Source organism: Heterodontus francisci, chromosome 16, assembly GCF_036365525.1.
Source record: "Heterodontus francisci isolate sHetFra1 chromosome 16, sHetFra1.hap1, whole genome shotgun sequence".
Lineage (NCBI taxonomy): Eukaryota > Metazoa > Chordata > Chondrichthyes > Heterodontiformes > Heterodontidae > Heterodontus > Heterodontus francisci.
This window is the reverse complement of record NC_090386.1, coordinates 53,196,189-53,320,507: the sequence shown is the minus strand read 5'-3', so window position 1 is coordinate 53,320,507 and position 124,319 is coordinate 53,196,189. Positions and strand designations below refer to the sequence as shown.

General features: G+C 42.4%; 2 protein-coding genes and 1 long non-coding RNA gene across 3 annotated transcripts; 1 reads left to right on the top strand and 2 right to left on the bottom strand.

Annotated features, from left to right (window-relative positions):
* Positions 1-10,262: 10,262 nt before the first annotated feature.
* Positions 10,263-44,008, bottom strand: LOC137378102 (plasmanylethanolamine desaturase 1-like). The gene is made up of 6 exons (XM_068048196.1): positions 43,785-44,008; positions 36,093-36,212; positions 28,885-28,976; positions 24,087-24,231; positions 16,053-16,265; positions 10,263-15,104 (listed from the first exon to the last, which is right to left on the bottom strand). Exons 1-6 carry the CDS (start codon positions 43,957-43,959, stop codon positions 14,983-14,985), a joined length of 867 nt encoding a protein of 288 aa, XP_067904297.1. The 5' UTR covers positions 43,960-44,008; the 3' UTR covers positions 10,263-14,982.
* A 5,004-nt stretch (positions 44,009-49,012) lies between these two features.
* Positions 49,013-103,685, bottom strand: LOC137378462 (uncharacterized). Its single transcript, XR_010976615.1, has 3 exons — positions 101,714-103,685; positions 63,407-63,573; positions 49,013-51,290 (listed from the first exon to the last, which is right to left on the bottom strand). It is a non-coding gene; the product is annotated as an uncharacterized lncRNA (long non-coding RNA).
* A 788-nt stretch (positions 103,686-104,473) lies between these two features.
* LOC137378101 (CCAAT/enhancer-binding protein beta-like) lies at positions 104,474-106,833 on the top strand. The gene has a single exon (XM_068048195.1). It carries the CDS (start codon positions 104,678-104,680, stop codon positions 105,569-105,571), a length of 894 nt encoding a protein of 297 aa, XP_067904296.1. The 5' UTR covers positions 104,474-104,677; the 3' UTR covers positions 105,572-106,833.
* The last annotated feature ends 17,486 nt before the right edge of the window (positions 106,834-124,319 follow it).

The following is a 124,319-nucleotide window of genomic DNA, read 5'->3' as shown; positions in this document are numbered from 1 at the left end:
ATTGACCTTGTGTTTATTTCCAACATCTGTTTTTGTTTCATTTTGCCAGCACTTGTACTTTCTTGATCATCCCTTCTCAGAACTATGTGCACTACCTAACATTTTTACAGGCTTAAAAAGGCTTACGTACCCCAGTTTTAGATTCTGGTTATTTGTTATTGAGAGATCAAAAAATTACATTTTCTAATCAAAGCACAAATTTGTAATTTGTTTTGCAAATTAAAGAGGCAGAATTTAGTTAAGTTTATTTTTATTAATACTTGTAATATTTTCCCAGCTAAGGGAATCTTGATTCACCATGGTTGCCAGACATAATTAGTTTCGTTATAAAACCTAAAAGGGAGACCGAACATTTAAAGATACACACACTCGACCAGACAAAAACTTTCTCAATGAAAAGGGGCCTAGCCCAGATAAATTGGAAAAATTGAGGTATGTGGACAATGGGAAATGTTCAAACAAGAGATGCTTAGGCTGCAAACTAGATGAAATGCCATAATAAAGAAGTTTTAATTAAAATGAGCCTTAAAAAGAGGTACATGACAATTCTAGTAATACAAAAGAAAATCAGAAGAATTTAGAAAATGGGAAGTTAAAAAAATTTTTTTTTGGGGTTATGGGCATTAATGGCAAGGCTAGCCCATCCTTGGTTGTCCTTGAGAAGGTGGTGGTAAGCCTTCTTCTCGAACCTCAGTAGTCTGTATGGTGGAGATGCTCCCACAGTGCAGTTGGGTGGATAGTTCCAGTGATGATGAGGGAACTCTGATGTATGTCACGTTGGGGTGGTGTGCGACATGGAGGGAAACATGTAGGTGGTGATGTTCCCATGCATTTGCTGCCCTGGTCCTTCTAGATGGCAGTTTCAATGTGTACCCTGCTGCAACATAGATTATACTTAAAAGATATCTTAAAAAATGGAGAGATGGCAGACATTAGCCATAATCATTTACCCTTATGGTATTTCCTGCAGTCCAATTGTAATCTCCACACTCTTAACAGCAAGGGCCACAAGCTGCAGCACAGGACTCACCTCATTGTACATCATCAGACCTGACTTTTATTATATAAAGTAATACCATGTCTACCACCTCTTTCAATTCTTCCATTTCTCCAAGATTATCCAGGACAGGAGCAATTACAGGCTTCTCTCTCCATCTTCACCTCCAAGGTCAAATGTGAGAATCTCCTGGGTTTCTTTGTCTCAAAGATCAAGACCATCCACAAGGGTGCCCTTTCCTCCTTTGACCTGCCCTCAACACAATCCCATCTCCTTATCAGTCAAAGTTTTTCCCTGATTTCCCATCAGGGCTTTACCAGTCTTCTCTCTTTCATCAGCTCCACACAACCACCAGGCAATGACCCTCTCCAAAAAGAAAGAATCTAACCATCTTTCCTTGACATTCAACAGCATTATCATCGCTGAATCCCCCACTATCAACATCCTGGGGGGTGGGGGGGTGGGGGGAGGTTACTATTGACCAGAAACTTAACTGGATCAGCCATATAAATACTGTGGCTACAATAGCAGGTCAAAGGTTGGGAATTCTCTGGTGAGTAACTCACCTCCTGACTCTCCAAAGCCTGTCCACCATCTACAAGGCACAAGTCAGGAGTGTGATGGAATACTCTCCATTTGACTGAATGAGTGCAGCTCCAAAAACACTGAAGAAGCTTGACAAAATCAAGACAAAGCAGCCCTCTTGATTAGCATCCCATCTACAATCTTCAACATTCACTCCCTTCACCACCAACGCACAGTGGCGGCAGTATGTACCTTCTACAAGATGCACTGCAGCAACTCGCTAAGGCTCCTTCGACAGCACCTTCCAATCCCGCAAGCTCTACAGCCAAAAGAACAAGGGCAGCAGAGGCATGGGAACACCACCACCTGCAAGGTCCGCTCCAAGTCAGACACCATCCTGACTTGGAACTCTATCGCCATTCCTTCACTGTTGCTGGGCCAAAATCCTGGAACTCCCTTTCTAATAGCACTGTAGGTATACCAACATCATATGGACTGCAGTGTTTCTAGAAGGTGGCGCACCCCTACCTTCTCGAGGGCAATTAAGGATGGGAAATAAATGCTAACCTTGCCAGCGATGCTCAAACCCGAAGAACAAATTTTAAAAAATCTACATGCAGACCCAACTCATCACACACCCTCTTCAGCTCAAAGTTCACTGACATCAATGGATTCCTATGACTCAGTTCCTCCAACACTTCAAGGCTACTATCGTTCACCTGCTACACAAAAAAACCACCATCATTCCTTCCATTATCCTATCTCTAACCTTCCTTCTTCTTTCCAAACCTTAAATGGTTTGCTATCAATCTCTTCAAATTCTTTCAATCCTGTTTCCAACCTGCTCACGGTTCTAAGACTGCCCTAATGAAAGTCACTAACAATATATTTATTGGTATTAATTGCAGTACACTATCATTCCTTGACTCCACTGTGGTACTCAACAGAGTCAACCACTCTACCTAACTCCACCATCTTTCTTTCTATGGTCCTGCCCTGGCTTAGCTCTATTCTTACCTGTCCCAACAAAACTACTACTTTAACTGTAATGGGTTCTGCCCCTCCACAGTGCTTCAAGCCTCCAGTTTTGGTCTCTTTTTTCTCCTACACATTTTTCTCTCAGCAACATCATTTGTGGACACAGGCTAAGCTTTCACATGTATCCAATATCCCAGTGACATCCTGTTTTACCTCTCTGCCATTACCCTTGACACTTCAGTCACCACTGTTATCCAACTGTTTAACCACTATCATGTCCAGGTGCACAAGAATGTTTTTCAGCGAAACATGTTCAAAACTGAGGTCATGTTCTTCATTTCCACCAAAAGCTTGGAAATAGGGATTTAATCAAAACTCTTATCACCTGCATCCATCCTACACTGTCCTCTATCAATCTTCTCCTCACAAGACATCACTGCAGTGTCCCAACACATGTATGTAGATTCTTTTGAATTCATGTCTTAACGCTAAGGTAAGATCATGGACTGAGAGGATTCCTTTCTAGATTTCTAGAATATCTGACCTACAAATATGTGGCTGCAGTTGATAGCTGAGATAATAAAGATATTTCCCATTGAGAAAGAAAGACTATATGTGAAGGATGCACTATCTGTGGTTAACTAAGGAAGTTAAGGATCGTATCAAATTGAAAGAAAAGGCATACAATGCTGCAAAGATCAGTGGTAGGCCAGAAGATTGGGAACATTTTAGAAACCAGCAGAGGATGACTAAGTAAAATAATAAAGAGGGAAAAATTACCTAGAGTATGAGAATAAAATAGCAAGAAATAGAAAAACAGACAGTAAAAGCTTCTACAAATATCTAAAAAGGAAGAGAGTAGCTAAAGTAAGCCTTAGTCCCTTAGAGGATGAGACTGGGGAATTAATAATGGGAAACAAGGAAATGGCAGAGTGGTAAATAGAGGTGTTACATTTGCTGGAAGCTTTCCAGAATCTAGGGAATTTTGGAATATTACAACCAATGCATCCACTATCTCTGCAGCCACTTTTTTTAAAACCCTATGATGCAGGCCATCAGGTCCAGGGGATTTGCCAGCCTCTAGTCCCATTCGTTTTCCTAGTACTTTTTCTGTGGTGATAGTGATTGTTTTAAATTCTTCTCTCCCTTTTCCCCTCTTTATTATTTTACTTAGTCATCCTCTGCTGGTTTCTAAAATGTTCCCAATCTTCTGGCCTATCACTGATCTTTGCAGCATTGTACGCCTTTTTAGATTAGATTAGATTTAGATTAGAGATACAGCACTGAAACAGGCCCTCCGGCCCATCGAGTCTGTGCCGACCATCAACCACCCATTTATACTAATCCTACACTAATTCCATATTCCTACCACATCCCCACCTGTCTATATTTCCCTACCACCTACCTATACTAGGGGCAATTGCTAATGGCCAATTTACCTATCAACCTGCAAGTCTTTGGCTTGTGGGAGGAAACTGGAGCACCCGGAGGAAACCCACGCAAACACAGGGAGAACTTGCAAACTCCACACAGGCAGTACCCAGAATTGAACCCGGGTCGCTGGAGCTGTGAGGCTGCGGTGCTAGCCACTGTGCCACCCTTTTCTTTCAATTTGATACGATCCTTAACTTCCTTAGTTAGCCACTGATGGTATTTTGTATCTGTCTTCACAGTAGAAAACACAAAAAGCATCCTAAGAATAGCAGAAAGTCAAGAGGCAAAAGGGACGGAAGAACTTAAAACAATTACTATCACCACAGAAAAAGTACGAGGAAAACGAATGGGACTAGAGGCTGGCAAGTCCCCTGGACCTGATGGCCTGCATCATAGGGTTTTTAAAAAGTGGCTGCAGAGATAGTGGATGCATTGGTTGTAATCTTCCAAAATTCCCTAGATTCTGGATAGCTTCCAGCAAATGTAACACCTCTATTTAAGAAAAGGGGGTGGGGTAGGGGTGGGGTGGGGTGCACAACAGAAAGTAGGAAACTATAGCCTAATACTTGTCAATTGGGAAAATGCTAGAATCCATTATTAAGGAAATAGTAGCAGGACATTTCGGAAATCATAACGCAATCAGGCAGAGTCAACATGGTTTTATGAAAGGGAAATCGCGTTTGATAAATTTATGTGAGTTCTTTGAGGCTGTAAGCAACCAGAGTGGATAAAGGGAACCAACAGATGTAGTGTATTTGGATTTCTAAAAGGCATTCGATAAGGTGCCACATAAAAGGTTACTACACAACATAAGAGCTCATGATGTTGGGGATAATATATTAGCATGGATAGAGGATTGGCTAACTAACAGGAAACAGAGTCAGGATAAATGGGGCATTTTCAGGTTGGCAAACTGTAACTAGTGGAGTGCCACAGGGATCAATGCTGGGGCCTCAACTATTTAAGATCTATGTTAATGATTTGGATGAAGGGACCGAGTGTATTGCAGCCAAATTTGCAGATGATACAAAGATAGGTAGGAAAGCAAGTTGTGAGGAGAACACAAAGTGTCTGCAGAGAGATATAGATAGGTTGTGAGTGGGCCAAAATTTAGCAGATGGAGTATATGTGGGAAAATGTGAGGTTGCCACTTTGGTAGGAAGAATAGAAAAATAGAATATTATTTAAATGGAGAGGCTGAAGAATGCATGCTGTACAGAGGGATCTGGGTATCCTTGTTCATGAATCACAAAAAGTTAGCATGCAAGTACAGCATGTAATTAGGAAGGCAAATAGAATGTTGGTATTTATTACAAGTGGGATGGAGCATAAAAGTAGGGAAGTCCCGCTACAACTGTACAGGGCATTGGTGAGACCACACCTAGAATACTGCATACAGTTTTGCTCTCCTTAAGGAGGGATGTACTTGCATTGGAAGCAGTTCAGAGAAGGTTCACTAGGCCGATTTTTGGGATGAAGGGTTGTCTTGTAGGAAACGTTAAACAGGTTGGGCCTATACTCACTGGAGTTTACAAGAATGAGAGGTGATCTTATTGAAATGTATAAGATTCTGAGGGGGCTTGACAGGGTAGATGCTGAGAGGATGTTTACCCTCGTGGGGGAATCTTGGACTCGGGGGCACAGTTTCAAAACAAGGGGTCTCCCTTGTAAGACGGATGAGGAGTGTTACGGCCAAGTGAGCAGGGGGTCTCAGGCTCCCCTCTTGCCTTTCCTCTTATTTGACCGCAACAGGATTTATTCCTTTTAAACAGTGATTGTGTTTACCACTTCTCTGAATGTTTTACCGTTTTATCTTTACTGTGATCATGAAAGAACCAATCGGACAGGTTTTCTTGAGTTTAAACAAGAAAGAGGTAAGTTAATTATACTTAACACTCTAACCCCGATTTAAAAATACGCCATACATTCACGCGAGAATCTCACACACACACAAACAGATTACAGAGGAAAAAATAGATGTAGTGGTTGGATTAAAGTTCAGAATAAATGGAATTTATAGAGAATCTGTGAAGTGGCTGATCTGGTAGTCCTTGGCTGAAGCTGTATTCTTGAAGTCCTCACTGGTCAAAGTGCACTTTGGTTGGCGTGCTTTGCTCAGGGTTTTCTTGAAGGCAGAATTGTAGTTAGCTCTCTTCCCCTGGTCACTGGCTGTAGCAGTTTGGAAGCTTGGAGGGTCCACAGTCACAGACAGTTTTCAAACTTGATGATTCCTGGGGAGAAAGAGAAGCATGCAGCTTTCTCAGCTGCTGCAGTCTCAAGTTACTCCTTGTCTTCTGAGTGTGCAACAAAACTTCTGTTTTTTCAGAGACGGACAGATGGTCACATAGTTCTCTCAATCACCTTTGTTTTTAATGAGATACAAGGTTCAGAATTGGCTCCACAGGTTCCAGGATGCCAATATTTACACTCAGAGGTTTGGTCTTTCAAAGTCAATGTCAGGATGGCCTTTTTTTTTATTCATTCATGGGAAGTGGGCGTCACTGGCCAGGCCAGCACTTATTGCCTAATAGCCCCTGAGAAGGTGGTGGTGAGCTGCATTCTTGAACTGCTGCAGTCCATGTGAGGTAGGTACACTCACAGTGCTGTTAGGAAGGGAGTTCCAGGATTTTGACCCAGTGACAGTGAAGGAACGGCGATATAGTTCCAAGTCAGGCTGGTGTGTGACTTGGACGGGAACTTGCAGGTGGTGATGTTCCCATGCATCTGATGCTCTTGTCCTTCGAGGTAGTAGAGGTCACGGGTTTGGAAGGTGCTGTCTGAGGAGCCTTGGTGCATTGCTGCAGTGCATCTTGTAGATGGTACACACTGCTGCCACTGTGCGTCGGTGATGGAGGGAGTGATTGTTTGTGGATGGTGTGCCAATCAAGCAGGCTGCTTTGTTCTGGATGGTGTCGAGCTTCTTGAGTGTTGTTGGAGCTGCACCCATCCAGGCAAGTGGAGAGTATTCCATCACACCCCTGACTTGTGCCTTGTAGATGGTGGACAGGCTTTGGGGAGTCAGGAGGTGAGTTATTCGCCATAGGATTCCTAGCCTCTGACCTGCTCTTGTAGCCACGGTATTTATATGGCTACTCCAGTTCAGTTTCTGGTCAATAGTAGCCCCTGGGATGGTGATAGTGGGGGATTCAGCGATGGTAATGCCATTGAATGTCAAGGGGCGATGGTTAGATTCTCTCTTGTTGGAGATGGTCATTGCCTGGCACTTGTGTGGCGCGAATGTTATTTGCCACTTAACAGCCCAAGCCTGGATATTGTCCAGGTCTTGCTGCATTTTTACACGGACTGCTTCAGTATTTGAGGAGTCGCGAATGGTGCTGAACATTGTGCAATCATCAGCGAACATCCCCACGTCTGACCTTATGATTGAAGGAAGGTCATTGATGAAGCAGCTGAAGATGGTTGGGCCTAGGACACTACCCTGAGGAACTCCTGCAGTGATGTCCTGGAGCTCAGATGATTGACTTTCAACCACAGCCATCTTCCCTTGCATTAGGTATGACTCTAACCAGCAGAGAGTTTTCCCCCTGATTCCCATTGACTCGTTTTGCTAAGGCTCCTTGATGCCATACTTGCTCAAATGCTGCCTTGATGTCAAGGGCAGTCACTCTCACCTCACCTCTTGAGTTCAACTCTTTTGTCCATGTTTGAACGAAGGCTGAGTGGCTCTGTCGGAACCCAAACTGGGTATCACTGAGCAGGTTATTGTTAAGCAAGTGCTGCTTGATGGCACTGTTGATGACACCTTCCATCACTGCTGATGATTGAGAGTAGACTGATGGGGCGGTAATTGTCCAGGTTGGACTTGTCCTGCTTTTGTGTACAGGACATACCTGGGCAACATTGCCGGGTAGATGCTATACTAGAACAACTTGGCTAGGGGTGCGGCAAGTTCTGGAGCACAGGTCTTCGGTACTATTGCCGGAATATTGTCAGGACCCATAGCCTTTGTAGTATCCAGTGCCTTCAGTCATTTCTTGATATCACGTGGAGTGAATCGAATTGACTGAAGTCTGGCATCTGTAATGCTGGGGATTTCAGGAGGGAGCTGAGATGGATCAGCAACTCGGCACTTCTGGCTGAAGATTGTTGCAAATGCTTCTGCCTTATCTTTCACACTGATGTGCTGGGCTCACCCATCTTTAGGATGGGGATATTTGTGGAGCCACCTCCTCCAGTTGGTTGTTTAATTGTCCACCACCATTCACGGCTGGATGTGGCAGGACTGCAGAGCTTAGATCTGATCCGTTGGTTATGGGATCGCTTAGCTCTGTCTATTGCATGCTGCTTATGCAGTTTGGCATGCAAGTAGTCCTGGGTTGTAGCTTCACCAGGTTGACACCTCATTTTGAGGTATGCCTGGTGCTGCTCCTGGTGTGCCCTGCTGCACTCTTCATTGAACCACGGTTGGTCTCCTGGCTTGATGGTAATGGTAGAGTGGGGGATATGCCGGGCCATGAGGTTACAGATTGTAGTTGAGTACAATTCTGCTGTTGCTGATGGCCCACGGTGCCTCATGGATGCCCAGTTTTGCATTGTGAGATCTGTTCGAAATCTATCCCATTTAGCACGGTGATAGTACCACACAACACGATGGACAGTATCTTTAATGTGAAGGCGGGACTTTGTCTCCAAAAGGACTGTGCGCTGGTCACTCCTACCTATACAGTCATGGACAGAAGCATCTGCGGCAGGCAGATTGGTGAGAACAAGGCCAAGTATGGTTTTCCCTCTTGTTGGTTCTCTCACCACCTGCCACAGACCCAGTCTAGCAGCTATGTCCTTTAGGACTCTGCCAGCTCGGTCAGTAGTGGTGCTACCGAGCCACACTTGGTGATGGACATTAAAGTCCCCCAAACTTGACTGCCATACTAATGAAGCAATCCCAGGTAATTCAAATACCTAGAGAAAGCCATTGTCTGGGTCCAAGGCTCCTCAGACTTCCGTCTGCAGTTGGGCCTTTCAATGTGCAAAGGTGTTTCAAATGCAAATTGCAGTGGCCATCTTGGTAGCCAGTTTTTTTTCAAGTTACTGTAGGCTTTTTTTCCATTAAAAGTCTGAATTTCCAACTGCTGAGTTAATATTTCTCATTTGGCATATAGGGTTTTAACATAGAAAATAGGAGTAGGCCATTCTACCACTGTTCTCCAAGTGCTCTGCTATAAAATCTTTGATAATGGACTCTAGAATTTTCCCCACTACTGACGTCAGGCTGACTGGTCTATAATACCCTTTTTTCTCTCTACCTCCCTTTTTAAATAGTGGGGTTACATTAGCTACCCTCCAATCTGTAGGAACTGTTCCAGAATCTATAGAATCTTGGAAGATGACCACCAATGCATCCACTATTTCTAGGCCCACTTCCTTAAGGACTCTGGGATGTAGATTATCAGGCCTTGGGGATTTATCAGGCTTCAATCCCATCAATTTCCCCAACACCATTTCTCTACTAATACTGATTTCCTTCAGTTCTTCCCTCTCACTAAACCCTGTGTTCCCCAACATTTCTGGTATATTTGTGTCCTCCTTTGTGAAGACAGAACCAAAGTATGCATTTAGTTGGTCAGGCATTTCTTTGTTCCCCATAATAAATTCCCCTGTTTCTGACTGTAAGAGACCTGCATTTGTCTTCACCAATCTTTTTCTGTTCACATACCTATAGAAACTTTTAGTCAGTTTTTATGTTCCCCACAAGCTTACTCTTGTACTCTATTTTCCCCTTCTTAATCTTGACAGGAAGAATTTCTTCTGAGGATCATTAATCTTTGGAATTCTCTACACAGAGCAGCGAAGGCTGGATCATTGGATATATAGAAAGCAGAGTTACAGATTTTTGACCTACCAGGGTTATGGGGCACCAGCAGAAAAGTGGAGTTAAGGCCACAATCAGATTAACCATAATCTTTTTGAATGGCAGAGCAGGCTCAAGGGGTCAAATGGCCTACTCCTATTTAGTGTTCTTAATAAGCAAGCTACAGAATTGAAATATTGCAATTGTCACACCAAAAACAGCTTTTGCTGATGTATAAAGCAACAACAGTGGTGGCCACATCACAAACAGATCTGCGGTACAAAATGCTGAAGATATTGGTGATTCGAACATTAGAGTTTTCCTGGAAAACTTCTGATCCAAATTAACTTTAGCTAACTATTCAAATACTATGATTTATTATATCAAGGTTCACAAGATAGTGCCTATATTGAAGTAGGTGTATTACAATTCATCTCCTAATAAATCAAGTTTTAAAGCAACAGCGACACACCCTTCCTTGCATGAGTAAAATCACTGGACACATTTTGCATTTGGTCACAGAATTTTTAATTTTTCTAATTAAGTTTACTTCACAAGTTATAAAATTACAATACATATTTTCCATACTTTAGTTCTCATGGTGACACACATAGTATTATCAGAATCAGTTTTTCATAGCCTAAAATATAGCTGTAACCAAAAATTTTGGGGGGGTGGAAGAAAAATATCAAAGCTCTGGACATATCCAATAAAGCTTCAGAACTTTGACATTGGTGCTGAGTTAAAGTAAGCGTGATCAGAGCTAGGAAAACAGGAATGGTCCCAGTAATGAAGCTTAAAAGAGGACAGATGAAGAACAAAGCTTTTTCATTGAACATGGCTTGCAGGGTCCAAAGGTCTGTACAGCTCTAATCTTGGAAATAAAAAAAACAAAATATGCAAACAGCTGCATGGTTTGAGTGCAAATTCTTCTTACCTTTCAAAAATAATCACAGACCATACACAATGATATTGATTTGCCTCACACGTTTCACTAGCTCATACGTTTTTTCACAGCTAATATTTTGAAAAACTGATACTGAGGAGAAATAATCATTTCAAATATTACACGTTCAGTGAAACATAACTTGAATTTCACACTGACTTTGTAATGTGCATAAAGTTACTTCAAACATGTCTTGACAACTTTTAATATTGATTTATGTACTGTGTAATAAAATAATTGCCATCTTGAAAACCATATACAGGAGTCACATTTAATTAGTTTTATTTAAATGTATTGCTAGTACCTATTATGCTCACTAAAAAAATGAATTAAAAATACACAAAAGCAACATTGTTGACTAGGAAACTTTTGTGGGTGTTGGAATTTGAATACAGTGATACAGATAGAAGGTTTCGCTATTAAAGTTATGCTAAAGCTTGGGAAGGTAAGCTAGCGAAACAAAATTGACTGATTACATTAAATATAAGTCCTGCATACAGACAAAAAACAAGAAGTTGTTTTGCCAAAATGAAAGCATTTAAACTTAACCGTATGAAAGTAGAGATAAACCAATACACGATGTATACGTTTTGAACCCTGTTCATAGATAACCCATCATTGAGCAGTTTTTTGTCGTAAGTTTTATTTAAAAAAAAGTTTATTCACCAAACAACTGGCAAGAATTTTCAACAACTTACATTTATGTAGTGCCTTTTACATAGAAAAGCATACCAACGCCCTTCAGAATCAAACCAAAGGAGGAGATATTAGGAGGACTCGCCAAATGCTTGATCAAAGAGGTGGGTTGTAAGGAAGGCCTTAAAGGGGTGAATGAGGTAGAGAGGCAGATCTGTTTAGGAAAGGAATTCCAGTGCATGAGGACTGGATAGCTGAAGCATGGTTGTCAATGGTGGCGCCAAAGTATGTGGGGATGGGGGCACAAATACACAAAAGGCCAGAGTCAGAGGAACATAGTTCTGGAGGAAGGTTTTAGGGCTAGAGAAGGTTAGAGAAATTGGCATGGCCTTGAAGGGATTTAAATATGAGGTTGAGAATTTTAAGTTGGAGGCGGGGGACCGACCTTATAGATAAGCGGGATCTGATGTGGGATTAGATCATTCCCTCTAAAATGCACAGCAACCTGAAAGTTGCCACGGAGTGTGCACAAGTTAGCCCCTTTTAAATTACTGCGCATGCGCAGCCACACAAAAAATTTACAGGTGCCATGCACTTAAACAAATCACTGTCACCGGTGCACTCCAAAAAAAAAAAAGGTACATTGAAGAATTTTGGGTGAGCTAGAGTTTAAAAGGCTGGAGGATGGGACTCTGGCCTGTAAAAGTAGAGTCTGGTGGTGACGGAGGCATGGGTCAGGGTTTCAGCAGATGAGCTGAAGTAGAGGTGATGTTAAAGATGAAAAGTAGCAGTCTTTGTGAAGAGTACATGGGACTGCAAACTCAGCTTGAATAAGACACAGATTTCTCCTAAACTGAATTAGATTGCTAGCATAATCGGGAAAGGGGCTGGAGTAGGTGAGGTGGTAAGGGCAGAGCATTTGTGGCAGGGGCCAAAGATGTTGGCTCCAGAGAGGAAATGGAGGGGCAATTTATTGACTAAGACAAGCATGAGCTCCTCATGCTTGTTGGAGGCAAGGGGAAAGGGGTTTAAGGAGGCAATTGAGTAAACAAAGCGGGATTATTTTTGCTCTCCAGGATGATCCTGGAACAGTGGGAGGTTTTAGCAGAAGAGAAAGGGGTCCATGGGTATTTGAAGTAATCCAGTGAGATCTCGTGATGGATGGCGACAACAGTGGCACACTAGATATGCTCAAGTTTGCATATATTGGATTTGAGAGCACAAAGGTGAGGGCCATAGCAGTGGAATCAACCTGGATAGGAAAGAATAAAGATTTTGCTGGGAACAGGGGCATGAAAGTTGGATACAAAGGTGTGGCTGAGCACAGCAGTGAATGGAGAGCCAAAAGATGGGCAGTTTGAACTTAGAAAGTGCATTTGTAAGTGCATTGGGTGTTTTTCCCTCCCCGCCCCCAGGGATGGTAACAGTAAGTGGGATTAGAAAAGGACAAGGGATGTGGGGTGGTGAAGGACACAAATAAATGGTCAGAGCTGGCTTATTCTATGATCATTACCCTAAGTGTAGATGCACCAGGCGAGGTCGAGGAGGTGGCCTTGAATATCTACAGCAGACTTTATATAAAGGGAGATTTAGGGAGGACAGGTAGTCAGTGAATGCAAGAGAGGAGGGACGAGATGAAAATCACAGTGATTCCTCATCCTCAATGAATATGAGTGCTGAGGGCAGAAAGGAAGGAGAATCTTAATGTTGGGCTGGGGAAGGACAGTAGCCAACAAGAATTTTAAAGGAGAAGCAGGATAAAATGAATAGCTTAAAGCAGGAGAAAAGGAAGACACCAAAGCGTGATTTGATGATAAAGAACACATCACCACTGAGGCATGCTAGGTGGGGCAGGTGGTAGAAAGTATAGCCAAGAGTGGAGTTTTCAACAAGAGGAAAGGTTTTGCCACCAATGAGCCTAGTTTCAGTAAAAGCCAGGATGTCAGTTCACTTGTGTACAATAAGGTCATAGGTGGCAAAGGATCAGTTGAGAGTTAATGGACATTATGGGGAAGAATGTGGAGGTGTGATTGTTGGTCCACTGGCAGAGTCCAAAGCGATGATAGCGGATGAGCTGAGTGGAATGGGAAGGATGGCAAGGTCGTCCTTGGTAGAAAGACTGGCGACAGGGAGGAGCAGCAGTTGGGTTGCTGCTGATAAGGCAGCCGTGATGGGTGCCTCAGTGACCCCTTCAGAGGATGCCAAAAGAGGCACAGAAGGTGCTGTAAGCTTGGAAATATGACAGGAGACTAGAAAAGCAAAGTAACCAAAAGGAGAGAAATAAAAGGTGACTGCAAAGGAAGAGGACAGGAGAAAAGGGCCTAAGGGGGTCCAAGGCAGGAAAAAAAAAGATAGGAGTAATGAGCTCAGGACAGGAGCTGCAGCCAAAAGCTGCATACAAATGGACACAATTAAATACCAGAAATTGTCTATTTTTTTAATAAAATGAACTCGGAACTTGGAGAGGTTCCAAAATAAAGAATTCCCTCACTGTGGTTAAGTAAACCCCAAAACTGGATTATACAAATTTGCTAGCTCTAGGAGTGGAGATCCTTTATTAGTTTAAATCATGGTAACATCTCTGATGAGGCATGCTCTGAGTTGTCAGTATAGTTGGTCTTGGTTTTATTTTCAGTAGTTAAACTAGTATTTGAGGAGGGATATCAAACTATACCAGGCAATCTTTACTGATCACAGTAAAATGTAAATATTCCTTAATTCCAGAACCTGGATTCACAAATATTTACAGGAATTAGTAATGGCTCAATTTGTTATTTGGCAATTATATTTGAAGCCATACATCAAGCCATCTCATCAACTGGTACTGAAAAATCAATAACAGATTTAAATTGATGTGAAAAAAGCTTGAGATTCCCAAGTCAAATAAAGCCTTGGAAACCTGTGGTGTTTGGTTTTCAAACCTTGCTAAAGCTTTCACAATAGTTCCATATTGTAAAACACTGGACAGCTGAATGAAGCCATTAGAAACATTAATATTGAGCCCCTCCTCAATGCAAGTTAAATTCTACTTGTATTTTAAGCAGCAATGATAAAAAAAAATGATCTCAGGCCAAATTGCCTATCACTATATGCAAGCACTTATAAAGTAGGACTTTAAATTCAACAAAAACTAGTATGCAGCAGTTTTACATTTTTTTATATATAATGTGTGTATATATATATATATACATATATATATATATATACACACACACACACATTCAAAATAATAAAGTTAAATATTTCTGGCAAAGTTTTTTTTAAGGCCTTGTCAGTATTATAGCACACAAAACAAGCAAGCACCATAAGGACACGCAATTTTGCAGCAATTCCATCCCCAAGATGAAATTTCAGTATTTCCGCAGCTACACGATTGTGTCCAGAGAACATATTTCTATTGACCTTGTTCGTCAAGTGCAACACACATTGTGTTCATATTACACTATGTGAATGTTAATTTGAAAAACAGAAATGGCTACATCAAAGGATCACTATTCAAATGCATTAAAGTTCCTTCAGACATCTTCAGTTTTATAAGAGTCCTTATTTTTGGAATATTATGCGCTTCCAGGGTGCATCTTCTTCAGACTGCAGTCATAGATTTGGCTGGTGCAATTAGTTGGCAAAAAGTAGTTTAAAAAGTCAAAACATTGGCATTTACTTTGTTTTCTGAGCCCATTTGAAATCATCTGCTCTGGGTTTATTTCCAGTTAATCCTTGGATAATGTTCTCCAGAGTTTTCCAGAATCCCATTTTCTCCAGGGGATAGTTCAACCAACCTTAAAAGATTAGAACATAAACATTACACATTATTGTCCTCTCAATTTTAAAAGGGCAGGTATAATACCCTTATATAGTTACCAATTTAATTGGACAAATTGATTTTTTTCCTTCAAATATTACATTTAGCTAGAGTGGAGTCTGGACATGTACAAACTTAGGTTCATACTGTATTCATTTGATCTCTGGCTGTTTAGTGAAATAAACTAAAGAGCTGATGTATTTTGTACAATAATCTGTATTTTCCCTACATTTCAGATACTCCACACCATATGCAGACTTAGAGATCAGTCAGGTAACCTGTTCCCTGGCTTCAAGCAACACCACTGTTGAGTCAGTGACAAGGGAACCTCACACCAAGAATGGCTTTCCAAGAAATCACCTTGCTTTGGTTGAGTGGGAACTCAACACATGGCCAATCATAAAAGTGATCTCTTGGACTATTTTTTCATGGCAGTGAATAAAGATGCTTACTCCACTGTACCATCAATGTGCTTTTTTTGAAAAACAAACTAAGCACATGTTTTTTCATAGAAAACACTGAAGAAGCAATTCATTTAGGGTTTTTTCTTGCACCAATGGGGCCTCGACTAATCTTGCAAAATAAGAAAGAGGCCCGACTGGTGGAAGACATACTACTTCAGAGTTTGGCTTTGCCATACATAGGTAAATTAAAAAGAGCTTTGACATGGCAATGACAGCCATATCTGTAATGGAATTTTAAAAATTGGATTTGTAGATAATCTAACATTAATTATTCCTATGAATGATTCAACCAGATTCCTCCCTTTCCTTCCAACAGCCAGATTGTTAGACTACAGAATCAATACAGAAAGCAGGCTCGGATTTTGGTTGTACAGCTACAAATTCACAAAGCAATGAGGAAATTTAAACAACAAATAGAAGTTTTAATGTCTATATATAGCTGACCGATTCAAATTGCTGACCTGTGGTAATACAGAAGTAAGTTTCATGTGGAGATACATGATGAATACGATGATGTTTTCGGGGCAGAATGATGTGCCAGTCCTGTAAAAAGCTGACCCATGAAGGAAGTCCAAAATATGTATGAGACCATTTGTGAATCTGGTTGGTCAGTGTCACAAATAGTCCAAGAGAAAAGACATAGCACTCCCAAGGATATATACCATGCATGACCTCTGTAAAAGGAAATACATCTTCATTAGAAGGATATGAGCAAAAAGACACTGGCAACAAACAATGTTTTGAAATTACATATATGCATACCACACCATTACTCAATAACATGAAAACAATTTTTCTAAGTCACCATTTACTTTATACAACTGGTTTAAAGATGACTGCAAATCTTACTAAACCAACATTAATCTGCTCACCCTTGAGATTTGTAACTACTTTCATAACCACTGTTCTGGAGTAAGTGCTTGGGTGGTGTGAAATCAATATTTATAGCAGGTGAATCTTCAGAATTCTATCGTCTTAGAAATAAAGGACACAAACTTTGCATCTAAACATCCTCATCTTTCTCACAAAATACAGCTTCTTGATCAAAAACGTGCCAGTGCAGTGTAGTCTGCATTCAGAATAGCTGCAATGAAGGTGTAAAATGAGCTAGAGCTAATGCCATCAGTGCAAAACCTTAACTCCACACGCTGAGTTCCAAGTCTACAAAACGAGTATTTAAGATTGGTTAGTCTCCACCAATCAGGTTTCCAGTGCCTATCCATCCACAGCACAAAACTGCTCCACAATGTGACAATAAGCAAGCAGGCTAACTCGAAATCTTTAGGTTATAGACATGGAAAAAAAAATTCCTTGCCCTATAGTAGGTATTCTTCTGAGAGAAGATAAGACACTATATTCTTTTGTTCTGCCTTCAAAAATGTTGAGCAGTTGCTTCTACTCCTCCACCTCTCCTCTCTGACGCAGCTCAATGGCACTGCTTTCTCAGTTCCACTCTTGCCTGTACCAAAGTAGTCAAAATATCTTCAATACTTGCAATAACCTTAATGCCACACATCCTTTTTTATTTCTCACCTCTATGCTGCCCTCATCGATAGTCACTGTATTCTACCTGTCACCATCCTTTATTCAAGAACTGTTACGATACTGTCTGACATAAGTCCTGAATGACCTGTGGCTTTCTGCAGCTCAACACAGTCAAGAATAAAGCCCCCTTAATTTCACAGCACCTATGTTTTTGGGCTTCTATTCCATGAAACTCACTGGTAGTTCACTCAGGCCAAACCAAGCTTGGCATTCTCTGTTGGACCCCAAGCCGAAAGTGGTTATTAAAGCTACTTTTTTTTCCAACTTCTTGAACATTACCCGCTCAAATCACCACCTCACTCCCTTCAGTGCTGGAATGCTTCATCATCAAGGATTACTGTAATGCTTCACTTACTCTTCACTATCTACCTGTGCCCCAGATTAAGATCCTTAACCTCATCTACAAATTCCTTCATGGTCCTACTCCACTGATGCCTCAGTCTACACCCTCCACTCTCATGAAACAAGTTTATAACTTGTTCCACAAGCCTATCATTCCACCAGCTGATATTCTTTCACATCACCCTTGCCCTATGGAGTTCTCTTCCTAAACTACTTTCCAAGTCGTTATTGTAGTCTAGACACTGCAAGAAATATAATTGAGTTCCATATAAATGGACAAACTAAAACTTTAAAAAATGGTGTCGAATCAAATACAAATTTGATGTCTATAAAAACAAATATGTTTTATGTCTTTAACATAAAACTTTTCAATACTGTTCTTACTCATAGAAAAGATACAATTGAAAATCTATAGAAAGTCACCCATGGGCTGCTTGTAATCACCTAATGATTAGAATTCTTTTTCACCCTATTGAGCTCAATTCCAGTTTATGGATACAGTATGACCTTGATTATCTTGGAGGTTTTCACTAGAGTTGAGCTCAGGCAGAAATATCAGTGAGCCCTCTGAAGTAAGTAGGAACCTTCTTGCTATAAACACCCAAGAAAATGTGGTGCTCCCTCTCCCCTCCAAGCAAATTAAACCAATCATGGAGCTTTTCACAATGTATCTTAGAATATCATGAATGTGTAACTTATGGAGAAATATTTAATTTAAAGCCTTCAGGCATCTGTCAAAAACATCCACAGTAGACACACCTTGGTAAACCACTCTTTGCAGGCATTTTATAACCTGCATTTTAAATGTTGCTAAAAGTTTGCACTTTTAAAAGCAGATTTCTCATGAATCATCTAAAGTAGTATCCCAATAAACTTGGAAGTGACATGTTATGAACCTTGGTTCATTCATTGCAATATTGCACAGCAAAAAATAGATACACATAACCTTTAAAATGCCAATGACCCTGCAGATGGTGCTCTTCAGTAATTTTTGCTCCAGTGAAATGAGGGAAATACAAGAGAATCTTCAAAATGATGTCCATTATAATTAATTTGAACAAACGTTTAATTAAATGGGATGATATCTAAAGTTGATTAATTACATCCCAAACATTCCACTGTCACAATTTCCAACTAGTATAGTACTGGTTGCAGTTCTCTGCTAGTGCTTGAAAAGCAATCGTATGAAGTAGGCAGAGTTCTACATATGGATTTTCAGGCACACACTGGGCACTGCCTACTGGCCTCCCAATCATCATGAACCTTGGCATTAGAGTGCTGATGTGACAGTAGTTCTTTATAATCTTTTGAAAAGAAAAGATAGTAGAGTAAGTCACTTTAAAAGTGTTTTAGAAGAAAATGTAGAATGCAGATTCATGCTTAGAACCGCGCCCCACCACCCCCGCCCCCAGACATTTCCTTCCTCCCTTCAATTTTGTAAAGGCATCTCTGCATTTTCTGGGAATAAGTGACTAATCCTGAGAGAGCTTGATATTGTAAGAGGAAACACATCAATTTCATTACCAACTACTCATGACGTTTGATTACTTCATAATATTCCCTGGGGACTTTTTAGAAAAACAAAGATACTTTTTTTTTAAGTAGATAGATTAGATAAAGGTTACAAGTAATTGAAAAAATTTGCTTTGCAGGTGGAACCTTTGCCAGATTTCCATAAACAAGCCATTTAATTTTTTCCCCCAAGAAACACACAGACATTAATGACTTTATAATTATACTCAAGCTTATTTACATTCATACATCACAAATGACAAATGAACAAAAAATGCTGTATTTGCACAAACTCCAGTCACACGAACACTGACATTAGCCTTGAAATCAGAAAGGCCTGCAAGCTTTGTGGCCTATTTTGTTTTAAGCAAGGTATAGGTTTCTATATTTTCAAAACAGCTTTGACCACCCTCTCACATTTTGGGGGAAGGAAAGGTATAGGTGCATCACTTCAACTCAGCAATGTTAACAGGAATTTCTTCAGTAAAGTCTCACATGACACAGATAAGCACACAAAGACTTTTCAGTCAAAAAGTATGGACTGCATTCAAATGTTGCTTCCAAGAGTTAAATAAAGTATGGTAACCTGACTCCCAATTCACCCCCGATTTGTATGTGTACAGGCTCACAGCCACACTCTCCTGTGACATTGCTTGAAGAGTTAGAGATATGCAGTTTAAAACATTGCTGCAAGCATTTTATTTGTTCATTCTTCCCCTTCGCCCTCCCCAAAATCTTTTTTTCAATTATTTACATCATTATAGGATCGTTTTTAATTCTGCATTACTAATGGTAGTTCTGTACATCTTGCAAAAGGCAGTTGTTGGTTTGACACTGCAGTTATTCCCCATTATTGAGTCTCCATAATTTTTAACACTTCATGTCCTGGGTCAGCTCCAGCTGGAATGTCTGAGACTAGAATCAATGGGCCGTATAAATATTTCCTGTTGGTGCTAACATCTGTGCTCCTCAGAGACAGCCCAACCACCTTTAGCTATTGAAATGAAAATTAATAGTTTAAATTGTATAAAAAGCTGGGAAAAAATCTTGTCTCCTTCCAATGTATCCCCTCATTATTTGTAAATTTCTACCTGGTTGTCATGTAACACAGATTGTCAAAGTGCACTCTGGCCATTTTTGTTCCACAAGAGCAGGTTAAAAACCAAAACTCTTATGCTATGTCTCTCACACCTGCAAAGTTCACCCACAACAGCTGAAAAAACGGAACACGCAAGGCTTAGGTGAAATTTTCCACTCGGGTCCATAGCAGAACTCAAGCCATACAAAGAGGGGTAAACCTCTCCAAGGGAAACATCTGTCAGTGATTCCAATATTAAATTACTAAATGAATAGTTTTAAAGACATGTTTAAATATACAGCAGCACTATTTCAGTAACTGTTTAGGATCACGGGTGGCATTGCTCGTGGGGGGAGGGGCAGGGGGGAAAGAGCGTCTCACTCTCTCTCACACATAAAAGTCAAGGTCAGTGGGATCAAGCCCACCCTGGAAATTTAAGCATGTAGTCTAGAGACTGCAGTGCAGTACTGAGGAAGTGCCATCTTTCAGATGAGGCATTAAACTAAGACCCTGCCTTGCCTGTCAGTTGGATGTAAAAGTTCCCACAGCACTATTTGGCATAAGTAGGAGAGTTCTCCCAGTGACCTGGCCAACATTTATACATAAATGAGTTGGACTCAGCAATTAGAGGTACTGTGTTGAAATTTGCAGATCATACCAAATTGGGGATATGGCTAATATGGAGGACTCCACCAAAATACAGCAAAACAAACAAGCTTGCATAGTGGGAAAATACATGGCAAATAAAATTCAATATAGTGACATGTGCTTATTTTGGCACGAGGAATAAGGTTAAAGAGTAAATGGAGCAGAGACCTAGGAATGCAAATACACAATTGACTACAAGTAGCAAAAAAGTACTGGGTTTCATTTAGTGTCAAAGACACAGAAGGAAGCCATTCGGCCCATTGAGTCCATGTCAGCTCTCTGTAGAGCAATCCAGTCAATCCTATTCCTCCGCTCTATCCCCATGACCCTGAAGGTTTTAGTCCTGAAAACTTTTCCCCTCAAGAGTCCATCTAATTTCCTTTTGGAATCAATCATCATCATCACTTCCACCACCCTCGATCTCTTTTGCTCAAAGGAGAACAATCCCAGCTTCTCCAACCTAACCTTGTAGCTAAAATCCCTCATCCCTCCAACCATTCTAGTAAATATCCTTCCTCTGCACCCTCTTCAAGGGTGCTCACATCCTTCCTAAAGTGTGGGGAAATGAATGCAATACTCTAGTTGTGGCCTAATCAGAGCTTTATAAAGTTTCAGCAATACTTCCCTGCTTTTGTACTTAATACCTCTATTCATGAAGCCCAAGATCCCATATGCTTTGCTAACTTCTCTCTCAATATGTCCTGTCACCTTCAAATATCTATGTACATGAAACCCCAGGTCCCTCTGTTTCTGTACACTCTTTAGAACTGTGCCTTAGTCTATATTGCCTCTCCCTACCCCTTCGACCAAAATGCATCACCTCTATTAAATTTCATCTGCCACTTGTCCGGAAATTCTGCTAGCCTATTGTTGCAGTCAATTGGTATCGTCCTCACTGTTTGCCACGCCCCCAAGTTTAGTATCATCGACAAATTTGAAATTTTACTCTGTATTCCAACATCCAAGTCATTTATATATATCAAAAAAGCAGAGGAATAGAATTCAAAAGCAGGGAGATAATGTTAAACTTATGTAGGTCCTTGTTTAAAACACACTGAAGTACTGAGCGCAGTTCTGGAATCCATACTACATTTAGGATATTGAAACACTGGAGAAAGCGAAGAAATGATTTACAAAGCTGTTACCAGAATGGAGAGGTTGCACCTGTCAGGAAAGATCGAGTAGGCTGGGGCTCTTTCGAAGAGAAAAGACTAAGAAGAAACTGATAGAGGTCTTTAAATACATGAAGGGGTTTAATAGTTTCGCCACATCCAACCTTGTTTCTACTTGTGGGCGAGTCCAGAACAAGGGGGCATAAATACATGATAGCCACTGACAGATCGAATAAAAAATGCAGGATTTTTAACAGAGGATGGTGAGGAAGTGGAACTTGTATGCAACAATACGAACGGTGGTCAATTTATTCAATAATTATTGACAGAGGTGCTGATTTTCAGTTTGCTTGGAATCTTCCAGGTTTTACACATTCCACAGCTTACTGCATTTAAAGAGTGACACGAACAAAGTGCACTGACATTACTACACATACTCAGCATCCATCTATCAACGTAGCTCATATTGAAGTACAACAATGTACTATATACAGAGCAATTATAACCAAACTAAAAATAACCTCCACCTATGTGGAGGTGAAATGCGAGGTGATGCATTTTGAAAGATCCAATTCAAGAGTGAACTATACAGTAAATGGAAAAGTCCTGGGGAAAATTGATGTACAGAGAGATTTGGGTGTTCAGGTCCATTGTTCCCTGAAGGTGGCAACACAGGTAAATAGAGTGGTCAAGAAGGCATACGGCATGCTTTCCTTCATCGGACGGGGTATTGAGTACAAGAGTTGGCAGGTCATGTTACAGCTGTATAAGACTTTGGTTCGGCCACATTTGGAATACTGCGTGCAGTTCTGGTCGCCACATTACCAAAAGGATGTGGATGCTTTGGAGAGGGTGCAGAGGACGTTCATCAGGATGTTGCCTGGTATGGAGGGCGTGAGCTATGAAGAGAGGTTGAGTAGATTAGGATTATTTTCATTAGAAAGGCGGAGGTTGAGGGGGGACCTGATTGAGGTGTACAAAATCATGAGAGGTATAGACAGGGTGGATAGCAAGAAGCTTTTTCCCCAGAGTGGGGGATTCAAATACTAGGGGTCACGAGTTCAAAGTGAGAGGGGAAAAGTTTAGGGGAGATATGCGTGGAAAGTTCTTTACGCAGAGGGTGGTGGGTGCCTGGAACACGTTGCCAGCGGAGGTGGTAGATGCGAACACGATAGCGTCTTTTAAGATGTATCTAGACAGATACATGAATGGGCAGGAAGCAAAGAGATACAGACCCTTAGAAAATAGGCGACATGTTTAGGTAGAGGATCTGGATCGGCGCAGGCTTGGAGGGCCGAAGGGCCTGTTCCTGTGCTGTAATTTTCTTTGTTCTTTGTATACAAGTGTTTCATCACCTCAAAAAGTCTTGGAGTCTAAGTACAGATTACTGGGCAACCAAGTAGATTTAGATATAGATTTAGATTTAGAGATACAGCACTGAAACAGGCCCTTCGGCCCACCGAGTCTGTGCCGACCATTAACCACCCATATTATACTAATCCTACACTAATCCCATATTCCTACCACATCCCCACCTGTCCCTATATTCCCCTACCACCTACCTATACCAGGGGCAATTTATAATGGCCAATTTACCTATCAACCTGCAAGTCTTTTGGCTGTGGGAGGAAACGGGAGCACCCGGAGGAAACCCATGCAGACACAGGGAGAACTTGCAAACTCCACACAGGCAGTACCCAGAATTGAACCCGGGTCGCTGCAGCTATGAGGCTGCGGTGCTAACCACTGCGCCACTGTGCCGCCCTGTGAACACCATTCACAACAATTGATTTTAAACAACTTTTTCCTTGCAAATTTCCTCTCCACCTTCCTCTCCTCGAGGCACTGAGTGCTTACAGGGGTACAATTCCTTTGATGCCAATCACTATCAAGTACCTTACCCATTCTTCACACGTAAGAGTTCACAGCAAATGTTAACAGAGTATTGGATAGCAGAACACATCACAATCAAACTTAATCCTCTGCTCATCTGAGCACTTACATAAAGGGCTTCTGGATAGCAATTCGAAGTGGTAACTCTGGCCAGTTCAAACATCTACCACCAACCCTGCAGAAATCAGTTAACTCAGCAAAATCCTGAGACAGAAACCTGGGACCTTGTGTATGGCTCATCTGCTACCTGGATAAATCCACTGAGCCAGCTGGGGAGTCTTTAAAGGCATGAATTGATCCTGATTAATTCCACAACACCAATCACACTGCAATCGTTTTAAAATCAGTACACCAGATTAACATACCTGGGGATACAGTAAAAAACGTGTATGCCATGTTAGCCAGGGGAATCACAGTAAGCATACAGTTATCGCCATTTGTTTCTATGAAGTCATGCCTCGTTATAGCAGTGGGATCAATATGATGTTCTCTGAATGGTCTAATAAAAGCCTGGAGCAGAAAGAAACATCATTACAGTAAAAGTAGTGTGTCAGCAGCTTGTGAATATTTTATGGCACAAAAGGTGCACCTATATTGGAAAATAATATTTCATTTTAACAGTGCTTAATCTCAGTATGGTAATACAATTAAAGTGTAGTTACACACACACAAATGCATAAATGCCTGGATTTTGCGATCGGAAGAATGGTGAGGCTATCAGGGCTCATTGTCATTATGAAGTAAATCGGGTAGCAACTTCCAGAGACCCCACACACAGTTATACGAAATCTAGAAGTTGCTGTCCAATTTGCCCCACTCTTCCACAAGTGGCATTACGCCAGTACCTCATCGAGAGATTCGGCACTAAAACACATGAAGTGTGAAGTTGCAGTACTTAACTCACTAAGCATACCAGAAAAATTAGTGCTTGTGTATTCAGATGCAAGTGAATTTTTAAAATGGCGTAAGTCATAATTACTCCCAAATAGCCTCTCTAGCCCTGAAACTTTTATTTTACAAGTCTGGAGTCTCAATCCTTCAGAATTTAATTAACGTGAAGATTTTTTTAAAAAATGCGATGTAATTTTTTCCCCTACTTTTTCTTTGTCTCTTACCTCTCTAATTCATCTTTCTGTCACTCTCTAATTTCTGTACATGATTTTACATTGAATTAAATATTCTAATTTATACTTCCTGGTTTAAACTCTATAGCTCAGTGAGGAGCCTTCAAACTGATTGGTTGAAGAAACACATTGTTGTTTGTCCTGCTCATGCATGCCACAAATCCCCTGTACAGGGTGTCACACTGAAAAGGATCTCTAAAAACTGTAAGTTACCACTCAAAACCTGACGAAAATTTGGTGAGCAGCTAGAAGCGTAATGAACAGTGAGTACCATTTCTTCACCGCTAATCCAATATCTGGTCCATGATCTGGTTCCACTTATGTGGCAAAAAAACCACTCTTCCCAGTCAGACAGTACCTATAGATGGACCAGAATCCTAGCCCAACCATATCATTTGCTCCTTCTAACTGACAGAGAATTGTTCAAAAAAAAAAAAGCAGCAACTATGGACATGCTTATTTGTGCAACTTGACAAATGTTTGCAGTTCACTCAATAAAAATGCAGACAGGAATAATCCTTTGTTTTTAAACTTAGTCTTCCTTGTCCGCATCTCACGTGGTGCAGCATTACAATCTCCTCCTGAGGTCCGCAGCATCACAGATGCTATTCTGCATTCCATGTGACATCAATAAATGGCTGAAGACACTGGATGCAGCAATGGTTAGGGGCCCTGACAATATTCTGGCTGTAGTATTGAAGACTTGTGCTCTCGAACTAGCCGTACCCCTAGCCAAGCTGTTCCAGTACAGCTGCAACACTGGCATCAACCCGACAACGTTGAAAACAGCCCAGTAATATCCTGTCCACAGAAAGTAAGACATATCCATTCCAGCCAATTACCGCCTCATCAGTCTACTCTCGATCATCAGCAAAGTGATGAAAGGTGTCACGACAGTGCTATTAAGCAGTATGTACTCAGCAATAACCTGCTCACCGATGCTCAGTTTGGGTTCTGCCAGAGCCACTTGGCTCCAGACCTCATTACAGCTTTGGTCCAAACATGAACTGAAGAGGTGAAGTGAGAGTAATTGCCCTCAAAAACAAGGCAGCATTTGACTGAGTGTGGCACCACAGAACCCTAGCAAAATTGAAGTCAACGGGAATCGGGAGAAAACATTCCACTGGTTGGAGTCATACCGAACACAAAGAAAGATGGCTGTGAAGGGCGGCACAGTGGCGCAGTGGTTAGCACCGCAGCCTCACAGCTCCAGGGACCCGGGTTCGATTCCGGGTACTGCCTGTGTGGAGTTTGCAAGTTCTCCCTGTGTCTGCGTGGGTTTTCTCCGGGTGCTCCGGTTTCCTCCCACAAGCCAAAAGACTTGCAGGTTGATAGGTAAATTGGCCATTATAAATTGTCACTAGTATGGGTAGGTGGTAGGGAAATATAGGGACAGGTGGGGATGTTTGGTAGGAATATGGGATTAGTGTAGGATTAGTATAAATGGGTGGTTGATGTTCGGCACAGACTCGGTGGGCCGAAGGGCCTGTTTCAGTGCTGTATCTCTAATCTAATCTAATTGTTGGAGGCCAATCATCTCAGCCCAGGGCATCACTGCAGGAGTTTCTCAGTGTTGTGTCCGAGGCACAACCAACTTCAGCTACTTCAACAATGACCATCCCTCCAATATAAGGTCAGAAATGGAGATGTTTGCTGATGATTGCGCAATGTTCAGCACCATTCACGACTCCTCAGATACCGAAGCAGTCCGTGCCTGAATGCAGTAAACCTGGACAACATTCAGGCTTGGGCTGGTAAGTGGCAAGTAACATTCAAACCACACAAGTGCCAGGCATTGGCCGTCTCCAACAAGACAGAATCTAACCATCTCCCCCTTGACATTCAATGGTATTACCATCGCTGAATTCCCCCATCAACATTCTGAGTTTTACCATTGATCAGAAACTTAACTGGACAAGCCACATAAATATGGTGGCTACAAGAGCTGGTCAGAGGCTGGGAATTATGCAGCAAGTAACTCACCGCCTGACTCCTTAAAGCTTGTCCACCATCTACAAGGCAAAGTCAGGAATGTGCTAGAATAAGCTCCACTTGCCTAGATGAGTGCAGCTCCAACACCACTCAGGAAGCTCAACACCATCGAGGACAATGCAGCCTGCTTGATCGACACACCATCCACCACATTAAACATTTACTCCCTCCACCACCGATGCACAATGGCAGCAGCGTGTACCATATACAAGATGCACTGCAGCAATTCACCATGCCTCCTTCGACAGCAACTTCCAAACCTGCGACCTCTTCCACTTAGGACAAGGGCAGCAGACACTTGGAAACACCACCATCTGCAATTTCCCCTCCAAGCCACACCCATCCTGACTTGGAAATATATCACCGTTCCTTCATTGTTGCTGGATCAAAATCTTGGAACTCCCTCCTTAACAGCACTATGAGACTACCTGCACCAGATGGACTGCAGTGGTTCAAGAAGGCAGCTCACCAACACCTTCTCAAAGGCAATTAGGGATGGGCAACCAATGATGGCCTTGCCAGCAATGCCCATGCCAGCAATGCCCATATCCCATGAAACAAATAATAAAAAAAATTTGATCATCCAGAATGATCATAATTTCTAATGAATTATAATGACAACTTTGGGAGGGTGGGAAGTAGTAGAGAAAGATGTGTGTAGTGCTTGTATTCAACTAGCTGCTTTTCAGACAGGTGGAAGCAGTTAAGGATTCAGTGAACCAAAAAGGCGGCTGCGAGTTATTTCCAGCAACTACCAGAAATAACTGGTGGAGGTTCCTGCTGCAAATTACCACCCTTTAAGCAATGTCAGGAGGAGAACATTGCAACTGAGCAGGACTGCCAGTTAATAATGGCCACAGCAGTGCAAGGCAGCTGTTTTTTGGGGGCCATGCAGGCAATATACCCACTATCATAATAACAAGTGGTTGGTGAGTGAGACTGACACTATCATGGGAGAGATACAACTTAAATAGTGTCTTTAATGTAATAGAAGACCCCAAAGTACTTCACAGTAGATAGAAATAAAACTAGCCATTGGTGATTTAGGAGGGGGAAGTAACAAGGCAGACAGGTTTAAGTAAAGTCCCAAACAGCTGAAAGCTTTGCTAGTAATTGAGAAATAGTGGAAAGAGCAGATGCACAGGTGCTCAGACTTGGAGGACGGTTGGACACGTGCTGGGATGTAGGATTGAAGAAGGTTGCAGAGGTAGAGCAGGGCGAGGCCATGGACCAATTTGTTGATGAAGACAAGCATTTGGTGTGTTGGGGGAAAAGGGAAACAGTCAAGGACAGTAAGGATACAGGTGATGAGTGAAAAGCCCAAGATGAAAATGTTGAAGTTTTGGACAAATAGATCTTTTACAAAGCAGCAGTTTAAGAGGCTGAAATGGAGAGTATTGAAGTCTACTCTGGAAGGTAAGGAAAATATGGATAAGAATCAACATCAGAGGAGGCAGGATAGCTGTAAAGGGGATAGGATGGGAATTTGCAGAGCTGCAAGAATGCTATTTTGACAATAAATAGGATACAGAGTTTGAAGGCAAGCTCACAGGAATAGAACACTACACTGCACACCATCTTGTTCAGCCTGAGTGAGCAGCTGGGAAGGGAAGTACAGTCAGAAACAAAAGGTATAGAGTTTTTAAGCAAGAACCAAATAAGATTTCAGTTTTCCCAATGTTAAACTTTATTTCATCCATGATCGTTTCAATTAGGCATTCTATTTACCACAATCTCTCATATGGAAATTGATCCAAGCATGAGGAGCTCATGGACTTTGTCACTAGGATTGAAAGCATCTGTTCAGTTGCCTCTACTGTTCTCCCCTCGCCCAATTTTGAAGTCTTCGTGCCCTAACCTCCCTACAAAATGTAATGGCTGAATAAGAAAAGCATAATTAATTCCACAAGCTATAAACACTAAACTAAGTAAGGCATTGTAACATATAGTGTACAGGCCTTAATAACAAATTCAATATTATGACATGTATACTGGAATTTTTCATTATTATGAGGAAAAGCCTGAGAAATCCAGTCCTATTACGTACCTTGCCAAGTATAGGCAGGTCAACAGAACCCCACGTGTCTGCTCCCCAGTGGACCAATCCTGAAGCAAAGTCAGCAGTAACCATCCCAGCAACTGGATTAAAAGAAACAATTAGAATAAATACCATCTTTATGACTTGGTTATTCAAAAATATACAAGATCATACAAGTAATACAAATGTTTAGAACAAGCCCTTCAAATAAAATCTACCCCATAGCTATGTATTACGTTTAGCTATCAATTCATATTTACAGCAATGATCAATTTTCATTTCATTCAATAACAACTTGCAGTTATATAGCACTTTTAATGTAGAAAAATATCCCAAAGTGCTTAACAAAAATATATGTCGAGCCAAAGGAGTTACTAGGAGAGGTGACTAAAAGCTTCATTAAAGAGACATCTTATCAGGAGGGTCTTAAATGTGAGGAAGGTGAAGAAATTAAATGATTTAGGGAGTGCACTCCAGAGCTTAGGGCCCAAACAGCTGATGGCACATTTGTCAATGGTGGGGTGAAGGAAATGAGGTGTGTGCAAAACAGCTAGAGTTGGAAAAATGGCCTCCAAACAAGTCCTCAGGGATGCTGCAGGGCTGCAGAACATTACAGACATAAAGGACGACAGATGAACATGATAAACGGAGGCATTGTTGTAGAGGTAGTAGGCGGCTGTCTATACAATGGATGTTGAGAGTCAGAAGCTCAGCTGGGGTCAAATTGAACATCAAGGTTGCGAACAATCTAGTAACTGAACAGGGGGTTGGGATTGGTGACAAGTGTCGGAGTCAAAGATGATCATGTTAGTCATACGAATGTTTAACTGATAGAAATTGCAGCACATCTAGAACTGGATGTCAGACAATGAACCTGACAATTTTCAGTCCACATGCTTCCATTTTTTCTATCAGTCTCCTTTGTGGAACATTATTAAGGACTTCTGGAAACTATGTCCATAAACATTCGCTCATCCACCACGTAGTGACCTCCTCAAAGAATTCAATCAGTTTAGTTAAACATGAATTACCCTTTACAACTCTATGCTCTCACTGACCTGTTCATATCTGTTCAATTGCTCAGTCACTCCATCTCTGATAACAGATCTGAATAACTTCTTTACAGCAGTCATTAAACTAATCAGTCTATAACTTTCTGATTCATCTTTCCCACCCTTCTTAAATAATGGAGTAGCAATGGCAATTTTTCAATTTAATGGGATAATTCCTGAATCAAGATCATGACTAAAGCATTTGCAATTTCCACACCTACTTCTTTTAATATCCTGGGGTGGAAACATCAGATCCTGGAGACTTTTCTTCCGTCTCACAGAATGAATTCAGGTTATGTAGGCATGGTAAGGTTAGGAGAGAAATGTCCTGATCGTAAATTAGAGAATAGGGAGAGATAATATGAGAGAGAAAAGTTAAAGAGATCCTGTGATGGGATGAAATAGACTCGTAGACGAGGTGGAGCCAGCTTAGAACACCGACAAACCTATATCCAAATTCATATTCAGTTATGGAGGACAAGTCAGACCAGAAGCAGTTTTGGGGACAAAGTATCAGGGGTCATTGGATTATGTTTTTCAACCATCAGAAACTACACCATATACACACCCACAAAGATCCCTCTGGAATTCTAACCCCCAGGATATTAAAAGTAGGTGCAGAAATTGTAGATGCTTTAGTCATGATATTCCAAAATACTCGAATTATCTCATTAGATTAAAATATTGCAAATGTCACTCCATTATTTAAGGGCGAGGAAGATGAGCCAGGAAACTACAGACCTATTTATCTAACATTTGCTATCACAAAATTATTAGAATCTGTTCAACGCCTCAATTTAAAAAAATCTCATCTTTGTTTTCAAATCCCTCCATGGCCTCAGCCCTATCTCTAATCTCCAGCCCCACCACTGTCCAAGATATCTGCGTTCATTTAATTCTTTTTTTAATTCGTTCATGGGATGTGGGCATCGCTAGCAAGGCCAGCATTTATTGCCCATCCCTAATTACCCTTGAGAAAGTGGTGGTGAGCCACCTTTTTGAACTGCTGCAGTTCATGAGGTGTATGTACATCCACAGTGCTGTTAGGGTGGGAGTTCCAGGATTTTGATGTAGCGATAACGAAGGTGATATAGTTCCAAGTTGGGATGGTCTGTGACTTGAAGGAGAACCATGCCATTAAATGTCAAAGGCAAGTGGTTAGATTCTCTCGTTGGAGATGGTCATTGCCTCATACCTGTGTGGTGTGAATGTTACTTGCCATTTATCAGCCCAAGCCTGAATGTTGTCCAGGTCTTGCTGCATGCAGGCACAGACTGCTTCAGTATCTGAGGAGTTGCGAATGGAACAGCATACTGTGCAATCAGCGAACATCCCCATTTCTGATCTTATGATGAAAAGATGGTCATTGATGAAGCAGCTGAAGATTGTTGGCCCTAGGGCACTACCCTGCGGAACTGCAGCAATTTCCTGGGGCTGAGATGATTGGTTGTGGCTGTTGGTAACATCTTCCTTTGTACAAGGTATGACTCCAGCCAGTTTTTTGGGCTTCATGATGCCAAGGGCTTTCTCTCCCCTCACCTCTGAAATTCAGCTCTTTTGTCCATGTTTGAACCAAGACTACAATGAGGTCTGGAGCCAAATGATCCTCGCGGAATGCAAACTAAGCATCAGTGAGCAGGTTATTGTTGAGTAAGTGCTGCTTGATAGCACTGTTGACAACATCTTCCATCATTCTGTGATGATGTTTAATTGTCCACCACCATTCGTGACCGGTTGTGGCAAGACTGCAGAATTTTGATCTGATCTGTTAGTTGCGGGATCGCTTAGCTCAGTCTATATCATGTTGCTTCCACTGTTCAGCATGCATGTAACCCTGTGTTGCAACCTCCCTCAGCTGGCGCACCTCAACATCTCATTTTAGGTATGTCAGGTGCTGCTCCTGGCACACTTTCTTACACCTCACTGAATCAGGGTTGGTTCCCTGGGGATGGTAGCATCAGTTTACAGATTGTGGTGGAACACAATTCTGCTGCTGCTGATAGGGCAAAGTGCCCCAGAGCTGCTAGATCTGTTCTGAATCTATCCCATTTAGCACAGTGGTAGTGCCACAGAACATGATGGAGGGTGTCCTCAGTGTGGAGACAGAACTTTGTCTCCATAAGGACTGTGCAGTGGTCATTTCTACCAATAATGCCATGAATAGGTGCACCTGCAACAGGTAGATTGGTAAGAATGAGTTCAAGTAGGTTTTTCCCCTCATATTAGTTCTCTTTGCCACAGGCCCAGCACGGCAGATATGTCCTTCAAGATTCAGCCAACTTGTTCAGTAGTGATGCTACAGCGCCACTCGCTGATGGACAGTGAAATCTCCACCAAGCGTATGTTTTGTGCCCTTGCTACCCTCAGTGCTTCTTCCGAGTGGTGTTCAACATGGTGCAGTACTGATTCATCAGCTGATGGAAGGGCAATAGGTGGTTTCCTTGCCCATGTTTGACCTGATGCCATGAGACTTGATGGGAGCAGGAGTCAATGTTGAAGACTCCCAGGGCCATCTCTAGTGGATCTGTCCTGCCTGTGGAACAGGACATACCAATAATAGTCATGGAAGAATCAGGGATATTGGTTGGAAGGTATGATTCTGTGAGTATGACCCTGTCAAGCTCTTGCTTGGCTAGACTGTGGGACAGCTTTTGGTAGAAGTCCCCAGATGTTCGAGAAGGACTTTGCAGGGCCGACTGGGCTGGGTGCGTTTTTGTCATCTCCGGTGCCTGGTGGTCCATTCAGTTTTCTTCTTTTTAGATTTTTCATAGCAGTTTGATACAACTGAGTGGCTTGCTCGGCCATTTCAGAGGGCAGTTAAGCGTCAACCACCTTGCTTGTAGGTTTGGAGTCACATATAGGCCAGACTGAGCAATGGACAGCAGATTCCCTTCGGTAAAAGACATCAGTGAAACCGATTTTTTAAAAAAATCCATTGATCACCTTTACGAACACTAGCTTGTTATTCCAGATTTATTTAATTGATTGAATTTAAATTCCCAGATGCCATGGTGGGACTTGAATGCATGCCTCCGAAGCATTGATCCAGGCTTCTGGATCACTAATCCAGAAACATAACCACAATGCTACCATTCCTGATTATACTGGTCTCTTGACATGCTTTCAGCTGCGTAGGCCCTCAGCTCTGGAATTCCCTCCGTAAACCTCTCCATCTTACTTTCCTCCTTTATGACACTCCTTAAAACCTCTCTCTTTGACCAAGCTTTTGGCCATCTGTTCTAGTATCGCCTTATGTGGCTCAATGTCAAATTTTGCTTTATAATCCTTCTGTGGAGTAATTTGGGACATTTTATTATGTTAAAGATGCTATATAAATGCAAGTTGTTAACTTTGAAGTCTCATCACCGTTTCCTTATTTACAACCGAGCCATGTCTCTCTTAATACACACAAATGCACTTTCTGGAAGTACGTACATCTTTCTAGAATGGGTGAAACATGTATTTACAGACAGTTGTTACTTCCAATGGCATGAGTCACCTCTGATGAGATGCATTATTTAACAAGCATTACTACTAACTAGATGGGTGGGGGTAGTTATCAGGCAGAACTATATCAAAAATGCTTTATTCAATTGTGAAACTTAGCTTCCCATTTGTTGTTTTGAAACAGGGACTTTACATTTAAGTTTTGAAACAGTTCTAAACTGCTGTATTAATACTTGGATCAGCTCAATGACTCATGGATACTGCCTGCTTTTGTAAATGACAAACTGAAATCAATTAGCATCTGGAATAATCCATATTGATCATATTCCGAAGTGACATGCATTCGAGTGGATCTCCTACATATAATCCAGTCTGTTATTCATCACAGCAAACTTGCCCAGATTATTTCATGCACACACTTCCGTGTGGGGGAGCTGGCATTTGTGTTGATGAGAAAAAAATCTAGGGAAGTGCAAATTGTAACAATGATCATTTCTATATTATAGGTCTAATATGACATTGCTTATGGTGGGCCGAAGATTACGGTCTTTTGCAATAGCAGTACTAAGAGACACAATTCCACCAGCTAAACATTGGGAAGATCGAAGCCATTATTTTCGCTACTAATTCCATCTACTGGTTATTGTCTTATGCTAAACTGTTCACAACCTTGTTACCCTATTTGAGTCCAAGATGAACATCTAAATCCAAATCCTTTCTATCACAAAGATTGCCTACTTCCACCTCCATGATAGTGCCCACCTCCAGTCCATCTCAGGCCATCCAATGCTGAAGCACTCATCCATGTGTTTGTCACCTCCAGATCTGACTATTCTAAGGCCATGTTGGCCAACCTCCCATCCTGCACCCTCCATAAGCTTCAGCTGACCCAAAATTCTGCTGCCCATATCATGTCCAGCACTAAGTCCCACACACCCAACACTCCTGTCCTCACCGAATTATATTAGCTCCAGGTCCACCAACAGCTGAAATTTAAAATTCTCAACCTCACGTTTAAATCTCATGGCCTGAGGACAAGGAAGAAAGTGGTGCACTGAAACGTTAGCTTTAGACTTTTCTGCTCACATTTCCGGAATGGTGCTTGACCTCACAACCCCTGACTAATTCCGCCTGACATCATTTTTATTCTTGCATTTATTTGTATAACTTTTCACGCATTATTTGTTGTTAATCCAGGGCTTGATTGAAATTGATTGACTTCAGTACTGTCCTTTTAAAGCCTACTTTTTCAACCTGAATTTGTCACCTTGTCCGTCTCCTGTGGCTGAGCCTCAATTTCCCATTTAGTTTTAAAAACTAATAGATTTGCACCCAAAAACAAATATAGTGGCATTCTGGGTCAGAGCACAAGTAACCCATATGAACATATGAATTAGGAGCAGAAGGAGGTCATTCGGCCCCTCTAGTCTGCTCCGCCATTCAATAAGATCATGGCTGATCTGTTTGTGTCTCGAATTCCAGACTTCCATCTACCCCTGATTACCTCTGATTCCCTTGCCTAACAAGAATCTATCTACCTCCGCCTTAAAAATATTTAATGACCCCCGCCTCCACCACCTTCTGAGGCAGAGAGTTCCAAAGTCACACAACCCTCAGAAAAAAAATTCTTCTCATCTCTGTCCTAACAGGGCAACCCCTAATTTTAAAACAGTGCCCCCTAATTCTGGACTCACCCACAAGAGGAAACATCCTTTCCACATCCACCTTGTGAAGACCTCTCAGGATCTTATAAACTTCAATCAAGTCTCCCCTCACTCTTCGAAACTCCAGTGAAAACAAGCCCAGTCTGTCCAACCTTTCCTCATAAGGCAACCCGCTCATAGAGTCATACAGCATAGAAACAGGCCCTTCAGCCCACCGCGTCCATGCCGATCATAATGCCTATCTATACTAATCCCACCTGCCTGCATTAATTCCATATCCCTCATTGCTCATTCAAGTACCATTCCAGGTATCAATCTAGTAAACCTCCTCTGAACCGCCTCTAACGCATTTACATCTTTCCTTAAATAAGGAAACCAAAACTGCACGCAGTATTCGAAATGTGGTCTCACCAATGCCCTGTATAACCGAAGCACAACATCCTTACTTTTATTTTCACTTCCTCTCATAATAAAGGATAGCATTCCATTAACCTTCTTTATTACTTGCTGTACTTGCATACTAACATTTTGTCACTCATGCACTAGAACACCTAGATCCCTCTAAACAATGTGCTTTCAGCAAGCACATGCCAGGAATGTTAGCCTGTGACTAGGATAAAATAGAACAGTGGCAGCTGTTTACCTTTGCTATCACCAAAGACAAGAAAACAAAACTAATTCCTAAGGCACTTACACAATTTCTCATATATTGCAGTCTACCTCTGGAGACAACCCTATTGAAGCATGGGGTGCATAGCTATCTTATAAGATAAATATATAGATGCTTAAGTTGCTGCCTTTTGTATAGATCCAAGGCTGTAACTTATGCCAGTTAACTCCAAAAGTCAATTGCCAACTATAATAGTAATGAGTTATAATTTAATGCTATGCTCAAGAATGACTGCTGATGCTATGGAGATGGAAGTAGGTGATCTTTGTGATGGAAAGTACATTGGGTCAGAAGCTCAGTTAGGAGTCAAATAGAATGCACTTTCAGGCTATATAATTCCATTGCACAGCATGTTAAATATTTACTTACTAAACTTATACTTACTAATTCCAATAAGGATCAGATGGATATGGTCCCAGCTGAAATTTATGACCAGATGATAGAAGTTGCAGTTCATTAGAGCAATGTTTAAAATAACACATACCCATTCCTGAAATCGTTTCACTGTGGAAGAAAAAGAAAACAATAGAAGTTATTAACTAAGCAAACATGTAAAGTTATTGGAAATTCTTTATCAACTGATTGAAATTTATCTTTAGTTTTCTCAGCACAAACTTAACTTGCCATTTCTATTTTATAATCTGAAATACCACAGCATTAAATGAGGCATGTTACTTTTGGGATATGCTGCTAAACCTTGGAAAGGATCATTTATCCAAATGTACGCACCAGTCAATCAGTTTTGATGGTGCAGCCAAGTCATACTATGCTACCCAATTTACTCAAGGTCTAACTTTTGACTGAGCTCCAATGAATTCCAGGAAAGCTGAGAAGAAACCCAAGACCAAATAGTGCAATCCAGCATAAGCCATTAATACCATCACTGTCTTTACACGTTGTGGCTGCTGACCCATTCTTACATCAAGAAATATTCACTGTATTAAAAGCTCACAAACAATCTGCTTGAATTTTACGTTGTCAGCTATTACTGCCTGTGGTCATATGAATGGCTGGCCACCCAAGTGAGTATGAAAAACCATGATATTAGATGACAACAATACTTGTTACAGTTAACCAAAATTTGAATATGACCAGCCACAACTTACTTATACACTTGAAATGTCAAAATATTGAAAGATCGAAATCTACAACCAATACCAAATTTTAGAGTATAGGTAATACCGAGGAAGACTGCGACAAAATAGAAGACATTGTTAATGAACTTCCAGAATGGGTGTGTAAGTGGCAAATGAATTTCAATATAGATAAGTGCAAGGTGGTGCATTTTGGAAGGAGGCCATCTTGGAAAATAGGAGTTTAAATGGGAAAGAGCAGCAAAGGGATCTAAGCGTGCTATTTCACAAATAGCGACGCAGGTCAAAGCCATCAAAAATGCAAATAAAGCACCGGGGTTGATTTCTAAAGGAATAAAAATCAGAACAGAGAAGTTATGTTAAACTTACAGAGAACCCTGGCTAGACCACAAATAGTACTGCGCTCAGTTCTGGACTCCAGATGTCATAAAGGTACATTACAAACTGAAAAACTTTCCCAATTGCAGGTTCAGTTATAGAAGTTAAATCATTGATTTTCATACTTAGAGAAGGATTATAAGGTGAGTTTGGCACTTTCCTTCGGCCCCAATTGTTTAAGCCAATATACAGCCAATTTTTAGATTGGCAGGGAATTCCGGCACATCTCAAGAGTGGGAGAATGGCTGCAGGAATGGGTGCACTTCTGGGTATAACTTCTGGGAAGCATCCATGCAGGAAGTTCAAGTACATTAGCAATTGCAGATGTCACAGCTCAATCGTAAAATGGCACATGCTTCTCAGCTGCAACCTGAAACCAACAAACACATTGCAATCTGCAAAGTTCTCTGAGCAAATCAACGAAACACCAAGTAACCTGAAGGTTTGTTTACTTATAGCAATTACTTTCTTGCCTTAAAAGGGAACAACAATTCAATACAGTGCCATTTAACCACTTCCAGGTATCTGTTACTCCTCAAATAATTATTCCATTTGTGGTGCCCCTAAACACCATAACTGGAATGCATTACTTTTGTGATTTTGTTTTCACTATATGATTTTGATTTTTTTTGATTTAGAGATACAGCACTGAAACAGGCCCTACGGCCCACCGAGTCTGCACCGACCATTAACCACCCATTTATACTAATCCTACACTAATCCCATATTCCTACCACATCCTCACCTGTCCCTATATTCCCCTACCACCTACCTATACTAGGGGCAATTTATAATGGCCAATTTACCTATCAACTTGCAAGTCTTTTGGCTGTGGGAGGAAACCGGAGCACCCGGAGGAAACCCACGCAGACACAGGGAGAACTTGCAAACTCCACACAGGCAGTACCCAGAATTGAACCCGGGTCGCTGGAGCTGTGAGACTGCGGTGCTAACCACTGCGCCACTGTGCCGCCCAGGGTTTCTCTAAGAAAAAAATTATTAACGAACACAGTAAGTCACCTATGCCATCAAAGACAAACTGACACCAAACCAAAGATGCTTAAAAGCTTGATCAAAGGGGTATATTTTAAGGCAGGTCTTAAAGGAGGAGAGGTAGCAATGCAGTGGGGTCGAGGGAGGGAATTCCAGAGCTTAACCCTATTCGGCTGAAGACATGGCCAGAAGATACAAGGTGGTAGTTTTAAAAAAATTCATTCATGGAATGTGGGTTTCGCTGGCTAGGCCAGCATTTATTGCCCATCCCTAATTGCCCTTGAGAAGGTGGTGGTGAGCTGCCTTCTTGAATCGCTGCAGTCCATGTGAGGTAGGGACACCCACAGTGCTGTTAGGGAGTTCCAGGATTTTGACCCAGCGACAGTGAAGGAACGGCGATATAGTTCCAAGTCACGATGGTGTGTGACTTGGAGGGGAACTTGCAGGTGGTGGTGTTCCCATGCATTTGCTGCCCTTGTCCTTCTAGTTGGTAGAGGTCACAGCTTTGGAAGGTGCTGTCTAAGGAGCCTTGGTGCGTTGCTGCAGTGCATCTTGTAGATGGTACACACTGCTGCCACTGTGCGTCGGTGGTGGAGGGAGTGAATGTTTGTGGATGGGGTGCCAATCAAGCGGGCTGCTTTGTCTTGAATGGTGTCGAGCTTGAGTGTCGTTGGAGCTGCACCCATCCAGGCAAGTGGAGAGTATTCCATCACACTCCTGACTTGTGCCTTGTGGACAGGCTTTGGGGAGTCAGGAGGCGAGTTACTCGCCTCAGGATTCCTAGCCTCTGAACTGCTCTTGTAGCCACGATATTTGTATGGCTACTCCAGTTCAGTTTCTGGTCAATGGCAACCCGTAAGATGTTGATAGTGGGCAATTCCGTGATCGTAATGAATGTCAAGGGGAGATGGTTAGATTCTCTCTTGTTGGAGATGGTCATGGTAGTAAAGGTAGACATGCTCAGAAACTGAAAAAGTCTTTACAATTTATATATATCCATTCAACACTACATCTGCACTTTCAGGTTGTCATAAACATTCCGTTGGACTGTTGGAAGAGCTGGGGAGATCTTTCCAGTGTCCTGGTAAATATTTATCCCTCAACCAACATTAAAACAGATCATATGGTCATTATCTCATTGCTCTGTGTGGGACTTTGCTACATGCAAACTGGCTGCCGTGCTTCTTAAAATAAAATAGTGACTACACTTGCATTGGCTGCAAAGTGCTTTGGGCCATCCTGCGGTCATAAAAGGCACTATATAAACACAGGTTTGTGCTCTTGCTTTACATAAGTTGCTCAAAGCTTTGATTTCAAAATTCACATCATTCAAATCCCTCAAACATTGTTGCATTTTCTTGCACAATAAAGCAGTCAGCTTTCTCTGCAGAAAATCTTTGGCTATTAACTTGGTTTACCAGAATTTGTTTTGCTATCATTTGGTAATAGTATACGTTCAAAAATCGGTAAAGCCAACTTTGCATAATTTGTTAGGATGCATATAGAACTTCGTCTTTGAGCTGTTTCAAAATAGAGCCTAAGTACTGAAAAGGGATTGGAAAAGAACAGCAAAAAACACTTCTGAAATCCACTCCCTGCTCCAGCATTCAGAAGCTGTGAGCCTGTAAAGACTGTCAACGAGTAGCATGGAATTCCTGGATGCATTTTCATGTCAACGACTGCTGCAATCACATCCATCTTCATAATCTAGGATTTATTTTGTTCTAAAGGTTGAAAATGCTATTTTAAAAACAGTTGCTTCCACTTCTAAAATTAATTGTAGGAATAGGAAGTAAGATGTGGTAAGGTAAATAATTAAGTTAAACCAAACAGTAAGAAGGTAAGAATGGGTTAAAATAAAGTTAAATAATGGCAGAGACAGGAGAAAAAAAGAGCTGACAGGTCAATTGCACAGTGTTCAAATAGTTTATCTTTACTAGAATCATTACAGGTAGGTAATTTAGCGTAATCATTGCAGAAGTACCTCACATTGTATTAGCTTTATAACTATAATCATCATTTCACTATCACAGTACACAAGCAGAAAAAAAACGGAATTTCCCTAAACCTGCAGCCCAACTAATAGTTGGCTCTTAAGCAATGTCCCAGATATTTGTTTTCTAATTAAAATTATCAATCATGGACGCAATTGCCAAACAATAGTAGCATCCCAGGATTCCTCATATTAAAAACAAAATTTAACATTGTTACCTAAACTTATCGATCCCAATTATAAACAAATATGTTTTCCAGCTCTGTGGCAAGGAGTGGGCCTTCAAGTACTGTCCACAGTGGCTATTCTTCTTGTGAGCATAAACCATTCAGGGGCATCACCAAAACAGACTCACCAGACTTTCACACAGCAAATCAATGCACAACAATTAAGAACAGGAAAAGGAGTAGGCCATTTAGCCCCTCGAGAGTGTTCTGCCATTCAATGAGATCATGGCAGATCTGTAACCTAACTCCATATCCTTCGCTCCATATCTCGTATAAAAATGTATCAATCAGTTTTAAAACTGACAACTGATCGAACATCAATGGCCATTTGCGAAGAGAGTTCCAAACTTCTACCACCCTTTGTTTGTAGAAGTGTTTAATAATTTCACTCCTGAAAGGTCTGGCTCCAACTTTTATCCTATGCCCTTAATCTTAGACTCCCCAATCAAAGGAAATAGTTCCTCCCGATCTACCCTATCTGTTCCCCTTAATACCTTGAAAATTTCAATCAAATCATCCCTTAACCTTCTAAATTCCAAGGAATACAACCCAGAAATGTTTAATCACTCCTTGTAGATTAACCTTTGGTATCATTCTACTAAATCTACACAGCACTCCCTCCAAGGCCAATATATTCTTTCTACGGTGTGGTGCCCAGAACTGCTTGCAGTACTCCAAGTAGGGTCTAAGCAGGGCTCTGTATAGCTAAAGCATGACTTCTACTCCCCTTGTATTCTATTCCTTATAGTTGAAGGCCCTAGAGATCCCTGCGAGATGTCACTAATCAAATCCTGCCAATTAGAGTATCTGTCATTATCCCTACTCTGTCTCCTTCCGCTCAGCCAAATTCCAAACCAAGTCAATCACTTGTTTCAAGTTTAGCCAACAGTCTCTTATCAAATGCCTTCTGGAATTCCATATAAATAACATTCAAAGGAATTCTCCTCTCCACTACTTTAGTCACTACTTCAAACATTTCAACCAAATTCATCAGGTATGACGTACCCTTTGCAAATCCAGGCTGGGACACTCTGATCAGCTGAGAGTTTTCAAGGTGTTCAGTCTTCCTCTCCATTATAAACACTAGCAATTTCCGGACAACAGATGTTAAGCTAAGTGGTCTATAATTCCCTGGTTTTCCACTATCACTTTTCTTAAACAGCTGAGTGACGTGCACAATTTTCCAATCTGATGGAACAGTTCCCAAATCGAGAGAACTTTGGAGGATTATAGTTAGGGCATCTGCAATGTTCTCACCTACTTCTTTTAAAACCCTGGAATGGAAACCATCTGGTCCTTGGGAATTGTCACTCTTTAGTGCCGTTAATTTCTCTACTACTATTATCATGCTTACGTTAATTTCATTGAGTCCCTGTCCCTGATTCAATAGGTTTTCTTGAGGTATCTGGCATGCTGACCTCTTCCTCTACTGCAAGTATTCACACAAAGTAATTATTCAGCATGTCATTTTCTTTGACATCATCACCATTATCAGTTTTCACGAGGCCCACATTGCTCCTGGCCACCCTCTTTCTCCCACTGTAATTGTAAAAGTAGTCAGAGACATTTTGGCACAGAAGGAGCCATTCAGCCCATCGAGTCCATGTCGGCTCTCCACAGAGCTATTCAGTCAGTCCCACTCCCCTGCTCGATCCCCATAGCCCTGCAAGTTTATTTCCTTCAAGTGGCCATCCAACTTCCTTTCAAAGTATTTATTGTTTCTGCTTCCACCACCCTTGTGGGCAGAGAGTTCCAGGTCATTACCACCCGCTGTATAAAAAAGTTCTTCCTCACATTCCCCCTGCATCTCTTGCCCAAAACCTTCAATCTGTGTCCCCTAGTCCTTGTACCATTAGTTAATGGAAACAGTTTTTCCTTGTCTAACTTATCTAAGCCTGTCATAATTTTGTATATTTCTATTAAATCTCCCCTTAACCCCCTTTGTTGCAAGGAGAACAGCTCCAGTTTTTCCAACCTAACCTTGCAACTAAAATCCCCCATCCCTGGAATCATTATTGTACTTATTGTAATAAAAGCAAAATGCTGCAGATGCTGGAAATCCAAAATAAAAACAAAAAGTGCTAGAAATACTCAGCAGGGTATGGAGAGTTAACCTTTCAGGTCAGTTTCTGATGAAACGTCACTGACCTGAAACTTAACTCTGCTTCTCTCTGCACAGATGCTGCCAGACCTGCTGAGTATTTTGTTTTTATTATTGCAATTATTGTGTTGATTTTAATATGCCTTGCAAGTTTCTTTTCATACTCTTTTTTTGTAGTTTATTCTGTCCACTTTGTCACCCTTAGCTGCTCTTTGCATCATTCCCATTCACCAGGATCTGTGCTTTTTTTGCATTTTTGTATGCTTTTCCTTTTCATTTTATAGTCTTTTTAGTTGTCCACAGCTGCTTTTTTGGGGGAAATTTGCACTCATGGCCTTTTAGGAGTATAAACTGGTTCTGTATCATTAAATTATTTTTTGAACACTTCCCACTGATCTTTTACTGTTTTACCTATTAATAGACGCCCAGTTTACTGTGGACAGTCTTGGTCTCACCCCACTGAAATCAGCCTTACCTAAATCTAGAATTTTAGCAGCTGTTTCACCTTTCTCCCTTTCAAAGCAGGAACTTTACTTGCTTTTGCTACTTTGTAACCAATGGGCACAGAGTTTACATGTAGAGCTCCTGTCATCACCCAGACTGAAATCAACTAACTCAACATAAACTGGAGATTAAACCTGGAACGATCTGCTCGGGGTAGACCAGCATTAGGGCATAGTTTGCTCTGCAGTTGGCAGCCTGATCCAGATCTTTAAAACAACAAGTATAGATGGCAAAAAATAGGTCACTTGCAATCACTTCCAATATCCCTTTAACTGGTACGCAAGAGTTTTGTGATTGTAAGTGACCAGTTACAGCGTATTGGCAGAGTTTTCTTCTACCTGCATCATCCCTTCTGATCATGCAAATAGTTTCCTTCTATTCCTACCACCACCATGGAAAGTCTTCTCCCCGTCGTTTCCAATTTGGGAAGACTCTCCATCTTTCCCCACCCATTTCTCAGAAGTTCTCTTTCCTCCCTCGTCACCCTATTGGAAGTCTCATCCCCTCATTAGCCACCCTCCAATATCAGCTCCCGATCACTGGACGACTCCTCCCTCCCTACAAGGAGCGACTCAATGAGGTGACTCTTCCCAAGGACAGTGTGAATGGGCAAACAATTGATGCACCACCATCAACTTCCCCTTATTCCCATTGTTTTCCAGGCTCCCTGAGATCACAGGCCCAACAGCCTTCAGTCCCTGAATGAAGTACCGAGCGAGTGGTGCCCAAGGCCGCTCCGGGTGGGTCTCAGAGAGACCCCTGCCCCGCCTTCCATCGCTCTCTTACCGGGAGAGTAGAGCTGCGCCAGCTCCTTGGCGCCGGGATGCTGAGGGCCCCAGCGGATTACAGCTGGTTCCCCGTCTTCCTGCCAATTCTCCTGGGCAGGGGTAGACTCAGGCCACTCGGCGGACATGGCTGACTGGTCACTCTGGGAAAGCCCGCTCCGCCCCACACTCGCCATTTTCAACCTCCAGCCGCGCCGGCCCAGCAGCTCAGCTTCCGACACCCAGCTCCAGCCAATCAGAGGAAACTACCGCCCCATGACGCGACAGTGCCTGGCTACTCCAGCCAATCGGAATGCTCTTTTCCGCGGATGGAATCAGTACAGCCAATCAAAGCCTGTCCGTTTTGGAACCGTTATGACCAATCAGAGTTGGTATCGCCGATGACAAGTTCGGTTAGCTGAGGATCGGATTGTGAGAGTGCTGTAACGAGGACCCATGCGCAGGCTGCTGGGTGGGGATTGGAGGAGTGGGGGCAGGGTTAGGGGAAGAGCTAGCGGTAGCAGAGGAGAGGAGAGGGGCGGTGATAGGGGACCTTGGAAGGGAGGTTAGGGTTGAGGGGCAGATGGGTGTGAGGGACATGGGTGGGTGAGGGGTAGGGGTGGAGTGGATTTGAAGCAAGGTAGGAGTGGGTTTGGGGAGGGATGGTAGAAGGGATAGTGGGAGGGGTGGAGAAGGGATGGATGGCGTTGTGGAGGGTTGTGGGTAGGAGGGGGTAAGGACAGGTGGGAGGACGTATAGTGGCGGGATAGGGATGGATTTGGGGGCGTGATAGTGATGGATTTGGGGGCGGGATAGGGATGGGTGTGGGGAGATTTTGGCAGGGGAGGGAGGGGAAAAGTGGGGTTGATGGTTGGAGGGGTAGCGATGGGAAGCAGGAGGTGGAGGAGTCAAGGGGTAGGAGAGAGGTGTATGGAGGTGAGGTAGGGGTGGGTGGGGGAAGGGTAGGTGTGGGGGAAAGGTAGGTTTTGGGGGTAGGTGTGGGGATTGTGCAGTAGGGGAAGGGCCGGGGGGAGTTGAGGGCAGGGAATGGGATGGGGAGGAGAGGGGTAAGTATGTTGGAGAAGAGGAGAGGGCCCTGTCGAGCCGTCTAAGAATTTACCTTGTGGTTCATGGTAGACTGCCCATGCAGCTGCCGAGTAGTGCAGCATACATTTTATACATCTCAGACCACCATTTCTCCAGAAATGAAATACAGTCGGCAACTACTTCCATTCTCCAGACACTGAGGCACAGGGCAAAGAAGAACTAGGTTAGGAGTAGAGCAAAACACTCCCAAGAAAATATTGGAGTGGCAGTCTAATGACACCTCATTTGCATTGTGTGCTGATAATGGTTTTGTAATCACATTTCATGTTCTAAAATCAGGTGAGTTGCCTGGCATCTGAGAAGTGCTTGTTAAATCTGGAAATGAGGGCAGGATGAAGAGGTAAAGAAGACTTATTGTGCAAGGGGTCTGAGGTGTCATCCAGGACTCCAACCAGATTCTGATAGATGACTCTGATAACTAGAAGCTATGGTTCATCAGCAGAATCTTAAGCATCATCAATCTCATGCATGTCTTCACCTAGGAAGGCTAAAGGCTCTGCTTCCATGACAGCTCCATGGTTATTCCACAGAAAAGTTGTGCAACATACAGAAAATCAGCCAATGCAAGACATGTTGGCTGGCTTACACTAGAAAAGACCTCAAAGCAACAGCATTTCTGCTTCACCAATTCTATCATGCCTTAGATAATGTCCCTCATTAATGTCAGAATCTCATTTTCCCTGTGTGTTGGTGGACATCACACAGGTATTGTAAGCCTGACCTTTGGTGGGTAACCTGTGTAACTTGATCTTGGAACGTGAAATGTGATTACAAAACCATTCTCAGCACACAAAGCAAATGAAGTGTCATTAGATTGCCACTCCAATATTTTCTTGGGAGTGCTTTGCTCTACTCCTAACTTGTGTCAAATAATGTGGGAATGGAAGAATGTTATAAAATAAAGGCTTCATGACAGAAGTTTGAAAAGTTGGAATTCACCTGCATGGTACTGTAAGGATGGTACATTGAGCTGAAGCTCTTACAGTTAGCGTCAGCTGCAGTATTGTGGGCAGAGCAACATGTAGGCAATATATAAAATTCCGGATTTTGGAGGGGCTAGATCTATGGAAAACCCCTCGACCTGTACCGGGAAAATTTTCATTTGCTGTAAAATGTATATGGCATGAGAAATGAAATGGAAGGGTTGTGAAGCAACTATTGAAGGAAACTGACCTCCTTTGCACTGTGTAATTTTTGACTATATTTTGGAAATAAAAAAAAATTCAGGATTTTGGAAAATCCTGCAAGTTAGGCAACACCCAATGGCCTCTCTTGCTGTTTCCAGTTATCCATTGGGAAAATGTTTGCTCTGGCAAATGAAGCATCAATCAATTGCTTTACATTGTATGGACTTCATACTTGCAATAATTATTACAGCAACACTCCTTTGCTTGTCCTGGAGATTAGCTGCCAGTCATCTTACAGCATGTAACATGACTCTGCCACTGCCTCTCTGGTAAAATATAGCTTCTGCATGCATCAGTCTTCAGACCATTCCAGAAATGTGTGCCTTTGCCTGTACATTTGATTGGGGTGGTAAAGGTGGGTAGCAGCAGTGTTTCTACTGGGTGGTCTTCCTTTATCAGAGTTATGCCTGCCTGCCTGCCAAGATAATCTACAAAAGACATTATGAGGTGTCAAAAAGGAGAACTGATACTGGTTTTGTTTAAATATCTACAAAGAAAAGTTTTAATGACTGAAACTGACTACCATTACTATTACAGTTGAACAGCTTATAAGGAGGAATTGAGTCAGAGAAAAGAGGATGGGGAGAAAAAGAAAGGCCTCTGTTTAGGTGGAGGACAGGAGATGATTAAATGGCAGCAGTGACAACAGTGTACTAAAAGGAAGAAATAAGGGAAATTAAAGCAATAAAACATGTATCTGAGACCCAGAAGATGTGTAAATACAGCAGACTGGCAGAGAAGGAAAGAAGCATGGAAAAGCGGAGAAGGCTCCAGTAGCCCATGAATATAGTGGAAGAAAAATATCAGGTGACATCAGGCCATATCGTTGATATGGGATCTTCATCCCAAGCACCAGCCCCGCAACCTCCCTCATTCCTGGAAACAAAGGTCCTATATTACCAGCACATGTTGTCCAAGAGAAAATGGAGTCTGTGGTTAAAGCTGAAGTTGTTAATGCCAGTCAGCTGAAAAGTGCCTAGAAGAAAGTCACAGTGCTGTTCCTCAAGCTTATGTTGTGTTTCACTTAGACAGTTTAAGGGGCCAAGGACAAAGACATCAGTAGCTAAGAAAAAAAAGAACATATTCAAAGCCCTGGTGTTAGGCTAGCCAACTCTGATTGGAGATAGTCCTAGAGGTGTCAACATATGATCTCTTGCCTCCAACTGCCTCGACACCACACTCCCATGGGTTCGTTGCCCAATATGTCCACACTTTCAGAGCTCCGCCTTCCCACGTTCAATCAGAAAGTGAATAGATTCATTACTTGATTAGATGATTTTTGACTATCAGTCAAAAAGACCTTTTTCTCCTCTCAGATATTTTTATAACTAATTGCCAAAATGTTCCAAGAGCATTTTAAAAAAAAAACATAATTTTGTTTAATTCCTCTGTGATTTCTTTCTCACGGCTGCTCACAGCAGTATCCTGAAAATTAGGCCAGGATTTTCCCAGCCCTGAAGTAGCGGGCTGGGAGGTGGTGGGGGGAGGGTGCCGGGAAAATAGCGGGGAGCCACATCAGGAAGGCTGTCCCGCCGCCAAGCAAATTTTCCAGCAACAGGACCAGATGTGGATCAGCTGCCTGCCGAACAGAGACAGGCAGAAATGTAAATAATTAAAGGCCCTATTAAGGGCAATTTTCCCAAAATGCCAGCAGTGGCACGACTCCCTGCTGCGTGGGGAGGCCACCAGCATCATGGAGGTGGCCTCCCTGCAGCTGTCTGGGGGTGGGAGGGGGGCATTGGAACTGGAGGCTCCATGCCTCAAAGAGGGGGCTCCAGGCAGGGAAGGCCGCCCCTGCAGCCCAAGTGGGCCATCCAGATGGGGCTACCTCCTTGGCCCCTCTGATTTTAAATTATTTACTTATCTCCGATCTGCGACCTGCCTCAGGAACGCCCACCTCTCCCAGTTGGGCTGGCAAGCCTTCAGAGCTGCTGGCCCTCCAATTGGGCTGGCGGTCAAGTGCTGGCTTGGAATTCCCATTTGATCCTGATGGCAGGGTCCCGAAGCCCGCAGTAAAATCCTGCTCTTTAATTCCTGCAGTCTCCAGGGAAATTGTGGAGGGTTGGCAATACTATCTTGTGTTGAAGGTGGCATAGTCAAAGTAGATGCAATGGAGGCAAACAAACTATGAGAGGAAGTGGTGTTCATACAGGAAGCAGGGTGGGTGGAAGTATAACTGAGGTAGTTGTGGTAGTCAGTGGAATTGTAGCTGATATCAGTGGATAGTCTATCGCCAGAGATAGAAATAGAGAAGTCAACACAGCAACGTGAAGAGTAAGGGATGGACCATGTAAAGGGAAGGGGGAGGTACAGGTTAATAAGATAAATAAAATTTTCTAACCCAGGGGTGGAATTGGAAACAGCACCACAGAGTATGTTCAACATACCCTGCAAAAAAAATAGGCATAGTTAGAACCTATGTATGTTTCTGTAGCAACACCTTTCATTAGGAGGGAGAATGGTGTTAACGGAAAAACTGTTCAATGTGATATTAAATTCAGTGAGATGGAGGAGGGTGGTGGTGGATGATTCGGCCACTGTTCAAGAATGAAGTGAAGGTCTAGAAAGTCATCCAGGATATGTAGAGGGACTGAACACCCAAGTGAAAAGGAGAAAGTTAAGGTCAGGAAATTGGAATTAGTTAAAGTGGTAGAGAGCGCTACAAAATCCATGGATATAACCAGGTAGAGACTGGTTAAGGGGAGAAAAAAATATCAACATAAAAGGGAATATGTTCCTTGGGGCAGACGCAGGCTGAAATGATAGGTCTACTTGCAGAGTCTTAAATGTGAACCCCAGGAGGAGATAGAAGCAGGCTGTGCGAGTTTGGGGAACTGTGGCTTTAGAGGCTGCTTTGACCTTCAACTTTTTTTAGAAATAAGATTATGTTTTACATCTCTCAGTAATCTTTGATATTGTGATATACTTATCCACTTAAAAGTGTATTGCATGTTAAATTCTTTAATAAATATTATAAAACTTAATAAATCATCTCATGTAGCATTCTGTATACAATTACAAGAACCCGCTCTCTGTGTCGCTTTCAGTGGAGATATACGTATTGAAGAGAATTTTCCAGACCCTTATAATATCTGGGATATTTATGACTTAGCCATAATTATTTTTTTTAAATAGACTATCCAGAATATGGTAATATTCTCTGTTAGTTTTCTTTCTTTGAGGGAAAACTAGTTCAATTCTTTGGACCCAAATAAGTGTCTATAAGAGTTTGTCTGGTTTGAATTTAATTAAAGGAGATTCATAGGGATGGACTCCTGATTTGGTTTAGGCCCTATAAGGGGTAAAGTCATAAATCACTTCATGAGCTAGAAAGTTGTTGATCCAAGTCCTACTGCAGGACCTGAGTTTCTAATCTGGGCTATTCTTAAAAACAGCAGTAATTCCATAGATCCTTTCTCAATCTTTCTTTCAAGTTCAAAGAGCCTTGAATTTTTCTAGCCTACCTTTAAAATTCAGTGCTCTGACAGTAGGAATCAGCCTCATGGCCTTTCTCTGTCTCTAGAACCTATTATGTGGATTGGTGACCAAATGATCAAGATACTCAAAATATGGCCTGAGCAGAAGGCTGCTCATGTCAGTATGATCACCTCAGACAAGTAATTTACTGGTTCAACAGTAAACCTCAGTATTCTGTTAATTTTATTAATCTCTGTTCCACAATGAGTACTAAAGGTTGAGTCTCCTATCACTTTCAAATTTATTTCAGCTTCTCCTTTAATTAATTCAATGCCATGTGTTAAGTGGGCTCTGAAATTCCACAAACTGAAGTGTTACTTTGGGCACATTTCCCTGTCCCTTGCACCCAGAAACCAGACACTCACCTGCCTGTGGTGGGCTGGAGGTCGGTGAGGGTGCAATTTCCCACACCCCTCAACTCCATCACTGGTCCATTGGTCCTTGAGCAAGTCGGTCTATCCAGAATTTTTACAGAAGCTTTTTTCCTCAAAAAATAAAAATTAATAATTAAATTTGTAAATGTACATTATGTAACAGTTTAAATTTGACATTACATAAAGTGTAATAAAGTTCAATTTTTTCAATACTGTACATGCACTCTGAGGTGCCTCACTTCACTTACAATTACAGGTTATATTTACAATATACATTCACATTTCATGTCAAACATTCTCTGGTGCATACAGTCTGAAGGGTTTTACACAGGTGTCTGCTGTTTCCATGGTGAATTGTATATGATCTACATGCCAGAAAAAGTTCTCCTAAAACTTCAAATTTTCCAAAAGCAATAATTTTATACATTCTAATTGCAACTATTTCCTACCACTGTGCTTCTCTTTATAGTAGCTACCTTACCTACTTTAGCTACTTATATGCCACTTTGATGAGGCATTCCCCAAGTAGTTTGAGGTGGAGAACGGCTGACTGGAAATATTCCCTCGGATCCTTCGAGGACTATGGTAACTCATGTCTCAGTGAAACTGCTGTCCCTGATAGATCTGTTGCCATTTGCCATTCTCTTGCATTGTCAAGGAGTGCTAGACTCAGACGTATAGCTCCCTCAGGTGCTGGCTTTGGACGACCCTTAAAAAAGTATGTGTACTGTTACTATCATGAGAGATAACAACGTTTGTGACTACTCTTCTTAACCACTTGTGCAAGCTCGGATGTACTATGGGTCAGTGTCATAATAGAACAAATAGCCCCAACCAACTTTTGGGAGCCTCACAAAAGGCTGAATCACAAAGTAAGTTTTGCAGAAATGGTTGCTGCCACTCTGGAAATCACCAGTGTCCTGAAAACCTCCTCCTGCCACCATGTTGCTGCAGAAGTCTTGTGGACTGTCACTCTCTCCAGTGCTACAGATATGTGTGGTGGACTCCTCCCACTTCATAAGAATATACATGGAAACCATATCCACTGCTTACACATGAGAACAATGCTCCTGAATCATTGTTCTTTTGAAGATTAGGTCTTTTAAATCTGGTTTCATAGAATCCTCAGTGTAGTGCGATCACTTCTACACTGTCCATGGAAAAATGGCACTCTCAAAATCGTTCATTTCCAGGGCCTCTTGTTCAGTAGTACACAGTTCTTCACCTAATGAAAACCCTTATCATTTATTACTTCCTCCTAAGTGGATGATGCTTGGATAGGTAAAATTTCATGACAGATTTGGTGACAATGGCCAGACACTATGGACTCCAATGAGTCTGGTTATTCATCTAAACGGCTGGCCTCTTCCACCAAGTCGACTCCTAGGATTTCAAAAACACACAAGCTTGTTTAGTTGTGAAAACAAGTTACACGACTCTTTGAAGAAATAGCAGTTAAGTACATGATCATTGCTATATTTTGTGACAGTTCAGATAAAGCTGAAACAAGCTGTGCTCTCGCTAACCCTACCTTTATCACCTTGATCTTGACACCTTGCCTCCTACTTCACTATCTCCTACAACTTTTTTTGTTTGCTGTTCCTCCTCCAGTTGCCATTTCCTGGCATTGGTTATACAATATGTTTTGTTTTGCAATGAGAGAACACAGAACTATAGGCATGTGACTGGAAAGGATACTCATATGTTTGCATGCATACCATTGTTGTCAGGCTTGCAGATGCAGGCTCTCTATAAATACTTCTTGTTCAAAACTTTGTGTGGCAGGCAATATGACTTTTCACTGTAATTTGCAGTTAACTTGATTTATTATTGTTTCCAGAGGTTCCCTGTGAATAAATCAATATTCCTTTCACCTAGATAATGAAACTGAGAGGCCCTGAGAGGTAATGAGTTAAGTCATGTCTTAATTATTCTACACAATGTGTGTGGGAAACAGTGAGGTTGAAATACCTTTAGGTCCATTTTCAGACTTAAATGGATGGCAGGCCCAAGGCTGGCCTGAATTTAAACCTCATTAATGTTGTCATGCAGGTCCCCACCTGCCAAGAATGAGGCATATATATTTCACCACATGGACATTAAATTTTTAAATTGTTGCTGGGATGAAAAGAAGGCCTAGTATAAGGGTTCAGCAGGTCTGGCAGCATCTGTGGAGAGAGAAGCAGAGTTAACGTTTCAGGTCAGTGACCCTTCCTCACCTAAAACAGTAACTCTGCTTCTCTCTCCACAGATGCTGCCAGACCTGACCTGAAACATTAACTCTGCTTCTCTCTCCACAGATGCTGCCAGACCTGTTGAGTATTTCCAGCATTTCTTGTTTGTGTTTCAGATTTCCAGCATCTGCAGTATTTTGCTTTTATATTAGCCTAGTACAAGGGGTTGCTAAGCGCCTGGCTGGAAAGACATTTTTTTCCTACTAGCAGACAGTGTTGGAACAAAGGAGCCAGTCCCTGTTCCAATACACAGAAGAGACCTGGTCAAACCAGTCATTCACGTGACCACCTGCTGGCCAACAAGGGGAGTTTTAAATTGGAGAAACAGAATTTGACCTCAGAAAGCTCTTTGCTCCTGGAATGAGAACATCTCTCTCCTGTCTGCTCCCATCTTTTTCTCACAGAATTGAAGACCCATTGAAGACACATGAACCCCAAGAAAGAAAAGTCTCCTGCAGTGAACAAGGCTTAAGAAGAATACTGGGTCCCAACAAAAAGCAAGACTACCTACAATCAAGGACTCTACAGCCAGCTTGAAGCACAGTAACAAACTCCCGTCAGAGATTGCCTCAAACTTCTCCACTATTTTTCTTCTGCTCTTTTCTGTCTCTATTTGCATGTGCATATCGTGTATGCATGCCAGCGTGGGCGCGGCATGTATTCGTGGGTATTAAACGAATTAGAGTTTAAGTTTAATAAAATTTCACTTTTCTTCTTTAAACCTGAGAAAACCTGGTCTGGTGTGCTGGTTTCCTTGCCTTATAATTGGAAAGCAGTGAACAAGTATTCACCAAGGGGGAGCTAAAAACATGGTGTGTTAAAAATTAAACTCTGTTACAATAAGACCAGATGAAGGCTGAGAAAGACCCCTAGACATCTTTTTCACCTGGTCGTAACAACGTTAATCGGGCACCTGTCAACCTCCACAAGCAGTTCACCCATTTGGACAAACTGAATTTCAGTTCATTTGCTTCGCTGGCCATGGCCTGAAGTGCCAGGGGGTGTGTGGCAATTGGTACACTGTGGAGTTGAGGAAACACTCTTCTTTCTCCTGTCTCCACAGCAACATTTTCTGATGGCTTCTGTTTAGGCTGTAATGATCACTGAAGAATTCAGTGCGCAGCAGGCCTGGTGCCTGCCTCATTCTACACTATCCAGTTTTACAGAAGGAGCCTAAAACAGACACTAGTCCCTTACATTTGTTGGGGACCGAATGCTTGTTTTAGGCAGCCACAGAAAAATGGCCTGACTCAATATACGAACAGACAAACATATGAATTAAGAGCAGAAGAAGGCCAATCGGCCCCTTGAGCCTGCTCTGCCATTCAATAAGATTATGGCTGATCTGTTAGTGTTTCAAATTCCAAACTCCCGTCTACCCATCTACCACGGGTTGGATGCCCCTTGGGTGAGGGTTGTTGGTCCCCAGGATTGGCCCCGCTTGCATGCCTTTTATAACTATTTTGAATGCTGCAGCAGAACTAAATTTTTCTGCCTCCCAGTGGTGGTAAATCCAGCACCGATGGGTTTACTGCTGTCATCCTGCTTCCCCCATAAAATATGAGGCCCTTTTTAGGAAACTTAAGTAGGCTAGCAGTGGAATCATGCAGGTGGGTGGAAGTCCTGCCCCACTGCTAATCCACAACAGGGGAGTCGAGTTCTTAGTGTTAACCCCATCAACCACCAAGCATGGACAGGTTTGTCACTCTTTTCTGACCCATTCCCTAAGCTGCTGACTGCTCTCCATGATGCTAGCTAGCTGGCTACTTCAGCATGCCTCAATAAAACCTGCTCCCACTGCCCTCAGTGCTGACTACCTGCTCCTACTTCAATGCTGATTACACATGACCTGCTTTTTGGGACGTTGAAAATTCTAATCTGCTATCCATAAAGCAGGCAACTTCCAACCTGCTCTTTGGGATGCTGACTGCTCCCAACCAGCTCTGCTCAATGTAGGCTGACAATTTCCGTATTAGCAGTACCTGCGAGTGCCACCTTCTGCTCATGATGCCAAGTCGGGGAATCAGTCAAATGTCTGCTAATTCATCAACACTTGAAGCATTTACAAGATTTCAGCAGAACTTAAGGAGATGAAAAAACAGGCGGCATGAAAAACAAGCTCATGCAATACAAACGGTCAGCTGGAGCAATAGACCATCTAAGAAAAGAGACTCTGGCAAATGGTAAATGAAGTTAAAATCAATCATGGTGTTTAGTTTCAAAGTGACAGAATTTCTTGATTGAACTGGTACAAGATGAAAAGAGATCAGCAGGCATGAGAGTTAGAATGCTGCAACCACCATTATGCAATTCACCGAATACTTAGGTCTACATGCAAAACAATAACCAAGAGGAATTTACTCCACAGATTTCAGGTCAGCATGGAGCCAATTACAGATTTGTGCCATCTGCTGCAAAGATGCCACAGTCAACCTACTTTGTAGGAACAATACTACCCATGACAGTTAAGATCACTGCTCTCAATGTCCTTGCCATCACCAGACATTATGCAGTGCTATCCTATGGGTAGAGTGCCTCAGAGTGCCAAACAGCGCAACCTTTTCCACATCCACCTCATGCAGCAGCACTGTCACTTTGGCAGAAATTAATCAGGGGCTTTGGATGTTTGCATCACTCCATCACTTACAACTCTGCATTATACCGACATCTTCATTTTGGTTTTGCCCAGCCACTTCTTTTGTTCCAAACAACTTCCACCTTGATATGGAATCAGTTACCTTGAAGTGATTGCAGCTCTTAAGCTACTCCCAGCAACCTTTTAAGTTATGCTCAATCAAACGCTTTGTTTCCGCTTTTGAGAGCTCCCAGTCTAGACTGGGAGAAAATTTTAACAGCTTGAAAAATGCAAGCATTAAATTAATTACTCCATTTGATTGAAATATTTTTGGATCAAGGAAGATCTATTTTAAAATTCTGAAAAATGTGATGACCTCTGAATTGGTGTCAAAGAGAATATTGGTGACTTGCACTGCAAATTAGTTGAGCTAGAAAAAGTTTCATATGGCTCTCTGGGGTGAACCTGTGGCATTAAAGTGCAGATCTGTGGTCACATTCTCTGCCAGTCAGTGTTGTGCATGCTGTGGACCTTGGTTGTACCTCTGGCTGTCACAATGAGCAGAGCTCCTCAAAAGGCTTCATAAATGAAGCACAGCCACCTGAAATAGAGCTCCTGTGAAAGGTCTTGGCAAGTGCACCTGGTCCATACATCCTGCTGGGTGGGTATGGGTAGAGTGCTTAGCTCTCCTTTGCTGCTGTCTGATTAATGTGACTTCCTGTACAGCTGCTTGCTGCTCCTCTTCCTCCAGCATATAGATCATACAAAGTGGGATTTGCATTGGGAAGCCCAGTGTAAGCCCTCAGGCACTAGCTCAACAATCATCTTGAAATACAGGGGTAATGCAGTATGTAAAGAAAGGCTTCCTGCGTATAACAGCAAATCTCAGCATATGACCAAATGTCTCCACAACCAATTTCAGCAGTGTCCCTTTAATGAAAAACTTCCACCTTGATGAATTGGTGCTGACCAATGCACCCTTTCAACAGTGACACAAATTCTCAAAGGCAGATGGGGAGGCAGAAATACTGACATTTAGGATGGTGGGGTAGGGGGAGGGTGGTGGATTTCATCCCATCCTTACATCTGTCATTTGCCTGTGGTTGCCATCAGGAGAGTGGGTGCCTTTTCAGATTACCTTGAACCTCCACAGAATTTATGCTGGGCACTACTATAATTAAAACCCAATATACATCAGATTGGAATAAAAGGGGTGGTAGCAACATGGATACGAAATTGGCTAAGTGACAAGAAACAAAGAGCAGTGGTTAATGGATGTTTTTTGAGCTGGAGGAAGGGTTGTAGTGGAGTTCCCCAGGGATCAGTGTTGGGACCCTTGCTTTTCCTGATATATATTAATGACCTAGACATTGGTGTACAGGGCACAATTTCAAAGTTTGCAGATGACAGGAAACGTGGAAGCATTGTGAACCGTGAGGAGGATAGTGTAGAACTTCAAAAGGACATAGAAAAGTTGGTGGAATGGGCAGACAGGTGGCAGATGATGTTCAATACAGAGAAATGTGAAGTGATTTATTTTAGTAGGAAGGAAATGGAGAGACAAAAAGAATAAAGGGTACAACTCTAAAGGGGGTGCAGGAGCAGAAGGACCTGGGTGTATATGTGCATAAGTCATTGAAGGTGGCAGGACAGGTTGAGAGAGCGGTTAATAAAGCATACAGTATCCTGGGCTTTATTAAAAGGGGCATAGAGTACAAGAGCAAGGAAGTTATGTTGAACTTGTTTAAGACACTAGTTCGGCCTCAGCTGGAGTATTGCGTCCAGTTCTGGGCACCACAATTTAGGAAAGATGTGAGGGCATTGGAGAGAGTGCAGAAAAGATTCACAAGAATGGTTCCAGGGATGAGGAACTTCAGTTATGAAGATAGATTGGAGAAGTTAGGACTGTTTTCCTTGGAGAAGAGAAGGCTGTGAGGTGATTTGATAGAGGTATTCAAAATCATGAGGGGTCTAGACAGAGTAGATGGAGAGAAACTGTTCCCACTCATGAAAGGATCGAGAATGAGAGGGCACAGATTTAAAGTATTTAGTTAGAGAAGCAAAAGTGACCTGAGGAAAAACTTTTTCACGCAATGAGTGGTTAAGGTCTGGAATGCACTGCCTGAGAACGTGGTGGAGGCAGGTTCAATTGTTATATGAAAAGGAAGAACATGCAGGGTTATGGGGAGAAGGCAGGGGAATAGAACTGAGGGAAGTGCTCTTTCGGAGAGCCAATGCAGACATGATGGGCTGAATGGCCTCCTTCTGCACCATAACGAATCTGTGATTCTGTGGTCAAACATTCTGGCCCCACAAAGATGCAACTGAAGACTTACAGCCTTCCCCAATCCAGGAATTTTGGGGCTAATGTATGGTAGTCTAATGTGTCATCCAAAATGCCTGAGGGGCACTTCTTTCTCTTATATCTGAGCATCTAGCATTAAGAAAATCAGGAAACCAACATGAAAGCGATTGTCATTTGTAATCTGCACCATTCCATATGCAGCAAAGCAGCAGTGAGACAGAAATCAGATGTTTAAGTATGGACGGGATTCTGTTCTCTAATTATATGGGCTCTGGTGTATGATGAGTTATTCTGCTCAGTACTGTTTACGTACTGATTTTTTCCCATCAATTTCTCCCCTCCTCTCTTTGGCTCAAGGTGTTTATTCCTGGCTGGGTTACAATTCACAGGCACTCAGGCAGGGCTATTCATGTGGTGAGCCTACATGGTGAGTTCTCATTGATAATCTCGGGTCAAGTAGAATTTTTTTTGAGCTTGATCCAAGTCCAGACTCAATCAGGAGAAATTCTAAGCAGGCCAATCCAGATAAACTATATGCATGTGTGAGTGTCGGTGTTAAAATGGCAGCTGGACAATACCCATTGAGTTTCCACAGCTTTCGTAACCACCCCCATTTTAACTCATGGGCTTTTAACAACACATCACTCTGAATATAATTTTTGCCCCAGGACATCTCAAGTCCTTCAGTATGTTTAATTAAGCAGGTCAGACAGGAAAGACAGATAATAGAGTCAGAAATATGTTAAGGAAGGTGACAAAATCTAAAAATAATTGTCTCTGCTGTATTGTTACTTATACTCATACCCTTGATATTGTTGCTCCAGAAAATGTTCTTTGGAAATATGCAAGTATTAAGTCTAAGTGATTTTGTTGGTCTTCAACAAAGAACCCTTAAAGAATTTGTATGCTTAATTTATTTTTGTCTCTTTGTTTATTGTGAATAAATTGTAAGGGGGAATTTTCCAGCCAAATGCTACCATTTGACCTGGGGCCTAATTAAATGTAACTTTCCCTAGAGTTTTCAGCCAGTCCCCAGTTCCACCACAGAACCTCCAGTCTGCAGTGCGTTGGGGGCAGGCACTTGCATCACCTTTTCATAGGCACATCTCTGCCAGTTTTGCCAGCAGAAGAATGAGCTAGAAGCTCGGAAATGGCCTGACCATCTCATTGGAATAGGTCTGCCAGTTCTGTGTCTATTATGGATACACATCCAGTTATAGGAACATAGGAAACAGGAGCAGGAGTAGGCCATCTGGCCCCTCGAGCCTGCTTTGCCATTCAACCAGATCATGGCTGATCTTCTACCTTAATGCCATTTTCCTGCATTATCCCCATATCCCTTGATAGCTTAACTATCTAGAAATCTATCGATCTTTGTCTTGAACATACTCAATGACTGATCCTGTGTTGCCCTCTGGGGTAGAGAATTCCAAAGATTCACCACCGTCTGAGTGAAGAAATTCCTCCTCATCTCAGTCCTTAGTGGCCTACCTCTTATTCTGAGACTGCGTAATTTGCTTCTACACCTCCCAGCCAGGGGAAACATCCTTCCTGCATCTACCCGGTAAGCTGTGTGAGAATTTTGTATGCTTCAATGAGATCACCTCTCATTCTTCTAAACTCTAGAGAATACAAGCCCAGTTATCTCAATTTCTCCTTATAGGACAATCCCACCATATCCAGGAATCAGTCTGGTGAACCTTTGTTGCAGGCTCGACGGGCTGATTGGCCTACTTCTGTTCCTATGTTCCAATCTACCAGAGCCAACTTGCCCCTCATACCTACGTACTTTCCTTTGTTTAGATTTAAGACCCTAGTTTCGGAATGAACTACATCACTTTCAAACTTAAAGTAACATTCTATCATTTTCTGGTCACTCTTCCCTAGAGGCTCCTTTACAACAAGATTATTAATTAGCCGTTTCTCATGGCACAATGCCAGATCTAAACTAGCCCAATCTCTAGGTGGTTCCTCAACATACTGTTCTGGAAAAGCATCGCATATCCATTACAGGAATTCATCCTCCACAGCATTACTGCTAAGTAGGTTTACCCAGTCTATTTGTAGATTTAAGCCCCCCATGGAGGCATAGATTTAAAGTGATTGGTGGAAAGAATGGAGTCATAAAGTCATTGAGTCATAGAGTTATAATGCACAGAAACAGGCCCTTTGGCCCATCGTGTCTGTGCCGGCCATCAAGCACCTAGCTATTCGAATTCCATTTTCCAGCACTTGGCCCGTAGTCTTGTATGCTATGGTGTTTCAAGTGCTCATCTAAATACTTATTAAAGGCTGTGAGGGTTCCTACCTCACCACCTCTTCAGGCAGTGCGTTCCAGATTCCAACCACCCTCTGGGTGAAATTATTTTTCCTCAAATCCCCTCTAAACCTCCTGCACCTTACCTTAAATCTATGCCTGCTGGTTCTTGACCCCTCCGCTAAGGGAAAAAGTTTCTTCCTATCTAACCTATCAATGCCCCTCATAATTTTATATACCTCAATCATATCTCCCCTCAGCCTTCTCTGCTCTAAGGAAAACAACTGTAGCCTTTTCAGTCTCTCTTCATAGCTGAAATGCTCCAGCCCAGACAACATCCTGGTGAATCTCCTCTGCACCCTCTCCAGTGCAATCACATCCTTCCTATAGTGTGGTGCCCAGAATTGTACACAGTACTCCAGCTGTGGCCTAACTCGCATTTTATACAGCTCCATCATAACCTCCCTGCTCTTATATTCTATGCCTCGGCTAATAAAGGCAAGTATCCCATATGCCTTCCTAACCATCTTATCTACCTGTGCTGCTGCCTTCAATGATCTATGGACGAGTACACCAAGGTCCCTCTGACCCGCTTTACTTCCTAGGGTCTTACCATCCATTGTATATTCCTTTGCCTTGTCAGTCCTCCAAACATGCATCACCAGGATTAAATTCCATTTGCCACAGCTCCGCCCATCTTATCAGCCCATCTATATCATCCTGTAATCTAAGGCTTTCCTCCTCACTATTTACGACACCACCAATTTTCGTGTCATTTGCGAACTTACTGATCATACCTCCTATATTCACATCTAAATCATTAAGGTACACTACGAACAGCAAGGGTTCCAGCACAGATCCCTGTGGTACACCACTGGTCACAGGCTTCCACTCGCAAAAACAACCCCCGACCATTACCCTCTGCCTCCTGCCACTAAGCCAATTTTGGATCCAGTTTGCCAAATTGCTCTGGATCCCATGGGCTCTTACCTTCTTAACCAATCTCCCTTGCGGGACCTTAACAACGCCTTACTGAAGTCCATGTAGACTACATCAACTGCTTTACCCTCAAATAGAGGGGAGATGAGGAAACATTTTTTCATCCATTTCTCCCATACCAATCTTTGAGTCATGCATTTTACTCTCTAGTCTTATTTACCCTACACCAATTTGCCTGTGACTCAGGTGATAATCCAGAGATTATTACCTTTGAGGATCTGTTTTTTCAATTTAGCCCCTAGCTGCTCATACTCCCTATGCAGAACCTCTTTCCTAGTTCTATCTATGTCATTCGTACCCACATGGACCATGACAACTGGATCCTCCCTCTCTCACTGCAAGTTCCTCTCCAGTCCTGAGCATATGTCTCGAACCTTGGCACCAGGCAGGCAACACAGCCTTCTGGACTCTCTCACTTGGTTGTACAGAACTGTGTCTATCCCCTGACTATACAGTCCCCTGGTGTTGCTGGTGAAGCCCAGAAAATTCTGGGGCAGTGTACAAGGGACAGAGAGACAACAGGACAGATCTCCATGCCGACTTCCTTTACCCTGTGCCTGGGGAATGTTAATTCCCCAAGTGCAGGGCAGAGGAAAATCTGTCCCTCTATCTTGTTTCTCCAGGAAGCACTTTCAATTATTTATTATTTAACACATTGTTAGATCTGTCATGCACCTCCATCCTGGCTGGTTTGTCCTCCTTCCAGGTCAATTGGAATGACAGGAAAAATATTGAGCTTACTGTTTCCAACTCTGCTGCATGGTCACTGCTAGAAGAAGTCTAAGCATGAAACTACAGTCTGATTGGTGTTGAAATGTGACCCCACTTGAAGCTAATTTTTAATGTACAATTTCACATGGATTGTTGAAGGTAGCATCATAATGTTAAAGAATATTTATTTCAATGCCTTTCTCCTATTAAGGAAATGGTTGGATATTTCCAGCACTGAATAGCAGTACTGTCTATCTAATTCCAGCCTAAAGCCTTGAAGCAGGAGGAGATCCCATTATTATGTACTTTGCAAAACCTCATGTTTACCTAAGATGTGTAATTGTCCAGACAGGTACATTAGCCAGATACCTCACTGAACAAGTTTAGGAGAACAGCAACAAAAACTTGCATTTACACAGTGTCTTTAATGTAGTAAAACATCCCAAGGTGCTTCACAAGAGCCTAATCAAATAAAACTTGACATCAAACCACATAAGGAGCTATTAGGACAGATGACCAAAAGCTTCGTCCAGGAGGTAGGTTTTAACAAGCATCTTAAAGCACGAGAGAGAGAGGTAGAGAGATGGAGAAGTTTCAGGGTGGAATTTCAGAGCTTAGGGCCAAGGCATGTGAAGGCATGGTTGCCAATGGTGGAGCAATTAAAATTGGGGATGCGCAAGAGGCCAGAATTGGAAGAGCGCACAGATTTCGGAGGGTTGTGGAGGAGATTACAGGTGGTGGAAGGGGATGGTAGAAGTCTTTTTTTTTAGATATTTTAGAATAGTTCATTTTATCATTTGTTCTTCATTCCAGTGGTACATAGAGGTTAGTCAGGAAGGATCAATAATTTGAGAGACCAGTAACAGCACATTACAAACTTATTGGGTAAATTTTTACTTTAGTATTTATTCAGGAACAATTGAATTTCCTTCATGTTGTTTAGGAGTGGTACAGGACAAGGAGGTCAGTATCAACAAAACTTGAACATGCAGTAGTAGAAATATTGATTAAAAGCAGAGTTGATGAGGAAAGTTTTAAGGAACCTTTTGAAGGTCGCTGGAGAGCGAGTAATGTAGAAGGAGAAAGAGTAAGCTGAAGGGTCTGTTACCGTAGATGGAGTAGAGGATCGCTGAGCACAAGTTAGTATGTAAGATGGAGTTAGGCCATGGAGGAATTTAAACAAGGAGTTTTGAAGGATAAGCAACAGTGCCTAAAGAAAGGAAGCATTAATAATGTAATTGGGTATTCCACAAAGAAAAGGTAATTGTGCAGTTAGGTTTTGCATTGGGTGAGGGTCATAAGTGCTGGAGGCAGGTCTCACAGAGAGTCTCATAAGTGTTGTGGAATAGGATATGAAATCAATGATCAGTAAGGGAAGAGCTGGCAAGAAGAGGCTGAGGCTGCTGATCAGCTAGTCTCAATTATTGAGGTGTAAATATCAGCGAATCATTAAACATGACTTTAAAGGGAAGGATGGAAGGAGTGACAGAAGAGGGTCAGAAGAGATGATTTGTTGTTGAGAAGACAGAGTTTATAATTGTTTGTGGCCTCCAAGTTAATCCTGGAATTCTAGGAAAATTTGGCTGCAGTGAGAGAGGTGTGGTATTTCCTAGGTAGCTCAGCAGATCTGGAATGGTAAACATGGCCGGTTGTGCAGCTGATGTGGACAATTCCTTGACCCACAGGTTTGAGGGTGCAGAGGTGGGAAGTGTACCAGGGGAATGGTGGGTGTATAGATTGTAAGGGTCTTGCTCAATATGAGGTCATTAAGATGGAAGCAAGGATGCATTGGAACAGGTCAACAGCAGCAGTGGTGTTGTGGCAGGTGGAAGGCCAAAGGAGAGGAAATTGGGATTTAGAGGGTTTTTTGAGAGCGTGCTTACGAGTATTTTTCAGAGACAGGCAAGTAATAATGTTGGAAGAAGGCAGGGAGATATAGATTTTGAAGGAAATTAGGAAGTAATTAGAGATGCCCATATTCCATCCTGACTTGCAGATTCCAGCAGCAATGTCCTAACTCAGTATGAAAGCAGCTCATAAATGTTGTTCCCTCAGTCCCAGCACAAACATATATCCTCCTCAATAACGTAAAACACCTTTAGTTCAAGGTATAAAACCTGCTGCTGCTTAGAGGATCTATGGCAGCACTAAAAGAAGCAGGAAGCCTGGGCGACAAGGATAGTAGCCAGATCAAAGAAACAAGTGGCAAAGTTCAGGTTGCTGGACTTGCATGTCCTCCCAATAGATATGGAGCAGGTGAAATTGGCTGTTTGGGGTCAGGGACCAGAGTCTTGCCAAGAATGTGCTAAGTACTCTGGAGGAAAGTGATTATGGCATTGAGTCCCACATCCCCAAGACTCCTCTAGTGCAGAAAAAAGTTTAACAACCTCACTAGACAAACCAAGGTAAGCTACTTACTTCCTTAACCCTTCCTTGATGTCTATTTACATGTATGATACTCCTTCAGTCATACCCTCATGGTGACAGGACAGTCAGAGGTAAAAGTCAGATCTGTCTGTGTAGAGTAGAGGTGCTGCAGAAGTCATCCCCTGGCTCCCGAACCTACAGACTTGGACCTTAGGGTTCTAAAAGGAAAAAAAACGCTTGATTAATCTCACAAGGAGACACCGAGGACTATCTTGGAGGACATGAGACAGAAAGCGGGAGTTATGCCAGAATTCAATGCCATCTTCGGTGACAATATCCTCGAAGGATTTGATACAATGCAGTGACACTTGGAATGAGTGATGATACCACAAACCTCTGCATCCATCTCCCAGCTAGAGAAGCCTCTCGACCAGTCAGTGCATTCAAAATGGATGCTTTTACCACTGCCATTCAAGTCTTAGGGGGACGTTTGGAGAAGACGATGGGAAACAGTTTCTGACAGTCTTGGAGTGATGTCTCTCAGGGTCTGCAGGATCTAACTGATATCAGATTTGCCCTTCTGTTTATCAATGGGCACTCAGATACAGGATCTAGCACAAGTGTTATGACTAGAATTCAACTTCATGGTCCCATGCTTTCTCTCCTGGTGATAGCTAATGTGATCTTTCTGGTCAGTCCTCCTCAGGTGCTCATTTATGTTGGTGGCATGAACAGGATCAGATTGTCCAATCATCTGCAGTGGTGATACAGCCTACTAGAGTTCTCCTGGGACTCAACTACGCTGGAAAAAATCTCAATCCCAAGAAACTTATGACACCACAGCACAACAAAGCACCACTGGTGCCCCATGTCCTCAGATAACGTTTTGGTACACCACTAAATTAAAGTTTAATAACACCACAAAGAGGCACCAGTGGTAAATATGGCAGTAAAAAGGAGTACTTGCTATCAACATATATGAGCACAATAAAGCCACTTTGTGATATGATATCTAGTGCGCCAAAGTATATCTGTTTTTTTGCAGGTGAGCGTAGTTATGGCGGTTAGTTTGCAATGAGAGACAAAATTTCTTGTATAACTCCACATGGAGCTGTTGTTTCCCTAAAGTCTCTTCGAAGACATCATTAAGGGAGCAGTGTAGTTTGTGACCTGTGCCTCTTAGTTGGTCTTCTTCTGTTTAGGTAGTGTCTCTGGCAGGACTATGACGAATGTTATGGTAATGAGGTCCAGCAATTAATATTGGTTGGACCTCCATGTTTCCAGATTTCCCCGGTGCACTGTCTGCTGCAGTGCTTATGCACACCGTACCCACTCCATTTAATATGGGGCCTCTGTCTCTATGTCTTATTAAGCTAATTTGCATTTTATCCTTTCTGATCCTTCTTAAAAATATTTATGTCTTCACCTTTCCAATAGCTGACTTTTCTATCTTCTCTTTTCCATATTGTATTATTTTTTTCTTTGAGTTTCTGTTACTTGTCCTACTCTATTCTTGTTCATTTTTTATTTATTTTATTTTATTTATTTATTTAGAGATACAGCACTGAAACAGGCCCTTCGGCCCACTGAGTCTGTGCCGACCATCAACCACCCATTTATACTAATCCTACACTAATTCCATATTCCTACCACATCCCCACCTGTCCCTATATTTCCCTTCCACCTACCTATACTAGGGGCAATTTATAATGGCCAATTTACCTATCAACCTGCAAGTCTTTGGCATGTGGGAGGAAACCGGAGCACCCAGAGGAAACCTACACAGACACAGGGAGAACTTGCAAACTCCACACAGGCAGTACCCAGAATTGAACCCGGGTCGCTGGAGCTGTGAGGCTGCGGTGCTAACCACTGCGCCACTAACCACTGCGCCACTGTGCCGCCTCAGCTTTCAAAAGGTCAAACTGTTTTTTAAAAACATTTTGTGATAACCTTAGTTACATCTGCATCATATTATTGTCGTCAGCTGCCCTTGATTCGAGGATGATGTCTATTCAGGGTCGCAACTATCTGCCATGGGTCCTCATGTGACTGAACAGGCTGATTCTCGACCCACAGATCTTTGGGCACATGGGCAGGATGTCCCATGATATAGTGGTATCTAGAGATCAGGATTTGCTTCCTTTTCTTTCCTTCTCTGCTGCCGCTCTGCCTCATCATTAAGGCGTTTGGACTTGTAGCATGATGTAGCTTGATGAACAAGTTGTCGCCATTTTGAACGATTGGTAGCAAGATCCTCCCAGACATCAATGTCAATGCTGCCGCACTTCAAGGAGAGCTTCAGAGTGTCTTTGAAGTGTTTTCTTTGTTTTCCCCTGCAACACTGGCCATTTGCGAGTTGAGCAAACACAACCTGGTAGGGAAAACGGTTTTCAGCCATCCAGACGCAGTGTCCAGCCCATTGAAGTTGATTTTGCAGGCGTTTTGCATGAAAGCTTGAGAAGCTGGCTTCAAGAAGGACACTAGCGTTTGTTCGAACTGTCCTCCCATTGAATCAGGAGGATGTGGCGGAGGCATTGCTGCTGAAATTTCTCCAGCGCTCTTGTCGCTGATTCACAGTCCAAGTCTCACTGCAGTACAGGAGTGTGATGATGGCAACTGCTCTGTACACTAGGACGTTTGTTGACTTGCGGAGGTCTTTGTTGTCAAACACTCACTGCCGTAGTTTGTAGAAGGCTGAGCTGGCGCAGCTGATCCGATGTTGGATCTCCTCGTCAATGGGCGGCCTTTTCAGAGAAGCGGCTGCCAAGTTATGGGAATTGCTCAACATATTCCAAAGTCTCTCCTTCAACATGTATGGGAGGTGGAACATTTGACTGACCAGGTGTGGCCAGGTGTTGGCAACATTCAAGGACAGGTTGAGTCTCTAATACGCATAATTGAAGAGATCAAGAGTGGCTTGCAAATCTGGTGTAGAGTGGGCAATGATACTGCAGTCTTTGGCAAACTGTAGATCACGTATGGTAATGGTGGTCAGTTTAGTTTTGGCATAGAGGCAACTGAGGTTAAAGAGTTTTCCATCTAGGCGGTATTTAATACTCACACCAGAGGGCAGCTGATCTTTGATAAGGTGAATAGCGACCATCAGGTAGATGGAAATAGTATGGGGCTATCACACAGCCTTACTTGACCCCAGTCTGGATTTTGAAGGCGTCTGTTTCAGATCTCCCACTCAAGACAGTTGCAGTCATAGCATCATGGAGCAATTGCAGGATTGTGATGAAGTTTCTTGGACATCCAAATCTTTGGAGCACAATCCACAGAGCCTCACGATTTACTGAGTCAAATGCTTTGGTCAGGTCGATAAATGCAATGAAGAGTTCCTGGTGTTGTTCTCAATTTGGTTTGTCTGGCAACAAAGACCATATAAGAGGTTCCTCTGGAAGGCCTAAAGTCATACTGTGTCTCTGGGAGGATTTCCTCAGCCACAGGAAGTAGGCAATTCAGGACAATGCAGGTCAGGATTTTCCCTCTGTGGACAAGATGGAAATATCTCGATAGTTTCCACAGCATGATTTATCTCCCTTCTTAAAGATAGTTATAATTGTCTCATTCCTGAAGTTGGGGGAGAGTTCTTTTCCCTCCCAAATCCATGATGTGAGCAAGTGTCCACCAGCTTTGAAGACCTCAGCTGGAATACCATTGGGGCCGCAGACTTTATTGTTTTCCATCCATTTGATTGCTTGTTGCAGCTCTCCCAACGATGGTGGTTCACCCATGGATTCTATTACCGGTTACAGGGGGATAGCCTGGAGTGTATCAGCTGCCACCGTGGATTCACGGTTGAGGAGTTTTTGAAAATGTTGACGGATGGCATTGTCATTCTTAAGAAGAGAGACACCATCCTGTGAGCGAAGGGGATTCTATAGATGGCCCTAGTGGCTTCAAAAAAGCTTCGCATGTCATGATGGTCAGCATATTGTTGGATCTCTCGGGCTTTCTTCTCCTGCCACTTGTCCTTTATCTTCCGGATTTGTCTTTGTGTGTCAGCCTTGAGCTGTTGGAAAGCTGCCTTCTTGACTTGTGACCTTGGGTTCTTCTGCCAATGAAGGCTGCTTGTTTTTGTTCCAGTAGGTCACAGGAACCAGTGCTGGTGATGACGATGTTCAAACCTAATAGGCTGGACACAGGAATCTGATACAGCTGACTTCATTTGTTCCCACTGTTCTTAAATTGAGTTGCATGTGTGAAGATTTTCTAGATTGGTTGTGAATTCCTATCTTCGGGTGGGCTGCTTTAGGGCTGAGACATTGATCTTCTTCCTCTTGGATTTTCGGGTCTTGCGATGTCTTGGTGCTAAGTGAATGTTTATCACTGATCAATGACCTGTCCAGCAGGCATCAGTTCCCTGCATGGATTGAGTGATATAGACATCACTTAGGTGCCTGTGGTTTGATCTAGGATGTCTCTATGTGGTTTTGTATTTGTCCTTCTGGCAGAAGAGGGTGTTTGTTATAATGAGGCCATGCTGAGTACACTTTGGCAGCAGGAAGACCCCATTTGCATTGGCTTTTCACACTCCGTTTTTCCCAATGGTTCCTCTCTAGACATCAGAGTCATGGCCAACCCTGGCATTAAAGAATAATGATATTTTCTTCTTTTGGGATGGAAGTGAGGACTTCATCAAAGTCAGAATAAAACTTTTCCTTAACATCTTCATTGGAGTCAAGGGTCAGGGCATAAGCACTGATGACAGTGGCATGTTGATTATTGCTAAGCTGTAGGTGAAGAGTCATAAGCCTTTCATTTATACAATTGGGGATTTCTGGCAGTGCATCCAAGATCCTATTCCGGACTGCAAAACCAACTCCATGGATATGAGGGTCGCTGTCAGCCTTTCCTTTCCAATAGAAAGTGTATCCCCTGCTTGTTCCTTCAGCTCCTCCTCTCCAGGAAAGTGGGTCTCACTGAGGGCGGCGATGTCAATTTGGAGTCTTGATAGCTCACATGATACAATTGCAGTTTTCCATTATACCATATAAATTCTTGTACCATACAAATTCCTTCTGATCAGTGCTCAGCTGTCTATCATATACAGCTGCTCTCAAGATGGACCCTTGCTCACAAACTGCTGCTCACTGTATTTAAAATAGATTACAAGAGTGGTCATTTCGCTCTAGTGGCTGTGTGTTGGAGCCGATTCAAAGGGCCTAAATTTGAATTCCTCTCAATGGGCAAAATTTTCCAGTTTGAATCATAGAATTTCACAGAATACAAGGCGATTTGACCCATCCAGGCTTCATTGATTCTCTGAAAGAACTATTCATTTAGTCCCTTTTCACTTTTGGATTTTTCTTCTTCAGATACTTATTCACTAATCCAGAGAGCTACGTTGCCACTGTGAATGAGGACTAGCTCTGAATCCAATGGGAGCATTATAAGGCCCCATCTAGGCTGGGAATGGAGGCAGGCGGGCACTATAAATAGCATTGCTGGCTGGCTTTCTGGTTCCCCAGCTCCATTCCACCCCCTGGCCATTTTCCAACAGGCAGGATGTGTGGCAGGGTGAGCAGCAGGGCTACCCGCCCACAAGTGACAAGTTGCCAATTCAGTGAATTAATGGCCACTTAAGGCCAATTGATGGAGGCCGACTGGAAAATCCCAGTCAGCCTCCAGATCCCCACAGGCAGCGGTGGGATTGTTTAGCTGCCTGGAGGTGGCCTCCTGGTGGCAGACAGTGGGGCCAGCACTCCAGGTAGCATTAGAGATCCTCTCTGCCTGCCTGGAGTCAGCAGCAGCCACAGGTTGTCCTGTGGAGGGGCTCCCTACCTGCCACCCCACCTCCACCCCCCCACCCACCATAGTGCAAAAGACTTAAAGGGGGCGGAATTCTTAAAATGCATACAGGAGAGCTTTTTTGAGCCAGTACGTAAAAAGTCCTACAAGAGAAGGGGTGGTACTGGACCTAATCCTAGGGAATGAAGCTGGACAAGTGGTAGAAGTGTCAGTGGGGGAGCATTTCAGGGATAATGACCACAACTCGGTAAGATTTAAAGTGGTTATGGAAAAGAACAAAGATGGACCAGAAATAAAGGTACTGAATTGGGGGAAGGCCGAGTTCAATATGATAAAACAGAATCTGGCCAAAGTGGACTGGGAGCAGCTACTTGTAGGAAAGTCTACATCACATCAGTGGGAGTCATTCAAAGAGGAAATTGTGAGAGTTCAGAGCCAACATGTACCCGTTAAGGTGAAGGGTAGGACCAACAGGCCCAGGGAACCATGGATGTCAAGGGATATGGAGGATTGGATCAGGAAAAAAAAGGAGGCTTACGGCATATCCCAAGTGCTGAAAACAACGGAGGCACAAGAGGAGTATAGAAAGTGTAGGCTGGCACTTAAAAAAAGTAATTAGGAGAGCGAAGAGGGGACATGAAAAAACACTGGAGGGCAAGATAAAGGAAAATCTTAAGGTGTTTTATAAGTATATTAAGGGCAAGAGGATAACCAGGGAAAGAGTAGGGCCCATTAGGGACCAACGTGGCAATCTTTGTGTGGAGCTGGAGGACATAGGTGAGGTTTTAAATAATTACTTTTCATTGGTGTTCACTATGGAGAAGGACGATGTAGGTGTAGAGATCAGGGAGGGGGATTGTGATATATTTGAACATATTAGCATTGAAAGGGAGGAAGTATCAGCTGTTTTAATGGGCTTAAAAGTAGATAAATCCTCAGGCACAGATGAGATGTATCCCAGGCTGTTATGTGAGGCAAGGGAGGAGATAGCAGGGGCTTTGACTCAAATTTTCAAATCCTCTCTGGCCACAGGAGAGGTACCAGAGGACAGGATGACAGCGAGTGTGGTACCATATTCAAGAAGGGCAGCAGGGATAAACCAGGTAATTACAGGCTGGTGAGTCTAACATCAGTTGTTGGGAAAATATTGGAAAAAATTCTGAGGAACAGGATTAATCTCCACTTGGAGAGGCAGGGATTAATCAGCGATAGTCAGCATGGCTTTGTCAGGGGGAGATCGTGTCTAACTAACTTGATTGAATTTTTCGAGGAGGTGACTAGATGTGTCGATGAGAGTAAAGCAGTTGATGTAGTATACATGGATTTCAGTAAGGCTTTTGAAAGGTCCCGCATGGGAGATTGGTTAAGAAGGTAAGAGCCCATGGGCAATTTGGCAAATTGGATCCAAAATTGGCTTAGTGGCAGGAGGCAGAGGGTAATGGTCGAGGGCTGTTTTTGAGATTGGAAGCCTGTGACCAGTGTTGTACCACTGGGATCGGTGCTGGGACCCTTACTTTTTGTAGTGTACATTAATGATTTAGACGTGAATATAGGAGGTATGATCAGTAAGTTTGTAGATGACACAAAAATTGGTGGTGTTGTAAATAGTAAGGAGGAAATCCTTAGATTACAGGATGATATAGATGGCTGGTAAGATGGGCGGAGCTGTGGCAAATGGAATTTAATCCTGAAAAGTGTGAGGTAATGCATTTTGGGAGGACTAACAAGGCAAGAGAATATACAATGGATGGTCAGACCCTAGGAAGTACAAAAGGTCAGAGGGACCTTGGTGTATTTGTCCATAGATCACTGAAGGCAGCAGCACAGGTAGATCAGGTGGTTAGGAAGGCATATGGGACACTTGCCTTTATTAGCCGAGGCATAGAATATAAGAGCAGGGAGGTTATGATGGAGCTGTATTAAACGCTAGTTAGGCCACAGCTGGAGTACTGTGTACAGTTCTGGGCACCACACTATAGGAAGGATGTGATTGCACTGGAGAGGGTGCAGAGGAGATTCACCAGGATGTTGCCTGGGCTGGAGCATTTCAGCTATGAAGAGAGACTGAAAAGGCTAGGGTCGTTTTCCTTGGAGCAGAGATGGCTGAGGGTGGGGGGGTGGGGGGGGGGACATGATTGAGGTGTACAAGATTATGAGGAGCATTGATAGGTTAGATAGGAAGAAATTTTTTCCCTTCGCGGACAGGTCAAGTACCAGGCAGAATAGATTTAGGGTAAGGGGTAGGAGGTTTAAGGGGGATTTGAGGAAAAATATTTTCACCCGGCGGGTGGTTGGAATCTGGAACACACTGCCTGAAGAGGTGGTGGACACAGGAACCCTCACAATATTTAGATGAGCACTTGAAACACCATAGCATACAAGGCTAGGGCCAGGTGGAGGAATATGGGATTAGAATAGTTGGGTTCTGGATGGCTGGCACAGATATGATGGGCCGAAGGACCTGTTTCTGTGCTGTATAACTCTATGACTCTATAATGGTAGCCAGGCTGCTGAATCTATTTTTTACTTGAACTTTGAAAAAGTTGGAGACAGTACGCCTCCATTTGAAGCACTCTCTCCCTCATTTACCTGCCATGGCGTCCTGCTGCTGTTTTCAAGCTGGAGGGCCTCTAATTGGCCCTGCAGCTTCCAAAGCCCACCCACTGGGCTGGATTTTACCTTAGGCGGACGGGAATTCACCACTGACGTAAAAGTCGGCGGCAAACCCGCTTCCGCCTAGCCTGGGGATCTGTCCCGCATTTTACGGGTCCCCAGGCTTTAATTGTCCCGAGGCGGGACTTCCACCCACTTGAGGGAGAAGGTCCCGCCTTAGTGAGCTGCTGGCCAATCAGGGGGCTGGCAGCTCTTAGTCCCAGCAGCACCAGCGGGAGTGGTGGCCACTGCTGGGACTGCAGCCTAGCCGACCAGATGGATCCAGGAGTGAAGGTAAGTTAGGCATGCCTCACCAGGCAGATCGGTCCTTCCCCGGTGAGGCTTGTCTGGTCATTTGGGGAGAGGGGCGGGGTCTTGGGTCCCAGGGGTGGGTTGAAAGGTGGGGGCGGCCCTCAATCGGGCACCCACTGCCTGACTGCCACGGCCTCCCCCGGCCGGGGAAAGGCCGGCAGCTATCACTGGGCAGCCTTTCACGTCCCCAGCACGCCCGCTTGCCATGGGTAAAATACCCATGGGTGGCAGGCGTGGGCCCTTAAGTGGCTGTTAAGTGGCCACTTAAGGGCCTTGATTGGCCTCAGGTGGGCGGGCCGTTCCCCCCCACCCCCCCACCGCCCAACCGCGGTAAAGTCGACCGTAGGTGGGAGCGGGGGCGGGTAGGCCTCCCGGAGCCTCCCGCTCAATTTTACACCGCCCCCACACCACCAACCGACCCGCTGGGTCGGTGTAAAATTCAGCCTATTGCCCTTAATTGGATGGCGAGACTGCTCTCTGGCCATTAATTGGCCAATGCAGGGAAAATCACAGGTGAGTGACAGTTTCTCACACAGTGCGGGCGCCTGACCCCCCCCCATTTCAGCCTGACATTGGGGTCCAGAAACCCGCAGGAAAATCCTGCCCCAAATCAATGTGAATGAGGACAATTTGGAATTATTTCAAATAGTCAGGATTTTAACACAATTCAGATAATCTGGGTTTAAACTTGCCCTTTGCTTTAGCAAACCAGTGATATACAATCTGACAATTTGTAAGGCGTTGTTTATTGTGTACACACACAATGTTGGCATGTTTGAGATTCGCTTTGGTAGCATTATTTTTATTGTCAAGATTTTGATGTGTCTGACTTTATTGTTAGTTTTCTATAGTGAATTAATGGTTATGCAATCAAGCTGTCTGTTTCTATGATTATGTCTGTGTGTATGGGTGGTGGCCAAGATGCCAGTTACCCTGATTTTGGGGATTATATATAAAACACCACAGGTTCCTTAATTAAATCATCGATGGAAGGATTATTCTGTGTTGAGGGGAATACTTCACACTGAAAGTATTCCCCTTGGCATTCCGTCTCCTTTAATTCTTAACCCACAACCAAGGAATACTAATTAAAAGAGTTGTTAATAAGACAACAACAAGTTCCAGAGATAGTTTCAAGATAGAATACAACAACCCTAGCAGACCTATATTAAGAAGGAAATGCCACATCACTGGGAGAATCATACATCACTGGGAGAGCTGCATGTCATTTTATTATAGTGATTTTAGACACTAGCAATGCAATAATGTTTTTGACTGTAAATTTAGTCGTTATATTGTGTGTTCATATATAGCAATGGAAAACTATGCAAGTTTCCGACAGCTACAATGTCCCTTCGGGGCCTAATTGACTTAACAAACATATACTTACAAAACATTCTCTCAAGGTTATTGAAGCAATGACTCCAAATACAAATGACAATGAAGTCAGGTTACACTTAATTGGGGATAATAAGAAATATCCCAAAGGGATTGTACATGTAGTACTTGCCAGATGTTCCAGGCTGTCTAGAGAAGAATTATTAATATTAAATGTACTAAAAGGCAGCATATGAGGTTACTTTTTAACATGAAAAGCTGAATAGGGACATCAATGCTAGGAAGAAATATACAGTTGGAAATTAAAATAAGCTCCCTTTCTGTTTTCCTTTCCCCTTTTCATCATTCTTTCCTTTTCTCAGCCCCTACCTTCTATTGAAAGGTTGTTATCAACTCTTAGTCCTCGCTTCCAGTTGTCTCTTTTGGGTGTTGGTAGGGGTTGCTCCTCATTATTTTGCTGATACACAATCATATATAACTGGCCAGCCTTTTCCAGATAGTATACACAGTGAAGGTTTGTTGGGAGGTGGGTTGGGGTATTGGGGAAGAAGAACCACTAAACAAGAATTGGGGCCGGTAGGGTAATTCACAGCTATGAACTAGAATAGTTTTGGATGAAACAATATGGTTTCCTTTGTAGGCAGATCAACAACTGGGGCACTTGGATTAGGACTCGGGAGAAAAATGAAGCAAGAAACCTGAAGAGCAATAAAGAAGTACAGAATCAATAGTTAAATTATCATGGCCATTGCTAGTGCATATATAGGTATATAAACTTTTTGATTTTTAAAAAATCAATATTTACTCTAGCTCTGTTCTAGGCACATTCTCAGTGCCAGTGCTGAATATTTGTTGTCCAGAAAAGAATGCATTTCTTTCACAATCAGTGACTGGTCACTTTACGTCAGGATTATAAAGAAAGAAGGTTCAATGCTTTTAGTGAAGGACGCAGGTCTGTGAATTATCAGCACTTGCAAGCATTTCTCAGGGCTTGTATAAGAGCCTGAATCGGTTTATTGATTGTTTTTTCATTATTGTTGGCTACAATACACAGGGGAATAATACTAGTTTCTGTTAGCTGTTTCTCCACGGTGCAGAAGTACATATTACAATCCTACAGCTGAACTCAATTACTATGCATTTGAGTTCTGGTGTCTGTCAAAAAAAAGGGAATAATGGAATGACCAGAGCAGTCACATCTACTTAGAGTTACTGCTTGTGTGGAGGATAACCACTAACATGATTGGCTGGGCTAAGCTGCTCATTTCCATGTTGTCATTTCTATGTAAATGAGAGTTTTAACGTGTTACTATTGACTGAATGCCTATGGGTTTGTGTTCTGTTGATACCTATTAAAAATGCTGATAATTAAAGGAGTTTTTGATAAAATAAACTGAAAAAATCCACTGGTTGGTAACTGAAAGAGATAACGTAAGACAGTCACCAAAGAACAAAAAGACTAGGTAGAATTATTTTTCGTTACACAGTCAGTTGTTAGGACAAGAAACAGTGGTGGAAGCAAAATGCATAATAGTTTTAAAGGGACAGAGGATAAATATTTTTAAAAAATAAAATTTTAGAAGGGTATGCAGAAAGGGCGGGGGAATGGAAGTAAGTGCGGGGGGTGGGGGGGGGGGGAATTTTATGCTCTGCCCCATGCCAGGTTTGGAGACAGGGAGAGCATATAATCAGGAGGGATGGTGGCGGGGGGGCAACCCTGCCACCTTCCCACCTCCACCCAAATTAAGTCCAAGGTGGGAAGGCCTCTGAACGGTCTTCCCACCCAACTGCCAGTTGAAGTCCTTAAGTGGGCAATTAATGCACAATTAAGGGCCTCATCCCGCCACTGCCTGAATTAGATCAGCGGTAGGCAGGCCTTCAATGCGCAGGGTGCATGCCAAGCAAATCCATGCAGGTTACTTGCTGGCACTGGGGAGTGCCTGAATAAGGGACCCGGCAACGAGAAGAGGGGATGTGCTGAGAGCCAACCCCCTGCCCTTGCTGCCGACCCCCCTACACCCCATCCCCGTGACCCCCACCCCGCAAAACTCTTCCTCCTGTGACTTACCTGTTGCCTGGGTCCTCGGCCTTGGGTGAGTGCTGTACTGGCAGCAACTATCGCCTGCGCAGTGGCACTGCTCAGTTAAAGAGCTGCCGGCCTCTGATTAGCTGGCAGCTCTCAGTAGGCAGGACTTCCGCCACCAGGGTCCTTGATCCTGGGGAAGGCCCACCGCTGTCCACTTAAGTGCCTAATTGGCACTTGATTTGGCGGACCTTCCCCAGAGAAGACGACATGGGGCTCTCACTAGCACTTTTGCTGTTGGCCGAGACCCACCCCGCCAAGACAAAATCCCGGCCAGTGTGTGCTCCCTCAGAGAGCTTGCCTAGGTGTGATGGGTTAAATGGCCTTTTTCTCTACTGTAAAGTTCTATGAGTCTATGAAGTGTCTTTGATAACAGACTGAAAAATGTTAATTGCCAGTTAGCGCAGGTATTCAAAATATTTGGCTCAGATCAAATGAATCAAACTATCATTTAATTCTAAATATTCTAGGTAATTGACAATAAAAATGACTGATCATTTAATGTAGTTAAGGAAATTCAATTTATTTCTAAGAGTGGCTTGGCTTCAATACCCACGCAAAAGATTTGAAATGATATTTTGGTGACATTAAATAATCGCAGAAAGTCAGCCAGACTGAACTCAATGGAGAATGATTCAGGGATCGGTTTTAAACCTACCTGTCTGGCAGGCAGTATAAAATGAACAGGTTACTAACACCCTCGGATCTCAATCATCTGTGATGTTGACCTGCAGGATTTTACAGGCATGAGCCTCATAAATGCAAGTCAAGGTCCTAGTGTCCCATAGGACTCCAAAGCATTTTTAATTGAGGCCTGACCCAAGGCCTGGACAACTTTTCCACTAGGTAGAAGTAGGTCTGTAGCTGGACAGCAGAGGTCCTTCTGGCAAATCTAAGAGTTTTCTTTGTGGTCCCAGGAGGAACAGGATTGCTCCTCTGGGCCCACAAGGAAAATCACAACCTCTCCCACTTATATTCAGATCAGGCCTGGTGCTGAATTTGGCTCAGGTCTCAGGCCTGCATAGCTGTCACATGGAGCAAAAGCTCCACTGACTTGATGCCCATTTTAAGCACATGTTGAATTTTTGCTCCTATGATTGTATGTTCAGAGGTAGCTCAGTGAAAAGTGCCTTTGTTGTTTTAATAGGTTCAAGGGGAATAATAAAATGTGCAATTACTGCCAACGTACTGTACTGGATGTTGTTCACTTACCTGTTCTATGCTAAAAAAGAATGACTTGTAGCCTGAATCTTAGTCTGATAGATTGTATATTCATCTGCCTCCTGAAGAGGAGGAGAATCATATATTGCTGTCGGCAAGATTTCTTTGTTCAGTCCCTGGGCCATTAAAGGCACACTGTGGATCAAAAAGGATGCAGCGTCCATTTATGGAAGTGGTCAGTGATGCTGAACACAACTTACCATATCCAATATCAAACCCAAAAACATAACAGGGATCAAGAATCTGTATTGATGGAACATAGCAGATGTTGAATTCCTGTTGTTGAACTTTGGGGTTTCACATGTTACTAAACTGCTATTTACATTTACATGGCTGCCACACTTCTCTACATTACAACAATTACACCACAAAAAGTACTTAATTGGCTATAAAGTGCATTGAGACTTCCTGAAATAAAAACAACAAATGCTGGAAATACTCAGCAGGTCTGGCAGCATCTATGGAGAGAGAAGCAGAGTTAACATTTCAGGCCTGACAAATATTAGAAATGTAAAAGATTTTAAGCAAGTAAAGCGGGGGTGGGGCAAGAGATAACCAAACAGAAGGTGTTAATAGGACAAGATCATACAGAATAACTGACCAGAAGGTCATGGAGCAAAGGCAAATGGTATGTTAATGGTGTGCTGAAAGACAAAGCGTTAGTACAGAGAGGGTGTGAATAGACTGTAAAGCACAAAGCACTCCAGCACAAACATTAAATTTTTTTTAAAATAAAAACAGAAACAGTGGGTAGGCACAGTGAGACATCCTGATGTTGTCAAATGCACTAAATAAATGCAGGTACATGGGATGCTACAATAAATGGATAAAAACAATCATAATTCTCCTGATGGCTCAACGGGTAAATGCTATGCCTGCTATAGCCCTGAAGTACAAAGCTGGAAAAGTTCAAAGTTTGATCCTTGCTCAGTTATGTTCTCTCTGGCAGCATTATAATTGGCTTCAGTGTTTCAAGTGCTTGGAAAAGAAACATCAACTAGGTTTCTCACTGTTCATCGCTATCCAGTGACCCCTGCTGTAAAGTTTGACTGGCAAGTGCACACAGGATTGAGCCTGGCTGTGACAATCCCATGTTAATATAGACTACCAAACTACTTCAAGGTTCACATACAAAGCATGGCCACTAGGGGGAGGTTGGTGATGGCTGCTGGTGCTCATGGAACTGTGCACCAATATGAGTCACCAACATCATCAGAGGAGGGGAGAGAATCTTGTAACAGGGATTTCTGGAGTGCTTGAGTGTGCCAAAACTCTAATAGACATTTCCTTTCTACTAGGGAGCTTGCATGGGAACACACACATGCATAATTAGACCACTAGCTTTTAGTTAGCACCTCATCAAGTTAAATTATATAATTCATTATTTTTGGAGTAGTGTTATGTAGACAAGCATGATAGGCATCTTGCAATCACCAACATACCACAAACCAATAAGATGAATGACCAGTTGATCTGTGGTTCGATGGTAGTGTTAGTTGAGGAGACCTTTTTCAGTTGTATACAATCTTGATCATCAGGTAAACAGGACCCAATTTTAGTGTTTTATCTGAAAGACAGCAATGCCAACAATGCAGCAGTCCCACAGTGCTATGCTGGAATGTCAAACTATATTATATACTTGTGTCTTGATGTGGGGCATGAACTCACAATCTTCTGGTCCAAAATGTCAGAAATGCTACTAAATAAGTGAAACAGATACACATACTTGTTATAAAAGCAAAATACTGCAAATGCTGGAAATCCGAAATAAAAACAGAAAATGCTGGAAATACTTAGCAGTTCTGGCAGCATCTGTGGAGAGAGAAGCAGAGATAATATTTCAGGTCTGTGGCCTGTCATCAGAACTGGCAAAGGTTAGAAATGTAATAGGTTTTAAGCAAGTGAAGCGGGGTTGGGCGGCGGGGGGGGGGGTGGTGGGGGGAAGAGAACAAAAGTGAAGGTGTGTGATAGGGCAGAGGGCAGGAGAGATTAAATGATGAAGATGTCAAGGTACATAGGCAAAGGGAGTGCTAATGGTGTGGTGAAAGATAAAGCATTAGTGCAGAGAGAGTGTTAATGACAGAATAATAAACAGCTCTGTCCAAAAGCACAAACATGAAAAACCAAGTTTAAGGCAGGCACATGGTTAAAAAATAAAATAAAAATAAAATAAAGAATAATAATAAAATAAACCAGTCATGCTCTGAAATTATTGAACTCAATGTTCAGTCCAGAAGGCTGTAGAGTGCCTAATCAGAAAATGAGATGCTATCCCTCGAGCTTGCGTTGATGTTCACTGGAACACTGCAGCAATCCCAGGAGAGAGATGTGGGTGTGAGACCGGGGTGCTGAATTAAAGTGGCAAGCAACTGGAAGCTTGAGGTCATGCTTGTGGACTGAGTGGAGGTGTTTGGCAAAGCATTCACCCAATCTGCATTTGGTCTCCCCAATTTAGAGGAGACCGCACTGTGAGCGGCGAATATAGTACACTAAATTGAAAGAAGTACAAATAAATCGCTGCTTCATCTGTAAGGAGTGTTTGGGGCCTTGGATGGTGAGGAGAGAGGAGGTAAAAGAGCAGTTATTACACCTCCTGCGATTGCATGGGAAGGTGCCGTGGGAAGGGGACGAGCTGTTGTGGGTGATGGAGTAGTGGACCAGGGTGTCGCTGAGAGAATGATCCCTTCGGAATGCTGACAGGAGAAGATGCATTTGGGAATGGCAGAGTGTGGGATTTTTTGACATGGTAAAATGTACTCAATGTAAGTCTAATTCTTTATGGAGCAAATATATAACATATTCAGTGAACAAGTATGGACTTCCAATCTCTCTACACCTCCATCCTCCACCAGGATGGTCTGAGTGCTCTCCACTTCTTCCTTGAACTGAGGCTTAACCATTCCCCATCCACTACCAGCCTGGATGTGGTGGCTGGTGGGGTGGGAAGTGAGGACAAGGGGAACCCTGTCGCAGTTCTGGGAGGGAGGGGAATGGGTAAGGGCAGAAGTGCGGGAAATGGGTCGGACACGGTTCAGGGCCCTGTCAACCACAATGTGGGGGGCGGGGGGGGGAGTCCTCGGTTGAGGAAAAAGGAGACATATCAGAAGCGCTGTTGTGGAAGATTGCATCATCAGAACAGATGAATCGGAGACGGAGAAACCAGGAGAATGGAATGGAGCTGTGAGGAAGTGTAGTTAAGGTAGCCGTGGGAATCGGTGGGCTTATAGTGAATATTAGTGGACAGCCTATCCCCAGAGATGGAGACAGAGAAGTCGAGGAAGGGAAGGGAAGTGTCGGAGATGGACCATGTAAAGGTGAGAGAAGGGTGGAAATTGGAAGCAAAGTTGATGAAGTTTTCCAGTTCGGTGCGTGAGCAGGAAACAGCACTGATACAATCATCAATGTACCAGAGAAAGAGTTGGGGGATGGGGCTTGAGTAGGACTGGGACAAGGAATGTTCGTCATACTCCACAAAAAGACTGGCATAACTGGGACCCATGCGGGTATTCATAGCAACACCTTTTATTTGAAGGAAGTGAGCGGAGTTGAAGGAGAAGTTGTTCAATGTGAGAACAAGTTCAGTCAGGCGGAGGAGGGTGGTAGTGGATGGGGAATGGTTAAGCCTCAGTTCAAGGAAGAAGTGGAGAGCACTCAGACCATCCTGGTGGAGGATGGAGGTGTAGAGAGATTGGAAGTCCATACTTGTTCACTGAATATGTTATATATTTGCTCCATAAAGAATTAGACTTACATTAGACTTACGGCTGACCGAGGCGGGATTTTGGTCCAGCGCCGGGAGCCCCACTGTGGGTACAAAATACAGCCTGTTATGGGAGGTGTTGACATTTTTAAGTCAAAGGATTAGGTTTTGAGTAAGTCTTTGAAGGTGGGGAGAGATGTACCAAGGCAGAGGGGTTTAGAGTGTATGGGCATAATAGTTGAAGATTCTGATACTGATGGTGTGCAAACCAGAGATGAAATAGCAAAGAGTGCAAGCTGGGATAGAGGGCTGTAGAATTAGAATAGATCAAAGCCATAGAGCAATTTGTAAACGAGGGCTAGGATGTTGAAATCAATGCCCTGATAAAATGGGTGAAGGGCAATTTTAATGTGTAACAGACTATGTGGGTTTAGGTGTGGGTGGGGGTTAAAGTTGACAAAAATGCACTCACAACCAGACGCTGGCTCCAATGCACAGACGTCTGGGTTTAACTTGGGTGTGTTTGGCAAGTTGTGTGTAACTCCCTCTAGAAAGGTGGGCTAGCAACTTAAAATATGTTCATTGCTCCATTGTAGTGATATTTCAGCGTACATTTGAACTTTATGGTGCATCCACCGGTTTCCTTGGCTTCCTAAAACTCACCATTGAAACTAAGGCAAGAACAGAATGGAAGTTTATGGGGCTCATTAAAAGTCAGGCAAATACTGCAATAAATACTCAGTGCTCACTTCTGCTTTCATACTGGGAAAAGATTTGTTCAGGGTACTTGTAATAATAAGTTAGTTTCTACACGCTGGATGTTTTGAGACTCAGATCAGGATGGGTGGCACCTTGGCTGCCTTAGACTGGACCTTGGACAAGAAGCAAGATAACCATTAACAGTAGCCTGGAGAAACCTGCCGGAGATGAGCAGAGAGGGGAGCAGCAGAGGGGTCGAATTTGCAGGAAGTACTACCCATGTAGCAGGGCCTACAGGCAGAGGTTCAGTTTCCAGGGCTTCTGGATGCTGAGATTGACACACAAGTGATGGCAGACATCTGCAGCCTCCTAAAAGACCTGCTCCCTACTAGACCTGGTGGCTAGACATTATCAGTGGCTGTCTAAGTGACCACTGCCCTCACCTTTTTTGCTTCCTAATCCTTCCAGGTAACTGCCAGAGACATATCCAGGATATTCCATTCAGCTGCACACAAATGCATAAGGCTAGTCACTGTTGGTTGTTTGTCAAGGCTGGCAATTATTTTAACTTTGCCTGTGATGATGCCGGTCAGAACGAACAGGTGCATTTGGTAGCATTTGTAGTTGACTTCCCATAAGTGCAGGGCATCTTCAACTGCACACATGTAACAATCCACACACACACAGATCCACCAGGAATTTTCATAAATTATTATGCCCAGCTGACGTGCAACCACAAGAATAGGTTTATCCATTAAAATAAAAGCAAAATACTGCAGATGCTGGAAATCTGAAATAATAAAAAGAAATGCTGGAAATACTCAGCAGGTCTGGCAGCATCTGTGGAGAGAGAAGCAGAGTTAACGTTTCAGGTCAGTGACCCTTCTTCAGAATTGGTTCTTCAGAACTGAACTCCAGTTCTGAAGAAGGGTCATTGACCTGAAACGTTAACTCTGCTTCTCACTCCACAGATGCTGCCAGACCTGCTGGGTATTTCCAGCATTTCTTGTTTTTATTTATAATAGGTTTATCCAGGTGTTCGACAGATTCCTGGGAAGCTGCCATGATCCTTCATCCGCAATTGGTTCCTGTCAATTAATCCTACAGTGGTCCAAGCTTTCTGACCTCTTTGAACCTGCAAGCAGACTTAAATGGTGGCTACTATGAGACAAAGAATACCCACTTCAAACTTGGCTGATGATACCCGTGAGAAACACAATAGTGAAGGCCAAGAGGGGTAAAACAAAAGCCACATTACCACCAGGTGTATCATTGAGCAAGTGATCAGCATGCTCAACTTGCGCTTTAGGTGTCTGGACAGATCTGGTGGTGCCCTTCAGTACTCGCCAACCAGGGTATCCAGAATGATACAAAAACAAAATACTGGAAATCTGAAATAAAAACAGAAATTTCTGGATATACTCAGCAGGTCTGGCAGCATCTGTGGAGAAACAGTGTGAACACTTCAGGTTGATGATTTTTCATCAGAACTAGGAGAAAGTAGAAATGTGATAGGTTTTAAATGGGGGAAGGTGGAAAAAGAACAAAAGGCGAGGTCTTTGATAGGGCAGAAAACGGGAGACATTAAATGACAAAAGAGTTGGTGGGGCAGAGCCAAAGGGAGTAATAATGGGGCAAGTAAAGTAACAAAGATGTGTCTAGAGGAGGTGTGAATGGCAGAATAATGAACAGCTGCCGTCCGAAAGCAGAAACAAGAGAAAAACAAGATTAAGACAGAAATGTGCAAAGAAAAGGAAACAAAACAGATTATGGTCTGAAATTATTGAACTCAATGTTGAGTCCAGAAGGTGGAAAGTGCCTAATCGAAAGATGAGGTGATGCTCCTGAAGCTTGCGTTGAGCTTCATTGGAACACTGCAGCAGGCCGAGGACAGAAATGTCAGTGTGAGAACTAGGTGGAGAATTAAAATCGCAGGCGACCAGAAGCTTGGGGTCATGCTTGCGGATTGAAAATAGGTGTTCTGCAAAGCAGTCCCCCAATCTGCGTTTGGTCTCCCCAGTGTAGACCAGACTGCGTTGTGAGCAGCGAATACTGTACATTAAGTTGAAAGAAGTACACATAAATCACTGTTTCAGCTGGAAGGAGTGTTTGGGGCCTTGGACGTTGAGGAGAGAGGAGGAAAAAGGGCAAGTGTTTTTGCCTCCTGCGCTTGCATGGAAAGGTGTTTTGGGTAGGGGACGGGTGTTGTGGTGATTGAGGAGTAGACCAGGGTGTCTGAGGGAATGGTTCCTTCAGAATGCTGAAAGGGGAAGGGAGGGGAAGATGTATTTGGTGGTGGCATCACGCCGCAGGTGGCAAAAATGGTGGAGGATGATCTATTGAAGACAGAGGCTGGTGGGATGGAAGGTGAGGACAAGGGAACCCTAACATGGTTCTGGGAGTGAGGGAAAGGGAAGCAGAAGTCCGGGAAATGGGTCAGACACGGTCGAGGGCTCTGAGCAAGTATCTGAGCTGGTGCACGGTTAGCATGAATACTGTGATGGTGCACCCTCAGAAGGAATCAGTTTCTCTGAGGATTTGTTGTCCACAGACTATTGTTACTTATCTGAAGGTCCTGGCGGAGAGAAAATATATGAATTAGTACTCGCAAGGTAAGAATGCTGCCACTTATCATTATGCAGATGATCATATTTTACTCGCTACTGAGTGTTGTATGACATGTGGGTCACTAGGTAGCTGGTAGGTCCCTATCTCCGATAGCCAAGGACACTGAGATTGATACCACTGATCTCCAGCACTTCCTCCTCTGCAGTTGTCAGCTGTGAGATTTGTGGAGGAGCATCTCTGGTTCTTGCTCTCAGCCTTGTATTTTACACTCTCTTCTGTAATGGGACAAGAACCATGAGTGACTATAATGCCATGCATTCAACCAATGGATGCAGTGCATTTAATGAAGGTGACTATCACAGAGAGTTATCAAATTGCATAAAGATCAGGGTGAGTGCAAGTTGAAGATGTACATAGAAAGAGAAGGATTGGTGCACTTCCAAGGTAAGTGGGTGTGAGGAATGATGTGATGCAGTATGCTTGACAAAGGAGTTAATGGCCTACTCCTGTCAAAAAAGGGTCATGTTAATTTAGCAGGTGGGTCGATCCAGCACAGATTGGGTGCAGGCTGTCTACTACTAAATTGGAATGCTTTGCATCCATTTTATGCCCAAAAATTGGGTGCAATGCATATCAATTTTTAACCCTTGGTTTCCAACACAGATTAGGTTTTCCATTATATGAATCTCATCCAGAACATTATTCAATTCTTGTTTTTATTATCCAATTCTGTGATTCTGTTTACATGTAAGTTATTGCTGTTGTTATTTCTTGTATAATGCTGTTTGTGAAATGTGGTCATGGTGAATGGGCTTCATTAGCCTTGCATCATGTTTAAATAGCAAGAAAATATATAATTTATACCTCTTGCTTTGCTGCCTTGTGAGATGGTGCTAGTGTGTCAGGTCAGACATCTTGGCAAAAGAACATTACACAGAATAAGGAATGTAATAAAAGTGGATGCAAAACAGAAAATTGAGAAAATATAAAGAAACTTTGGCTATTTGGTGTTAAATGGTGTTAAGTACATTTTACTTTGATTTCCTTCAAATATTGTGCAAACATAACCTGTTGTTATGCCTCTTTATAATAATGCTTATTGCACAAAATATTAAATATTACAGACTTTGGCCAATAGGTGGCACCAGTTACTGCATGGAAGGACTTTTCATCCACATGTTCTGACAAGTTATCATTTTGTCAGTGCAATGCTATGTAGCATCTTAAGGTAGAACAGTTACCAACAAAATCGGAAAGAAATCAAAAGAGAACCCAAACAGTTGACCCTGTCCCTTTCTGTTCTAAAGTTAACAATTATTTATTGATTAATCAAGGCTAACACTCCAGTGCAGTACTGAGAGAGTGCTGCACTATCAGAGGTGCCGTCTTTTGGATGAGACGTTAAAAGGAGGCCCTGTCTTCTTGTTCGGGTGGATGTAAAAGATCCTATGGCACTCTTTCGAAGAAGAGCATGGGAGTTACCCCCGGTATCTTGGCCAATACTTATCCCTCAATCAACATTACAAAAAGAGATTATCTGGTCATTATCGCATTGCTGTTTGTGGGAGTTTGCTGTGCAGATACTGGCTGTTGTGTTTCCTGCATTACAACAGTGACTACACTTCAAAAAGTACTACATTGACTGTAAAATCCTTTAAGACGTCCGGTGGTCATGAAAGGCACTATATAAATGCAAGTTTTTCTTTTTTTACTTCCATCTGGATCTGATGGACAATGTATTTTCATTGCAATAAATCTGGTACTTTAATTTCTTATCTGTTAAAATCTGCATTAAAATTGGGCTACAGAAACTTCACTCAAAGAAGGCAGTATTTTCTGCCCCTGTTCTACCTTATGTCAAATGAATCTGAAACAGGTGGGGCAGGAAATGAGTTGGGCAGCTGTTCTGCTGGTTCCTGGCCAATTGCCATCACTTCTGGGATTTTGCACTGGAAATGATGACAGACAATGAATATGTCGGACCAAATATGGGTGAGCATATTCAAAATAGAAAGTAATAACAGTATGATGACATACATCACATGTTCCTCTATTACTGCCACAACAAAGCTGGAGACTGGGACATCAGCATGTTCCTCCTGCTCCGGCACATAGACCAGGATTTAAAAATTAAAATTCCTTGAAAGGGAATTCAGTCATTCCCAGGGTTTTCATTGCCACAGATGCAACTGGCTGCCACTGGTGCCTGAGGCCTCCTCCTTGCAACAGCCCCCTTCCTTACCTCTCCCCAGAGGTGGGCTGCCCAACTTAGGTCTCCCTCAGAAGCCCACCAAAGTTGTAATAAGTAGGCTGATCCTGGAAATTTCGCTTCTTGGGGTAACTTTCTGGGTAAGGGATTCCATTGAAAATCCAAATGTCACATAGTTTTTCATTCTTTAAGATAAAAAACCTATTAATTGTGAAGTATAAATACTTAAAAATTAACCAAACTGCATAACTGTTAATGCAAGGATTCAGAAATATTCCAAGCAGCACATAACCTGGACAGTTCCTCGAAATATGTCACCAATTTTGTGCATCAAAATTTCCCTTTCACGTTTTCATGGAACATAGGAGTTCCTAGACAAAACAAAAGACTGAGTTTGACTTCTGACATGCTGATATTCGCATGACACAGCAATGATGAAGTTGTTGACTAATTCTAGAAATCAATCTCTATCAATTTTTCTACAACAAACCCAGACATGAAGAAAAGGCCCATTGGTAGAAAGCTTTGGGAATCAGAGGTCCAAAGTCACCTTCTCCACCCAAGCAACTCATACAACATATCACTAGGGAGTATGCCGACAGATTGACCACTTTCTCAAAAATAATATTTGTGCAGATTCATTTTGAATTTACCCCACTTCAAGCACAGACCGTATCCTCTAGTTCTGCTGTTCTGGATGAGATGAAACAGCTTGTCATGGTCTAAAACACCTAGTCCCTCTAGAATCCTAAAAACAGTAATCAGAGCACTTCTGAAATGCCCTTTTTCCTTCAGAACATGCAAAATTTATATAATCGCTTATTGTAATCGAATCCTTCCATCTTTTCAATCATTCTTATTGCACTTTTCTATATCCTTACAATAGTTGCAAAATTCTTTTTGTCCTGTGAAAACCAGAACTGTACACAGCATTTTAAGTGCAGTCACACCACTGATTTACAAAGTGGCAGATGGCCTCCATTTCAGTTCAATATTGATCTTTTAATACATTCCAACATCTGATTTCTTTCATTTTCCATGCACATTATTTTATATCCATTTTAGTAATAGTCTTGGCCTGGATGTTTTGTACCTGTGTGAAGCACTTTGCATTTCTCTGCATTGAATTCCATCTGCCACCTGTCTGTCCAATTTCTATGTATATTCAAATCCTCCTATAGGTTATCCTGTTCAGCTTTATAGCAGTTACGTCAAGTCGCTACTCTCAAGCATTTCTAGACCCTCCCCAAAACAGTAGTGCGTGTGTATGTGTCATTTACAGCACCAAAGGAGGCCATTTGGCCCATCGAGTCTATGCTGACCTCTGTAGAGCAATCCAATCAGTCGCATTTTCCCATTCTATCCTCGTAGTCCTGCAGTATAACTCAGTCTTCTCCTTCCGTAGGCACGGAGGTTATATTATGATGTATGGGGGTGTTTCTGACCTCCTGCCTTGCTTTTCCCTCAAACTTGACAGATGGGCTTCAGCTATACCTTCCATGAACCAGAGATGTGAAGGTTCTAGGAGTACCCTAAGGAAATGTGCGAGTGTTGTTTCTCTTCCAATACTGAAAAATCTTTGGGTATCAAGGCCTTCTAGCTGTTGCTCTCCAGTGCCAGAATCTATGAGTGTAGACAGCTTTCCTGTCGTAGCTTTGACCCTTTTACTTCCCTCTCCTCTCCCATCACTCGTAATGCAAGGCCCAACCAGGGAATAGGCCTGAACTAGGAATATCAGGAAAATGAAGCGTACTTAAAGAATGATTGCACATACATTGAGGCCTACTTGTTCTTGGTTAAAAGAGTTAGTGCAAATTTTGTCACTCTTTAGTGTCATTACTTTTGTCATTTCTGTTAATTTGCTTAGATTATTTTTGATGCGTGCCCGTCGCTGATTCAATAATAGTTTCCTTGGGATGTCAGGAATGCTGACCTCTTTCTCTACTGTAACTACTGAAACAACGTAATTATTCAGCATAAAACAAAAGCAAAATACTGCAGATGCTGGAAAACTGAAATAAAAACAGAAAATGCTGGAAATACTGTGGAGAGAAAACAGAGTTGGCGTTTCAGGTCAATTCATGTCTGCCATTGCCTTATTTTAATTTAAAATATCACTATTGTCAGTTTTAAGGGACCCACATTGCTCCTGACCACTCTCATTTCCCTAATAGAATTGTGAAAATGTTTTGTGTTGATTCCGATATCCTTTGCATGTTTCTTTTCATACTCCTTTTCTATAGCTCTTAGTATCTGTTTGGTCACTTTTTGTTGTTCTTTGTATCTTTTCCTTTTACTAGGATCTGTGCTCCTTTTTGCATTCTTGTATGCTTTTTCTTTTAGGTTCATTTTGTCTCTTACCTCTTTAGTCATCCATGGCTGACTTTTTGACAAGTTGAACTTTTGCCCCATGGGGGTAGAAACTGCTTCTGTATCACAATTTATTTTTTGAACACCTCCCATTGATCTTCTGTCATTTAACCCACTAAAAGATTGCCCAGTTTACTCTGGGCTGTCTCTGTCTCATCCCATTGAAGTCAACCTTACCTAAATCTAGAACCTTGATAGCTGTTTCGTGTTTCTTCCTTTCAAACACAACATTGAACTCTGTCATATTATGATTTATCTAACAGCAATGTCCATGCACCATTAGGCTGTTAACTAAGTCTGCTTCATTACTCAATGGAGAGCTCTAAAGAACACCATTAAGTGAATAGTATGTGTTATGGATTGGAAAAGCTTTGACTTCTATCCTGGGCTTCTCTAAGCTGTTGCACAATGTCTTCATATAACTCACTGAGTCATTACAAAAGATACATTATAATAAATGCCTGACCCTCAACTGACAAGACAAGCACTATATTATCACAGAACACCGCATAGCAGTAGTGATGACCAAGAGAAACTATCAAAACAATTGGTGCCACTTCCTTTTTAGTCCCTCAAGGGACAATATCAGGAATTACTCAGCCTTCCACACAAGTTCTTGTTTTTGTTTCTTGCCCTTGTTACACTCTTCAAACTTTACAACTGAGACTTCAAACCTTTAATAAAATAGCAGATGATATTAAAGTCCACACCGCTCCTGGTGGTGATTTATGGTATGTCACCATTTGTGAACCTAATTAACAGAATCAGCTCATGGTTTTGGCAGTTTAGAAGCTATATAATCAAGTTCTTATGTGATATAAACACTATACACCACTATTGGGATTGTATATTTCTATTCTATGTAGTATTTGATTATAAATGCCTATTTTTTTCATAAAAATCTTGCTCACTTTTTTATATTCGTTCATGGGATGTGGGTATCGCTGGCTAGGACAGCATTTATTGCCCATTTCAAATTGCCCTTAAGAAGTTGGTGGTGAGCTGCCTTCTTGAACCACTGCAGTCCTTGGGTGTAGGTACACCAATATTGCTGTTAGGAAGGGAGTTCCAGGATTTTGACCCAGTCACAGTGAAGGAACGGTGATATAGTTCCAAGTCAGGATGGCGTGTGGCTCGGAGGGGAACTTGCAGGTGGTGGTTTCCCATGCGTCTGTTACCCTTGTCCTTCTAGGTGGTAGAAGTTGCGGGTTTGGAAGATACTGTCAAAGGAGCCTTGATGAGTTGCTGCAGTGCATCTTGTAGATGGTACACACTGCTGCCAATGTATGTCAGTGGTGGAGGGAGTGAATGTTGAAGGTGGTGGATGGGGTGCTAATCAAATGGGCTGCCCTGTCTTGGATTGTATCGAGCTTCTTGAGTGTTGTTGGAGCTGCACCCATCCAGGCAAGTGGAGAGTATTCCATCACACTCCTGACTTGTGCCTTCTAGATGTGGACAGGCTTTGGGGAGACAGGAGGGGAGTTATTCTCCACAGAACTGCCAGCCTCTGACCTGCTCTTGTAGCCACAGTATTTATGTGGCTGGTCCAGTTCAGTTTCTGTCCAATGGTGACCCCCAGGACATTGATAGTGATTTTTCAGTAATAGCAACAAAACTGAATCATATTCAACTGAAGCTTGATGGGATAGACATATTCCTGAATCACCCGAATTCGGATGAACTTTTATGCTTTGTTATTTCTACAGTTTGCTAAAATTCCTCTCCTCTCCCACCCCATCTCCATAACCAACAAGTTTCAATTTCTAAGTGAGACAATTTCTAAGTGTTTCTACTTTTGTTTCCTTCGAAGGTTTCTCAGTCTAACCTACTACAGAAGATTAAATTATGGTGAGGCATGGCTTAGAGCTACAGTATTTGCTGGCTCAGGTTGTGGTTCAGGAATAAGAATTCATCTGGTTGTTATGTACTAGAAATATCAAAAAGAACATGTTTACAATATCACTGCACATAGAAACCAAAAGAAAACTGGCATTATATTAGTATCTCCTCCAGTATTTAGGATTAAGGAGTAGAATTTTGTCTCTCATGCTAGATGTAAAGCATTGATAGAGCACAATGGGAGAGAAAAATTCTGCATGGAGGATTGCACGTCTGTAATGGAGCCACCTGAAATCTTAGCAGGAAGGAAAATTGAGCAGGCTGCTTTATATGTGTGTCATCACTCCCACCCAACTTTTCTTTCTGCCAATGATTTAAATACACAAATGGAAAGAAATAAGATGAAAACAATTGCAGCATTAAATAAAACCACAGCACTTGATCTCTTTGTTAAAGCAATGAATAACTAATTTCAATGCCTTGGTCTCTCCTGAAATCCTTGTACCTTCCTTGGCTTCTAATATTTATCCCATTTTCCTTAAAAAGATGCAGCAGTCTGTCCTCAACCACTTCCTGTGGCAAAGCTTCAATAACCTTTTGTGGACTTAAATTTCTCTGAACCTCTATCCCCAATCTCTTAATTTAAAATTGATGACTACATGTCACTGGTTCCCAAACCTAAGGAAACAAGTCCTTTCCTATTCACGCCATCAAAACTCTTATGAATTATTTTTAAAAACTTCAATTAAATCTCATAATCGCCTTTTCTGCTCCAATGGAAATAGTCCCAGAATCTCAAGTCTCTTTTCATAACTATAATTTCCCATCCCTGGCATTATCATGGTAAATCTACATTATACATTCCATATGACTTTAATATCCTTTCTATAATAAGGCACCCATCAATTACCGTTACTTCTTTAGTATTTACAAACCTCAGAATCTTATTGGTCTTTCTAATGGGTTTATCTACCTACATTCACATTTTCAGACATTTATATAGTTGAACCTCTAGGTCTCTTGGTTCATGCACACTCTTTAGTGTTTTTACATTGACTGTAAACTCCTATTCCTTAGTTGTTCTCCAAAATGGGTCATTTTACCAGTATCCAGATTACTTTGCATCTGCCATTTGACTGCCCACTCTGCTAATCTATGCTTTCCTGAAGTCACAGAGTCATAGGGTGGAATGTTAGGTTCTCTCCCACGCTGGGCTTAGAGGTGGGGAAAGCATATAATTGGGCAGGATGGTGGCGGGAATGGAGGGGTTCCAAATTCCAAAGGCGCTGAAATTTAGTCCAGGGTGGGAAGGACTGTGAATGGCCTTCCCACACCCCCCACAATCGCCTTCCCACACCCCCCACACCCCTCCCCCCCACCACCCCACCATCAATTGAGGCCCTTAACTGGGCAATTAACTCCCAATTAAGGGCCTCTTCCTGCAGCAATTACCTGTATGACAGCCGGCCGATACACCGCACTGGAGGCACGCTAGGTGCTTCCCAGTGGTGGGGGTGGGTGGGGGCGGGGCGGTGGTGGTCTTCGATAAAAGGCACTTAGTGCCTGAACAAGGGACCTGGCATCGGGAAAGGGGGGGGATGCCCACTAAGAGCCACCCCACGTCTTTGCTGCCGATTGCCCTCCCCAGACCCCACGCCCCACACACGACCCCTACCACCTACCTGAGGCCTGGCTCCAGAGATGATTCTCAGCCTCCCAGATTCTCACCTCCAGCAGCAGCCACTGCCGCCATGGTGGCCCTGCAGCTGCTGGCATCTGATTGGATGGCAGATCTCTAAGGGCAGAACTTCTGGCAACGGCGTCCTAAATCCTATGGAAGGCTGGCCACTGTCCATTTAAGTGCCTGACTGGCACCAAATTAGGCGGGCCTTCCGAAAAAAAGGTGATGCGGGGATCTCGGCGATGGTTTCTCTTGGTGTTGAGACCCCCATCGCCAGGATAAAATTCTCCTCAGAGTCATTTACGGCATAGAAGGAGGCCATTTGGCCCGTTGAGTCCATGCCGGCTTTCCGCGAAGCAATCCAGTCAGTCTCATTCCCCTGCTTGATGCCTGTAACCCTACAAGTTTATTTCTTCAAGTGCCCATCCAATTTCCTTTTGAAATCATTGATTGTCTCCACTTCCACCATCCTCATAGGCAGTGAGTTCCAGGTCATTACCACTCACTGCATAAAAAAGTTCATCCTCACATTCTCCCTGCATCTTCCCCCTGTATCTCTTGCCCAAAACCTTAAATCTGTGTCCCCGAGTCCTTATTCCATCAGTTAATGGCAAGTGTTTCCTTGTCTAGCTTATTTAAGCCTGTCATAATCTTGAACAACTCTACCAAATCTCCCTTCAATCTCCTTTGCCCCAGGGAGAACAACCCCAGCTTTTCCAACCTAACATGGTAACCAAAATCCCCCAACCCTGGAACCATTCTGGTATATCACCTCTGCACCCTCTCAATGACCTTCACGTCCTTCCTACAGTGGAACTGGACACAATACTCTAGTTGGTGCCTAACCAGAGCTTTATTTTGATTCAGCATAACTTCTCTGCATTTATACTCAATGCCTCTATTTATGAAGCCCAAGATCCCATATGCTTTGCTAACCACTCTCTCAATACATCCAGCCACATTCAAAGATCGATGCACGTGCACCCCCAGATCCCTCTGTTTCTGCACACTCTTTTGAACATACAAACATACGAATAAGGAGCAGGAGTAGGCCACTCGGCTGCTCAAGCCTGCTCCGCCATTTAATAAGATCATGGCTGATCTGATAGTAACCTCAGCTCCACATTCCCACCTACCCTCAATAACCTTTCACCTCTTTGTTTATCAAGAATGTATCTACCTCAGCCTTAAAAATATTCAAAGACCCTGCTTCCACCGCCTTTTGAGGACGGGATTTCCAAAGACTCACAACCCTCTGAGAGAAAAAAAATTCTTGTCCTCTCTGTCTTAAATGGGCGACCCCGTATTTTTAAACAGTGACCCCTAGTTCTAGATTCTCCCACAAGAGGAAACATCCTTTCCACATCCACCCTGCCAAGACCCCTCAGAATCTTATATGTTTCAATTATTGCCTCTTACTCTTTGAAACTCCAGCGGATACAAGCCTAGCCTGACCAACCTTTCCTCATAAGACAACCCACCCATTCGAAGTATTAATCTAATAAACCTTCTCTGAACTGCTTCCAATGCATTGACATCCTTCTTTAAATAAGGAGACCACTACTGTACACAGTCCTTCAGATGTGATCTCAACAATACCCTGTATAGCTGAGACATAACCCCCTTACTTTTGTACTCAATTCCCCTTGCAATAAATGATAACATTCTATTAGTTTTCCTATTTACCTGCTGTACCTGCATACTAACCTTTTGTGATTCATGCATAAGGACAGCCTGATACCTCTGCATCTCAGAGCTGTGCAATCTCTCACCATTTAGATAATATGCTTCTTTTTTATTCTTCCTACCAAAATGGGCAATTTCACATTTTTCCACATTATACTCCATTTGCCAGATCTTTGCCTACTCACTTAACCCATCCATATCCCTTTGGAGTCTTCATATGTCTGCTTCACAACTTACTTTTCTACCTATCTTTGTGTTGTCAGCAAATTTAGCAACCATACGTTCAGTCCCTTCATCCAAGTCATTTATATAAATTGTAAAAGTTGAGGCCCCAGCACTGATCCTTGTGGCACACCACTTGTTACATCTTGCCAAACAGAAAATGACCCATTTATGCTTACTCTCTGTTTCCTGCTAGCTAGCCAATTTTCTATCCATGCCACTATGCTACCCACTACATCATGAGCTTTTATTTTCTGCAATAACCTTTGATGTGGCACCTTATCAAATGCCTTCTGGAAATCTAAGTACAATACATCCACCGGTTCCCCTTTATCCACAGTACATGTTACTTCTTCAAAAGAACTCCAATAAATTGGTTAAACATGATTTCCCTTTCACAAAACCATGTTGATTCTGCCTGATTACCTTGAATTTTTCTAAGTGCCCTGCTGTAACGTCTTTAATAATAGCTTCTAACATTTTCCCTATGACAGATGTTAAGCTAACTGGCCTGTAGTTTCCTGCTTTCTGTCTCCCTCCCTTTTTGAATAAAGGAGTTACATTAGCTGTTTTCCAATCTATTGAACCTTCCCTGAATCTAGGGGATTTGGAAAATCAAAACCAACGCATCAACTATCTCACTAGTCATTTCTTTCAAGATCCTAGGATGAAGTCTATCAGGACTCAAGGACTTGTCAGCCCGTAGCTCCAACAATTTGCTCAGTATCAGTTCCCTGGTGATGGTAATTTTCTTGATTTCCTCCCTGCCTTTCATTTCCTGAATTACAGCTATTTCTGGGATGTTATTTGTATCCTCTATAGTGAAGGCTGATGCAGAACTTTGTATATATTGCCTCACCCTACCTCCTTCTGCCAAAATGCATCAACTCACACTCGTCTGTATTAAATTCCATCTGCCACTTGCTGACCCATTCTGCTAGCCTATGTTCTGTTGTAGGTGATTCGTATCATCCTCACTGTTCGCCACTCCTTCAAGTTTGGTATCATAAGCAAATTTTGAAATTTTACTCTGTATTCCAAGATCCAAGTAATTTATATGTAGCAAAAAAGCAGTAGTCCTAACATTGGCCCTTGAGGAACACCTCCAGTCTGAAAAACAACCATTTACCATGACTTGCTGTTTACTGTCCTTAAGCCAATTTTTTTATCCAGTTGGACATTGACCCTCCTATTCCATGAGCCTCAATTTTGTTAACTAGCCTTTTATCTGGTACTTCATCAAAAGCTTTCTTAAAATCCATATAGACAACATCCACCGCATTCCCTTCATCAACTTTCTCTGTTACTTCATCAAGGAGGGGAATTATATCCTGGGGGCGGGGGTCTCGACGTCTGGTGAAACTGATGCTGAGATCCTCACATGGTCTCTTTTCCTGAAGGCCTGCTGAATTCAGTACCAAATAGACACTTAAGTGGATAGTGATGGGCCTTCCGTAGGATCAAGTACCCTGTTGCCACAAGTCCTGCCTTTTGAGAGCTGCCAGCCAATCAGAGGCCAACAGCTGCAGCGTCTGCATTGGCTGTTGCTGGAGGCAACTGTACCGGAGGCTGAGGAGAGTCACTGGAGCCAGGCCTCAGGTAGGTCAAGCGGGTGGGATCTCGCGGAGTGGAGGGTGCAAGGGAGGGGGCGGGGAGGGAGGGTCAGCAACAAGAACCTTTTAATGAGGTACCCTCAGTGGGCCTTTTAATGAGGACCCCCACACTCCTCCTGGAGCTGGGAAGCAACGGTTTTTTATGCGTGCTTCCCGTGCGATGACAGGGTCTCCTGCCGCACGGCTAATTGCAAATGAGGTGGGAAGAGGCCTTTAATTGGGGGTTAATTCCCCAGTTAAGGGTCTCAATAGGCGACGGGGGGCGGGGGAGTGGGGGGTGGCGGGGAGTAGGCCTGGAAGGCCATTCACAAGCCTTCCCACCCTGGACTAAATTTTGGCGAAGGTGGGATGGTAGCGGGAACCACCCCCTGCCCGTCGCCACCATCCCACCTGATTTTATGCTCTCCCCGTCTCCAAATCCACCATGGGGGGAAGGGTATAAAATTCCCCCAAAAAATTCAATTAGATTAGTCAAGCATGATCTGCCTTTTACAAATCCCTGCTGGCTCTCCTTAATTAACTCAAACCTGTTCAAGTGCCTTTTGATTTTTTCCCTGATTATTGTTTCTAAAACCTTACCCATCACTGATGTTAAACTAACTGGCCTGTAGTTGCTTGGACTGTCCTTACACACTTTCTTGAATAAGGGTGTCACATTTGCCACTCTCCAATCCTCTGGCATCTCTCCCAAATCTAGGAAAGATTGGAAGATTATGGCAAGCCCTTCCACTATCTCTAGAAACATAGCCAGCCTTTCCAGTGCCTCTTCCCTCTCAATTTTTATCCTATCCATTGCCTCTACCGATATTTTCAGATTCCTCTTCCTTAGTAAACACTGATACAAAATACTCAGTCTGTACTTTAGCCTTGCCCTGTGCCTGTAAGCATATATTAATCTCTGTCCCTAAAAGGCCCCACTCCACCTCTTACTACCTGATTATTATTTACATGCAGGTAGAAGATTTTTGGGTTCCCTTTTATGTTGACTGCCATTCTATTCTCATATTCTCTCCTTGCCAGCCTTAATTTCCTCTTCACGTTCCCTCTCAAATTATTGTATTTAGCCTGGTTCTCACTTGAATAATTCACCTGGAGTGCACCATACACCCTCTTTTTTTGTTTTATCATAATCTCTATCTCCCTTATCATCCAAGGAGCCCTGTTTTTGGTTCCCCTATCTTTTGCCCTTGTTGGAATGTACCTAGCCAGTACCTGAAGCAGCTCTCCCTTAAAGATAACCCATTGTTCCATTACAGTTTTTCCTGTCAGTCTTTGGTTCCAGTTTATCCTGGCTATATCCCTTCTCATTGCATTGAAATGAGCCCTCTTCCAATCTAGCTGTTTCTATCTTATGTCGTTCCTTGCATTACGAGTCTAAACCTTATGATAAAATGATCGCTGTTACCCAGGTGCTCCTCCCAGATAATTAGTCCACTTGGTCTACCTCATTTCCCAGCACCATATCCAGTAGTACCTCTTTTCTAGTTGGACCGAGAACATACCGATCAAGGAAGTTCTCCTGAACACAATCTAGAAATTCCTCCCCCTCCTTTCCCTTTACTCTAAAATGATCCTAATTGATATTTGAGTAAATAAAGTCCCCAATATCACCACTCTATAGTCTTTTACCCTCCTTATCATTTGCTAAACCTACATCTGTATCATCAGATTTTGAGATTATGTCCCCATAATCAAAGCCCAAATCATCCATACCCAAATCAACCAAGAACAAAATTGGATCCAGTACAGGTTGCTGGGCATACCATTTTAAACCATTTCCAGTTTAAGCATCATCTATTTACCCTTACTATGTTTCTTGCCCATCAACTAACTTTCTATCCAAATTGCTACAATCCCTCTTATACCATATGGCTGAATTTTAGCAATATGTGATTCTACCTATCATCAATAGTTTGTAACATAATTTACAATGTAAACTTTTTTCCAGTTAATTCCAAGCAGATATCCCTGATATCCTGTTATCCTGTTATAATTGACATTTAAAATGTGAGTGCCAATTGAAGTTTTATGGTCTCACTCAGGTATAATGTGACTTGTGGAAATGTTTGATGTAATGATAGACATCATAGACTCAGTATCATATCAATCAAGTCAGATAATCTGGAACACCAAATGGGACTTTGCTGAGGTAGGAGTGCACCGAGTTCACTGCAAAAGATTTTGACAATGTTTAAAGTACCTCATTTAAATAAATACCAATAAAAATACACTGAAAAAGCTGACTGCTACCTCAAACAGTAAATTTCTAAAATAAAATAAATTACGTGTCGATATAGAGCTGTTCTACAGTGTTAGAAAAACTGTAAGTTCTCACTATTTCCTTGTCATTTTTAGGTTGAAGATGTTTTTGGAGTATGAAAATTATGATCTCCATCTAAAGCTTTTAGAATTTAGATGATCAATCTTGATACTTTTTCCAAGTTGCCTTATTATAAAAAAAATCATTTTTAAAAAATCTGCATTTTTACTTTATCATCTTTTGTACATGTTGCTCATACATAGCTGTTCAACTATACTTTACAGCAATTATTTAATGCATAGATACCATCATGTTATACCCATCTGTGGGGGACACAGCACTGTTCAGCAAGTCAGTGTCAGTTATACTATACTTTCAGAACTGAAATAACTCCAAACTGCTTCTAATGGATGATCCAACTACACTACAATTGTAACTGTATCTAAATTTGATTTTTTTTTAAATTTGATTTTTTTAAATTTAGAGATACAGCACTGAAACAGGCCCTTCGGCCCACTGTGCCGACCAAGAACCACCCATTGATACTAACCCTACAGTAATTTCATATTCCCTACCAAATACCTACACTAGGGGTAATTAACAATGGCCAATTTACCTATCACCTGCAAGCCTTTGGTGGTGGGAGAAAACCGGAGCACCCGGCGAAAACCCACACGGTCACAGGGAGAACTTGCAAACTCCGCACAGGCAGTACCCAGAATTGAACCTGGGTCCCTGGAGCTGTGAGGCTGCGGTGCTAACCACTGCGCCACTGTGCCACCCCATTAGACATCCCATCACATTATGGTGGCTTGTGCATGTATCCTAAAACTTTAGCTACTCTAAAGTGCATATTTGCTTCAGATGGAATGTGAGGGGAATCTACATTGCTTTGATTTCTGGGCACCAGAAGCATGCACAATAAAGATGATGTTTTTATGTCACTCCTTACACCCAATTTACCCCCTTTCGTGTGGTTCAGTCCTATTATTAGGCCTTAACACCAAGATACAATTCTGATGCTATATTTGACAATCCAACATTTAGATTCTTAAGTGCATTCTTATGTACAAAATGCAGTAACATACTGTAATAACTAAAAGCTGTTTTTGACAAAATTACAGCAGTTTTCAACTGCATTGCCATTTTTGCAAAGAGAACACCACTTTTAAAACAAAGCTTGGCCATTATTAAAGATGTTATAGCAGGGTATTTAGAAAAATTCAAGGTAATCAGGCAGAGTCAACATGGTTTTGTGAAAGGAAAATCATGTTTAACCAATTTATTGGAGTTCTTTGAGGGAGTTACATATGCTGTGGATAAAGGGGAACCAGGGGATGTATTGTACTTAGATTTCCAGAAGGCATTTGATAAGGTGCCACATCAGAGGTTATTGCAGAAAATAAAAGCTCATGATGTAGGGGGTAACATATTGGCATGGATAAAAGACTGGTTAGCTAACAGGAAACAGAAAGTAGGCACAAATGGGTCATTGTCTGGGATAATTGGAATGAGTGGTGTGCCACAGGGATCTGTGCTGGGGCCTCAATGTTTTACAATTTTATATAAATGACTTAGATGACTTAGAATCCTGAGAAGTGTGAGGTGATACATTTTGGGAGGACTAACAAGGCAAAGGACTATACAATGGGTGGCAAGACCCTAGGAAGTACAGAGTGTCAGAGGGACCTTGGTGTACTTGACCATAGATTACTGAGGGCAGCAGCACAGGTAGATAAGATGGTTAGGAGCATAAAGGGGATTTGTAAATAGGAAAGCTAATAGAATGTTATTGTTCATCGTGAGGGGAATTGAATACAAAAGTAGGGAGGTTATGCTTCAGCTATACAGGGTATTGGTGAGACCACATCTGGAGTACTGTGTACAGTACTGGTCTCCTTATTTAAGGAAGGATGTAAATGCATTGGAGGGACAGGAAGTTTAGAGGGGATTTGAGGTTGGAATCTGGAACACACTGCCTGAAGGGGTGGCAGAGGCAGGAACATTTAAGAAGTATCTAGATGAGCACTTGAAACGCCATAGCATACAAGGTCATGGGCCACGTGCGGAAATTGGGATTAGAATAGATGCTTGATGGCCGGCACGGGCATGATGGGCCAAAGGGCCTGTTTCTGTGCTGTATATCTCTATGACTCTATGAAGGGACTGAAGGTATGGTTGCAAATTTTCTGATGACACAAAGGTAGGTAGGAAAGTAACTTGTGAAGAGGACATAAGGAGGCTACAAAGGGATATAAATAGGTTAAGTGAGTGGTCAAAGACCTGGCAAATGGAGTACAATGTGGGAAAGTGGGAAATTGTCCACTTTGGCAGGAAGAATAAAAAAGAAGCACATTATCTAAATGGTAAGAGATTGCAGAGCTCTGAGATGCAGAGGGATCTGGGTGTCCTTATGCATGAATCGCAAAAGATTATAACGCAGGTACAGCATGTAAATAGGAAAGCTAATAGAATGTTATTGTTTATCGCGAGGGGAATTGAATACAAAAGTAGGGAGGTGATGCTTCAGCTATACAGGGTATTGGTGAGATCACATCTGGAGTACTGTGTACAGTACTGGTCTCCTTATTTAAGGAAGGATGTAAATGCATTGGAGACAGTACAGAGGTTTACTAGACTAATACTTGGAATGGGTGGGCTGTCTTATGAGGAAAGGTTGGACAGGCTAGGCTTGTATCCGCTGGAATTTAGAATAGTAGGAGGCGACCTGATTGAAATATATAAGATCCTGAGGGGTCTTGACAGGGTGGATGTGGAAAGGATGTTTCCCCTTGTAGGAGAATCTAGAACTAGGGGTCACTGTTTAAAAATAAGGAGTCGCCTATTTAAGACAGAGATGAGGAGAAATCTTTTCTCTCAGATGGTTGTGAGTCTTTGGAATTCTCTTCCTCAAAAGGCGGTGGAAGCAGAGTCTTTGAATATTCTTAAGGACGAGGTAGATAGATTCTTGATAAGCGAGGGGGTGGAAGGTTATCAGGGATAGGCGGAAATGTGGAGTAATCGGTTCAGCCATGAACTCATTGAATGGCAGAGCAGGCTCAAAGGGCCGACTGGCCTACCCCTGCTCCTAATTTGTATGTTCATATATTTTTGCCCTTGACTCAGACATTTGTTGGTTCAAGCCCCACATTAGTATTTGAGCTATGATAAAGTGCGGCACTGTCTGAGGTGCTTGATTTTGGACTGACGCATTTTGATTTAAAGATCCCAAGTTAGCAATTTCCAAACTGCTGCACTATCTAGCCAGTCATATTTCACCCCTTCAATTCAATGGGTAAAAATTAGGGGCAGGATAGCACAAAAGTGGAACATCCTGGTTGCCATGTTCAAAGAGGAAAAAGACGTTCTCCTGAGATCTTGGTCAACATTCCTTGCTGGATCAACACCACCAAAACCAAATTAAGTGGTCATTCACCTCATTGCTGTTTGTGAGCAAAATGGCTGCAAAGTTTGCCAATAAAACAGTTGCTGGACTTCAAATTCATTGCAATGTGGGATCCTTTGGAGTCACGTAAATGCTGAGTTTTCTTTCGCTACTTCCTGTTGATTTTACACAGTGACAGCAGATGACCACTAGGTGTCAGCATAGCTGTGTGTGCTTGCAAACTTTTTGCATCACAGAATCTCAATGCCACAGCCAGAAAATCATGTTAAGGCAGTGATTAATGAATTCAATTATGCTATTGTGTGGAAAATCTCAAGTATTAATCCAAATGGAGAAGATAGATTTGTTATTCCGATTTAAATTAGGGAAGAATATATGGTTGATTTGATTCAACCATTTGAGAGATAAAGAATACGTTTTTCACACACCAAGATCTGCAAGACCATACACATATACTGACATTTTATATATAATTTTACACTTGCATATAGAAAGATATCTGACCCCAGGTGACTATACACGTCAAAATCACACAAAATATTCAGTCATTCTCAGTTTTATATTTAAAAGAATTATATCTATCATGATTACTTAATATTTTACTTAATATATACCACTGTATATTAATGAAAAACAAATTGATATATTTGTGAAATGTATTAAATAATGAATTATCTATTTAAGTGGTCATAATTAGTTGCAAAATAACAAATAGAAAGCAGAAAAAACTGAATCAACTTACTTTCTCCAATTTTATTCTTAAATACAATATGGTCTTGTGTGTTTTCAAGTTACAACTTGCCATCAATGTTTTCTTGTTATACTGGTAAAACCTGAATATTTATCAGATGCAGCCAGTGCGACTGAAATACTGAAAGCAAGTGGCATAGTTAATTTTTAACAGAATGGTAATTCATTAACATCACATTTCATTTTTAAACTTGCATTGCCATAGTAATTGCAATAATATTAATCCTAGAAAAAGTCATTTTATTCCTGAAAGTCTCTAAAGGAAGCTCCTTCCATCTAATGGAAGGTAAATACAGTATTTCCATAGTGGAGTAAAGGAACACATTTCCACATTTTAAAAAATGTCTTTTGTGAATTGTGTATTTAACAAATGAAAGTGTTTGCAGAAAGTAATCACAAAAATACCTGGTGCTTTAAGGGGCAGTTCACTGGATACATTCTTAAATACTTTTCTAGTAAAGAAACAACATGACAAAGTATATCTCAAGTAAGTAACCACATGAAACAAGCAGCTCTCTTAGATTGCAATATGCTGCAGTTTGGTGTTAACAACATGTGAAGAGCCACAAGTGGAAGGAGCTCATTGGCTTCTTTGTCAGCAAGATTGAGATTATCCCTTCCTTCCCCATTTTCACCAAACCAAACTTCCCCCAAGCTTTACCATGCCCTGGCCCAGAGCTTGGATCATTCTCTAGTTTCTCTTATCTCCCCTAATGCCCTCTCTTGATCCTATTCCTACTAAATTGATCAACCAACTTCCCTTCCTGGCCAGTTGATATTGTAAGTGACTCCCTCTCCTCAGTTGCTGTTCCTCTCTTTCAAATCTACTGTCAACACCTGCTCCTCAAAAAACCCATTCTTGACGCCACTGTCCTTGCACACTATCATCTCATCTACAACCTCCTCCTCCTTTCCTCTCCGAAGTCCTTGAACATGTTGTCGCTTCACAAATCTGTACCAAGGTGGCAGCCCAGCCACAGCAATGAAACGGCCCTAATCAGTCACAAATGACATTCTATATGACCATGACTGTGGTGAACTATCCTTCCTCATTCTTCTCAACCTTCTCTATTCTTTGACATCGTTAACCACACCATCCTCCTCCAATTTTTCTTCTCTTTTGTCCAGCTAAGTGGGATTGCCCTCACCTGGTTCCATTCCTGTCATAGCCAGAGAATCTCCAGCAATGGCTTCTCTTCCCATCCCTGGGGTCCCCTAAGGATCTATCCTTGGTCCCCTCCTATTTCTCATTTACATGCTGCTCTTTGATAATATAATCAGAAAACACAACAGGTTCCATATGTACATTGATACCATGCAGCTCTCTCACCATCACCTCACTCGATCCTTCCACTTCCTCTATTGTCAGACTGCCGTCCGACATCCAGTCCTAGATGAACTGAAGTTTCCTATAAAGATTGGGAAGACTGAAGCCATTGTCTTCAAACACTACAACAAACTCCATTCCCTAGCTACTATTTCCATCCCCCCTCACTGGCCACTGTCTCAAGCTGGCCCAGACTGTTTGCAATTTTGGCCCTGAGCTGAGCTTCTGAACCCTCCCATCTCCATAACATCGCCCATCTCTGCCCTGCTTCAGCTCATCTGCCGCTGAAAACCTCATCCATGCTTTTGTTATTTCCCGACTCCACCATTCCAATGCTCCCCTTGCCATCTGCTCAACTTCCACCCTCCATAAACCTAAACTCATCCAAAACTCTGCTGCCTGTATCCTAACTTGCATCAAGTTCCATCACCCCTCTGCTTGCTGACCACAAAAGACTCAATTTTAAAATTCTCATCCCCATGTTCAAATCTCTCCATGACTTTATTCCTCTGCATCTCTGTAACCAGCTCTTGCCCTACAACCCCTTCACCACCCATCTCCACCTTGCAGAATTTGTGAAGCGCCTTTAATGTAGTAAAATGCTCCAAGGTGTTTTACATAATGTTATTAAAGAAAAATTGACAGGTCTTAAAGGAAGAGGAGAAATAAGGAGAGAATTCCAAAGCTTAAGGTCTAGTGGCTGAAGGTGAGGCCGACAGTGGTGCGATGAATGAAATGGCAATTCTGGCCTCTTGTGCATTTCCCCATTTCATTCATCCCACCACTATCGGCCTCACCTTCAGCCACTAGACCTTAAGCTTTGGAATTCTCTCCTTATTTCTCCTTCTCTTCCTTTAAGACCTGTCAATTTTTCTTTAATAACATTATGTAAAACACCTTGGAGCGTTTTACTACATTAAAGGCGCTTCACAAATACAAGTTGTTGTTGTTGATACGTCAAAGGGGGCATATGGCTTGAGTGAATTCTTACACCTTGTGATCCTGCAATCTGATAGAATGTAGGCAGACAGTTTTTAAAAGCAGATTAAAGTTTCGCTTTAAAAACGTGCACTTTAGCGTGGGTGACAGCTGCCCTCAGTACAATGACTTAGTTTCAAAATAAGGCTAATCCAAGAACATACTTTGAAACAATCTTACTTCTCGTCCAAACTACATTTAATAATTGGTTTATTGAATAAAGTCAAGCTGTTTATAAACTGGACCCACACTTCTCCCATTTTAATGAGATTGATTTTCAAGGCGAAAAATACTCGGCATATATCAGGAATAATATGTTTTAAACGACGGCGCCACATCTCCTTGATCTGGCACAGAGGAGTGAGAGAAAAAAAGTTGGAGGTGATGGCAGGGTGCCAGCTGACGTCAATGGCAGGAGCTGTGCGGTTATAAATACAAGAACTGGGGAGAGCTTCCAGCAGCCTCAAACCTCAGCACAGCCAGACTGCATCTCAGCTCACCGAAAGGCATAGAGTGTAAAGTTCAGTCAGTGCTCTGAGACAGTGTCATCTGACCGATCGAGAGGACCTGTTGCTGAGCATTAATTATTTAGGGGATTCTTTTGCGAAGGGTTGGTAACCCCTTCTTTTATTTGTTGCAACCACGGCTTTCATGCAAAGTCTGACCAGTTGGGACTCGCGTTGCGACTCGCCATGTTTCCAAACGGCTCAGACTTACACTAATTTGATGGAAGTGGCCAATTTCTACGAGTCGGACTGTTCCCTGAACAAGTTGCATCGCGACCGTTCAATGACAGATCTGGGCATCGGAGACAACGAGAGTGCCATCGACTTCAGCCCTTACATCGACCCGGCCACAGCCTCGGCAGCAGGGGGCAACTTTGAGCTCAACAGCGACCTCTTGACGGATATTATGTTGTCAGACGAGTACAAGAAGAAATCCCTGCCCGATTACAACGCCTACTTGTCCATGATGCGCAGCTCCTCCGCCGGCGCCAGGCACCAGGGCAACATCCTGAGCTGCACCCCGCAGTTCCTGGAAACCCGGCTGGACCCCGTCTTCGAGCAAAGCTCGGACGGCAAAGGGGTCAAGCAGGAGTCCAGAGAAGAGGACGGGGGCATGTCGGCGGCGTCTGCCTCTTCCTCCTACGTGAGGCCGCTTCTGCAGTACCAGTGCGTGGCCAGCGGCAGCAACAGCAACCTGTCCACCTCGTCCCTGTCCTCCTCGACCCCGCCAGCCACCCCCAACTCAGCCGATTCGAGCCGGGCAGCCGGCGGCAGCAAGAGCAAGAGCAAGAAGCTGGTGGACAAGCACAGCGACGAGTATCGGATGAGGAGGGAGAGGAACAACATCGCGGTGCGGAAGAGCAGGGACAAGGCCAAGCTGAGGAACGTAGAGACTCAGCACAAAGTGCTGGAACTGTCCGCCGAGAACGAGCGGCTCCAGAAGAGAGTGGATCAGCTGAGCCGGGAGCTGGCAACTCTGAGAAACTTGTTCAAACAGCTCCCTGAGCACACCCTCCTCAGTGCATCAAATAACTGCTGACACTCAGTGCACAGCTCCCAATATTTATACAACTTTTCACTTTAAAAAAAAAAATGGATATCGTGACTTTTGCAAAAGGTGATCAAAGGACTTTTTGTATATAGAGGATTCTCTCTGTTTACAGCACATTGCAGTAACCGAGGTTGTATATCATTTAGATGACCTTAACTCTGCATTTGAAACTGCAGAGGGAGGGATGAATGATGTTTATTGAAAACAGAACTGTGGGGTTTTATATATATATTAATGTATATAAAATGATGCTGTGCTTAACTGTGACTTTGCTCAGTCGAAACACATGACGCAACAGCTTGTAACTTGCCAAGTGTGAGGTTCATTCGTAATTGTCAGATGACAGCACGTTTCTTATTACAAATGTCTTGGGTACCCCTACCCCCTCCCCACCAGAAATATTCTATTTCTTTATCAAATTGCGTCTGTATGTATAGGTTGGGTTTCCTGCTTCTTTGACAGCATTACTGTAGATCTTTGGATTTTTTTTTAAAAAAAGTATTATTTTGACACGAAAAGTGCTTGAACTGCCGTTTTTGTAACTTTTCTGGCGGCGCCGCCTGTCCCTGAAGAAATGGGTCGAGGCTGGTGCTGTTAACAATGTTAACTCTTCCGTATTTTATACTGGCTCCTCTCCCCCTTGTTTTTTTAAAAAAAGTACTCTATATTTCGGACGTGGTTTGTTTAGTGGCGGGCAGGCGATACTTTCAGCAGTTTTAAAATCAACGCCGATATGTTTTTATTTGAATTGCGTCACTCCAGCAGTGACTCAGCATGTAAGTGTATTGGGGAACATTTTATTCTGTTCACTTCAACACTTGAATTGGGTACAATGTTGGGAAAAATGGTACAGAGTTATTTACACTTTAGAAATATATGGTGATTGTTGACTAAAAGCTGTAATATCCCTTTTCCAACCAAGTTATTGCCAGTTTGGTCAATTCTAAACTGATTAAAGTAATCTCGGATGGACTGTAAAAGAGGCTGTAAATGAAGATGTGTCAATTATTAAGGCTCTACAAAGTTACATAAGTTATTAAAGCGAATAGAACTTCTCATAAGGGACCAGGTGTCCTGTTAAAGATTTCATTGTAAGCCTTTAAAATATCCAGGAAAAGGGAAGCTACAACTTTAAATCAACTTTGATTGTGGGTCAAAGAAATAGCAGAAATTATTTTTTATCAAATGAGCAAAATTGTATTTATTTTTCTCTTTTAAAATTCAATTAAAATCAGTTTGTGTAAAGCAAATATCTGCCTCATTGCCTTTATTTATATATGTTTTTAGTTTTATATTTAAAACCCTATGATTAAAGTAACCTGTGCCCTTTTTCTATTCCTTTCCCATGAGGATGATGCCATGCTCCCAGACCTCGCTTTCACTGAACTAATGAAGAGAAGGAACATCAGAGCAATGCAAGCAGAATTGTCTCCTGATGTTTCCTCAGTTAGGGAAAGTAGCTTTTCTCCAGTTGGTGCTTTTTTAGATAGTTGCTGAGGAGATCTGGAGATCATAGGGCTAGATCCTGGTTTCTGCAACATAGTATGTTAGTGCAATTACCCTCTGTTCTCCCACTCCTTAGTGCAGTGCATTTACTACATGTCCTATCAATGTGCAGCATAGTTTGCCAACTTACTTACCCTCTGTAATACCATTCTGCAGCATACTCATTGCCCTTTTACTTCACAATGCAGTGTGTCAGCACGCTAGCCCCATGTTATTTCTGCCTTGCAACAGAGTGGGCTGCAGTACTAATGCAGTGACTTGCTCTACTCTACACTGTTGTTGCACCATCCATGTCCTCTCATCAGTTCGTCAGAGCACTGAGGTTCCAACGCAGTACATGCCCTATTATTCAGTGTAGCACAGCACTGGGTGCTTGTACTCTGCAGTACAGTGTGCCAGTGCACTAACTTATTGTCTTTCCACTCTGTTGTGTAGTGGTGAACTAACACAATATCCTACTGTTACTGCACTGTGCTATCATATTAGCCCAAGTCGTCCAAATGAGTAGTGCAGTTTTTCAGTGCACTAACCCAGGTCCTTGCATATTGCAATGCAGTATGTAGGCAGACGAGCCCAATGTTCTACACTGCAGCACAGTATTAGTGAACCAAGACCATGTTTTAAACAGTGTAATAACACTGACCTGCAGTGTAATAACACTGGCCTACAGTGTTATAATGTGCCAGTCTCCAACTCAAAAGTAGTTTATTCTGCACATTAATCCATATTCTCCCACTGTATGACATGGTGTCAAAACACTAATTTAGTGTACTTCATTGGCTGTAAAGCAATTTGGGATGCCTTGAAGTTGTGAAAGGCACTGTAGAGATGTAAGTCTTTCTTTCACTACAGCTTAACATGCACCAATATGGTCCATATGTTAGATACCTTGAAAATATATAAGTCCATATTTAAATATTTAACCCATGATGTTAAAGATTCAAAATATGCAGTAAACTACACCCCCCCCCCATTAATACAAGTAAGAAACTAGTTAACTTAAAACATCATTGCCACATATGCCTTTACTTGTGTCAGAGAAATGACTGTGAAAGTGCAGAAAGCAGAAGAAGATTGTTATCATCATGACATTTGATGTTTTTCTTCCCTCCTCGGTTCAAGTTCTCACATACCACAATATTTTAAATAGATTTTCTTTCACTGAGGTTTTGTGCCTTGGTGAATTTTACTCAATTGTTTTTATTGCCAGTGTTGTATTGATATTAGAAACTGATATCCAAATAACTGTTTTACCTCAGGGTGCCAGCCATTTAACTAATGAATTAAGGGTTACAAACAAATCTCACACAACTGACTGTGTTAAAGTACTGGAGAGAATATTAGCTAGTTTATGAGATGTGGGAGACTTCATTTTCTTCAATACGCAATAAGTGCTAGGGTTGCAAAATCTGTAACAACTTATGTATGAAAATATTTTTATGCACAAAAATATGCTCCCAGCCATCATGAGCATGCTAATATCTGATATTTGGACAGAAAACATCAGAAGATGGTTTCTAATCTGTGAACATTGTACCTAACTCAAATACAGTAAACACAAATCATAGTATTGAACACATAGCCTTTATATTTGAAAGTCAAAAATCATGTATTAAAATACTTTGGTACATTTTTCAGAAGAAATATGAATATTTACATCTTTTATATAATTTGAGTATTTATTCCTTAGCAATAGTTAGCATCAGAAAGGAAAGCAAAAGCATCTGAATTACATGGAAGCTTACTGAGATACTCATTGATTTGCACATAGATAATACTGAAAAACTTGGCAGCAGCACTGAGATGGGCAGTGAACCAGATCAATACATCATGGGTGCCTACAAACAAGAAGCACGCAAGGTACAAAAATTGCGTGCTTATAGAAACAGGATAATCGTGTATAATCAGAAACAGGATAATCCCATAATAAAAGAAAATGCTGTAAGTACACAGAGGTTAACATTTTGCATGTACAGCCTTTGTCAAAACTGCTGTTGAAGGTTCTAGATTTGAAGAGGATAATTTTAACTTAACCCAGCCAGTGGAAAATTCATGGGATCAGATTGAATGATGGTTTTACACACCATTGAAAATCAGCAGAAAGTAAAATCAGGCACAGAGTACAACCTGGGAGGTTAGGTTAAATTGGCCCCCAAATATTAACCTGACTTTTTCCCCCAAAGGTGCTAATAGCTCTGGTGTGTATTTCCAACATTTGCTGTCTTTATTTCAAATTTCATTTTTTTTTTCTTTTTACCGATACCAGTCTCTATAATTGAGAAAAACATTTTAGCTGTGACACTTTATATTAGCCTGATGCTCTAACATTTGACTAAGGACTTTATGCTGTCATATCTTTATGTATTCTGTGGTGATGGTCCAAGTTAAATTTTCATAACTCAAAAACTCACTGTTACCTGAAAAGGATGTTATTTTTATAACTTATTTGCATTTTAAAAAATGTTTGACTTTATTTTTCAAAGCTGACACTCCAGTACTGAGTAAAATGAGACGTTAAACTGAGGCCCATCTGCCCTCTCAGATGGATTTGGCACTACTTTGAAGAAGAGCAGTGTCCTGGCCAATATTTATCCCTCAACACTGCAAAAACAGATTATCTGGTCATTATCACATTGCTGTTTGTGGGTCCTTGCTGTTTGGAAATTGGCTGCTGTGCTTCCTACATTACAACAGTGGCTTCATTGAGTGACCACTACAAAGGCACTTCATTGGTTGTAAAGCACTTTGGGACATCCTGTGATTATAAAAGGCGCTATATAAAGGTAATTTTTCTTTTCATTTATCATTATTTTTGAGCCACTTATTCTTTAGCTGTGAATCAATACATCTGATGATAACCATTTTTGACATTTGCATCAACATTTTTGACACATTTTTCGTAGTATTTAAGGGGGAGGCTGTATAAAAATATTTATATATTTCTCTTAATAGCCCTTCCCCCTTGTTCTTGATTGCCCCTTTCCTCTCTTCTCTGCTGTCCCCACCACCAACCCTTACCAGGAAACACTTCTTCCATAGCAAATAGCTCTTTGCCAGCTGTTGGTGTCCGAAATTCCAACCCGTGCTGCCCCAGCATTTCCAGTACATCGAGTGACAGCCAAGAGCACCAAAAACATAATTAAATGAGCTGATCTCACATGATCAGATGAGGTCATCTCATCTGTGTGCAGGCACCTTTAGCACTTAAGAGACAATGATATCATATCATTGATAATTGATAGAACTACACGATTATGTAACAATATATTTAAAAGAAAATATCGTTTCCTCCATTGCCATCTTTAGTGCACTATTCTAGAACTCCTCAATTTGTGATAAAACCAACAAACACAAAACCACAGTTACAACCTTTCTCTTGCTAGGTGCTGATGGATCTGCTGTGTATTTCTAGCATTTCTGTTTTTACTCCAGTTATAAGCAGCATGGCTATTTTTAGACGCTTCAATCAATTACTATTGACAACTAATTCTACATTTACAAATTGAAAGACATAATATAACTATAGATTGGAGGACAGTGGCAGCATTGGTGAATGATGATGAGAGAATTGATTGAAGACTGGGAGAGATGTGAGGGATTGCATCATGGTACAACTTGATGCTATTTGGATAAACCACTTTCTAGATTGTTTTCTTTAAATATACTGACAAGGTACAAACTTCTCTGTTATTTTGTCTTTTTTTAACAGGCCTCCCAATGTAACGTGCCATGAGATCATTTGTTCCCAGACTGTTGCCCATGATGTACCAGGAGCCTTTCTGATCAAACTGTTAAGAGCTGTACAATATATATGTTTGTGATAAGAAGTTGATGGCCTAGCACATTTTCCTACCCATTTAGGACAGGATCATGCTGTGTTCTCTGTTCACCTATTGGATTGGGTAAAGAAACAAACCTGATATATGAAGGGGTTTTTAAAGGGACAAGAGTTATGTTTTGTTTTTATGTAGCTTATTAACGCTGGTTTAATTTTTTTCATATTTTGGGTGAACTTGTTACAGAACACGTAGAAACAAAAACAGCTGAATATTGTTTGCAAAATCACGAGGAAGTCAGCTGCAGTTAGCATATACAATAGTTCAGCAGAAGAGGAAGATGACAAAGAAAGCAGAATATGAAAATAGAACTCTTAGAGTACAAACTTTTAACTGAAGCTCGGTGAATGCCAGTGCATCTAAGTGCAAGCTACAGGGCAATTTAAAATATGAGGGGGGATGGAGTAGTGAAGTGGTAAACCATGAAAGAAGGTCTGCCAGAGAAATCAGCTGACACTAGAGCTGGGCAGTGCACAACCATTGTTATGGCCTTGACTGTATCTGCAATGATCGAATGCAACTGCCCCTGCAGGCTCTGGGTCAGAGAAGCAGTTACTGTTAAATGGCTGCATTTCTTTTCAATATATCAAATTTCTCCTTTTGCAAACTCCCAGTCCAAGGCCGAATCCAAGCTGGGAGCTCCATGAGCATGTGCAATGAAAGTGGATTTGAAACAATGTCAGCCATTTCGAATTTGTCTGAGCACAAAGCTTACTGTGCATTGATCCCATAACCTGAGCACCAAGCCCTGCAAATTTTGAAGAACAATCAGCTCATACTGGGTAAAAGGAGACTAACTGCAATTAAACATTCCCATTTACTGGACACTAGGGAGATAAAATACGTTAATAATATGCAAATAAGAGGATATTCCCATCTTCAGTGGCCTCTTTAGAAGTTGTGCATGCCCTTTTTAAAATAAAAAACCTTAGTGAAGGCTATAGTCCATAGTGCAGGAGACCACTAAGATTAAACAATATAGATCAAAAGACAATATAAACCGAGAGATTTGAAATGAGTTAATGCAAAGCTTCAGTTCTAAAAACCTATAAGTTGCAGGTGAAATGAAAGTTTGAGTGACACATTATTAAACTAGATAGGTTAGTGTTACGGTCAGGTGGGTGATGGCGTGGCTGGTTTCCATTGTTCACCTCCCAACTGGCCACAGCCAGTGTTTTTGTTCAAATTAGTTTTTCAGCCCCTTATTTTGTTGGCCAAATAAACAGACAATGACAGGTTTTCTCGTGTATTTTAAAACAGAGGATTAAATATTTATTAAACAATAATCACCTGAAATGTTTGCAACACCACCCCGGCATGCATTCACTCTCACATGCACTCACAAGAGAAGACAGACAGAAGGGAAAGGGTAAGAGGTGTTAAGAGTTCAAGGCGTAAAAGTCTGTTGTTTCAGGAACAAGCTGTGGGATCCTCTCGGAAGATGATGTTTAAAGTTGCAGGCCTGTTTGCTGGTTGTTTTGTATTTGCTGGCTTGAAGACTTCTATCGGTTCAATTCACTTTGAAGATGGTTCTGATTTCTTAGTTCCGATTACACAGGTGGAGGTGTGGTTTTCAAAGGCACTTTCTTTTCTCTGCTGCAGTTGGCTTTCAACTTGTCTCAGCAAGGTTCAAATGTTAGCTAGTACTGCTGTCTCTCTCTCAGCCTCGTGCTGATGGCTTTCAATGTTGACTGTGTGGCTGGAGAGACCAGACTGATGTTCTGAACTGGCAAGACTCCATTTGTTCTTCAAAAAAATAATTACCTTTGAAGGTGAACTCATAAGTGTTAGTTTCACCCATGTGACTTTAGGCCTCTGTTCTTGATGGGCTGGTACAATAGCTTTTGATGACCCCATTTTGATTATGTGAGGGCTGTTCATACTCTGTTGTGGTGAAGGGCAGCTGGAGACGTAAAGTCTGGGAGTGCTTTTGTCTTAGTTCATTTTTTTATATAGCTCACATCCATGTGTGATGGGCTGTCTCATTTCAATGTAAATGGGCTTAATTGGTTTTAGTTCTAGTAGACATGGATGTGTTCAGGAGATGGTATGGGTCATGTGACTTGTCCTCCATTTTGTTGACAGCAATTGTACCAGTCTTTAAAATTGTTCTAATTTTTTATGACTCTTCAATTGGTTTCTGTGTTTTCATCGCTGCACTTATCATGAGTGTGACATTAGGGAAAACGAGGGCTTCATGTGTACAAGCTATGCTAGCATAGAACTAGGTTAGATGTCAGGAAGCTTTCCTTTAAGCAGAGGGTTAGCAACACTTGGAGAAGTTAACAGCTCATATGGCAAGTGCAGGTTTGCTACAGCATTTCAAAAAGGAGCTGCATAGAGTTTCTTACTGTGACTATTACTACATACAAAAGGTAGTGGTGGGACATTGGGTATGTAACTAATGGTCACTGTGTCTCCTGGAATATATTTTGATCTCCTTCAGCAGCTGGTAAAGAATTTCCCAGATTTAAAAAAAAAATCTAAATTGGCCCAAGGGTTTTTATCTTTTTTTTTGTCTTTCCCAGGGGATTACATGACTACAAGTAGGAGGCTACAGAGGAAGCCCTGATACGTGGTTGTAAATTTACAGTGATAAAGTCCTGGGGAAAAATGCATTACAGTGGGAGACAGTGCAAAAAACTTCAATTCAAAAAATGAAGGATTAAATTAAAATAAAATGTTTTATAAAATCTTTCTTTGATGGCAGTTGCCTTTATTTTTTGTTCCTATTCTCTATTTTTATACTATAACAAAAATTGTTTTTGTATTTTAATGTTAAATACATTTTTTATCTGGCTTATCTGCCTCCTTCATTTTCCTTCTACAGACTGTGTCCAGTATGTGTTTAAAAAGCCTCAGATTGCCTCATATTTCTCTCCAAAGACCAGTTTTTAGGACAAGTTAGCAGATGGAGCAATACGGAGTAATCTGCTGCATTGTTGAGAGGAACATGGTGAACTATTAAGTGAAAATGGAGCCAATTTTCAGGATTATGGATAAAGAACAGAAACTGCTTGCTTTATATTTACATTAATATGCCGTCTTACATGTAACTCAACTGATCTATTTCCTATGTAAAAAAAAATGTGCAAAAACATTGACTGGAAAGGCTGGATCTCTATTATCTAAAAAATTTGTTTAGTGTTTCAGCAATTACAATATTGGACTTCAGTTTTTTCACTTTCTTGAGACACAGTTGAATGAGGTAACTCAGGAGGAAATGGTTATCTGTTTCCGTAATTTCATCAGAGTAATAACCAAGATGTGGCTTAAAACAGTAATTTAAGCCAAATTCTTCTCCTTGCTTAGAATGACACAGGCTTCCACTAAAAACAGACACAAACTCAGCACTGATGCTTTTTTAGATCCCTAAGCCCAGTGTGCGAATAAGTTTATTCAAATGTCACAAAAGGTCTTTGTTGTGTGGCGTATTACCAACTTAATTAAAACATTAAACTGCTAGTTTTGATGCCCTAGATGCTGCACCACTACCCCATCTAACAAGTGAGCATATGCCAACATGAATGGCAGCAAATGGGAAATTAGGAAGGAGCCGCTCTTGGGGGAGGAATTGGATAAGGCTAGAAAACGGGCAGGGGGTCGCAGTGCATGATTAACCTGCAAACTTCGTGCTGCCTGTTAATTTAAATGATAAAAGCATACAGCCCAGTGCTAAGCATGCTGCTGAGTGGCTGCACGCCTCAGCAGGGGGACCAAGTTTGTATAAGGCTAGCAACACTTAAATCTAGCCTGCACTACTTAAAGCCAGCCTACACCTCTGAAAGATGAGGTGCAGTTTGACTGGATCAGGTGCTGGAAGTAGCTAAAGAAGTGTTTGAGCAGAAATGGTGCAACAGGCCAGAAAGCGTGCTGCAAGGTTCTCTGATGCAGCACTGGAAACCTTAATGCAGGAGGTGAACAGGAGGAGAGAGGTCCTCCTCCAACAGGGAATCAGGAGGCCCTCCAAAGAAGGCAGTGGGAGGAGATAGCAGTCACGGTCAATGCCAGCAGTTTAGCTCTGAGAATCTGGACAAAGAGTTGCAAAACATGCAATGACTTCACATGAGTTGTCAAGGTCAGTGAATGCTCTTTAAATGCCATATCCTTACAAATGAACCATGAGCCTCACACACCACTCCTTTCACAAAACCCATTTCACTCACCTAACAGTCTCTATTAAGCACGACTCATACACAACATTCATAGCGTCACCTCACCCTTACAAACTTAGCGCTGCTGCAAGCCTCATGCTCACGTTTCACAGCTTGCTCACACTGCCAGCTATTCAACCATGAAACAGGATCCTTAAACAGGAGCAGAACACTAATTTGACTATATTCATGCAGTTCGTCTGCTGTCCCATTGACTTCTGATGACTAAAAGTTGCCTGATTTTTTTTATTCTTTCATGGGATGTGGGCATCACTGGCAAGGCCAGGATTTGTTGCCCATCCCTAATTGCCCTTGAGAAGGTGGTGGTGAGTTGCCTTCTTGAACTGCTGCAGTCCATGTGGTGTGGGTACACCCACAGTGCTGTTAGGGAGGGAGTTCCAGGTTTATGACTCAGTGATCGTGAAGGAATGGGAATATAGTTCAAAGTCAGGATGGTTTATGGCTTGGAGTGGAACTTGCAGGTGCTGATGTTCCCACGCATTGCTATCCTTATCCTTCTAGGTGGTAGAGATCGCAGGTTTGGAAGGTGCTGTTGAAGGAGGCGTGGTGAGTTGCTGCAGTGCATCTTGTAGAAGGTACACACTGCTGCCACTGTGCACCAGTGGTGGAGGGAGTAATGTTTAAGGTGATGGATGGGGTGCTGATCAAGCGGGCTGCTTTGTCCTGGATGGTGTTGAGCGTCTTGCGTATTGTTGGAACTGCACTCTTACAGGCAAGTGGAGAGTATTCCATCACACTCCTGATTTGTGACTTGTAGATGGTGGACAGGCTTTGGACAGTCGGGAGGTGAGTGACTCACCACAGAATTCCCAGCCTCTGGCCTGCTCTTGTAGTCGCAGTATTTATATAGCTGGTCCAGTTAGGTTTCTAGTCAATGATAATGCCCAGGATGTAGATAGTGGGGGATTCAGCAACGCTAATGCCATTGACATCAAGGGGAGAGGATTAGATTCTCTTTTGTTGGAGATGGTCATTGCCTGGCACGAGTGTTACTTGCCACTTATCAGGCCAAGCCTGAATGTTGTCCAGGTCATGCTGCATGTGAGCACGGACTGCTTCAGTATCTGAGAAGTCTCGAATGGTGCTGAACATTGTGCAATCATCAGTGAACATCCCACTTCTGACCTTGTGATGGAGGGGAGGTCATTGATGAAGCGACTGAAGATGGTTGGGTTTAGGACACTACCCTGAAGAACTCCAGCAATGTCCTGGGACTTAGATGATTAGACTCCAACAAACACAATCATCTTTCTTTGTGCTAAGCATGAATCCAACCAGCGGACAGTTTTCCTCCTGATGCCCATTGACTCCAGTTTTTCTAGGACTTCTTGATGCCACACTCTGTCAAATGCTGCCTTGATGTCAGGACCTCTGGAAGTCAGCTCTTTGGTCCATGTTTGGACGAAGGCTGTAAAGAGGTCTGGAGCCGAGTGCCTGAACCAAACTGAACATCAGTGAGCAGGTTATTGCTGCATAAGTGCCGTTTTATAGCACTTTCAATTGCTGATGATGGAGAGTAGACTGATGGGGTGGTAATTGTCTGGATTGGATTTGTTTTGCAGTTTGTACATTACTGGGCCGATACCAGTATTGCTGCTATAAATATGAGAACTGACACTATTCCAACATAGTTTGGACACGGGTGATCATGTTCCAAAATTTGGAAACTTTACGCTGATTTTATGCCCAAAAAACAGGTGAATGGAAATTGAATTTCTCTGCCACTAAATGCCAAATTTGCTATCACTCCCAGATTGGTTTTAACTTCACCTTAAGCAAGTTCTACACCCTCCACAATATGTACGTGAAATCCATTATTTTTCCTTCCAATGCCCAGCACCCTGTACTTGCATGTAATGCTCATCTACAGATTTTATCAAGCTCCTTTGTAGATCCCTGCTTGAATTTTCTGACATATCCATCCTCTTTGATATTATCAATACATATAACCAATTTTCATGGAATTTCTGAAAATAAATTTTTCATGTAGATTTAGAAAATATATTGCATTTCTGTTAAACCACAGAATTAACACTGCAATTGCATTATACCATGTGATGCATGATGTAGTGATATTGGCCATGTGATTTATATTGCAGTGATACTGGTTTTACATTTAAGCAACGCACCTTTATAGAAAGTGAAAAGGAAAGATTACTTTCAATTTATCATTTCTATTGATATGTTCAGTCTTTTCTTCAGACACTCCTTAAAGTGTGGGAGATGTACATGAACTGCTTTTTCTTCAGCTGCACATTGATGTAATGCCCTCAGATCAGATTATGTAATAAGGCTGTGTCAGTTACCCAACAGGTTGGCTATGCTGTCAATCCAGTAACTCATTCATAACCAGCCGTCCTTCTAAACACAGCTCAGATGTCCAAACAATCGGAACTTCTTAAAATCCCCTGATGACCAGTCCAGTAGGATTGAGGAGGCAGGTGTGCCACTTTCATTAGAAGTTGATCCTATGTGGTTCCTTTCACTGAAGTTGACTCATTGGGGGAGAAATTCACCTTGTGTCCAAAGAGGGCATAAACTCACTGGGGTGATTGCACCTGGTGACTGGTTCATGCTGGCCTGAAACCCACGCCAAATTTAGCTTCCGGCCTCACTTAAATACTGCCAGTAAGCAGTGGGTGCCACACGGTAGCCTGCTGGTGGTGAAGGATGGGAAATTGGCAAGGAAGTAGAGTCTGGTGTGGGGATATGGTTTCAGCAGGGACTTGAACATGATGCCATCATGGTTGGATAGCCTGCTGACTCTCACTGTCTGGCCTCATACTTGAGGAATTTGGACAAGGTTTCAAAGGGCTGTTGACATTCATGGAACTTCATTCAACAAGAATCAGTGGGTGCTATTTTGGTGAAAGGGTGAAAACATATGCCAAGTGGGTGCTGTGCTAATAAGAAATGCCCATTTGAAAGTCTGTTTTTAGCTTGCAATTTCGGTACCAATTGCTGATTGCATGATTTAAATATGCTGGAGGCATTAAAACGGACACCTGCAGGTTTAACACTCAAGCACTGATTAGACACAATTTTTCTGGAGCAGGATATGTAGCTTCCATAGACACGCTTCCACTGAAGGTGTAGAGTGTGCTTGTTGACAGGCAAGCTTTTAGGATGGCTAATGGACTGAGGGAAAGGACACACAGGAAGTTCTGGTGGAGGAGGTCCAGAGAAAGGGATGCCTGTACCTGCAGTGGGGTAGGAGGCCACAGAGGCAGCTAATACTGCAGATGTTGGAGGAGATTATCTAGGAGGTAATAGCCAGGGCATGGCTGCCATGCCACAAGAAATTTAACAACTTGACATGACTGTCCAGGTAAGATCCCATCTCAGCACGCTGCATCCACCTTCTAACTATGCACTAAAATTCACACACATCACACTATTGCATCCTTCACAGGACCTCTCACACCTCAGACACAACTAACATCTATTCAACCATGTGAAGCATCACACAAACACCTGCCAATGCACACATTCACAATCACCACTCTCTTTTCCAAGATAAGGTAGTAGATAACAGGTAGCAGCAGGATCCAATAGGGGGAAAGGAACCATGATTGCATGGTATCACTCCTGTTGAAGATGCAGTGTTGGTGGTGATCAGGAGTGAAGAAGCAGACACTGGGGCCACAGGAATAGCAGGGGCAGATCGCCACTCCAACTTCCTTACAGATCCACATCTTTTCCTGATCCTTAATCCCCGAGACCTATCCTCACTCCCAAGCGTCATATGGTCTCATCACCAATGCCCTGTCTATTTTTTTTTTGTTTTGCACAGCCTGTTCATTTCAATGTGTGGTACCTTAAAATTCTTTTGCGTGGCATCTTAAAGGTGATAAGTTGCGAGCGGCCTGCATGGTCTTCAGGGTTGCTGTGCACTCATGCAGCTTAGAGAGAACATTCCTCATCACACACATCCTCCTTTAGTGGTCACAGATGCTTCACCTAACCCAGCTTTAACATTGCTGGCTCCCAGGAGCAAGATCCAGTTCGCCCACCCCCCACTGCAGAAAAGCTGGAAGAGGAGGAAGAGCCGCCTCACACCCACCCCTCTCCCTCAACCAAGGAGGAGGGGGAGGAGGGGGAGAAAGAAGGCACTGTGTCAATCACTACCACTGTCAAAGGCACCAGCTCAGAGACCGGTACCATGTGTAACTTAGAGGCTTAGGTAGAACATGTAGTTCACAGTGGGACACACCAAACCTTACTGAGTTGCAGCCACAGGGGTGGAAGGGACGCCACAGGTGCCTTGGCAGGGGGCTAGGTCCCATACTAGCTCTGCTGTATAGGAGACAAATGAGGACCTCACAGGGCCAAGCTTCAGAAAGAGGTGGATGGATTTGATAAATCAAATGCTTGGTGCAAGGGCAACCTGCCTGAAAGCTTACTGGTCATGGCTCGGGGGATGGAGGAGTCCAGAGCCTGGAATCCATTTTCCAACGTGGAAAGACTGACCAATTCCATCCGGCGACCTGTGGAGCCAAACATCATGCAGCGTCTGATGACCGAGGTCGCAGCTTCCATGGAAAGTCAAAAAGCTTGCATGGAATGGCAGTGCTGCCATGGAAGGTTAAACAGCTGCTATGGTGGCTCTGGGCTCCTCGGTTGAAAGGGGTTCACAGAGTGTCTCAACTGTTCATAGATCTGTCCCCAGCAGGAATCATGAGTAGGAACCTACTGGCCTCTCTCTGAATGGCAGCATTCCTGTTCCCTCCTCTGCCACTGCACCATTGCCCTTGCCATTACCTTTCAGCCAGGCAACCCAGACTGTTCAAGCCCATGCTGAGACAGTGTAGTCTGAGGCAGGACAATCATGGTCCACAGCCTCTCCTGGACAAATCACAGGGCGTCATCTGACCTCCCCTCTTCACATTCTCATCAGCCAGTCACCTTGTCTGCTGCTGCAACTTGGGATGCATTTCGTAGAAGTACCAGAGTTGGCAAGGGAACTTATGGAATAGTCTCTAATTGTAAGCACCAGGGTGAATAGTTTAATTTATAAATGCTGTTGGTTGTGTCATGTGTTCATTGTTTCTGTTGTGGATAAAGAGTGATTATGATAATTGGATACTGGTGGAACTGGTGGTCTTCATGAGGAACAGGTTGAAAGTATGGAGTGCAAATGGTGGACTTCCTGACGAATCTTCTGTCCTGGACATAAGGCATGTCCTAACAGTACTTAAACTTCTGATGTGGAGCGCATGTCTGAAAAGTGGTCTTCAATTAGAAGGCAGTAAGTATCCCTCCCGGGATGCAGGTTTTCTATTTAGAACCCTCTGGTGCACCTCCTTGGTCCCGCTTGTCTTCCTCATTTGCTGGTTTCTGAGCCTGACCTTCTGGTACCATCTTTGATGGTAACAGCTGGTCTCATGTTCACTAGATTGTCAGAATGAATCTGGAGACCACTTTGCTCTCCTGTCCCTCCTCTTCCTCTCTCCTCCAATAGCTGATGCTTCTCTGCCTGGCCTCCTCCCTATCCTGCTCCAGCCTAAGGGACCTCTAGCAAGATCCTGATGACCAAGTACTCCCTTTCTCCTGGAGATTTCTTTAAGGTCACTCGCTTTAGATCAAGTCCTCAGAATTTCCAGAAAAAATGTTGATGTGAGTGTCAATGAAGTTTTGATGAAGTGTCCAAAAAAGTCTCCCGATGTGTCTCAAAAGTTGACCTCCAACAGCAAGTGCTCAGTGAAAGCTGAGCATGTCTTTAAGTAGCACTCGAAATCCTTAGCAATTACTTCTTTACTCCTATTCAGCTGGTCACTGTTAGGAGAGGTTGTTAATTGATGCACTAGCCAAAGTAGTGTGCAGTCTCCTTGATGATTACTAGCAGGCAATTTAATTGTCAATCAGAGCCTTAAGGATCCTCAGGGCAACTGTTTGCAGAAATGCAAATCCTTTAACAAGATGGCATCTTATGCTAAAGGTGGGCTAAACTGGTTTTGCAGCTCAAGACACCATCTTGGCCACCTTGGAAACTCTTCAGCACCTTAAGTAACTGGGGAAAACCACTCCCAGAATTTTCAGATGACGGAAAAATTGAATAAAAAGCCACATAGCTTCCTCATATAGCACTTTTCTATTCATTTTCTAAGAGTCATTCACCTTTATTTGACAGTCTATATGCTTTCTTTTCAACAATACATATACAATGACAGGCAAGTTGGGTTTTACTCATTTGTGGGGATTGAATCTATTTGAGTACCATTTGTACATTGACTTCATGTATCATGTTGTTGTGGCAATAGGCTTCATATGTTACAAACAACTCAACATGCCTGACCTTATAAATCCATATTTGTTGTTTTAGCCTTTTTTGTGTATGTCTATTAGCTTATCTTTGTACTTTTGTACATGTCATTAAACTTCTTGACCTCAGCAGAGGTCTAGAGGGTTTGTGGACACAGGTTTAACCCTGTTTCCAACTTTATGCCAGGCATTCTGATAACTGACCTTTGTAGTATTGACTCCCGTTGTCCTGGAACGAGTTTCTGTCTTTTCAAAGACCTGTCTGTGAATTAAACTTGTTTGTGGCTGAATCATACCAGTCCTGGAATTGTACTTCCTGCAGCTACTTTAATGTCAGCAAATGATAAATCTGGCAGCTCAGTGCCCATTAAGCCACTGGAGCAAGATGAAATGGGTTAGTTTAGGTAAATCAGGATTAGCCAAAATTCTTGCCATTACCACCGAAGCGTGAACAAACTAGTGAGATAAAAGGGTGATTTCACATAGAAGGACATTATTATTAATAAACTCAAAAAATGAGATAATGAATACAGTTAAAACTGAAATAACAAAACATGTCACTAGATCACTCTGGATCACTTCTGTAATCCTAAGATTAACGCTCAAAGAAAGAAAACTATAGGGGTAATTTAAACCTAACATGCCTGGCAGGAACTGTTCAGTTGGAATGCCTATTTTACACCATGCCTGATTTTACACTCCGTTTCAATCAATCGATGATGAAATCAGAGTATAAAATGACCATCCAATCCGAATGTTCGATTAGGTTAAAATCATGCCTAATTCCTTTTCATCGTACTCTTTATGTGTGCAGGTTAATCTACCAATCGGCAGGAAATTTCTAGAAGACGTATTCTCAGTCGTGGGTGAACCTTCACGGGAGCAGATGATGGGTGAAGACCAATGGTTCCTCACAGGGAAAGAGAATTCATGCGTGTGTTGCTCTGCAGTGACCATTATAGAATGGCTTTGTAAAAGGCCTGAGAGCAACTTGCTTGCCATACTAACCTGGGACTTGTTTAATGGCGGAGGGAGATTTTATTACACCCATTAATTAGGTAAGTGTAGTAATCTGATAATGTGGCCGCCAGTCCTGTGATGAGTAATGTTTTTACATTATGATAGTAACTCAGAAAGATTTTATTACATTAATCACTGGAGCCACTCACTGAAGACTATAATTGTCCCAAGTAAGGTAATAAGGAAATTATTATGCCCTTAGAGAGAAATCTTGAACCTAATTGACTCCATGAAAAAAATGTTTAGTGCTGACTCAGTAAAGTGTTGGCAGAAAATGACCCAAGATGAAAATAATACAAAAGAACACTGCCTTTTGAGAGACAGTACAATATAGTGACTTTTGGGGCTAGATTTTAACTCCAGTCATAGATTAAGCAGGCAACAGGCAGAATGCCTGTCCACTCATGCCAGTGGGAGGCAGTTTCATTTTGAGGGCCAGGGCTCATTACCATGCAAACAGTGTGCTACATTCCCTGAAAGAACATCCCGCCGCAGCTTGCCAGCACAACATAGGGTGGCATGGATGCTCAGGGAGGGGCAACCGATTGTAGAGGGAAAGAACCTAGGATGGAAGTGGCCCACAGTTTTATTATGAGGTTTGAAGGAGCACTCCTGGTCCTCCTGACCCACAAAAATTATTCTGTATTTGCTTTTTCTGTTTCACTACGTGGTATAACAGGGCAGGAATGCCAAACATCTAGTGCCTATAAAGAGGACTAAGTGCAAAATAAATAAATAATTGCAAGTCATGGAAGCAAAAAGCTAGAAGGCCCTTTTAAGGCCAAATGCACTTCCTTTAAAATGTGTGGGTCTATTTAATTCCCTCCTGCTTATAAATCTCCTTGCCCTCTGTTTGATTTCACTGGGAATGCTGGATAGTTAGTGTTCCACATGCTGTGCCCTTGCACATACCCTTTTGGATACCCAAATGAAGTTTCTATCTGCTTCCACGCCCATCTTAAAAATCAAGAGGGGCTGTAACTGAACCAAAATCTGGTGGAAGTGATTGGCACTGGATTTCTGTTCCTCTTACATCTCACTGTGGCCAAAATGAGGGTGGCAGTGAGACAAAATCTCCCGTCGTCCTATTTCTGTACCAATATAGCACTTTTCAATCCAAGTGAGACTCCACAGGTCTGCATTGTTTAAATGAAGGTGGTATAGTGCGTGCCCCCAAAACAGTGTAAAATATCTAATGATGAGTTCCTTGATGAGTTATTTCCTTATGCTTCCGAGATATGCATTACCTTGTATATAAATTTGAACTTTCTAATGAATGTGGGTGTACCCATTAGTGACTTTTTCTTTTAATTCTTTCACGGAATGTGGGTAACACTGGCAAGGCCAGCATTTGTTGCCCATGCCTAATTGCCCTTGAATTGCCATTTCAGAGGGCAGTTAAGAATCAACCACATTGCTGTGGGTCTGGAGTTATATGTAGGCCATACCAGGTAAGGATGGCAGATTTCCTTCCCTAAATGACATTAGTGAACCAGATAGGTTTTTATGACCATTGATGATAGTAATGGTACCATGAAGCTAAGACTAGCTTTCAATTTCAGATTTTTATTACTTTAATTTAAATTCCACCAGCTGTCATGAACCCAAGTCTCCAGGCCTCTGGATTACTAGCTCCAGTTATATGACCACTATGCCACCGTCTCCCCTCTAACTCGTAACTATTACAGAACTTGCTGCAGTTTTCTGCTGATTAAATTAAAATGTGTACTATAATTTACAGTAAGTACCTCAAATGTACCAAGCTAGTTTCAATCTAGTTTTAGGCATTACAAAAAATTGCACATGGATCTCAATGAAAACAATAGGGGAGATTTTCCTGGGCCTGAGAAGTTGGTATTCCCCAGGTGCAAGAAGAGGAGAAAGGGGGAGAAACTGATTATCATAGGTGTTTACCACCACTGCATTGCCCAGGATTTT

What these genes read in the sequence shown, in the direction of transcription:
- LOC137378102 (XM_068048196.1), bottom strand. Translation starts at nt 43,959, where the DNA reads ATGGCGAGTGTGGGGCGGAGCGGGCTTTCCCAGAGTGACCAGTCAGCC. An exon ending in TCTGATCCTTATTGGAATTA is followed by an intron (nt 28,977 to 36,092) that starts GTAAGTATAAGT and finishes CTTTTAATCCAG; the next exon opens with TTGCTGGGATGGTTACTGCT. An exon ending in TTACTTCTGTATTACCACAG is followed by an intron (nt 15,105 to 16,052) that starts GTCAGCAATTTG and finishes TAATCTTTTAAG; the next exon opens with GTTGGTTGAACTATCCCCTG.
- LOC137378101 (XM_068048195.1), top strand. Translation starts at nt 104,678, where the DNA reads ATGCAAAGTCTGACCAGTTGGGACTCGCGTTGCGACTCGCCATGTTTC.